Raw genomic sequence first — 122,392 nt, forward strand, 5'->3', positions numbered from 1 at the left:
TCATATGATGGACGTATTGAAATTTAATTTCTTTTCCTTGTCTAAAGGTAAATGGGTAAAAGAATGTACATGTTGACTCATCATTTTAAGATATCCAACTCGACACAAAAACAACGTTTGATTTGTCGTGTGAGCAGACGGAAGGATTACACTGTATATTTACCAATAGTTCGGGGATCACGTTTAACAAAACTAAAAGTTTCAAGGATAATATTGCATATCGAACCAAAATTTGGGGACCATTTATGTTATTTTCCCTTTAATTGGATAGACAAATGAGGAAATTAAAAAGAAATTAAATATAAAATTTCCCTTGAACAAAGCCAAGGAGAATATTTGCAAGCCTCATCAAGGTATCTGTTCTACCCCATTGTTTAATTGCCTAAAAGAAAAATTCGATCTTCCTTTGATAATGTATTGACTCGATGCTAATTGCTAAGCTTAAAAACGCAAGCTTAAGATCAAAGCATATGTGCTTAGTCTTCAAATCACGTCATCGTGATTCCTGGTGTAGTTCATTGTATCTGTTGTTATGGTACATTCTGGGAAGCAACCCTTTTCGCCAATTTTCAATGATTGATTCCCTGCCGCTATCCTTGTCGCATGAAGTGTCAATATCCAGACACTTCTTGAATATAATTGAATAAGTCCATTTTATTTATTTATTTATTTTATGTTGATGTGAAGTGGTATCTGTATTAAGGTGTATTTATCTCTCCGGTATATTAAAAAAAAATGACAATTTGCCTAGAAAAATTTTTAAAAAAAATTGTTCGACCGAAAAAAAAAATAACTAACCTTTTTCTGGAACTTGGAGTTCGCATTCACCTATTTTGATGACATGCCTAAAGTAATTCAAGAACACCTTAATGTTTACTAACTCAGAGGCGGTCAGTCGGTCGAGTCAAATAAGACTCACTCTCGAGTGGTTTGGTGCATCTCTTGACCTTATGAAAATCCGGTTCGGTTTGTGTGTCACGAGCGTAGATAACACGAGCGTTATTCCAACTTGCAGTCGACGTTGATAAGCTCGCTCGACATGGGCAGCGGCTAGCTAAAATCTGATATTCTGACCGCGCATTTGAAACTCCGACGTGGTGATTCAAACGGGGTCACCTCTTCCGATCACCCCCCTGTGTGCACGTTCTTCATCGATGGAAAAAAAAAGATCCCGGACGCTATTGCTTTTGATTTGGGCCTAAAGAAAGGTGTGGAATTGTCGTCCAAGAACAGGTACAGTTCTGCGGTGCCATCTGCATATATACCAAGCAAAAGACGAAGCCAAAGACATTTCACTTGTGCATCATGTGACTGACACAGGAATACCATTAGAATCCAAAGGACAACTGCCGAGAGAACCGCATGATTCTCCAAAGATGAATCCAGCTCCTGAGTTAGGGAGCCTCGCTGAAATTCGCGTTCTCTTTTCCAATGCTTTTCTAACACCTCTTCGGATTCGACCTCTGTCCAGTATCATCTATCGATGTTCGCTCGTTTGATGTTTTATTGCGTTCTACAACTTTTTATGAGGTCACTTGTCACTTATTAGGGTGTCGAAGAAAAAATATATATATTATATTTTCCAGTAAATCCTAAACACGTGTCTGTTTCACAAAAGATGGTGGGTCCGTTTGGAGCCACTTTGAGTTTGAGCTTCTCCAACCCGAAGCCATCGAAAAAATAAATCATTTTGAAAATTCACTTACAATTCCACCATTAGCCATCGATTGATCCATTAATATCGATCGAACCTCAACTACTCCGTGACAGACCATGGTCACGGTTGGCCATACCCCTCGGACTTTGTGGCTAAAGCACGAAACACAAGGTTAAAACATTATTGTTTTGGTCCAAATATGAATTTTTAATACAAATTTTATTTAAGTTATGTTAAAGAAAAAGAAAACTTTAAAAAAACAAACAAAAAGAAAAAAGAAGAAGGAAGGGAAACGCATGCGATCATTGCCTTGTATTTTTTTTTAAAAAAATTTTGCTTATTTTTAATATAATTTAAATTAAATTCATATTAAAAATCAAATTTAAACCAAAATAACGTCATTTTAATTACATCAGCGCCACGTGAAATAGAGAAAATAATGAAAAAAATCACTTCAGGATTTTCCGTCAGCCAAATGGGACATAATTAACAAAAGGATTTGATTGTATCAATTTGATAAACTTTAGAACTTAATTGCTTTTTTTTGAAAGTTTTATGACTCAATTACACTTTCGTAACAAGTTTTAGGACTTATAATGTACCTATAGATCAATTTCTTCATATGTGCACTCATTATTTGTACAACTTCGGGTGCGTTTATTTCACAAAAAACTCAATGATAAGCAATTTTGGAAAGGCCGTCGACCGATGACTGGCGGAGGGAGGAAGAAGGAAAAATAAAAAGAAAGAAAAGAAAAAAGAAAATACTAACAAATTTAAGATAAACAATTCCAAAAAGCATTTTTACTTTTTCAGATTAGAGAATTTGCTTTCCTAATTTTATACATGAGTGGTTTAGCACGTCTCTTGATCTCATGAAAATCTGATTCAGTTTGTGTGTCGAGCGTAGATAACATGAACGTTATTCCAACTTGCAGTCGGCGGTGATAAGCTTGCTCAACATGAGTAGCAGCTAACTAAAATCTAGACCTGTGAAAATGGGTCATAAATCCATTTCTTAATCCATTTATCATTAAATGAGTCATAAATGGATTAGTTATATTAAGTAAATAAGTAAATGGGTCATAAATGGGTTTACACCTTATTTAAACTCAACTCATCTTTCTTGCCCTCACTCGATCTCGCACTCACTCACTTCGCGGCATGAGTTTTCTTAAATTGAGTTAAATATAAAAGTATTTTAGTAATATGGGTCGAGTCGGATGAGTGTCGGGTCATGTATGGGTCATTAGATTTGCATTACATGCAAAATTGATCAAAACGGGTTAAATTGGTATATTTGGGTCAGACCATTTTCGATCCGATCTAAATTCGACCCAACCCATATATTTGATAGGTCTACTAAAATCTGATATTCTGACCGCTCATTTGAAACTTCCGTATGGTAGTACAAACGGGTCACCTCTTCCTATCACCCCCTCTGGTGCACGTTTTCCATCGATGGAAAAAAAGAATCCGGATGCTATTGCTTTTGATTTCGACCTAAAAGAAGGTGCGGAATTGTCGTCCAAGATCGGGTACAGTTCTTCAGTGCTAACCGCATATACTCCAAGCAAAAGACGAAGCCAAATCCATTTCACTTGTGCATCATGTGATTAACACAGGAATTCCATTAGAATCCAAAGGCCAACTGCCAAGAGAACTCCATAATTCTCCAAAGATGAATCCAGCTCCTTAGTTTGGGAGTTTCGCTGAAAATCGCCTTCTCTTATCCGATACATTTCTAGCACTTCTTCGGATTCGAGTCCTGTCTGGTGTCCCTTATCGATATTAGCTTGTTGGGTATTTTATTGTGCGCTACAACTTTTTATGAGGGCCCTTTGTTTTGTATTAGGATGTCTAGGAAAAAAATAATCTATTCTTTTGAAAAGGTCATTAATATCGATTGAACCTCAGCTACTCCGTGAGAGACCATGGTCACAGTTGGCCATTCCCCTTGGACTTCGACAGCCTGGTCCAATCACTGAGCATCGTTGTCGGGTTGACTCGTCTCGTATTAATCACTTGAAAGTACGTTGAGATTCACGGGATATAGCTTTGTAATAGATTTTTTCGTGAAAATTAGTATATGATTTTACGTGTCAATATTTATTGACTTATTGATTTCAAGAGACGTTGGATACTTCATTGTGAAGCTCGAAAAATTTGCAACAAAAAAAAAGTCGTAAACAAGTCGAAAATCTTTTTGGAGAACCTGATAAATCTACACGCTACACGCATAGTACAAAAGTTCTTGTTTATAAATATCTATGTATTTTAGTAACGTGAGTCGGGTCGGTATGAGTTGGGCATTGGTCGGGTCGGATATGAATAACTGAATTTGTATTGCATGTAAATGGGTCAATGGGCCGGATCATTTTTGATCCGACCCACCCATTCGACAACTCTAGAGCCCTGTAACCCAACCTGAGCCTGGCCCAAAAAATAGGTCCGTATCGGACCGGTCGGACCGGACTTTGGCCCAGTCTTTTTTCACCCCGGCAAACTCCAGTGAAGTGAAGCGAGATCGGATAAAGACTGAAATGGAAATAAGGTAATTCCACAACGATGTACGATTTTTGTTGTATCGTAAATGAATAGGCTTCATCATTCACGATTCCAAAATCCTGACATGTTACATTATTTGATAAGTCTCTCGTACGTATGCGTTTCTTTACCCGAAGGACATTATGCTTTCATACTAAGGAAATGAACTGTGACGAAAAGCAAACGAAGCAGGCCTTGCAATGCCCTTCATCAGTACTTGCGCCCAATTTATTGAACTTCGATTTTCGACTTCAACCTTTGTCGTGGAAATAATTTCTTCTAGTATTTTCTTATCCATATTATCCACCTTCTTGATAAATTTTCATTTCCCTTCTCAGTTATAAAGTGAATTCTCATCAACACTTTTTTTTTTCTTGATAACGCGCCCATACAATACTCTTTTCTTTATATTTGATATATGAATTTGCATAATATATCCCAATCTTCATTGTTTGTCTATTTTATTTTATAATAGTGGTTATCGTCTCATTAGTTATAAGTGCCTTTATACTTTGGGTTAATACCACGAAAAACTCTAAACTGGTATATCTGTGACAATTTTACCCCGAACTATTTTTTTGACCACAAAAAACCCTAAACTGGTACACATGTGACAAATTTATCCCGAACTATTTTTTTGACTACTAAAAACCCCAAACTGGTATACTTGTGACAATTTTACCCCGAATTATTTATTTGACCACCAAAAACTCTACACTGGTACACCTGTGACAATTTTACCCCCGAACTAATTTTTTGACCACTAAAAACCCCAAACTGGTACATTTGTGACAAATTTACCCTCTGTTAGTGTCCGTTAAATTATATTAATATCACAAAAAATTACAAATTGGTAAACTTGTGACAAATAGAGGGGTAAAACCCAAAACCGGTACACATGTCAATTACCACGTGTCATTAAACTTCGCAATTTGACAGTAAAATTTAACGGAAACTAACGGAGGGTAAATTTGTCACAGGTGTACCAGTTTGGGGTTTTTAGTGGCCAAAAAATTAGTTCGGGGGTAAAATTGTCACAGGTATACCGGTGTGGGGTTTTTGGTGGTCAAAAAAATAGTTCGGGGTAAAATTGTTACAGGTGTACCAGTTTAGGGTTTTTTGTGGTCAAAAAAATAGTTTGGGGTAAATTTGTCACAAGTGTACTAGTTTGGGGTTTTTCATGGTATTAACCCTTATACTTTTTATTGCTAGGGAAAATTACCAAAAAAAGAAAAGAAAGGAAAAAGGCAAAAAAAAAAAGAAGAAGGTAAAGGATGAAAGTGCCCTCGATCATCCGGAAAGTTAGGCCTTTTAGATTCATTTGTTTGAAATAAAATTTATTTGAAATAAAATTCACTTCTAATATTTATTCAAGAAAATGGAGGTGTTTCAGATTCATATTTGAAATTTTTTCCTTTCGATAATACAAAGGCCTCCGAAGGTCCACACGTGGGAGATCCACAACCCCACGAGGGCGGTAGTGCCCCACGTGGTTTTGCCCGCCACGTCACGCTCCGGTCGCATCGACTTCCCAACAGCGCATTCAAATTTTTTCACCCCCACCCATCCCACAACGGTCACTGTCATCGCCCGATCTCAGCCGTCCATCCACCCATCGTGCCCGACATTTAAGATTCCTGCCCCATTCCACCCCACGCCGGTGAGAAATCATTGGCTTCGCGAAAAAAAAAAAGAAAAGAAAAAAAGAAAAAAAGGAAAAAAAAACTCCGTCGTGTTCAAAAAACGGGAATCCGAAGAGGCGAAGACAGCGAGACCCTGCCACCGCCTGACGTGCTCTTCGGCCGCAGAGGAAGGAGCGGAGCCATCTCGCGCAGATGCGGTTTTGAGTTTTTTTTTGAATGCGATCGTCTCCTCTCATTTCCTTCACGGTTCTTGACTGTTGCCTTGTCGCCGTGTCCTCTTGGCTCGAGAACACATGTGATTTCTTGGGGATTCTCGGCTTCCAGGTGTTCCTCGGATCGTCGCTCTGGAGGAGAAGGACAAGCCCGTCGAAACGACGCGTGGGTTTGATTACTGATTTTGGAAGCCTATGATTTCCGAGAAGTGAGAGAACAGAGAAGCTTTGAAGGTGAAGGGAAGCCGTAAAGTTGCAGCAGGAAGAGTTCTTGGAAGGTAGGTATCTGTTGAAATGAGCTTTGACCTGCTTTTCTGAAACTTACCCAGTTATGATCATGCGATGGTGTAGTGGTTTGCTTCCATTCTAAAAGGTAGCAATTTTCAAGTTGTCAGTGCGGGTCGTATTCACTGACTTTTGAGTCTTAAAGCAATTTCGGGTTTTGTATTCATTTGTTTGGCCTGTATGATGATTTCCGTGAGAGGTTGGTCTTGACTATGGTTGAACTGAATTGGAATACACTACAACTGTTATGATAGAGACTTTTACCTTCTCTTCCACGCAAAGTCTCACCTCAAAGTTCATGTCACAAGGAAAAGCTAGATAATTGTGAGAATTCAGCGAATGCATCCATCTTTTTAATGTTTCTTCAAGTGAAAATGACCTTTGGATTTAGATTGGCATTGATCTTTAGCTTATGTAGATGGGTTAAATCTGCCGCTGATATCCCGTTCTTTTGGGGGTGTGGTTGAAATTGTCAAGCCGCAATTTTGTTCTGCATGTGAATGTCCGAAGAATGAAGTAAAAAGATAATTTCCTGAGAGCTAATCTCTGCTGCTTGATTAGTCAATTCGATGCTTCACGGACGAACATTCGACGAAACTTCTTTCGTGTGCCATATGCATCTCTACAGCATTTAAATTCCTCTGCATTGAATGGTAGAGCTAGACAAAGCATTAAAGCATGGTCAGTGGGACATCTTTAGGTATATGTTTATTTGGGTCCTGTCCCTTTTTTTTATTAAAGACTTTCGAAGCTATTGTAGACCATCCATTTGTTATATTCCCATCGGTATTACATCATATGCCTTTCTCGGTTTAATATGACGCATAACCGTATAATAATTGCAACTACTCTGCTGTCTTCTAGTTTTCTTCCACAAGTTTGTTCTTTCCATTCCTATATTTTCTTGCAAGTTCTGGATTCCCTCAATCTCAGCTCGATTGTCTTGGGGACAGCTTGTCATAGATTTTTTTTCATTGCCAGATCAAAACTATGGTGGAAGAAGGCAAAAATGAGGTTCTGGCGAATCAGCGGTCCATTGAGGATTGGTTGTCACATGCTCGTGAGCTCGTTCCGGTGGCATTGGATAGAGCCAGAGAGGTTAAGGGATTCCCGGCGCGCTGGAGGAAGATAATTTCGAAACTGGAGCAGATTCCCTCATGCTTGTCGGACCTGTCGAGCCATCCTTGCTTCTCAAAGAACGCGCTTTCCAAAGAACAGTTGCAGGCAGTGTCCAGAACTCTTGCAGAAGTAATCGAGTTGGCCGAGTCGTGTTTGGGTGAGAAGTACGAAGGGAAGCTGAGGATGCAGAGCGATCTTGACTCCTTGTCTGGGAAACTAGATTTGAATCTCCGGGATTGCGGTCTCTTGATCAAGACTGGAGTGCTCGGGGAGGTGTCGGAGCCGGTATCTGCAATTCCCAACTCTTTGACCGAAACGGAGGCCGTAACAAGTAGCAATATTAAAGAATTGCTCGCACGGCTTCAGATTGGTCATTTGGAGGCAAAACACAGAGCTCTGGATTGTGTCCTAGAACTTATGAAGGAGGATGAGAAGAGCTTATTCGCCGCACTAGGACGCAGCAACATCGCTGCACTAATCCAAATGCTCACTGCGACATCTCCTTGTATCCGCGAAAAATCCATCACAGTTATATGCTCGATAATTGAGTCGGGGAATTACGAAAATTGGCTTGTGTCGGAAGGTGTTTTACCCCCTCTGATTAGGCTTCTCGAGTCTGGAAGCACGGTAGGTAAAGAGAAGGCTGTGATTTCTGTTCAGAGGTTATCCATGTCGGCTGAGACTGCACGTGCCCTTGTGGGCCATGGAGGGATCCAGCCGCTGATCGAGACATGCCGGACTGGGGATTCTGTTTTGCAGGCGGCGGCGGCGTGTGCTTTGAAGAACATCTCGGCTGTACCCGAGGTCCGACAGAGTTTGTCCGAGCAAGGCATTGTAAAGGTAATGATCGATCTACTTGATTGTGGAATTTTACTTGGAACCAAGGAATACGCGGCGGAATGCTTGCAGAATCTCACTGCAGGCAACGAGAATCTACGAAAGTCCGTAATTTCGGAAGGGGGGTTCCGGAGTTTGTTGGCTTATTTGGACTGCCCGTTGCCCCAAGAGTCTGCGGTTTCGGCATTGAGAAACTTGGTCGGATCGCTGCCCCCAGAAAAACTAGCATCTCTCAATTTCCTCCCTCGGTTGGTCCACGTACTCAAGTACGGATCGTTAGGTGCCCAGCAAGCGGCCGCATCGGCCATTTGTAGGGCGTGCGGATCCGAGGAGATGAAGAAACTGGTCGGTGAAGCCGGGTGTATCCCCCTCCTGATCAAGCTGCTCGAGGCCAAGCCGCACGGCGCCCGCGAGATCGCCGCACGAGCCGTTTCCAGCTTGATAACTGTGCCCCAGAACTGCAAGGAGATAAAGAAGGACGATAAGAGCGTGCACAACTTGGTCCAGCTCCTCGACTCGAGCCCTCAGAACACCGCGAAGAAGTACGCGGTCTCGTGCCTGCTGTGCCTCTCGTCGAGCCAGAAGTGCAAGAGGATGATGATCGCTCACGGGGCGATCGGGTATCTGAAGAAGCTCGCCGAGATGGACATTCCGGGGGCCAAGAGATTGCTGGAGAGGCTGGAAATGGGGAAGCTGAGAAGCCTGTTCAGCAGGGACTAGTGAATTGTGAGCTAAACCTTATTTATTATGGTCCTAAAGTTTCTTTCTTCTTCTTCTTGTTGTTGTTGTATCATGTATGAGCAATATCTCATTGTCCATGTAGGATACTAGTTGATGAGTTCATGCTGGTGCGTTTCGTTCTTCATGAGTAAAACTCAAATGCTATTTATGCTAGCCTAGAATTGCTTTCGTGATCATCTTCTGTTATGAGAATCTAGAGCTTTAGCTCTTAATATTCGAGCATAATTGCAAGTTGTAACCTCCTTATGTAGTCTACGATTTCATTGATATTCTAATGTCCGGCTTACGCATTCTCTCTCAACGACCCCTACGTAGGGTTGGCTATCAGACCAGACCAGATTAGATACGAAGAAATGTAGTGATGGGTTCCGACTTGCCTAACTTATCCAATGACACATGTTCAGACATTAAAAAAATTCATGATTTCTATTAAGTTTTTTACGGACAAGGGAATTTTCATTTTTTTTGATGATTGGCTACACCAATTCGCACAAAATTATTAATAAAGGCATGCGCACAAATTTAAAAGAAATGATAAAAAAAATTGGCGAAGAAATGGAAGCCCGTATATTTTGGTGGTTCAATTGAATGATTATGACGGCCAAGAAAAAATTACGCTACGTGTCCTGATGTTCATACTATAGTGCAGTGCCAAGCGGGCCCTTATCATGATTAAGCAATATGGAAAGTTTTAATGATATAAATAGTCTCTGAACTTTGATCCAACCCATAATGTGATCCATAAACTTTTAATTTATTAAATATTATCCCTGAACTTTAATCTAATGTGCAATTTGAATCCTCAACTTTTAAATATGTTCAATGTGATTCCTGGGCTTTCGAAACTTATTCAATATAGTCTCTGAACTAAATGAAAATGTCTAACGTTGTTGTTTCATTAATTCAAGATCATGAACGATATTGAATATTTTCACATGATTTGCATATTAAATTAAAATTATATTGAATAAATTAAAAATTTAAATACTACGTCCGTCGCACTCTCAACTCGCTCTCTCTCTCACCTTCCATATTTCTAGAGAGAGAGAGAGAGAAAGGCCAAAAAGAAAAGCTCAAAAAATTAGGGACGAAATTCTGAATTTCGAGGACACGTCAGCTGGCACTCGCTTCGGTACACAACCGCCTGCCTCATCCCTTCCTCATAAAAAAAGTAAATATAAATATGAGAAAATCACGCAAAGAGTTCGTAAACTTTAATTTAATATGCAATTTAATCATTAAAATTTTAATTTATTTAATATAATTCATAAACTTTAATCAAATATGTAATATAATTCTTGAACTTTTAATTTATTCAATGTCATCCTTAAATTTTTGGTACATATTTGATTTAGTCCCTGAATTATATGAAAATGTTCAATGTAGTCCTCACTAAATTGAACATGTATCAAAAGTTTATAGACCATATTGAATAAATTAAAAGTTTATGGATCATATTAAATATTAAGTTAAAGTTAAAAGATTTTATTGAACAAATTAAAAACTTAAGAACCAAATTACGTAGCGGTCAAAATTTAAGGAATGAATGTGTCGTTATCCCTCTAGATATCTACAAAAAGAGAGGAAAAAAAAAAGCTGCAAGAAGAACTCCACCGCGAAGAACGTCTTCGATTGGTCGTCTCGTCTCTGATCGAGAGAGGTATGCGCGAGCAAAGCTTCCGTCATTTCGATCCGTTCTGTTGAAATCTGTCGTCATTTCCGTCTTCGTTCCTCGCTCGGATTTCGCGCGAATCGCGGTTTCCGTGATCCTCCGCGACTCTGTTCTTCGAATCGAGCTCGTCTTTCGATAGGCATATAGGATCAATGGTGATTCCGCTATGTTGCTCCCCTTTTTCTCCGGCTCTTCGTTCGGCTCGTTAGGGTTTTCTGAATTCATGTGGTGTGTTTTTGGTGATCTGAATTTGATTCAGCTGGTGTTTGAGGTGGAATTCGTAGGGGGAAGAGTGTGTTGTAGATGGAGCTGGGAATAGGTTGAGCTATGGTGAGTGCGGTGTCTTAGCTTAGGGTGGCGAGGGCTAGGAATTGAACCGAGGTACGTTGCGGTACGCGATTCTAATTCGGCGTGATTGTTCGGTGCTCATGTGAGTAATATCTGGATTTAGTTTTGCAGAAATTGTTACATTCTCTAGTGTTTTAGATAGAGAAAGATCGTCCCTAGCTTGTAAATTTCGAATTTTGAGATGCTGGAGTGTGCACGGGCGCGCGATTGAGGAATTGTCATCTCTTTTGGTTAGACTCTGGGTTTTTGTACAGGCTTTGGAAGTTGAACTTTTGCATTCTGGGTCGAGGTTGAATTCCACGGAGGATTGTTTGGTCTTGCTATCTGTCTCCTAGATTTCTTGCGGTTTCCTGTGCCTTTGCTTCTCTGTCAAATGAGAAACCAAGCTTTTTTTTGTCATTCATGCCGCGTGAATAGGGTTCTGGGCAAATGGATGCATTTTTGTTGGTCCATACTCCATATTAATGTTCAAATCCTTGATTGTTTTCTTGAAGGAGTCATTCACGTGCTGAGCTATGTTGGTGTTGATTTCTGCGGATATTTTTGACTGCAATTATATGCACGGTTGACTACGCACGTATTGTTTAGTCTTTTCTGATTCTCAAATAATAAGTGCCATGTTTAATTTTTGCAGTTTGATTAGGTTAAGGATGAGTTCTTTAGATGTAGCTAGAGCCGACCTTGCCCTCGCAGTTCTGTATCTGAATAAGGCTGAAGCCAGGGACAAGATATGCAGGGCCATTCAATATGGATCGAAATTCTTAAGTAATGGAGAGCCTGGTACAGCCCAGAATGTTGACAAATCGACCAGCTTAGCACGAAAAGTATTTCGCCTTTTCAAGGTTAGGTTACTTTTCCTAATTATACTTTCTGTTACATTTTTTCGACAATGCTCAGATAATTGCAACTCTTTTATCTGATATAGTTGTGGGTTTAACTCTTTTGCTTTCTGTTTCTAAAAGACTAATCGACTGGTTGTTGACTTATATCCCTTTAAGTGTCTGGATGTATCTAACCTTTCAAAACATTGCATTTATTTATAATGTTCTTTCTCAATTTCATGAGCTGGTGATATTGACCCAAAAATGATAGATTTTGGACTTCCTATTCTAACTCAGATTTGTTGCTGATCCATTTCATTTTTATGATGCAGTTTGTCAATGATCTGCACGGTCTTATCGGTCCTGTTCCTGAAGGGACACCTCTTGCTCTTGTTTTGCTTGGGAAGGTACAAATAAATGGCTGCTAGAGTATTCTCTGAGATTCCTCTTCTTTTTCTACAGATAATGGACCGATTCTCTTTTGTTCATATGGTCTTTCATAAATTTTTGTTTGTTTGCAGTCCAAAAATGCATTATTATCAACGTTCTTGTTCCTTGATCAAATCGTCTGGCTTGGTAGAACTGGCATCTACAAGGTATGAAGGTTGCTATTTTCTGTGTCCTGTATATATGTGGTTGCGTTAGATGTTAGAACTGAAGGACCTTGATATTTTGTATGGTGCAGAACAAAGAACGTGCTGAGCTTCTTGGGCGGATATCACTCTTCTGTTGGACGGGTTCCTCAATATGCACTACCTTGGTTGAGGTCTGTGGCATTCCCTCATTATTTTAGCTTGTTTTAAATTTCTGTAATGAAACAATGTAAAATGGTTTTCTTACAATCTTTTGGTGATTTTTGAATCAGCTTGGGGAGATAGGGAGGCTGTCCGCATCAATGAAGAAGTTAGAGAAGAATCTGAAAGATGGTGACAAGTATCAAGTATGGTCACAGTGCTCTTTTCTAATCAATCAAGTGTTTGTCCATCTGGCACCGCACCTATTGTTGCTTCTTGCCTTACACTGTCACTATTCCGTTTCTGTGTTGTGATATGTTCTATCCCTTTTGTACTTCCCTGGCACAGAATGAGCAGTATCGAGCTAAGCTTAAAAAATCCAATGAGAGGACTCTGGCCTTGATTAAGGCGTCGATGGACATCGTTGTTGCGGTAGGCCTGCTTCAATTGGCGCCCAAGAAAGTTACTCCCCGTGTAACAGGAGCCTTTGGATTTGTTAGCTCTCTTATCTCATGTTATCAGGTAGTTGATCTTCCTATCTACTCTCTTCTTGTTCTTCACCTGAACATGGTGTCATTAGTGCAGTAACAAACTAGAACATAAGATCAGCTAAATGCACCATTCTCAGAACATTGATAAAGAATTTCTATAGCAAAGAAATTTGTTGATGTTGTCAGCAAAATAGTAACATATGATGCAGCACTGGTGGTCTTCGTGAACAGTTTTTTCTGATGACTGAACATTCTGAAGATGAAGCATTTTTTTTTATGACCGAATGATGAAGTATTGGGTTAATAGTGATGCCGCTTAGACTTCTTTAGTTGCATGCAGATTTAGTGTTTCACATGCCTCGTATTTGGAAGTGATTCTTAATGCATATTTTGACAACTCTTTATATAGTGATTCTTCGTGCATCTGTTGGTAATTAATTATGGGGACATTCGTGTGAATTCCTCTGTTGCTTTCATGCAGTTACTGCCTTCACCACCCAAGTCGAAGGCATCCTGAGGAGAGAAAGCTTATTCTGATCATACAGCCTCTGTATCCCTCCAATAATTATCAAAGGCCTGTGCTTGAATCTGCAGTAGTGTATTATTTTTGCTTTAGCTTGCTGTCTCTTAGGGTGATGTTGAAACTCACCCCATTATTTGTGCATCTATGCTTTAGAAAGTTATCCGTTGATCTCTATGACAAATAATATGCCTTGCTGTTGTCTTTAGTGTTTGTTCAGTTGTTGCTGGTAGTTTCTGTATGACATCATACAATAGTTGCCTGAACACGTCGTATTCAACCTGTTTTAGGAGGTGCAAGCAGTTAGCTTGACTTGATACGGGTCTGGTTGGTGCTTGAGATTTCTCTTGCTTTTGGTTAGTTTGAAGCACTCGACAGAAGCGATGATCTCTGACTATATTTCTGGCTCGTTTGAGAAAAATAAAATAAAATATTAGATAAGCTCATCGTGCTGATTATATGGTGAACGAACCTTATCACAATGCGACAGATATGTAGGAACATGTGGGTTTTCACGGGGCGATTGTGTTTTGGATATTTGAGTGGTTTGATCCAATGAAGTAAGTCTACGGAATATTATGGCAGTTTTTTCAAACCGTAGGCGTGAATTCTTATTCAAGGGCCCCAACTTCATGCTAGAAGACTCACTTTCCATGCTCCATGACCTGTTGATTGTACGATCCGCTGCTTCTGAACATGGGTGGTTTAGTTCTCATCTGCTACCGCATGATGGGTGACCATGCATGCGATTTCTTCTTGTTCATGTGCTTCCCCTCTTCAAACATGCATGTGATTGGGTCCGTCGAGACGTGCTAGTTTGAAAGTGCATGTTCGTGTAAGTCCAATGTTCGACGATACAAACGTGATCATTACGGAATGCATCCGTATTCTAACACTCCGATCACAGTTACACGTTATTCTGCACCGCACCGCACCTTGTGAAGGAAGAAACCACCCTGAAATTAGGGAAATCTAAGTGAAAAAGAAAAGACAGGGATAATCATTTGTCACGGGCCCCACTCGCTTGTGCATTGGCGGTCATCTTTCTCTGCAGAATCAAGAATCTGCGAGTCTGAACTGAAAGCTTTGGGGTCTTCCAGTGCATTGGGAATTCCCCCACGCTTCATTGGCTATAAACCTCTTACAGTACCAGGTGTCGCTTGGATCTTCCCGCTTTGCATGGCTACTCCCAACAACAAAGGAGTTAAAGAAACATTTTCTTGAAAGTCTTGTAATCATTGGGGGACAAAAAAGATCATTTGGCAGATGATAGGATCACAAATTTATGGGAGGTCACAGCAGTCCTACCATCTATGCCTTGAATCCTTCTTAGCTGTTCTAACCTTCCCTCCTTGCAAAAAGTCGAGAGCCTTTTTAGCTCATTTTAAGCTAAAAATTATGCACCATGTAATAAATTTCGTCCAATAAATTTGCGCCTAAGTCGATTTTGGAAGAAGAAAACAAGTTCCTAATTGACAATACGTCTACGAAGGTCAGCCTTTTTCTGCCAAGCTTCATGTACCCTTATAAACAAATGCTATGTTAAATCCACGAGCCTTGCTGGTTTGGTTTCGTGTGGTGTGGAATCCATACGTACGAAAAACTTGCGAGCATCTTTTGCATGGGACCAAAGCCTACTCAAGATGATTTTTTTGGCAACATAGCATGTAACATGGCTTGCATTATCTCGTTCATTTTGTTGTCTGTAATTAAAAATTAACCCGACTGGCTTTGCTATGATAAACTGCTGTGTTGCCAATTTCGTGTAATTTGTCAAGGCCACTCCTCGATGTCAAATCGTTTATTCGGGCCATGCCACATTTAGATGCATATATGCAATTTGTGCATGTTAATAGCGGCATGATTGGGTCAAGAACTGTCCTAAAGCCCAACGAGATTTCTAGGATTCACGATACATGATGAAAAATAATTTTCTTTAGTGTCGTCATCTTGTATTCCGAAAATTCATATATGATTTCTAATCACACGTGTATTTATCCCCTTTGTTTTGTCCGTAGAATCAATAGAAACTCGGTGCAAGTCACTCCGGCTCGGTCGCTCGGAGGAGGAGATGAAGAAAAGTACGCGCACGGGAGAAGTCGAACCGCTAGCGGGCTAAATGACCACACAACTGTTCTAAGGTGCGAGGCTTTATCGATCATCAGCTTCGTTTCCTCTCATCACCATCGCCATGGTCATCCGAGGAAAGCGATGATGATCAAGAAAAAGGGTAGATTACAGAACCAGAGTCAATTCTCGAGAAAAAGAGTAAGAATCAAGGAAAGAGAGGCACTAAATCCGGACCCCCCCCCCCCCCCTCCCCATTGTACTGTTTCCAAAATAAGTATCGCTCACTGCACCATTGAATTTCACCAAAAAAAAAAGGAATAAAAAAAAGCCATAAAAAGAAAAAGAAAAAAGAAAACGCTGAATATTTCGCAAAATTTTTGACGTCAGAGAGCCTCCTCCTTCTTTCTCCTTCACTGCGCTCACGAGCACGGCTCTCTTTCTCTCTCTAAACCTCCACGTAAATATTCTTGAAACGTTCTCTCTCTAAATACAGAGCGTCGGAAGTCCGCCAAAACCAGGCCCTGCGTACCATCTCTCTCACGCTTCATCTTCTTCTTCTTCTCTCAGTTCTTGCTCTTCTTGTTTGGCAACGATGGCCAAGACCGGCTCCTGCCCAAACCCTCTAACTTATGTCGCCGCCAAGACCAACAAGTCCACCCTCTTCTACCTCACCGCCACCTCCTTCCTCTGCACCCTCTCCTACCTCGCCGCCCTCTGGCGCCGCCCCGCCGACTTGCCCCCCGCCTCCCCCTCCACGATCTTCCCATGCAGCACCCCGATCTCTGCCGCCGCCGCCGCCGACGACGGCGCTCGCCCGCTCGACTTCTCCGCCCACCACCACTCGGGGGACCTCCGCGCGCCGCCCCAAGGGGCGGGGCGCGGGCGCCGCTTCCCGCGGTGCGGCGCCAACTTCAGCGAGTACACCCCCTGCGAGGACGTGGCGCGGTCGCTGAGGTTCGAGCGGGAGATGCTCGTGTACCGGGAGCGGCACTGCCCCGAGGGTGGCGGCGAGCGGCTCCGGTGCCGCGTGCCGGCGCCGTACGGGTACAGGAGGCCGTTCCGGTGGCCGGAGAGCCGCGGGACGGCGTGGTTCGCGAACGTGCCGCACAAGGAGCTGACGGTGGAGAAGAAGAACCAGAATTGGGTCAAGTTCGAGGGCGACAGGTTCGTGTTTCCCGGCGGCGGGACCATGTTTCCGAACGGCGCTGATAAGTACATCGAAGATATCGGGAAGATGATAGATCTCAGAGATGGGTCTATAAGAACTGCTCTCGATACTGGTTGTGGGGTGAGTTTTTTCTTTAAAGTAAAGCTTTCATTTTTCATTGCATTAGTGGAGTGATCACGATCTTTCTGGGGATTGGTTCAAGAACCGTGATGGTGTGACCGACTCTGTCAGTTCAGTTCTTGGTTCATGAATTTGCGGTTTGAGATTATGTCGTTGCATGGTTAGTAGCTGTGCAATGCGGACTCGTTGCTCTGTTTTCTTGGTTTTTTCCTTCGAGTGCGTTGTGCTCGACTTTTCTTCGATGGTTGGGGGGGGGGTGTTGCTGATTCATTTAGTGTTAATGGCGAATATAGGTGGGTTCGATTCGATTTTCCTAAAACACGTTTTGTATCTTTGTGGTAGGACGTAGGAGGACTAGAAATGGTGCAGAATGAATTAACTATGGAGGATGAGAGAGAGAGAGAGAGAGAATTCAAAGGTCATATTTAATCTGGGTTTGTGGGCAAAAATGAAGGAAGAGGTAATTGGGTTTCCTCCTCGTGGGAAGGAGTTTCAAAGAAATTTAATGGGATAATTATCCAGTTTGTGTTTTTGTATTCATCCTTCGTAAATGCAGTGCCGTTTCTGAAACGTATTTATGGCCAGATGATATGGTATCTTCATCCAGGAAACCTAGACCTTGGTAGGAGATAAATATTAACAGGGGAGGATTCTTTCTTCTTCTATTTTTTTATCTTTTGGCCAGATGACAAGGAAGGTCATCATTAGATTTGTCCTTCTATCAAGCGTGTAAATCTATGGAAAATGGAATTTGCAGGAAAAATTAATGACTTTGCAGCATGTGGAAATTTCGAGGTGTAATGCGCGTCATTAATATGAATTAATCTGAGTTTATGTTTCCTTGTTCAAGTGGTGAAAGAAACTTCCGCTCATCTCAGTTATCGAAGCTTTTGTCGTCGAGAAAACCATGCTGCAACTCGTCCAACGCACCTTGAACCGTTTTTGACATTCAAGAATTCATTGAAATTGTAGTTTAAGTGCTTTGATGATGGTGGAGTTGGAAGACCAACGCCATGTGTGGGTCACAAAGTCGACCATTTACCCACCAGCATTTACTCTTGTCCAGTTATTTCCTCCTTTACTTGCTTAGCAAACAAGCTTACATCAGACCCACAGAATTATCCCTTCGTGCTTTGCACACAAACATCATCACATTAGCACATGCTATCTACCTTCTGTAAAAACATTGGCTACTCTATATGGTAAGTATTATAATGACCGCAGATGTTCTTATCAAGGAGTAAATAAATTTTTAAATCGGACCAGGTCATGGTCATGGGACCATAGAAAAAACCCTCAAGGGGAACAAATTCATTGGTTTCACACCCAGCGAAATGAACGGGATAACTATTTTGATATGACATTGAGCTCTCCATTTGACTTGTGACCCGCATATTCAAAAGAGTAAAAAGAAAGGAAGAAAGAGTGCATACGCTTTCATTTTGGTGTTTTATTTTTATGTTTTTTAAAAGTTTTCGAGTTCGTGTGGAATTTTCCTGGAATTCCATATGAAGCTTTAATGGAATTCTGCAGGTAGCGAGCTGGGGCGCTTATTTATTGTCGCGGAATATCCTGGCGATGTCATTTGCGCCGAGGGACACCCATGAAGCTCAGGTCCAATTCGCCCTCGAGCGCGGTGTCCCCGCGTTGATCGGGGTCCTCGCCTCCAACAGACTTCCTTACCCGTCAAGAGCTTTCGATATGGCTCATTGCTCTCGCTGCCTCATACCTTGGAGCCAATACAGTAAGTTTCAGTGGCATGCAAAAGAAAAATGGAAAGCTTTCCAATTCACTAACCCTCTCATTAACCAATTGCTGATGCCGATAATCGTGGGAAAAGATCGTTGATAATCTTGTTCTATGTCGATATCAATTAAATTATGATAGACTCGACCTATCATAATTTAACTACGATAAGTGAAAACACTGGGGCTGCTTGCCCCTTTTTAGGCTCCGTGTAGGCCCAGTGTATTTGTTATGTATTCAACCTGTTTTCGTCTATTTAAAATCGTTGGTATATGATTATCTCTGATAACAAGTTTAGTTATGCATGAGCAGACGGACTGTACTTGATCGAGATTGACCGGGTCCTGCGTCCCGGCGGGTACTGGATCCTGTCTGGCCCGCCGATAAACTGGGAAAGGCATTGGAAGGGATGGGAGCGAACAACCGAAGATCTTAAGGCGGAACAGACTTCGATCGAGACTTTAGCCCGTAGCTTGTGCTGGAAAAAGTTAAAGCAGAAGGAAGACATTGCGATATGGCAAAAACCAACCAACCATGTTCACTGTAAAATCAACCGGAAGGTGTTCAAGTTCCCGCATTTCTGCCGGTCACAAGATCCGGATATAGCCTGGTAATGCAGTTTCCCAAATTGAGAGTTCCATTAATCTTCATTCACGATTTCCAATACTGCACACAATTACTAAATCAATTCCTTCCCAAATTCTGATCCCATCTCAATCCAAAATATCTCCTTTTTCTCAGTACAACAGCTGTTATTTGCTTAAATTTGGTACTTAGCTAGGTTGCTTTTGTTATTTTGAGTCTTCAAAGCGAATTGTCCTTTGCTTTTGCCATTTTCTTCCATAGGATCTCCTGTACAGTGAGCAATAAAAAACCCACTTCCACGATCTAATTCTTGTTGCTCTTGCCATTTTGCTTCTGTTGTGTTATGATCTCAGAATCAGAATATCATTGAATCACCTAACACTTAATATCATGTAATTTTGGTGCATGCTAAAATCAAAGGAACTTTGCTATTAACAGAGGTTTTGTTTATACACCCTCTTCTTTCCTGCCACTTATGTCATAGGTGGCTTGAACTTTATCGCTAGCTTCCACTTCTTTTTTCTACCAGGACTTTCTCGGTGAATTAAGCCTCTGATAATATATAAAAAGACATGAAATTGTGTACTTTTATCTTTGCAGGTATACAAAAATGGAAGCTTGTTTGACCCCATTGCCCGATGTGCCGGACAATCACATTAAGGTAGTGGCAGGAGGTGAGCTAGCGAGATGGCCCAAGAGGCTAATCTCGGTACCCCCTAGGATTGGCAGCGGCAGTTTGGAAGGAATCACAGAGGAGACGTTTATCGAGGACACTGCCGCATGGAAAACAAGGGTTTCGCATTACAAATCTCTAGACAACCAGTTGGCCGAGCCCGGCAGGTACCGCAACTTGCTCGACATGAACTCTTACTTGGGGGGTTTCGCCGCCGCACTGGTCAATGATCCGCTGTGGGTCATGAACGTCGTCCCTGTGGAGGCTCGGGTGAACACTCTCGGAGTCATCTACGAGCGCGGGTTGATTGGGACGTATCAAAGCTGGTACGTCATTTTTTCCTTATCGAAAACTACCTTTAACTGACAATGAAGGGGACATTTTTACTTCCTATGGAGAGAGATCTCGTTTCAGCCTTTCTGGTTGTTGTGAGAATCTCCATTTGTCAAACTGCCCATCAATTTTGAATTCGTGTTGCTTGCGTTACCTAGTTTTCACAAGCAAGAAAAAGAGATTTCTTTGGAGGGCGTTGCTTTTGAGGAGCATCCAAATCACTTCTCTACCCATTTCTTCTTGTCCTCACATCAGACCACGCCCCACTTCCTTACCTCTTTTGGTCCACAATTATTGATCCTCACTGTTGAATAATGATAGGCGTTTCAAGAATGGTTCATTAAATTGATATTCCAAGTGTTATAGCAGCAGCAGCAGACTTTTATTACATGTAGAGACTTGTTTAAAAGACCGTTTGTAGTTTGCCACATTACTTTAGTATACCAATTCAGTAAACCGGTTTTAGCATACTAATATTACTTTATTCTTCGCCATCTTGCTTGAAAGACCCATTAATCTCCAGTATTCCTATGGTAATAGGTGCGAGGCCATGTCTACTTATCCGAGGACTTATGACCTCATTCATGCCGATTCGGTCTTTACCCTCTACAAAGACAGGTACAGTAAGTTGGTAGATAATTTATTTCACGACCATCGATGACAGCACGAGGGCGTTTCGATGTATTTACATGGATTGTGATTTGGTCTACCGTCACAGATGCAAAGTGGAAGACATCTTGTTGGAAATGGATAGGATCTTGCGGCCCGAGGGGAGCATTATTTTCCGCGACGACGTGGACGTCTTGGTGAAGATCAAGAACGCCATCGACGGAATGCAGTATGATAGCAGGATAATGGACCACGAGAATGGTCCCCTTGAAAGAGAGAAAATACTCTTGGCAGTTAAGCAGTATTGGACATCCCCAGCTCCTGACTCAGACCAGTAAAGGAATATACATACAGAGACTCTCTTCGCAGGAGTTCCTCCTCTTGGCCCTGTCCACTCCTAATTCTTTTCACCGATAAATTTCCGGCTTCTTTCGTGTGAATAATCTCGATAGAAATTGGTTTTTGTCGTCTTTGTGTCGCGCCTTCCGGAAATTTCGTGGTGTTCAAGGTGTAAGACGCAAGGGTCCTGAAAAACTGAGCATTGGCAAAGAGATATGACAGCTTTTATCTGTTTGGAGTATACAAATGAAGTGAAATGGCGTTTGGTGAATCAAAACTCGGAGAAGTAACGGTTGATGTAAAGGGACGTGTCAAAAGAATGTGTCAATGACTGCTATTTATGTTCCCAGGCTAAAGATGTGGATTTTTTCCCCCGTATTAATATATTTTAAGAAGGGTTGGGAAGTATAAATAATCGTGGTAAAAAATTAAAAAAAATGATCGGTGGCTTTTTACCAAATAACTTCTTGGTAACTTTTCAACACTTACCAAGAAATTAGAGATTTCTTTTTATAATTTGTAAATTAGCAATTTTGTACTAATTTACTAACTTTTATTTGCATAACTTCCCAAATTTTATCAGATTAAATTGTCACTTGTGCAGGGTTAACAACTCTCTTTGAATTACTTACCGACTTTCAATTAATTTTGTTATAAACGAGAGGTATGGCCATAATTACCCGACTACTTGGACTTGTGCGGCCTCCACTTAAATTTGAGTTTCCCAAAATACGAATTGCACCCACAACCATCAGAATCTGAGCCAAAAAGCATGACGACACTTTTGCCGCTGGGTCAATCCTAGGTTGTGTAACGTTAAACTGTTTTTTAGTTTACCTTGAGTTACCCATTTTTATTAACATTGATTAGTAATCCCTTACATTTATAATTTTGTTATCAATCAAAATTGGCGCGATTCACTAACTTTTCTACAATTAAATTACCACTTAGAGTCTATTTGATACAGTTGTTGTTGGGCTGCTTTGAAGCACGTGCATTTGACGACACATTTTTGATGATGCTTTCTTGTGAATTGTGATTACGAATGCTTAATTTGTTTAGCCAAAGATGCTGCGAGATTGCTGTGTTTATTAGAATCACAAAAAAGAACTATAACATTGTCATAGAGATTACCGATGATTATGTTTGTATTATTGTAACTTTTGTAATATACCATAACAACAACAACAATAGTATTGTTAGTATTTTATATGTTTTTTTTTATTTTTCTTATTGTCACTATTGTAAATTTAACATAGTAATGTTATCAGTTATTATTTTAAATTTCTAGAAAAGTTGCTATAACTTTCATTCTAGGAAAAACCATTAATGAAAATTTGAACTAAATAATAGAATTATGATGATTATTATTAATATCGTTATTATAAAGTTAACATATCAATAAGGGAAATTTTTTGGTCAAAGTGAAGAGAAGTTGATCATTTAGAAAAGAAAAAACAAATAATCAAACTCTGGCAACTAATTCGAATAAAAGTCGATAACACAAGACCATTCGTTTAACTTAATCGGAAGAAAAATTGGTAATCGTTCCGATTAAGGTCGGTAATAATTTAATGAGATGGTAAGCGAGACAAATAAAAGTCGGTAACTCAACAAGAAAAAAAGTGGGTAAATATTTTATAAAAAAATATAAAAAAACTAAAAAGGACAGTGGGTAAGACTAGGGGTGTGCAAAAGAAACAGGAACCGCCCGGACCACTCAGGATCGCTTGGAACTGGACTGGAACCAATCCGGTTCCCGGTTTCAATTTTTGCTAACCGGTGGGTACCGGTCCGGTTTTCAGTTCTAGGTGTGGAACCGCTTGCCACTGGACCGGTAATATAATAATAAATATAATATATTTTATTTATTATTTATTTTTTTAAAAAAAGAAAAATCCTAAATCCCTAAACTAAATCCAACTCGCTCGACGTTCACAGCCTCACATTGAGCCGAGAAATACTTTCTCTCGCTTTTGTCTCACGCTTATTCTCACTCTCACTCTTCTCAATCGATGCTCATTTCACCGTCTCTGACTCTCCATTTCCGTCTCCATCCTTGGCTAGTGGGACCGGTTCCATGCATCCACCCGAAAAACTGGACCGGATAGGTGGTCCGGTTCCCGGGTGGATCTATGGAACCAACAAGCGGTTCCCGATTCCAATTTTTTGGAACCGGTCCTTAGTGGGCGATTCCCAGTTCTAAGGTAGGAATCGCCCACTGGGAACCGCCCACCTGGACCACGCTTACCCCTAGGTAAGGCTGGCATATCAATTTCCTGGTTGGGCCCCGACAGGGCCCAGATCTACCAGGTTGGGCCTTTTTCCGTGCGAGGCCCGTTCAATTTGGGCCGATTGGGCCCGTCGATGGCCCGCTTTACGGAGCTCATCTCTCTCCTCTCTCCATTTCCCGAACGACGTAACCAGAGGAAGAGAGAGAAGAGAGAAAGTCTCTTCACTCTTCTTTCCTCCTCAGCTCAAATCGCACGCAGAACAGAAGCACTGAAAATCCCCCCCAAACCGTAGCCCTACTTCACCCTCCGATTCTCTCTCATCCCCCTTCCTTTCTCTCTCTCTCTCTCTCTCGCATTCGGGTTCCGGCGGCGCCGAGCCTCCGCCGATGGAGCCGGAGGACGAGATCTACGAGAACGGCGGGGAGCAGCCGCCCGCCCCCCGGAGCAAGCCCGTCATCAGCGGCGAGCAGCTCGACGTCGAGGCCTACGCGAGCCTCTACAGGGACCGCACCAAGGTCGCGCGGCTCCTGTTCGTCGCCGACCGCTGCAACAACGAGGCGATGCAGCTGGAGGCGCTGCGGATGGCGTACGACGAGATTAAGAAGGGGGAGAACACGCAGCTGTTCAGGGAGGTGGTGGAGAAGGTCGGCGGGAGGCTCGGGGACAAGTACGGGGCGGACGCCTCCTGGTGCGAGGCCGTCGATCGGAGGGCCGAGCAGAAGAAGGAGAAGTTGGAGAACGAGCTCAATTCGTATCGAGTATGTCGGCTTTGTTCTTTCTTTTCCGCTGTTTCGGTTTGTTGCTTGCGTGTGGTTGGTGGTTGTGCACTCTGTGAGGAGCGTGTTTGTTAGCGTGTGCGATCGTAGATAGGATTGGGAGGAAGGAAGAAAAACAAATGTTCCGCGGGATTTTGCAAATGGATCGATTCTTCTGCCGTGATTGTAGAAAGATGTTTGTGGAACGTTAGTACTATGTCGGCTCGATAAACAAGCTTTAGAACCATTTTGTGTGGAGCGTGTTTGTTCACCTGTGAGATTGTAGATGGGATTGGGAGAAGGAAGAAAGACCAATGTTGCGCAGGATTTTGCCATTGGATGGATTCTTCTGCTGTGATTGTGGAAAGATGTCCGTGGAACGTTCATTCCATGTCAGCTTGATAAACAGACTTTAGAACCATTTTGTGGTACGATATTGTTTTCATGCAGGACTTTGTTCTGGTGAATGGTTTTTGATAGTGGTGGTGTTGTGTAGGCACCAGGATTACAATTTTTTTTTTCCTGTACTTGTTCTTAAAGTGATGCTGGCCGATGTAGTGCATACATGCTTGTGCCATTTTGATTTTGTCGGTCGTTATGTGACTTTGATTGTTCTGTTGTGACCTCATTGGTGATTCACTCTGTAATTGGTTTTGGTAGTCTATTATTGATGATTATGGATTAGCCTTGGTGTTGGGGTTGTGTCACGGTGTAGCAGTTGGTCAGTTCTGGGAGATGGTTTTGTTTACAAGACGAGTGTGAAATCAAAGTCCTCTTCTCAGGGATGATGTTTTATTAAGCTAAATATGCTGGACAGCTGATGATTATGGCTTCAAAGTAGGAACTAGAATTGGATACCACTCCTCTTCATTTATTTGTTTACCATTAGGATCCTAATATGGCATTATGAATGGACTTGTGTTTCTGCGTGTCTAACATCTCATCTTCATCAGGTGCATAAGTTTAATGATTTTAGTATTTCCTCCTATCCGATGATGCATCTAACATGGAGTATCTTGTTTGCAGACAAATCTGATCAAGGAAAGTATAAGGATGGGTTACAATGACTTTGGTGATTTTCACTATGCTCATGGTGCCCTTGGAGATGCTTTTAAAAGTTATGTCCGGACTCGTGATTACTGCACAACATCAAAGCATATCATCAGCATGTGTATGAATGCAATTTTAGTGAGCATTGAAATGGGTCAGTTCACTCACGTTACAAGCTATGTCAGCAAAGCTGAACAAACTCCAGATGCCCTCGACCCGACAACAGTTGCAAAACTACGGTGTGCTGCTGGACTGGCTCATTTGGAGACTAAGAAGTATAAGCTTGCTGCTCGTAAGGTGTGTCAACCTATCATGTGACATCTTCACCGGTGCATGCTCATTACCTAATTATCGCCAATTTAAGTTTTTCTTTTCATCCTATTCATGTCTTCAATGGTAGTTTGTCTATGGAGATTTGAAGTAAGTAAGCATCCAACGTGACAGCTAAATGATCATGGTCGATGAGTTTCTTTTTTTTCTTTTCCTCTTTTTTGGGAGGAGAGGAGGTAGTTCATTTTCTGAAATTTAAAAAATGGCACAATTTTCTATTGATTTCTATTGTATAAGTAAATCGTTGAATCTTGACTTTGAGGGGGTTGCTAAATTACTTGAGACTAAATTTAGCTCGACAGCAAGCAATTTTCTTGGGCACCTAGGGGACTCCTGCCTTGGTTAACTGCTTGCTGCGTGACAGGGATTGTCATGACCCAATGGGATTAGTAATATTAGTTAGATGCCCTGAAAGGTCAGGAGATCGATGGAGTATTTAGAGGGACAGTTTATTGGCAAAAGAAATATTTGGCAGTTTTTATTTGACTGAGCATTTTTCGACATTTATTAGTCATTTGGGTTTGCTCTTTGGGGCTGGAAAGTAATGCCTTCTGAGAAAGAGAGAGAGGGAAAAGTGTATAATGTATTCACCAATAGTGTTCAATACATATACCAAAATAAGTCATAAAGGTCCTAAAGATCACCTTACCCTTTTTCTACTACTAACACTCCCCCTCAAGCTGGAGCATAGATATTAATCATGCCCAGCTTGTTACAAATATATTCTATCCTCCCATTACCCAAAAATTTAGTAAAAATGTCTGCAAGTTGTTCACCGGTTCGAATATGATTGGGAATGATCACTCCACTCTGCAACTTTTCCCGAATAAAATGACAATCAACCTCAATGTGTTTTGTTCTCTCATGAAACACAGGGTTGGAAGCTATCTGCACGCGGCTTTATTGTCATACCATAGAGTCGTAGGTCTGAAGCTTTGAAGCCTATTTCGGTCAATAACTACCGAATCCACACTAATTCACATGTCACTTGTGCCATGGCTCTATATTTTGACTCAGCACTCGAGCGGGCAACAACATTTTGTTTCTTACTCTTCCATGATACTAGATTTCCTCCAACCAAGGTATAATAGCCGTAGTTGATCTCCTATCATCCGGAGACCACGCCCAATCGCATCAGAGAATCCTTCGACTCGGCTTTGACCATGATTTTGGTAAACAATTCCTTTCCTAGAGTCTTTTTCAAGTACCTCAATATCCAGAATAATCGCATCCCAATGAGATGTACGAGGAGAAGACAGTAAATTGGCTTACCACACTAGCTGGAAAGGCAATGTCTGGTCGAGTGACTGTGAAATAATTCAGCTTACCTACTAGTCTCCTATAACTCTCAGGGTTATCAAGAATATCTCCTCCCTGAGCAGCTAGTTTGACCCCTTGTTGAATCAAGAGGCTTTGATCCCAACATACCTGTCTCATTGAGCAAATCCAGCACATATTTTCTCTGTGACAGAACAATACCTTTCTGTGACTAAGAAACTTTAATTCCTAGGAATTACTTCAATTTTCCTATATACTTAGTCGAAGCTGTTCTTTGAAGATAGATCTTTAGTTCAGCTATACCGGTCAAATTATCTCCCGTGATGATAATATCATCAACATACACAATCAAGAACAATTTGCCTCCCCGTGACTGTTTATAAAAGAAAGAATGATCATTTACAGGCCAAAAGAAAGTATAGTCTCAGAAAATCTTCCAAACCATGTCCGTGAGGATTGCTTCAAACCATATAAAGACTTTCTTAATTTGCAAACCATAACCCCAGACTCCCCTTGAGCAACAAACCCCGGAGGTTGCTCCATATAAACTTCCTCATGAAGAGTACCATGAAAGAAGGCATTCTTAACATAAAGTTGAAATAAGGGCCGGTTATATGTGGCAGCAAGGGATATCAAAATATGAACAGAAGTAGTTTGGCAACAAGAGAAAAAGTGTCTAGATAGTCAACCCCATACACCTGAGCATACCCTTTTGCAACAAGTCATGCTTTTAAACGAGCCAGAGAGCCATCGGGATTGACTTTCACAGCAAATACCCAACGACAACCAATGGCAGTGTTGGCTGAAGGAAGAGGTACCGAGTCCCAAGTTTGATTAAACTGGAGAGCCTTTAGTTCTTCTTCAATTGCTATCCTCCAGCCAGAATTTTGTAATGCCTCAGATACAAACTTAGGGATAGGATATTGGTCCACAGTAGATAAAAGGGATCGAAAAGAAGGAAACACAGAAGAATATGAGATGAAGTTTGCAATAGAGTGTTGAGTACAAGTACGTGTACCTTTGCGATGAGCAATAGGGAGATCAAGATCGAGATACATGAGGAGGGTCGGCTAATGGCGGATGCGGAGCGAGAAGATGATGTAGTAGTGTTAGGAGGAAGGGGGAAATACTAGCTACTCGAGGACGTCCAGTATAAACCTGGAGAGGAGGTGGTTCCTGTGTAGAGACTGGTGAAGTGGTTGGAGCAGTTGACCGAAGGGTAGTCACATAGATGTCTTCATCCAACTTAGAAACAGAAATTGGAACATCATGATAAGGAGTGGATTCAAAGAATGAAACATCAGTAGTTATAAAGTATTTTCTCAGTAATAGAGAATAACAACGATATCCCTTTTGAGTATGGGAATAACCCAAAAACATACACTTGATGGCCTTGGGATCAAGTTTTGAAACTCTAGGTTGATGATCACGAATAAAATAGACACAACAAAAAATACAGGGTGGTAAGACAAACAGTGACTCATTTGGAAACAAAGTAGAAAATGGAATACCACCTCGCAAAACAGAAGAGGGCATGCGATTAATGAGATAGCATGCAGTCAGCACAGCATGAGACCAAAAGGTTTTGAGAACCTTCATTTCAAACAACATGGATCTAGTAACATCCATTAAGTGTCTATTCTTTCTTTCAGCAACGCCATTCTGTTGTGGTGTATCAGGACAGGAAGATTCATGGATCATAGCATGTTGAGTCATAAAATCAGAAAAGGGTGTTGAAAAGTGCTCTTTAGCGTTATCAGAACGCAAAACTTTAACCTGCACACCAAACTGAGTATGAATTTCATATACAAATGCACGAAATATAAACAATTCTGTACGATTTTTCATTAGATATTACCAAGTGACCCTGGAATAGTCATCAACAAAAGTTACAAAATATCTGAAAGCCAAATTGGAAGCCACATGACAAGGACCCCAAATATCTGAATGAACTAACAAAAAAGGGGACACTACTCGTTTAATGACTCGTGGCGGGTAACTAATACGATGTAATTTGCCAAGTTGGCACGACTCACACTCTAAACTAGACAGGGATCTAAAACTATAATCTAACTTCTCAAGGCTATGTAGAGAAAGATGACCAAGGCGACAATGGATCTGATGTAAGAATGCAACACTAGGACATGCAATGGAAGGAGCGTCTTCAAGTACATACAACCGCCTTGCCTCACGTCCTCTACCAATCGTCCTCTTCATAGCGGATCTGAAAAATACGAGAGTCGGGGTAGAATGTTCTTGAACATTGAAAGTTTTTGGTTAATTCTTGACGGACATGAGGTTAAACGGAAATTAAGGAAGGTAAAGCACGAGGACAATGGCAAGGAAGGAGTTGGATAAAGCTGTGCCAACCCCTTAACATGTGTAGATGATCCATTGGCTATGGTTACCATGGATGAAGATGAAGTAAGAGGAAAATATACGAAAGACGACATGTGGTCGAAACCCCCGAATCAATGATCCAAGGACGAGAATAGCGAAAGGCATGCGGTAGCATTACATGCTGTACCAAAGTAGCGAGTGGAAGAAGCGTCGTGAAATTTGAGCGGGTGTACCGTGCAAACTCCTCATCGAGACATAACAATTACCTCGCCTTCAAAAGACTACGGAGAAGAATCGCATCAGGAGCGTATGTGCAACGTTGTTCTCGCCCGATCTTCCATGTAACTTGTAACAAAATTTCTGAATATGGCCAGGTTTGCCACAGTAATGACAAGTCCGTGTGGCCCTTGAGTTAGCGGTAGACACGTGCTATTGGCCTTGGCCTCTCCTTGATCCTTCACCTCGGCCTCTCCCTCGGCCACCACATCCACTATATCCTCCATGATTTCCTCTATCACTCCTACTACCACTACCGATCGTGATTGGAACACGAGTGAACTATCTGCCATAGATGTAATATCCCGAGGAGACTCGCAAGATACAGGAAATACCCGATCAAACGTATCGGTGAGTGATACGATAGCCTCTCCTCCAAGAATCGAGACTTAACGGTTTCATATTCAAGACCAATTCTGCTAAAAATGCCATTGACCAATTGTTCTCTTTGAAGTTGCATTTTTGAACATTGGTGAAATGGGAAGAATAGCATTCAACTCCTCATACATTCTCTTAAACTCGCAAAGTATTGTGTAATAGAACATCCCTTCCTTTGGATCGGTAAAACTCTGCGATAACTCATAAACTCGTGCGAGGTTATTTTGGCCGTAAATAATACATTCAAATACTACCACATTTCTTCGACTGTGTCAATATGAGTTACTAGATCAACTATATTATTTTTCATAGCGTTTAATATTTGACCAAGGATGCATGCATCAGCAATATCGCAATTTGCATCATTTTCGGGTTTCGGCTCAGTTATGTGTCTAAGTGATTCCACTTTGTCAAAGTAAGCTTCACAATTTTCTTCCATTGATGGAAGTTAGAACTACCCACAAGCTTCTTATCAGTAATTCGATTAGACGAAGAGGAAAATCCTTAGTCATCACAGGATTATTCTTCTTAGAATTACCCATTTTTCAATAACAATAAGAGAATTCTCGCAATATTTTCCTTTAGGCACCTCAAGCTTAACCACAACAATTCAGCACTCCAACAGACCGTATACTAGCTCCTAGGCCTTGTCAACGTTACCAGCCTTCCCCAACAACTCCACCGTCGATAAACCATAAGCCGATTGATCAAATACCTATAATCTAAGGTCTAACAACCAAGTAATCTAACCTGGCCAGACCTCGGAACTTCAACATATTCAATCACATCAATGGCAAGCCACAAGAGGAGTCACCGAGCCACAATCTACCACATCACTTCACGATCGCAAGAGCCGGAGTCATGAGCCAAGAAGACCTTCAATCACATCAATGGTGAGGAAACCTCCGATCACCGAGCTCGCGTGACTTGCACGACCTGAATCGCGCGAGTGGGAGCCCCGCGAGCTGGAACCCGCGCGAGCTGGAACCTTGCGCGAGCTTGGGTCGCGCGAGTGGAACCTTGCGCGAGCTTGGGTCGCGCGGTTGGAGCCCCGCGCGAGTTGGGTCACGCGAGCTGGGGTCGCGTGGCTGGAGCCTCGCGCAATTGGAGCCTCATGCGAGCGGGGTTGCCGGCGACGGGTTGTTCGGCGCGGCGGGGTTGAGGTTAAGAGGTTTAGGTACCAAGCTCGATACCATGAGAAAGAGAGAGAGAGGAAAAGTGTATAATGTATTCACCAATAGTGTTCAATACATATACCAAAATAAGTCATAAAGGTCCTAAAGACCACTTTACCCTTTTTCTACTACTAACACCTTCAATATATGCTTACAGTTCCTGGAAACTGGTCCTGAGTTGGGGAGTCACTACAATGAAGTCATTGCACCTCAAGATGTTGCCACTTATGGGGGATTCTGTGCTCTTGCGAGTTTTGACAGGACGGAACTGAAGGCACATATCAACTATTCAACTTTGGTGCTCAAGTTTTCCAGCCGGTGACTGGGAATTTGCTTTTTGACTGACGTGTGTTTCTTCCTGTTTTTTTTCTTGGCAGAATAAAGTGATCGACAATCTCAACTTCCGAAATTTTCTGGAGTTGGTCCCTGAAGTGAGGGAGCTTATTAATGATTTCTACTCTAGGTAACTTTTCTGCAGCTTAGCTTTTTTCCCGCTATCCATTGATCGCTGAACTTGTCTTAAGTTTGATATGACATTAATTCCGTGCTTCTTCTTAGAGCTGTGGATGCGGAACTCCTTTAGATTCTAATTTCTCCTGTTACTGATTGTTCTCTTTTTCTCGCTCAGCCACTACGCATCATGCTTGGAGTACCTCGGAAACCTCAAACAGAATCTGTTACTTGACATTCACTTGCACGATCATGTGGAGACACTGTATGACCAGATCCGGCATAAAGCTCTGATCCAGTATACACATCCGTTTGTGTCTGTTGATTTGCGCATGATGGCCAATGCTTTCAAAACCAGTGTTGCTGGGCTAGAAAAAGAGCTCGAGGCTTTAATAACCGACAACCAGATACAGGTTCGAATCTTTGCTCTCCCCTTTTTTTCGCATATTATTCGGTGTGAAAAATCACGCGGAGCTCTAAAGAACTAGTTTGTCCCTGTCGGATGGATTTAGGATTTATTCTTTTGTAAATTTGGTGCTGCCGAAGTGCTTTTTTTTGGGTGGTGTGCTTTTAATCTTCAATGCATGTGTACTGTGCTGCTTCCTCGATCCTTGTGCGCTCCTGGAGCTGGTGCTTAATTCATGTCATGAACTGCAGGCCAGAATCGACTCTCACAACAAAATCTTGTATGCTCGACATGCTGATCAAAGGAATGCAACTTTCCAACGGGTCTTGCAGACTGGTAGCGAATTTGATCGAGATGTTAGATCGATGCTACTAAGAGCGAATCTTATCAAATATGACCACAATCTTAGGGCATCGAGGAAACTTTGAGTTTTACTACTATTCGAGTCATCCGATGTACTTGAGCTTTACTGAGGTTTTTGATGTACATTCATCTGCTAAATTTGTCGGCGATGGCAGAGGAATTGCGATCCTCCAGTGCTTTAACAAGGTTGTCTATCCACAGTCCATAGTCGCTATTCCTTGGTTCGATGAGGATTTGAGGTCTCATTTTTACAAAATAAACAATTGGCATTTGTTTCCTTTACGTGCTCTATTCGTTTCGACGGCATCTTTCCATCCGGTGACCCTTCTGCGGCCTCGCCTCATTGATACTTGTTTCAACGTGTGAAAACTCGAATTTCGGGCACGGACCATGTTAAATCGGATTCGTCCTAGGGAATGCATTTCTCCTGTCTCTTTGGGTTGCTTCCCAATTCCATCGCGTCGGGATAAAGCCAACATGCTCGAATGCACCAGGGAGAATTTGGAGATCGATGGTGACCGACCACACTGCTGTCGAGAATGAGATGCCTTTGTGCTCAGAGGCGGGAAGCTGGAGAATTCGGTGTTACAGCGTTTCGTCGTGCCTACGACGAAGTCTCTCTGGCAACTGTAAGGAGTCTTTCTGATCAAGAACGAAATAAGCAAGCACGACATCCTTAAACTATTTCCACTATCTTGCGTCCTTACAAGAAAAGACGACGAAGTAAAAACATGAATGAAGTCAAGTGGCAATTAATCAACCCAAAAAAAAAAAAAAGAGTAAAGTGGCGATTCGATTACCATCGTTTTCCTTTCGGGTGGGTAGAAAACCAATCATCGTCACTTCCCATTTACGGTTGCTGCATATCTGTTGTCTGATGGTACCAAGTCAACCTAAATCAGGGGTTGGAAACTTTCCACAGGTAATAATTTAGTTCGAGTAAACTCTCACGATCAATTTGAACAATTTCTTCTTGTTTTTCTGGATGCAACTGGCACATTCCTATTGAGGAGGACGGTCCCCCTTAAGAAGCAAACCATCGCTGTCGGTGTAAACAAATTAATCCTCATGTGCTGCGAAATTCACCGGCGATTCACATTTTACTCGAAAAGAAAAATCACCGGGAAGAAAAAAAAAAGTAAAAAATCTCTCGGCTCTACTTCGTGGATCCGTCGAGCCCCATAAAATTACCAACGTGCCCCTCCCTCCCACTACTCTCATCGAAATTCCCCCACCGTCCCTCGTTCTCCCCGAGGATCAACAGCCCGCAACTGTGCAGGTGTTGCAGTTCATAACTGTAGACTTCGCTCGCTCTCCCTCCCTTCCTCCCTTCCTTCCTTCCCTTCCTTCTTCGATCCGATGCTCGCTTGATCAGATCCGACCCAATCGCCGGCAGAAATCCACTCCGACGGCTCGAGCTCGACCCATGGGCGGCGTCTGATCCGGCGAAGAAAGCGAGCGAGGGAGTGCCCGGAATTGGGCGAGAGGCTCCCGGCATGGGGCACCTGAGCCTGCCCGCGTCGAAGCGGAGCCCTCGCCAGTGGAAGCTCCTGGACCTCGCGATCGCCATCCTCCTTGGTCTCGTCTCCCTCTTCTTCCTCCTCGTCTTCACCCGCCTCGGCGACTCCCTCGCCGCCTCCGGCCGCCAGTCCCTCCTCCTCGCCTCCCGCGACCACGCCCGCCTCGTCGCCGCCGTCGAGTCCGGCCGGCTGTACCCCGGCCGCATCGAGCCCTGCCCCGGCGACTACGCCGACCACATGCCCTGCGAGGATCCCAGGCGGAACAGCCAGCTCAGCAGGGAGATGAACTTCTACCGGGAGAGGCATTGCCCGCCGCCGGAGGAGGCGCCGCTCTGCCTGGTCCCTCCCCCGGTGGGGTACAAGATTCCGGTGCAGTGGCCCGCCAGCTTGGATAAGGTGAATTTCGAGATAGTTGGTTAGATTTTAGTTGGATAGTTGTTTAAGGTTGGTCTTTAGCCGTTGAGAGCTCGTCTTCGCGTTGCTTCGAAATCTATAAAGTTGCGAGCATCTACTTCAGCTAGCTAATGGGAGACGAGATCTGTACCCGGTGGCCATTAGGGATGCGTCGCTTACCACACCGTGCAGAGATAATAAGGAGGGCGGAGAATGTCGAATCAATCGACTGCTCATTTCGTTTTAGCTCATTAATTGTCGTCGCGAGTTAGGTCATTGAGCTAGAAACAGGAGCCCTTTTTGGATTGTCATGCTGATTGGAAGTTCATAACTCGCTCAAACTGATGAGCTGAAACCTTTGCCAGATTGCGTGTATTGCAATTGGATCTGACGGACAACTTGGTCACCTCAAGTTAGCTTTTTATGAAAGTCTATAACGGTTTGCTCATTCCAATATTGGCGCCGCAGATCGATGTTGCCCTTATTCTGTAATGTTTTCCCTATTTTTCCATTATAAGAATGTGGGTATCGACTGTTATCGCAAGTTTTGTGGCGCACTATTGGGACTCGTGAATGACCTTCTATGATTGTCACTCCAGATATGGCACAGCAACATGCCGCATAATAAAATAGCGGACAGGAAAGGTCATCAAGGATGGATGAAAGCAGATGGTCCTTACTTCATATTTCCGGGGGGTGGCACAATGTTTCCTGATGGAGCTGGACATTACATCGAAAAATTGAAACAGTACATTCCTATAGCCGGTGGAGCTCTGAGGACTGCTCTTGACATGGGATGTGGGGTAGGGAAAAACTTTGCCATGTCCGATTCCATATCTTCGTGGCGAATGTCTACTTGCAATTAATTGAATGTCTTTATTTAGGTAGCCAGTTTTGGAGGATCGCTGCTCGGTGAAGGAATTCTAACAATGTCGTTTGCTCCGAGAGATTCACACAAAGCGCAAATACAGTTCGCTCTGGAGAGAGGAGTACCAGCATTTGTTGCCATGCTTGGCACTCGGAGGCTCCCTTTTCCCGCCTTTTCTTTTGATTTTGTTCATTGCTCCCGATGTTTGATCCCATTTACGGCATACAGTGAGTTCTCTGCTCATCATATGCATTTACTATTCTTGTCCAAATTTTCTCCTTCTCCCACTGCTTGTTGTTAATACGAGAAGATCTTGCTTTGCAGATGCCACATACTTCATTGAAGTGGATCGGTTACTTCGCCCTGGGGGATACCTGGTCATCTCTGGCCCTCCTGTACAGTGGCCTAAGCAGGACAAGGAGTGGGCAGATCTCCAGGCTGTAGCAAGGGCATTGTGTTATGATCTGATTGCTGTGGATGGGAACACTGTGATCTGGAAAAAGCCTGGTGGAGATTCATGTCTTCCCAATCAAAATGAATTTGGGCTTGAACTATGTGATGAATCCGACGATCCAAGTAGTGCATGGTAATTGTCCTTGCTTGCTTTCTTTTTGAGATCAGGTTTGGCACTTAAAGAGGCGAATCCGAGTAGTGCATGTTAATCGCTGTCGCTTGCTTTATGGGTTGTCTCTAGGAGACATAAGTCCAAAGTATGTTATGCACTTCTCTGGAGATTTGCAAGATGATCGTGGCTTGACTCTGAGTTTGCAACCTCTACTGCGGTCTAATTGCTTTCAGATTTTGTTGGCATTAAAAAATTTGATTTGGCCACTCGTTTTTATATGCCTTATTCAGGTACTTCAAGTTGAAGAAGTGTGTAGCCAGGACAAGTTCAGTGAAGGGGGATTATGCAGTTGGAATGATTCCGAAGTGGCCAGAGAGGCTGACTAAAGTTCCTGCGCGAGCCAAGCTTTTGAAAAATGGAGTTGACCTTTTTGAGGCTGACACTCGACGATGGGAAAGGAGGGTGGCCTACTATAAGAATTCACTGGACTTGAAGCTAGGAAGTCCAGCAATTCGAAATGTAATGGACATGAATGCATTCTTTGGAGGCTTTGCAGCAGCATTGTCATCTGATCCTGTTTGGGTAATGAACGTTGTTCCTGCTCGCAAGCCATCAACTCTGGGTGTAATTTATGACAGAGGACTAACTGGAGTGTACCATGATTGGTGAGATATATTGGCACCTTGTCTTACTGCCCTTCTTAAATATGACCGCGCTTCTCGTGACTTCCTTGGTTCACTGTTTGATTATTCAATTTGGAACTATTGCGATAGAGATGCATATTATATGGGGCGAGTGATGGAAAAGAAGTCCAAAATTTGTCACTTTGCTACTAAATCATGACAATTTTCCACCCCATTGATAGACTGACACTAGAAAGCAAGATGCTTCAGGCATGTAGTTGTAGCTCGTAGTGCATCTCCTTATATGATGATGCTTGTGAGATGGCAATTGTCAATTGAGTCTTTGACATCTGCTGCTAGCTAACTGCAAAAATAGTCCTCTTGTCGACTTGCACAGTCTATATCTCACCTGCCCAAGTTTTAACAACCAAATTCTTATGATGTGGTGATATCATTGTCAACTTTATACTAATTTCTGGCTGATAATTTGATTTGTCATTCATTTTCCTGTTTGCTCTGTAAATTATTGACAGTTCCCTAATAAAGGGGCATTTTTGCTGAGCTTAATTCGAAGATCTTTGGATGTAGGTGTGAACCTTTCTCCACTTATCCTCGTACTTATGATTTTATCCATGTCGCTGGCATAGAATCGCTGACAAAAGATCCAAGTTCAGGCAAGAGCAGGTATCCAAGATCAAATCAGCCATCCCTCCCATCCTGCATACTTAGTCACTTCATTATATGTTCTTAGTATTGCCCGTCTTGAACAATTGTTGCCTTGTGATTTCCATTCAGGTGTCACCTTGTGGATTTGATGGTGGAGATGGACCGGATATTGCGACCGGAAGGAAAAGTTGTAATTCGCGATTCACCTGAAGTAGTCGATAGATTATCTCGTGTAGCCGACGCGGTCAGATGGTCGGCCACCGTACACGAGCAGGAGCCTGGCTCCCACGCGAGGGAGAAGATTCTCGTCGCGACCAAGAGCAACTGGAAGCTTCCCGCATCGTCCCGCTGATGCATCGTTAAATTCTTGTAGCCTTTAGGGGCATGGCTAAAATTTTAAAGTCACTTTGCTGGCCCCATATTAGGTCTGTTGTATGTGCATCAAACAGATGCTGATTTGATCTTCGGTCTCCATTCAAAGTACTTAAGATGGAGGAAATCAAATGGAGAGAATGAGTGAGGAGGAAACAGGGTTTGTATCCTTGTAGGATTTACTAGCTAGATAGTTCTTATGGTTCATCAATTTGATTATAGGTCATGTTGCTGCATGCAATTTCCTCTCATTTGTATCAGATTGATGAAATGTATTGAAATGTTTACTGAAGTTTCGATTGGAGAAGTGAATAAAATAACCACTTGGGCTGCCTCAAATTTTTATTTACTCATTCAACTACCTTCAATTGCGTTCGCCAAGAAAACTTTTAGTGAAATTTTACTATTTCTAGCACAATGAAAGATGGTAGGGGAAATTTGTTTATAAATGCAAAAAAAAAGAAAAAAGGGAAAAGAAGAGCTCAGGGATTGCGAGATGTTTGATCCTTAGATGGATCAGTAGGCGTGACTGAATCAACGGTCACGAATCGCAGGTCGTCACAGCCCTTCAGGAGATTGCACCAGCCGGGAATCGAACCCGGGTCTGTACCGTGGCAGGGTACTATTCTACCACTAGACCACTGGTGCGTTGTTGAGTTGTATCCGAAATAAATATAATTTAAATGTAACAAATCAACCTGCCATCAACCCTATTCCTAGTACGGTGGTACCTATATACCTAAGATACATACGTGTGTATCCAATTTTTTTTAAAATAAATGAAATTACTTTTCATTTTCTTGTGCACTTACAAGATATGAATATATTTTTTTTCAAATGGAAAAATTTATGAGAACCTCATTTTTAAATTTATAAATTCATGTAAAATATCAGTCCAATTCGTCTGCTTCTTCACGCTCTTCCTCAACATGAATCACTCTCTCTTCTTCATCTTGGCCAATGCTTCCTCAGAGGTCGACGGCGATCTGTTGATTAGGATTTTCTCAAAAGAGGGGCTTTAAGCATATATATATATATAAGGGCTTCAAGTGATTACATCATTTTTAAATAAGGGTATAAAGAGACCTATGCGCGAAGAGATTAACATATAAAGAAAAACTAACAAAGAAAAAAAATATATTCAAATTGCAGATGAAAATAGTTGTGCGTGAAGAGATGAGGATTATCAAAATGCAGCGAGCGTCCGTGCAAAAGATGGGATATTGAAAAAAGAAGAAATGAGATTTTTCTCTTGAGTACAACAACATCAATGAACAATGAAGATCAGAAGATATGGAGAACCCATTTCTCAAAACACATTGTCAAGTCTCTTCACCCTATCAATCTCTCCTTTCTTCTTCTTCTTCTTCTTCTTGCGATTACCTTGTTCAATCCGCAGACTCACTCCAACCTCATAGCAGCTCCAATGGCAGTCTTTTTCCATGGCCTTCTTACTCCACCTAGAGCTTTGACGCCATTGGTGGCAGAGCTCAACTCCCAGATCTAAGAATTGATTGGTTTGATTTCTTTTTCTTTTTAATTTTACCCGCATATTGTTTTAGCTACTAGAAAAAAAAATTGTCGGCCGGTGACCTTAGGCCCTTAATTGAGATTGACTTGATCAATCCGAATCCTTATTCGAAACAAGATCCACTTTGAATCCTCTTTTGAGAATGTGATCACACTTCGAATCGTTATTCCAAAATTTTTCCATTAATTATTTTCCCGAATTTGCTGGATCGTCGGCGTCAGTTGTACTTATTGTACGGATTTGTCATTTGTTCGTATCTCTTAAGAGCAACTCATCTAAATAGGTTTGTTATTTAAATCGATTGTAGTTTCGATCGATTTTGTTTAAGTCGATTAGGTATTTTGGATTGCTCCATGCTCAGTAGTAGTCAGTGTCGTCAATGGATTTCCTTTAGAATATTGTTTCGTTGGTTTCTTTACACACAAAGTGCCCATTACTGTTGTCTATTTTACTGAGATCGGGGCTCGCGTGGATCATGCTGGAGTCTCAGCACGAGCTGGAGCACTGGAAGGGTGCGTACTACCTTGCTAGAATGTATTGAAATGTTTACTAATGTTTCAATTGGTAAAATTTTATTATTTCTAGCACTGCTCCTTATAATAAATAAAAGGAATTTTTTTTATCTATAAAAGCAAAAACAAAACCAAAAAGAAATAAAAAGGGCCTTACCAAAAAAAAAAGAAATAAAAAGGGAAAAGAAGAGCTCAGGGATTGCGAGACGTTTGATCCTCAGATGGATCAGTTGGCGTGACTGAATCAACGGTCACGATCGCAGGTCGTCACAGCTCTTCGGGAGATTGCACCAGCCGGGAATCGAACCCGGGTCTGTACCGTGGCAGGGTACTATTCTACCACTAGACCACTGGTGCTTTGTTGAATTAGCATATGCTGATGATTTTACTTAAATCTCAAACCTCAACCAACAATCATTCAAAACAACGCTATTCCTAGTACCTATATACCTAAGAAACATGTTCACAGCTTTCGTGAAGCATTTTCGAATCCGTGAGTGTTAATTACGTCGACACCGAATGATACTCATCAAATACCCAATTTTTAAAAAAATATATATATTTACATCAGTTTTCATATCTTTCGATGCGGTTGCCAGGCATGAAAATATTTTTTTCCCAAATGAACTCGTGTAAGAGCGACGGAATATTCCATTACTTAGCTATTAAACAAGCTTCTCATGCAAAAAGAAAAGAAAGATGATTGGCGAGAGTGACGACAACTCCTCCGAGAAAATATTGGGCAGGGCCGTCCATATCACCATGGGGGCCGGCTTATTCATTGATCGCCACGCGTGTGGTAGATGGATTTCACATTGTCAAATTTTTCGGAACTCCCTCGCTTCTCTTCTCTCCCCTCGCTTCTGTCTCCATTGCTGACACACACTCTCTTCGCCGTCACCTCTCTGATTCGTTATCAGCCCTCTCCTTTACCTGTCTCGGTTCCAACCGGTGGAAGACGAGGCGAAATTGTCGCTTCTTCTTGTCTTCTTCCTTCATCTTCTTCTTCCATCTCCGCTTCTTGTACGCCAATGATTGGGTGCCCCTTCCTTTGGATTAGGGACTTGATGAATCTGAGACTAGCTTTTTGGGACGAAAGGGTTAATACCATGAAAAATCTTAAATTAATATATTTGTGATATATTTACTCTAAATTGATATATCTATGATAAATTTATCTTCATTTAGTTTTCGTTAAATTTTACCGTCAAATTGCTGAGTTGGATGACATGTGACAGTTTACGGGTGTTCCACTATGGGGTTTTACCTCTCTGTTTGTCACAGGTTTATCAATTTATGATTTTTCGTGGTATTAATCCAATTTAACGGAGGGTAAATTCATCACAAGTGTATCAGTCTGGGGTTTTTGGTGGTAAAAAAAAATTAGTTTTGGGTAAATTTGTCACAGGTATACTAATAGTCTCTCCCTCATACATCGGACTTAGGTCGGAGCACCAACAACTCTCTCCGAGTGATTGTTGGGTCCAAATTTGTTAGTAACCCGGACTCTGATATCAGTAATTGGTGGTTTTTGGCTTTTCTTGTCTCAAAAGCTAGCTCTTTATAAACCGAGATCACTACTCCATTCCACAACCGATGTGGAATGAACTCCAACAAATCCAAGTGATGGAAGACGATGGATCCATGTGTTTTGTAGAACATACAAACATGTGTCACGGGTTGATTGATCTAGCGTTCCTTTACCCGTGCGGCCTCAGGAATTTTTTTCCCAATTCAACCTTCCAACACTCACTCACAATGATATTAGAGAGAGAAATTTAGAGGAAACCCATTTATATGCAAGTACAGGCTCGACCGTATCCGTAGATCCTTCCTCGATCTAGCAGTGGAGATCGCATTTCCCCATTTACCATCTACCTCCATTTATTATAAGAGGATACAATTACAATACCATCCGCCCCCAGGAGTATAGAAAACCTTAGGACTTAGAATCCTTCGAGGTCCGCCTGCTCATTAATAAATCAATCACGGTCCATCATTCAGAAAACCTCGAGAACGATCCATTTCTCTGGGCCGTGACACGTGTATATACCCGATTATCTAGTTGGCTCAGACAACGAGGAAAGAAAACAGTCGAGTTATCAGACAACCAAATCCGTTCATATAGTTATGTGCCCGAAATAATGATGCTTAGCTTCTACAGCCTAGCTAGTGATCTTCTGGACCAGCTTGCATTATGAATGCTGTAAATCCATGTGCTTGACTTAATGACGGTGATTTGGGAAGTCGAGAAGGCAATTTCGAGGTTTCTTCTTGGGCATAGAATCTGACATCTGTAGCTTGTCCATGTACGACGATTACAGTTTTTTATTGGCTTGGAATCCGATATCATCTCGGCGAGAAGTTCGACTTGGTCGAAGTGTCTGTCGTGTCGACGCCGGTGTTGGTTTCTTGACGAAGTATACGCGTATTGTGGAAAGGGAGAAAACCGGGCAAACACCATTCAGTTCGACCACGAAATGCATGCACATGCATGAAAACAAAGCTCCTTTGCATGCAGTTGCTATTTTCCTCTCTATTTTTTTTACTTCTCATGACTGGATCTCGATCTCATTACCTTTCTTTCCTTCACGTTCCTATCATGAACTTATCGCCATCGACTTCATATCTTGACGTGGTAATTATTCCAGAATTACATGCATCCTGATTTCATGTGATTTTTTTTTTGCACAGGAAATTTTCTTTTCCTCGAACGACGCCACAACAATTTTTCTTTCGTTCAATACCACGAGTAATCTTGTCGAATGAAGGTCGCTCTTTTCGGGTGCAAAGAGCTGTACTCTGTGCATGTGGATGAAAGACAGAATTTTACGATGTTGGTCTCTCCGAAAGAAGTATCTTTACGATCACCAATATCTTTTCTTAATAAGACGAGAGATTTACTCCCCTGGCGGGTTAATATTTTGTTGAGAGCACTCTAGGAGTAAAATACTTAATGCATTGGGTAGATACGAGGAATTGTGTCCTTAAGATCATTTAGGCAATTGGATCAGTCGAGGTACGCGAAAACTGGACTAGATGCCACTCGACTACTTAAATGAAAAAATCAATGTCTTTTCTTCAACGATATATATTTCATAGAAGAACTCGGAATATATAAATTTTCAATCCAAACACACACAACTGTGAAACAGAGGATTATTGATAATGGTACATGAAATCACAAAAAATTTCGTAAAAAGCGATATGAAATATCAGTAGAATTAGGAATACAGGACATATTTTCGGCCAACGTCGGAAAGTATTGGTAACTTTGGTCTGTTTTTAATATCTACATGGTTGAGCAAACCAAACCGGAACTCCGGTCACTAATGTGCCACCGGCCACCTTTCTTTCACCCATCGGAACTCCCAACTCAGGCTGCAGCTGCGGCTTCGGCATCACGTATGCCGGCGTTGTCGATTTCACCGAAATATTGATAATACCATTACGTATACCATAATTATCTCTCAACCTATAACTTAGAAAATGCACATAATTTTCCGGCGTAAGGCCGCCGAGAATATCCGAAACCGGTATTCTCACTCCACCGACGAGCTTATGATCACGCCACGATGACCGCTTGCAGTGGACTTCCACGGTAATAAACTCCCCATGCATTGACACGTCCAAGCTGAGCTTCTCGTTCCACTTGGGATTCGTACCTTCCTCCGCCGCCGGTTTCGTCATGCAGTGGTCGTCGGAGTCCGCTCGGACCACCATGATGGCATCCTTCAATGGCTTTTTATGGTATCGCAGGTCCTCGCCGGATATGGCTGTGACTTCTAAACTTCGCTTCATTCTCTCTCTACTCGCAACGTTGGGTCAACTCAAGAGTACGTAAAATATCAGAACGTGGGATGTGAAGACGAGACAGACGGGATCGATGTTGGCGCAGGATGGAAAAGATGAGCGAGCGTTTATATAACGAGACGCGCCCCCGTGTTTGGAAGGGAAACAGGCGTGAAATGGCGATGAAGGAGATGAGTTGTTTCTCTTTATCTTAGGGTCCGGTTCGTTCGTGGTTCCGACAGAGTTGACGCGGTCCAACGAGGTGCAAATCGAGTCGATGGTTGACTTTTCTGTGTGCAGGAGTGGGAGGCAGAGAGAGAAAAGACTTTGATTGGTCTTAGTTTACGGATTGTTGTCGATCGGGAAGGATGATGACGCGTGCAAGCATTAGCTGCGCGTTGGCGTGTGTTTTGGAGTTGAAGATTGTTAGAATCAAAGAATCTACCCTAATTAAATAAATCGAAAGAATGGTAATTTGTCACGATGAACCTTCATAAGATGCAACCTTTGTCCTTTTATATACTTTGATTGCTCGGGGAATTTTCCAACTTGCAAAAGGGTGTTTCCTGTGTACGAAACGAAGCGACCGAGGGAAAGAGCTCCGGCTAAACCCCAGCAAAGAAAAAGCCGACAAGAGAGGACAAAAAGTCGGGTCTGATTCCTATATTCCTATGGATTTGAGGAAAACGAATTTAAATTTATTAACATAAATTGTCTTAGAGATATTTAGGAATATTTTCCTTAATATTCCAATTAATTCTCTCGTGATGTTGCATATATCTAAGAAATTTTTTATATCTTCTTAGATGGTTTTCAAATAAAACTTATAAATAGGCTTATATACTCTTCATTATGGCGTATCAAAATACACAAAAATTACATAAATCTTTCATTTTGCTTTGTTCTTATCTACTTGTACCAAATTAGAGTTCGTAACACCAGAAGGTGAGTCATTGATATCTAGATGTTTTGACATTCACGCTCAAGGGGACTTGACCTAACATTGAAGCGTCAAAATGAGAGCCGAAGCAAGTGGAAGGTCTAGAAAGATTCAGATAGTAGGACTTTATATATTTCCCATTCGATGTTAGAAGTTGTGGCATTACTGTCAGGCTTATTTAGAAATTAAACGGTAAAATTGAAACAACGATGTTTTATATCAGTTTAATGGGCTAATTCTTAGTATACCTAGCTTTACTCTTACCGAAAACATGTTTTTTTATACTATATGTTCTAGCATCCTGTCATAAACACAACAAAATTTAGTTAATTAAAATTTTGTATTGCGGCAGAAAGTTTCCAAATTTCCTTCCTAACATAAGAAAATCAATTACATGAGAAAATAGAATCCACAAAAATAGAGTTTTAAGAATTTAAGGAGTCAACTAATCTGTTTGATGACTTGAATTTAAACTCTGCGGGACTTGGTCCGTCTAACATATGGTATCAAAGGCCACGTCGCGAGTTTGTGCTTATCCTTAATCCGTCCATAATACCCTACCCGTTATATCCAAATCTGTATCATGCTCTCGAGGACAAACTCAGGCGCGAGATAAAGTATTAAGAAATACGCTAATTAAACATATAATCGGCTCATTGAAATTTTTTAGAAATGGTTTCTCTTTTTCTGTATACTTGTTTAGAAAAACCCTAAAGAATTCATGGAATGACTCGGTCTCAAGGAACGTGTATTACTCTAGTTATGAACACAGAACCATGTGGGCCAAAGTCGGTCCTTTTTGGTGTAGCTTTCTACCAATTTGACGCCCCGAAGGTCAAGCAGTGATTTCAAAATTGTTGAAATCGTACTAGCGGTATTGGTTGGAACATGAAATTGATGAATTTTCGGGGAAATGTTTTCTTGTGTGTCGGGTAAATTCCGGAACCCATTTGAGACGACAGCGTCGAGCAAATGGATGGAGTCGGTTGACCCGAAGAAAGTTCTGTACATTCTCGGGCATTTAAATAATATTCCCCTTCGATGTTTCCCACGTTTGTCCTAGTGCTTGTTCATGTTATTTACCTGCAAGTTTCCGTGCACGAGAGCGCATACTTTTTGTCATCTTGATGCAGGACTTACCGCTCGTATGAAGTTTAGAATGCCGCTGATTAAGGGTATAACCCACCCATTATGTTACTGTAGATCCGAGTTGGAGTTTTAAATGCTTTCGTATATAATTGACTTGCTTTCTCACGTGCCGCTAGTGCTAACATACGTAATCCATATGACAAACAGACTGTCTTCATGCTTGTGTTAGGTCCTTTTCGGTAAAGGACTCACTCAAATGCAGTTAATCAGGTATACTTGACCAATTATGTTACTGTAAATTAACATTGATGTTATAAAAGTTTCCACGTAAAATTGAGATTTTTTCTTCGTACGTTACTAACACGCGTTCTGCGTTCATTCTCATCTTCTGCCAATGTAGATTTACCTTTTTTTTAATTGCGCCTTGCATTTACCACCTCTTATGCGAAATTACTAGCTTCAACTTAAGTGGTTTTTCAACTTTTTTTCCGGTTAAGTTATCAACTACAGTTTTCGAATACCAGCTCTGATTGGAGTCAGTTACTATTTGGTTTTCCTAATCTACCTACTATTTTATGGGGCTACATAATTGAGAGAAAAAAGTTGCTAAAATACTGCGATAAGCCTCTCTCTCTTTCTCCCTCCCTTCCTCTCTCCTCTCTCTAGTTTTAGCATCTCTTCGTCTCTTCAACTTCCAGAGAGGAGGGATTTGACTTAGATCTCTCCCTCGTCTCCTTAGTTGCTTTTCCTTCTATTTTCGCTTGTTGCTTTCCTTACTCTCCAGATCTAGATTTAGATATGGGAGTTTTGCTCTCCCGATTTTAGGTCTGAAAGCTTTTCTCTTTGATCTAATTTTAGATTTAGGAGTTTTAATGAATAAGTACACTATTTCCAATTTCATTGGTGTTTACAACAGCTTCGGTGTCAAATATGTGCTCATTCAACTTTGTTCAATTTGTTTTTGTTCAAAGTTTTGGCGTCTCGCACTTGCTAAAAGACTCGCTCTCACAGGTGTCAAATATGAACTTGTTCAACATGTTTATGTTGTCTCCATATAGTGATGATATTGGGGACGCCGAACCTAGGCGTACACCGCCGAAAGGTAAAGTCGTAATTTAATTTGAAGATCCCATCATATGCTCATTATTGATGATGATATGTGATTCGGTGATCAGCCGCTGATCCTTTCGATTAGCTGCGGTCACAAATCTATTTTTTGAAGGACGAGCGTATAATTATCTCGATCAACTATGTTCTGATGATATACCTTGATTTCTGATTTTTGGTTTGTTTTAGAGCTCTACGGATTTGCCTTGTTACGGTGACTTTAGAGATTTCTTATAAATCCTTTTTTGTATCATTTTGGTAATGAATGGAAATTTCTTTTGACAAAAAATAAAATGGAGAGAAGTTGATATCTGAAAAAAGAAACCGAATAAATAATCTAGAACTAGTTGATAATCTAATCGGAAAGTTCTTCTATCAAGATATTCAACTAAAAATTAGTAAATTCATGTAAGAGCCGATGAAAACGTGTTTGTAAGAGAGATAAATAGAGCATTTACCCCATGGACCGATAAGAATATAGCACGATATATATATATATATATATATACTGTCTGTCGCTGATTGGTTGTTCCGTAGATTTGACTAATAAAATTAAGAAAGGCGGAGGTCGTCGCTTCACGGGCAGCGATTGATTGTTCCATAGATTGACTAATAAAATTAAAAAAGGCAGAGGTCGTCGCTTCATGGGCAGCGATTGGTTGTTCCGTAGATTGACTAATAAAATTAAGGGATATATTTACTAGAAGTCCTAAAACTTGTCACGAAAGTACAATTGAGTCCTAAAACTTGCAAAAAGTGCAACTAAGTCCTAAAACTTGTAAATCAATTGGTCTAATTGAGTTCTAAAGTTAACATGTCAAATTTACTAATGGAAAACATTGATGTGGCGTTGACGTGGCTTATTTTAATATGTGGCTTATTTTAATTTTCAAATTTTATTTAACTTAAATTTAAAAATAAACTAAATAATAATAAATAATAAATAAAAAGAAAAAGAAGGGGAAGCCGTGGGCATGTGGCATTTGTGACCAAGCTCGACCGCCCGCCGGTGGCCGCCGCCACGCCGCAGGAAGGGACGGCTTGGGAGACCGCCTTTCGATCCGGGGAGGGCACGACCCTCGCCCTCCCCTGTGTTCGGGCTTGTAGACCCCTAATAAATAGTGGCCTTTGCCCGGGCATGGACCGAGTGAGAATATGGGCCGGAAGGCCCGACGACCTCCGCCGGCCCTTTCCGGACGGCGTGGTGGCGGCCACCGGCGACGGCGAGGGCTTGGCCACGGCCACCGGTTGTGCCTCTTCATCTCTTTTTTTTTAATATATATATATTTTAACTTTTTGCTTTTTTATCTAATTTAATTTATAGTTTTTAATTTTTTTTCTCATGTGGCGCTTGTTGGATGCCACATCATTGTCACGTGTCTCGAAAAAATAAAAAAATAAGACACGTAAGTATTTTTCGTTAGCCTAGTTTGACGGTATTAATTTTAGGACTCGATCGAATCAACTGGACAAGTTTTAGGATTTGATTGTACTTTTTACAAGTTTTAGGACTCTAATTGTACTTTCGTGATAAATTTTAGGACTTCTAGAAAATATATCCCTAAAATTAAAAAAGGCGGAGGTCGTCGCTTCATGGGCAAACAGAAACTTTGCTAAGTCGTCCGCGCGGGTGTTGGGATATTACACGGCAATGATGACACATGAATGCATTTGCGACTCTGCTCTTCATATATTATTAGTGACATCTTACGAACGAACCAGTAAGAGCTAGTGTTGTCATATATATTGCTGTCGCAACGAAAAGAAAACTGGACGTATCTAAAGTGAGCTCATAAAGAACGACTGACTTTGAGTCAACCGACAGGTGCGTCACTTTTGATGTGGCCTAAAACAATATGTCAGGATCATCTCACCAACATGGCGCCATCGTTCAATGTACATCTTAAAATTCTAACGCATTGCATGGTGAATTTCGTCGATGCAATCTCCAGCAAATGAATGTGTGGTCGGAGAAGACTAATGAGCAATGTACCTAAGGGGCCACGACCCGTGTTAACATTAACATCTTCTGCTTCTGCAAGTGATCTGCATTCGATTCCTATCCTTACCATGCAACTGGCCCGAAAGGAAAACAGAAAGAAAGGGTAGTGTTTCAATGGAAACAAGAACGATCCTCCATCAACTTAAGCATGAAACACTTGTTAGATGTATGCCCTAAAATTACCATGTAATAGTTACATGTTAGGGGTTTAAGTTGTACTTTCAATTACATTATTTCACATACGAAGTTACACGTGTGCGCAAAATGGAATCTGTCTCCTTGTTATATGCAAGGTACAATAATGATGTCCTATGCAATCTAATCTTGACACTGCATTGAAATCCTCGGCCGTGGTTGTAACCGAGAATGAACCTGTTCATATCTCATATAAAGTGCATGTCAATTAGATTTGTGCATATGATCGAATTGGTGACTTGACAAATATTCCATGGTCTTTGTTCGATCGGGACATAGTAAGGCGGAGGGATTGAATTACTGTAACCAAAGCGACGGGTTCATTATGTTCTTAAAACATTCACACTGTCTGGGTAGCCATGACATATTGCTAGATGTCAATCATGGCTTGTAGGACCTAGAGGTTGATCGGGACAATAAATTCTCTTGGGAGTACTAATGTGTTAGTGCAAGTCTTACTACCAGCTCGGTGATGAACCTAGGGATGTCACACACCATAACTAATTTTGGATGACGTAGTATGGAAGAGACGATATTGCAAATATGTTTGCAATCGAATGAGTCGGACTGAAATTAAATTAAATGGGATTTAATTTAATTCAATTTTTGTCATGGGCGTGTGTGCATATGATGCTCACAAAATACACATATGCTGATCATGCACTTCTATATTTGTATATACATGTTTATATTTATTTATATAAAAAAAAAATTTCGCATGCACGTGGCCAGCAAGCGCTGACCATGTGCATGGCACACTGATCAACAAACGGTTGCTGACCGTGTGCATGACACACACGATCAGCAACCGTTGCTGATCGTGTGCAAAATGCATGGCACACGGTCAGCAAACGGTTGCTGACCGTGTGCATGACACACGATCAGCAACCGTTGCTGATCGCGTGCAACGATGCACACATGCGATCAGCAACTGTTGCTGATCGCACATTATTAATGGCGCGATCAGCAACAGTTGCAAAACGATGAAGAAAAAAAGCGTATGCAATTATTATGTGTTCGTAAGAGTTAAGAAAACACGTTTTCTCTTCTCGACGTCGTGACTGAAATATCGAGAGTGCGAAGAATTGTCGCAACAAGATTGCTAGCAAATTTTAACTATACATGTTCTGTAGAAATCTAAGAACACTCTGGGATCGATCCGGCAGCAGACTAAAGTAAGAATGAGGAAGCCATTTTAGGTTTATGAAACCATGGAAATAAGGATCTCCTCCTTTCTTTTCCCTAAGTTAGGGCTTCCTCTCCTTTCCCTTGAAGCCGCTACCTCCCTGCAATGCCGTCCCCTTCTTCCCTCCCTACCACCTCTTCCTCTCTGTCTCCCTCTTTCCTCTTTTGAAGTACTCTGTCTATCTTTTCTCTAATGATCTGTTCTAAGAGTTTGTGTGTTTGAACAAAGTTCTGCAATTGATCTTGGGTATACATGGAGACTAGTTTGGCCATTCGTCCAATCGACAACCACCAAAGAGGATGTTCGTATTGTGACTCCACAGTCTCTCTGAGATTATGTCGCTCTCCTCTCCCGATTTAGATTTAGGTCAAGTTTTGAGGGTTTTACTCTCTCAAACTAATTCTAAAATATAGATCCAGGAGCTCCTTATAGGTATTTGATCTGTGTTCTTTCAAAATTTTGATGTTGGTGTCTCTGCACGGCAATGGAGATGAGAACATTGAACCTAAACGCGCACCGTAAATCATTGTAAATGGAGTGGGAGATCTTGGCTTGTGCTCATCACTGAATCAGATGATTGGCCACCGATCGCTCATGGTAGTAGAACTGTGTTCTTCAAGGTTGAGGGTGTACTTCTAGCTGCGGACTGTGATTTATTTTGTAGTTATTGTGGATTCGCAAATCTTGAAAGTCCAAATTCTTAAAAAAGTGAACCCCACAACGATTAAGAATAGTCACGTAAGCATTTCTCATTTCAAAATTAGTCCAAAGCTTTTTGCCTCTGTTATACATACGCAAGAAGATGCTCTCTCTATAATAGTTTTGAAGCACGGCTGTGTAACTGAGAGCCAAGAGAAACCAGAAGAGAAAAGAGAAAGAATGTCACGTTTTAGAAACAGTATGGGCGGCCTCAAATTGAGGATGTTAGCCATACCCATATATTATCAATCCATGAAATTTTCAATTGCAAGTACTGTGCTTACAATGTTGTGTGTTAGCAATAGAAAAAACAATCTAAAAGAAAAGGTCAACTTAGTTTGATCAGCTCTCGTTTAACATCTACAAGGCTGAGCGTAACAAACTGGGACTCCGATCACCAATCCACCGGCCGCCATCATCTTCCTCTGATAACCAACGGGCACTCCAATCTGCAGCTGAGGAACCTCGTATGTGGGTGCCGGCGCAGCCATTTTTGCCGAAATGTTAATGATGCCATCCGTCTGCACGCCATTAGAATCCCTCAACCTATAACTGAGAAAATGCATGTAACCCTCCGGCGTGCCAAGATCCCCGGCGAAATCCGAGACCGGTACCATCGCTCCGCCGACGACCTTGTAACTTCCCGACGAGCTCTTGCACTTCACTTCCACGGTAATGAAGCCTGCGTGCAGCGGCAAGTCAACGATGAGATTCTCGTTCCACCGAGGGCTTGTTCCTCTGTCCGGCGCCGGTTTCGTCGAGCATTCGTGTCCGGGCTCCACTCGGACCGCCACGACCGCGTTCTTCACGGGCTTTTTGTTGAGCCGCAGGTTCTCTCCGGATATCAAGGTGATTTCCAAGGCTCGCTTCATCCTCTTTTCTTCCTTTTCTGTGTTGAAGATCACCGCTTGGAAAGATTGAAGCTTGTTATTGGAAAAACGCAGGAGATGAATGTAACGAAGAGTGCTAAGATGAAGAAGACTATGAAGAGCAAAGAGGGTGTGTGGTTTCACGATATACAAGGGAGGGGTTGTGAAGGAAGGAAGGGAGAGAGAAAGAAGGAAGAAGGAGGTGGGTGGTTTCTGATTCCTCTTCTCTCGTATTGACCGTGATTGACGCGGTGATATTGGTTGACGAAAGAGACGGGCGACGGAGATCAAGAGACTTGAGTTAAAGCCCTGTTTTGGATCATTTCGCCGTTGAAAAGTCGTAATCACGAGCACAATCGGAGAGAGGCCTCTATTAAATTTTAGCCAAATGTTTGATATGTTACGATTTCATGAATTTACATCGAAGTTATTTCTTATAACAGGATCATTTATCGAGCAACACGTGTTCATTCGTGAGATTATATCTATAATCTGCAAAGAATCTTTAAAGGGCTGACCACAAAAAAAGAAAAGAATTTTTAAAGGGTTACCATTTATCAAATAATTGCTACGTCTCGCTTGGTTATTGTTAAAGAAAAGTCAATTTTGATTATTTTATGAAAAAAGGCCAGTTTTTCTTTTCTTATATAGGGTGCAAGATCCCCGGTGACGCGCGTTAAGACACGCGATGGAACGTTCAATTTGTGGCGTGTATTCGGTGGTCCCGGAAATTTTTCCAATCTTGGGTACGTAATAATTCCTTTGGACATAAAGTTGCAATTGCACGATTCCAGTTTTGGCCTGGTTGGATGTAACCTGTTCAACAACTAAAGTAATGTTTCTGGCCTTTGGAGCGTGCGAGAGGAAAAATTGCTTCGACGCCAATCCTCAAAGAAGATTAGCTCAAAAATCAAGATTGCACGGAATCACTTTCTTGTTAGAATTTAGAGATTGCGCGTATATTCTGTTATGTTTAAATTTGAATTACGCTTATCATTCCCTCAGCATATAATCACTTCCAAAAATGCCAGAAAATTATTCAAAAAGTCTTAAACATATTGTATTGCAGTTAATTCAATCCTAAAGTTTCAATTAGACTAATTTAGCCTTAAACTTTATGACAAATTTGCAATGTATCCCTTATAGCCAATTTTGGCCGGAAATCGTGACATTGTTGAAGTTGACGTGGACGATTTTTACAATTTTTTAGAAATAATTTAGATTATTTCTTCCTCTTTTCTCTTTTATTGTTTGTCCTAAAAAAATGAGGGAATATACATGGCCGGCGACTAGCTGGTTGCCTGGCATAGGCAAGGGCCGCGACGTCCATGTTAACCACTGGTCAAGGCGAGGCCTTGATGCCTTTGCCTAGTGGCCAATGAGGGCGTGTAGGCTCTTGCTGGCCCTTGTCGAGGCCCCGATGACGGCCCTCCCTGGAAAATGAACAATGGAAAAAAAGAAGAAAAGAAAATAAAAAAAACATAAACAAATTCATAAAATTTAAAAACACAATCATAAAAGGTTGCCATGTCGAACGGCTGGTGCCCACGTTAACAATTTTTGGATAAAATTCGTCAAAAGATTTATGCCTGAATTAATCAAATTGAAAAGTTTACAATTGAATTGGCCGATATATAATAAGTTCAGGACTTTTTGAATAATTATTAAAAAAATTGTATATGTTATTTAGGTGAAATTCACGTGAAAGAAAAGTTTTGTCAGTCTAATTTCACTATATCACGAGCAATATCCAGGAATATATATGTGAGGTGATATGATTCTTCGTGCCAAGACCGTTGCGATTCGGTCAACTAATCATTTAAAAACTAAAATAGAGGAAGTTTCCCCACACCGTGCAACACCTCAATCAGTGCAGTGGAAGTCTATTTTGCACCACCTAAAATTTTCATTTTTGTAAATTACGAGCCATGTGGGTCGGCAGACGTCGCTGTCCTCATGCGGCGCCACCACCACCACATTATATTTTTACATTCCCTACCGTATAAAACGCGCCAACAGAGAACATTTGGGCAGTGATCGGACCTTAAATATGTGACCTTAAATAATCTAGAACTGGTTGATAGTCTAATAGGAAAGTTCTTCTATCAATTCAACTAAAAATTAGTAAATTCACATAAGAGTCGATGAAAACGTGTTTGTAAGAGAGATAAATAGAATATTTACCCCATGGACCGATAAGAATATAGCACGATATATATAAGTCTGTCCATCGCTGATTGGTTGTTCCGTAGATTAATTAATAAAATTAAAAAAGGTGGAGGTCGTCGCTTCATGGGCAAACAGAAACTTTGCTAAGTCGTCCGCGCGGGTGTTGGGATATTACACGGCAATGATGACACATGAATGCATTTGCGACTCTGCTCTTCATATATTATTAGTGACATCTTACGAACGAACCAGTAAGAGCTAGTGTTGTCATATATATTGCTGTCGCACCGAAAAGAAGACTGGACGTATCTAAAGCGAGCCCATAAAGAACGACTGACTTTGAGTCAACCGACAGGTGCTTCTCTTTTGATGTGGCCTAAAACAATATGTCGGGATCATCTCACCAACATGGCGCCATCGTTCAATGGACTTCTTAAAATTCTAACGCATTGCACGGTGAATTTCGTCGATGCAATCTCCAGCAAATGAATGTGTGGTCGGAGAAGACTAATAAGCAATGTACCTAAGGGGCCACGACCCGTGTTAATGTTAACATCTTCTGCTTCTGCATGTGATTTGCATTCGGTTCCTATCCTTGCCATGCAACTGCCCCGAAAGGAAAACAGAAAGAAATGGTAGTGTTTCATTGGAAACAAGACCGATCCTCCTTCAACTTAAGCATGAAAAACTTTGGGATCGATCTGGAAGCAGACTAAAGTAAGAATGAGGAAGCCATTTTAGGTTTATAAAACCGGGGAAATAACGATCTCCTCCTTTCTTTTCCCTAAGTTAGGGTTTCCTCTCCTTTCTCTTGAAGCCGTTGCCTCTCTGCAATGCCGTCCCCTCCCTCCCTCCCTCCCTACCCCCTCTTCCTCTCTGTCTCCTTCTTCCCTCTTTTGAAGTACTCTGTCTATCTTTTCTCTAATGATTTATTCTAAGAGTTTGTGTGTGTGAATAAATTTATACAGCTAATCATAGGTATACATGGAGACTAGTTCGGGCATTCGTCTAGTCGACAGCTACCGAGGAGGATGTTCGTACCGTGACTCCATAGTCTCTCCGAGACTAGGCCGCTTTCCTCTCCCGATTTAGATTTAGGTCAAGTTTTGGGGGTTCTACTCTCTCAAACCAATTCTAAAATATAGATCCAGCAGCTCCTTATAGGTATTTAATTTGTGTTCTTTCAAAATTTTGATGTTGGTATCTCTGCACGGTAATGGAGATGAGGACATTGAACCTAAACGCGCACCGCAAACCATTGTAAATGGAGTAGGAGATCTCGGCGTGTGCTCATCACTGAATCTGGTGATCGACCGCCGATCGTTCACGGTAGTAGATCTGTTCTTTAAGGCTGAGGGTGTGCTTCTAGTTGCGGATTGTGCTTTGTTTTGTAGTTATTGTGGATTTGCTAAGCTTGAAAGTCTTTTATGAACTTGTCGAGTATTATTTTGATATATGAATGGCATATTTCTTTCGCCAAAAAAAAAACCAGGGAAATACTCCATTGATCTTATAGAAAGGGTATGTGCGTAATATGCGGATGAAAATCCGAGTGGATAACTAAATATGAAATTATTTACACTTGATGCAGAATAATGGAATATATGTGATGTGCCTAGTTCACATGTAAAATATTGTTTGGCTCTTTGCAATATTTGTGTTTGAAATCCATGTCTTGTAACTGTAATTGTATTGTGTCGTAACTGTCTCGTGAAGGAGAAACTATTTGAATGAACATGGACCCTCGACTATATATAATTAGAATCATTAATAGTTATGAGATCCATATGGGTTTCCCATGAGACCTATATGATCAACAGCTTTGGTTGGTCCAATCTATGTAGACAACGGTTTAGAGACAAATCTCACCTCCCTTAATGTGCCCTGATGCATATGTTCGACTTCGGCAACGCATATTCTCAACTTCAACACTTCGAAGCTGAGTTAAAAGTAGCTTTCTCTATATTGATTTTAAAAGGTTTTTGTTAGCATAGCAGTTTTTAAACCACTGTGAGAGTAACGACATGTTGCGAGTCACAAATTCTTGAAGGAGTGGACCCCATAACGATTTCTAATTATTTGTTATTTGTTTTTTTGTAGTCCAAAACAGGTTGTTAGCCTCACTGTAGATTAAGAACTAGGGGTGAGCATGATCTGGATGGATGGTTTCTACTCTAGAACCAGGAACCGCCCACTAAGGATCAGTTCCAAAAAATTAAAACCTAAAATTGGTTCTATGGATCCACCCGGGAACCGGACTGCCGGTCTGGTCAGGTTCCTAGGTGGGTCCATGAAACCGGTCCCACTAGCCAAGGATGGAGATGGAAAGACGGAGACGGAGATGGAGATGGAGATGGAGATGGAGATGGAGAGTCGGAGACGGTGAGGTGAGTATCGACCGAGAAGAGTGACAGAATGAGAATGAGTGTGAGGCGAAAGCGAAAGAAGGTGTTTCTCGGCTCAGTGTGAGGCTGTGAGCGTCTTTAGGATTTTTTTATTTTTTTTTTTAAAAATTAAAAATAAATAAATAAATATATCCTTACAAAAAAAAAATTAAATAAATAGATTATATATTTTTTAAAAAAATTAATTTTTTTTAAAAATATTATATTTATTATTATATTACCGGTCCGGTCTGGGTGGGCGGTTCCACATCTGGAACCGGGAACTGGAACCGTACTCACCAGTTCTCAAAAATTGGAACCGAGAACCGAACTGGTTCTCTTAGGAACCATCAGTTCCGGCCAGTCCCGGGCGATTCTCGGTTCTTTTGCATACCCCTGTTAAGAACAGTCATGTAAGTATTTATTGTTTCAAAATTAGTCCAGAGCTTTTTGCCTCTGTGTTATATATACGCAAGTGGATGGTCTCTCTATAATAGTTATGAAGCACGACTGTACAGCTGAGAGCCAAGAGAAACCAGACGAGAAAAGAAAAAGAATGTCGCGTTTTAGAAACAGTATGGCCGGCCTCAAATTGAGGATGTTTGCCATACCCATATATTATCAATCCATGAAATTTTCCATTGCACGTTCTGTGCTTACAATGTTGTGTGTTAGCACTAGAAAAAACAATCTAAAAGAAAAGGTCAACTTAGTTTGATCAGCTCTCGTTTAACATCTACAAGGCTGCGCGTACCAAACTGGGACACCGATCACCAATCCACCGGCCGCCATCATCTTCCTCTGATGACCAACCGGCACTCCGATCTGCGGCCGAGGAACCTCGTATGTGGGTGCCAGCGCCGGCGCCGGTGCAGCCATTTTTGCCGAAATGTTGATGATACCATCCGTCTGCACGCCATTAGAATCCCTCAACCTATAACTGAGAAAATGCACGTAACCCTCCAGCGTGCCAAGATCCCCGGCAAAATCCGAGACCGGTACCGTGGCTCCGCCAACGAGCTTGTAACTCCCCGACGAGCTCTTGCACTTCACTTCCACGGTAATGAAGCCCGCTTGCAGCGGCAAGTCAACGATGAGATTCTCGTTCCACCGAGGGCTTGTTCCTCTGTCCGGTGCCGGTTTCGTCGAGCATTCGTGGCCGGGCTCCACTCGGATCGCCACGACCGCATTCTTCACGGGCTTTTTGTTGAGCCGCAGGTTCTCTCCGGATATCAAGGTGATTTCCAAGGCTCGCTTCATCCTCTTTTCTTCCTTTTCTGTGTTGAAGATCACCGCTTGGAAAGATTGAAGCTTGTTATTGGAAAAACGCAGGAGATGAATGTAACGAAGAGTGCTAAGATGAAGAAGACTGTGAAGAGCAAAGAGGGTGTGTGGTTTCACTGTCTATAAGGGAGGGGTTGTGAAGGAAGGAAGGGAGAGAGAAAGAAGGAAGAAGGAGGTGGGTGGTTTCTGATTCCTCTTCTCCCGTATTGACCGTGATTGACGCGGTGATATTGGTTGACGAAAGAAACGGGGAGACGGAGATCAAGAGACTTGAGTTAAAGCCCTGTTTTGGATCATTTCGACGTTGAAAAGTTGGAATCACGGGCACAATCGGAGACGCCTCTATTAAATTTTATCCAAATGTTTGATATGTTGCGATTTCATGAATTTACATCGAAGTTATTTCTTGCAATAAGATCATTTATCAAGCGACCCATGTTCATTCGTGAGATTATATCTATAATCTCCAAAGAATCTTTAAAGGGCTGACCAAAAAAAAAGAAAGAAAAGAATCTTTAAAGGGCTACCATTTATCAAATAATTTGCTACGTCTCGCTTGTTTATTGTTAAAGAAAAGTCAATTTTGGTTATTTTATGGAAAAAGGGCCAGTTTTTCTTTTCTTATATAGGGTGCAAGATCCCCGGTGACGCGCGTTAAGACACGCGATGGAACGTTCAATCGTGGCGTGTTTTCGGTGGTCCCGGAAATTTTTCCAATCTTGGGTACGTAATAATTCCTTTGGACATAAAGTTGCAATTGCACGATTCCAGTTTTGGCCTAGTTGGATGTAACCTGTTCAACAACTAAAGTAATGTTTCTGGTCTTTGGAGCGCGTGAGAGGAAAAATTGCTTCGACGCCAGTCCTCAAAGAAGATTAGCTCAAAAATCAAGATCGCACGGAGTCACTTTCTTGTTAGAATTTAAAGATCGCGTGGATATTCTGTTTTGTTTAAATTCGAATTACGCTTATCATTCCCTCAGCATATAAGCACTTCTAAAAATGCCAAAAAATTATTCAAAAAGTCTTAAACATATTGTATTGCAGTTAATTCAATCCTAAAGTTTCAATTAGGCAATTTAGTCTTAAATTTTATGACAAATTTTCAATGTGGCCTTTATGGCCGGAAATCTCTAATGTGGCGATCTTGTTAGCGCTGACCATTTATGTGACATGATTGGAGTTGACGTGGACAATTTTTATAATTTTTTAAAAAATAATTTAGATTATTTCTTCCTCTTTTCTCTTTTATTGTTTTTCCTAAAAAAATGAGGGACTATACATGGCCAACGACTAGCTAGTTGCCTGGCATAGGCAAGGGCCGCGACGTCCACGTTATCCACTAGGCAAGGCGAGGCCTTGATGCCTTTGCCTAGTGGCCAATGACGGCGTGTAGGCTCTCGCCGCTTCTTGTCGAGGCCTCGACGATCCTCGTCGGCCCTCCCGGGAAAATGAACAATGGAAAAAAAAGAGGAAAAAAAATTAAAAAAACATAAGCAAATTCATAAAATTTAAAAACACAATCACAAAGATTGTCATGTCGAACGGTTGGTGTCCACGTTACCGAGTTTTGAACAAAATTATCAAAAGATTTATAACTGAATTAATCAAATTGAAAAATTTATAATCGAATTGGCCGATATATAATAAGTTCAGGACATTTTGAACAATTATTAGAAAAAAAATCGTACATGTTATTTAGGTGAAATTCACGTGAAAGAAAAGTTTTGTCAGTCTAATTTCACTATATCCCGAGAAATATCCAGGAATATACGAGTGAGGTGATATGATTCTTCGTGCCAAGACCGTTGCGATTCGGTCAACTCATCTTTTAAAAACTAAAATAAAAGAAGTTTCCCCACACCGTACGACACCTCAATCAGTGCAGTGGAAGTGTTACCGCAATTTTCATTTTTGTAAATTACGAGCCATGTGGGCCGGCAGACGTCGCTGTCCTCATGCGGCGCCGCCGCCACCACCACCACATTATATTTTTACATTCTCTACCGTATAGCACGCGCCAACAGAGAACATTTGGGCAGTGATCCGAATGTTTCAATGGATTTTGTGATGAAGTTTCATTAAGAAGCAAGATAGATAATTCGGGCCGCTGTAGGAGAGCTGAGGATCGCCACGTGTCAATGCGTGGAGCGGGATTTGGCGAACACGTGGGCGACACGCGGGCACGCTTTTGACTCCCTTTTGTTAGGTTAATGTTGGGTCGTCCTCCCATGTTATCCAACATCTTTTCGTCGTTCGACGTCCGGAAACTTTCTTTGACAAAAACAAAAGAAGATAGCGCCAAAACCTTCGTATGTTTTTCACGCCTAATTCCTCGAAAAGATCCAGTTTTAGGTCTAATTTCAATTTTATCCCGAATTTCTTTTTTTGTATAAAAAAAACACCAACTTTCATTATAGCCTCCAAATCTGTCCTAAGTTCAAAAATTGCCACTATCCTCTTCACAATTATTAACATCAGGAGATTGCGGTTATTCCATACGAAAGTTGGGGTATTGGTATTAACATAGGTTATGATAATGAACCTCTAACTAGTCCTAATGTTGATAATTTTGAAGAATCTTTAGCGATTTTTTGGACGAGAAGCGGATTTAGGATTATAGTGAAAGTTTGTGATACTTTTTAAATAAACTAAAGTCCGGGGCACAATTGAGATTGGATCTAGGGAGTTTTTTAGAGAATTAAATCGAGAATATATAGATGCATCGCCCAATAAAATCCTTTTCTCTTGATTTTTTTTAGTCCAAATGAGGGCCGACATAGAACGTGATGGACCACGTATATTGACATTGATTTCATATTAAGACTCGAAAATATTTTGAAATAGAAAAGTAGTACTTCCATTTGTTTCACAGAAATGAATAATTTAGAAATTATTTTCTTAAAAACGATCGCTTGTATCGCTTACAAAAATGAATGAACGAAAAATATTTTCACCGTCCATGAAATGTTTTGACTTAAATTGTTGTTGGTAATTAAAACATATTCCATTTACTAATTATTTCAAATGATATAAGGGATTATTTTTAAAAAAGTAATTTTCAAATCATTTATTTTTTCGCAAAACAAACACGCTTATAGAGTTGCAAAGTCTTATTCTGATTCACGATCGAATGCTTTTCCAAGCATCATCAAGATCTTAGATTCCGACACTTTCTTTATGAGATGGAAGCAATCTTAATCAAGACACTCATATATTTTCCTGGGCTTTGCAAGGAAGGCGGAAGAGAAATTTGTGAATGACCATGAGTTGGATATCTGTTTTATGAAAAGGACTCAGTATATGAGATTATAAACACAAAACTGCTTTAATCATCCGAAATACTAAGGCAAACAATCTCATATTATCTGACCTATTTAATTGAGTTATGACTCATAACTTATCCGATTCATGAAACCAGTAGGATACATTGATGCACACAGTTCTGTTACATTAAGATAAGATTATTAAGGACAAGTCATCTAAGTAGTGTTACAACATAAAGGGCCACTGTGTTTGTGCTCTTTTTCGGAGAAATTCTCTAATAGTACAAGTCTGTGAAAAAGAAAAAGAATACATCACACAATCTGCAATAAAATCATGGAGATCAATCATCATCGATGGTTGTTATGCACCGTTCCACGGCGGAATCATTCTACGGGTCAAAAGCAAATAATCATCACTTTAGATTAGAAAAGTGAATTCAAGACGATCTTTAGAATACAGTTGAGATTACCATGTGGCACCTAACAGCATTTGCCAAACTTTGAGCAAGCCATGGGATGGAGAAGGTTTTTGTTCATAAGATTTCCCGATCTGAAAAAGAGAAGACTTCAAAAGAATCATCCTTTGGAGTTAGTGCACGAAGCTTGCTAGAGGTATCTAGTATCTCCATGACCGGTTCAATGTATACAATTCGCCTCCAATCAAAAGTTATTACGAAATCAATCTTGTTCTTCTCTTTTTGTCTGCGCTGATCAGTGATCACAATTGAAGAATTCCTTTGATGATAAAAACGGATACATACATTGCATTATGAACCAAGTTTGCTTTTTATTGGGCTGAAATAATCGGGTCCAAGTTGTTTAACTCGTTTGACCAGTAGTCTGCTTGTAATTGGCCGAGCCTATGTTAATGTCTATCACGCTTGTTCAAAGAGCAGAGAATACTTCGTGATTTTCTTTCTTTTTTGGCCAAAAGAAGAAGAACAGTTCTACTTCTACTTTAACTCCCGCAAAAGCAAATCTCATATTGGAAATTCGCTTCGCACCACCTACCCAACGAGCCAACTAAAAGAGGGAACTATTCCATCACGCGACGCCATAAAGATGATCGCCATTGATGACCAAAACGTAACCAGCAGACCAAAGAATTCAAAATTCCATCACTCCTTCGCTAATTTTTTCACTGAACTGAATATAAAGTCAAGATACGCGATATGTGCAGAACTTTTTGAAATAAGCTTTTCTTTTTGGGTTTGACAAGTAATTTTGCATACTTCGGTACAGTGTGCAATATGATCTCTGAATTTTTAACAAGCTCAATATAGTCCCTGGACTTTTGGTACGGTTCAATTTAGTCCATGAACTATAGAAAAATGTTCGATGTAGTCCCTGAATTTGAATTAATGGAAGGACTACATTAAATATTTTCATATAGTTCAGGAATTACATTAAATATGTACTAAAAGTTCGGAAACGACATTGAACAAATTAAAAGTTCAGAGACCACATTGTATATTGGGCCAAAGTTCAAGACTGTTTGTGTCATTTGTCCTTTTGCACGATAGGTTGAATGAGAAGTTTGTATTTTTGAGTTCGAACAAATGCCTCGAATTACTAAATTTAATTGACCGAGTCTATATTCTGTGGGTGATCCACTGGTTTATGAGGCGGGAATTCTCCACAAAGTACTTTGTTTTTTTGACTAGATAAAGAAAGCAGAAATATAGGCATGTGACAAAGGAAAGTTTTAAATGTCTAGTAAACATTTGAACTTTTGAATTAATATAGGAGGGACTGAAAGATGCTTGTAGCATGAGCAATATCTAAACTAAAATATTGATGGGTCGACATTTACGGGATTAGTCAACAATTTTTGTTGTTTGAATTACGATTCTGTCTATTTTAATTTTATTGTAAAATCTTACTGTTGTTGTTTATCTTAATAAATAAAATGGACTCTCATGAAATATGTTGACAAGTTTTTGAGATGAAAAGGCACCGTTTAGCGTGCCTTGTAATATAGAGAGGAGAAAGAATTTCATGAATTTCATAACATCAAAGTATAAGAAATCAAATAGGGAACAAAACCATCTAAGTAATAAGTCTAAGAAATCACTATGTGCTCTTACACGCTTGACGCTATACCAAAACGACGATCACTCTCATGTCCGAAACCAAACTCATCAATCTTGATATATTCTTCTCGGTTGAAAATCTAATTAGGAAACACGCGTCTCTCAAGATTTGCATTGATTGGGATACCAAACTGGCACGCCGGTCACCGTCCCGCCGGACTTCTCCTGATCCACCGGAATCCTGAACTCTGGCACCGACGTCGATGAAGATGACGAAGCCCCTTTATACGACGACGTGACGACCCTCACCGAGATATTGATGATCCCATTGCGTAGGCCTTTGGCGTCTTTCAGCCTGTAACTCAAGAAATGCAGATAATTCTCCGGCGTGTAGCCTCCGATGAAGTCCGACACGGGAATCCTCGCCGTCCCAACAAGACTGTCCTCAGCCGAGGAGCTCCTCCGGCGGACCTCGGCGACGACGTAGCGCGATCCTGCGGGCAATTCCACGTGGAGTTTCTCGTTCCAGTAAGGGTAGCTCTCACCCCGCGCGTCCGGTTTAGTCGAGTCGTGTGACGATGGCGAGCAGCAAGAGTCGGCCTTGACGGTGACGAAGGCGTTGTTTTTGATGGGCCTGTTGTTGATGCGGAGGTCTTCGCCGGAGATGACTGTGACTTCCAAGCTGCGATCGTGAGTGTTGGCCATGCCTGACGTCTTTGTGATACTCATGGGTGTGCTTTTACAGGACGGCATAGGAGACGACGATATATATGTATTTATGGAACGATTCTTCTTTGATCGCGACGAGATCATCGGGATCTGAGAAAGATCAGGACTAGAAAATATATACGCTTTTTTGAATGTACACGCACATAAGACGATGCGATCTTGTATAATGGTTATATATATATACACACACATAAGGAAGGTTTTTGTACTTTCCTCGAAACCACCTCTAGAGTCCTTACTTTTCAATTATCATACGTGATTTGAAATACCATAAAATTATACCTAGGTAATTTTCTTGCAATTGCGTCAGAATTCTATTTTTGATAATTACTCGGTTACAACGAGATAATTCTCGCAATTTCTCCAAAACCACCTTAAAGGTTATTACTTTGAGAATTACTTAAATTAGGTGGGACATTAATAAGGAAGCTTTTCCAATTTTAGGCTCGTGATGTTGTCAATCAACTAATCAGAGTAAACTTTTGGCCTAACAATTTTCCGGGTAATGTGTTAATTACATCCTTAATCATGAAAGTGGTTGAGGATTGTGGTGGTTCCACCTCCTGGAACTTTTCGAAATGGGGAAACGAAATAATGCAACGAAGTTTCCGGGAAAGTGATTGGCTTATGGTCGTTAGGCACTTGCTTGTGCCTTGGACTAATAGCATAGAAATTCTCTGTTGTTCAAACGATGAATGAAAATTTGGAAATCTGTAGGATATTCAAATTGTGTGAACCAAGAAAATGTAAAATAATTGGCCAAAGTTATAAGTGGACGCTCTGCAGTATTTGAATAATAATTATGAAAACTGGGTAAAATGTTTAAATAATGTCCCGTTTTCTATCTAAACATGTAGATGCTTATCCTTGGTATTACGTGCACAATTTCTCCATGTGCGAGAGACGCAATAGTTTAGTTATATAGATAGAAGTCCGAATTGAAGATTGCCGATTTGCATTGTCCAGGACGTTTTTCCCTTTGCTCTTCGGAGAAAAAAAAATACATAACTATTTTTACATGAAATCGATCCGTGCCTATTCAAATCTTAATTCGATGGATAAATCTTATGTAAGGGTCCAACGACATGCAGCTCATTTGTGCACTAGATGCATACAACTGACTTAAAAAAAAGAAGAACTAAGTATTATTATTATTATCATGTTTGCAGTAGTTAATTATTATTCATTATTAGTCTCTTCTCAATGGCAGACGATGTGATTATTTGTTGCTTTAACCTTAAGTTGGAATTTGTCGCCTACGCGTGCTGCTTGTCTAGGTTATGTTAGATTGCATCCATGGATGACTATACCGCCATTTGAAAGTTAAGGAAGAAAAAATATAATGGAATTCCAGCATCCGTTAAAGAGTTGCACTATATATATGTCCGTTTAATAACTTAGACTTTTGGAACGGACCTCTCCTTTTAGCATCATCAGAAGCCAAACTCTCTCATTAACGGCTACTGATGCGAACGGGTATTTTAGAATTTATGACATGGACCCATTATTATTTAGGTAAAATTATACAAATGATCCTTGAACTTTGGTCTGGTGTGTAACGCCGTTCCTAAACTTTTAATTTGTTTAATGTGATCTTTGAACTATTTGTGACATTCCGAATTTCGACCCATTTTTGGGATTTATAAAGCGTGTATTTCGTTAGTGTACTTATAGTAAAATCTCGCCCGGAACTGATTATTCTTGGGTTATTTTTTAATTAGAAATTTCGCTAGAATTACACTCGATCGAATTTGGCCGTTGTTTAGAGCACGAACTTTGGTGTTGAATTTCTCAGAGTTTCGTGACAAATTTAATTGGACGGTGTTCGATATTATTGTGGCCAGCGTCGACATTGCCCGAAATAAGTGAAAAGTGAAATTTGGACCGGGTGCGGATTTAAATTAGTAGACCACTCTCGTAGTGTGTTTTATTTAGTGTCTATAGGCCAAATTCTAATTTTTAATTAGGATTTTTCGTGGATCGTTGGATCGTTTTTGAGTTTGAACGAGGATCGTCGGATCGCACTCGATTAGTTGACTCTCTCTCTCTCTCTCCGTCCCTTCTCCTCTGCCGTGCGTCCCATCCGCGCACGTCCCATTCCCCCCTACCATGCAGACCCTTCCACTCTCTCTCTCTCTCTCCTTCTTTTCTTCTTTTCTTTCTTTTCTTCTTTCTTCTTTCTTCTTCTTCCTTTTGCTTCCTCTTGGCCGCGACTTCCTCTGCTTCTGCTTCTTCTTCTTCTACCCGCCTGACCGTCGCCGGCCGTCCGCCTCGCGCCGCCGCCAAGGCCAGCCGCCAAGGCCGCCGTTCGTCCCGCCGTCCGCCCCAGGGCCGATCGCCCCTCTCCCTCTTTCCCATCCCTGTCGGGCGCGGGCAGCAAGCTTGCCCGTCGCGTCGCTGTGCCAGCTCGCCGGGACCAGCCCAGCCACCGCGACCCTCCACCTCAGCCGCCCCGACCGTCGCCGTCACTGTCGCCGTCGCCCCTACTGCTCCGACGACAACGCAGCTGCCCCTTGTTCTGGCCGAGCTCATCGCTGCCCAGCAGCTGCACGACATCGCCTCACGACCGCCCCTCGTCGGGACCAGCTCGCCACCGCCCGCCGTCCGCCTGTCGCTGCCATAGTAGCCGTTGCCATCGCTCGTCGCCACCGCGGGTCTCGCCCAGCTAGCAGGCCAGCTAGCTCGCCTGGCCGTCGCCGACCACCTGCCGAGCCAGGTGCCTAGCCGTGGCCAAGCATCCCGGGCCGTGCCCGTCGTGGCCCAGCCGCTCGCCGAGTAGCCAGGCCGCCCGCCCAGGCCACGGCCAAGCAACCCAGCCGCTGCCCAGGCCATGGTCGAGCAGCCCGGCCACCTGCCCAACCGTGGCTGAGCATCCCGAGCCGTGGCCGAGCACGAGGCCGCTGCCCTTGCCCGTAGCCGAGTCGCCCGGTCGTTGCCCGGCCGTTGCCTAGCTATCGCCCGTCTGCCTAGGCCACTCACCCGGCCGTGGCCGAGAGTCCCGGGCGTGGCCGAGGGCCGTGCCGAGCCGTGGCCGGCCACCGTGCCCGTCGCGCCCTCGCCCGCGCCGAGCCGCTACTGTTCACTCGGGCCATTTAGGCCCTTTGCAGATTTTTCCTGGGCCAAATTTAGGTAAGTGACTCCCTAAACCCTACCTAGTACTTTGGGTATTATTTAGACTTGTTTAGGGTGTGATTAATATCGATTTAGGGGCTAAGTTTGGAATAGGACTGTTATGTGAATGTGATTAATTGTTGGATTAAATTGTGGTGATTGTGTGGCTTAATTAGTGGCTGATTTATGTTGGTTCAATGACCGGAATGTCGTGGCGTTTGTGGGTGAAATTGATGTTTGGATGTGGTCGGCTTGAATGTCGGATTGGTGGGCTAATGTGGTGAGTTCGTGAATTGAATTTGAATAGTACGACGTGTTAGAATGGCGAATTGTGTTGTTATCGTTTGGAATTGGTAGTGAGATATTTGATTATGTGAAAGACGTGGAATTGATTGAATTATGTGGCGTGTGTGTTTGCTTGAATAAGCCCGGATCGATCGGAGGGCTGCCAACCTGTAGGGTGTTGACCCGGGTTATGAGAAAGGACTTGTGGGGTGTTAACCCGGGTAGTGAGAAAGGTCCTAAGGCGTGTTGACGCGGGAGAAAGCCCGGATTGATCGGAGAGCTAACCTGTGGGGCGTTGACCCGGGTCGTGAAAAGTGGCTGGACACGCATGCGAAATGTGCTCGATTGAATTGGGTGAATGTACTTGTGTATGGCGCTCGAATGACAGTAATATGTACATTGGGTGTTATTGCATTAATGTGAATTGACTAATATGCAGAGTTGGCGCATGATTTGAGGAGAGGTAAGTACGTTCATGTGGATTTTATTTGTCGGTTGTTATATTGCATGTGGAGACTCGTCTGGGTATGCATTGGCCTATGTGGGGTTTAGGTTGTCTACTTATTGGGATTTATCTCATCCCCCGTTGTTAAACATTTTCAGGTTTGGAGTGACCTTGGGCATTTGATGTTTCGTTTCATTTTTGAATGCCCCTCTTTTGTATAGTGAAGTAGGCTACCCAACCACTGTTCCCTTTTGATGTTGTGTATTTGTGAATGCTATAGTGCTACCCCTTGTCATTAACTATCGTCAGGGTTGCTTAAATTTCGCTTCCGCTTGCGTACGTCTTTGCGTGTTTCGTATGGATCGGAGACGCGTCCTGGGACGTCGCGTTCAATACGACCATCGAAGAGGTGTCACGAACCTGTTAGGGTTCGGGGCGTGACATCCCAGTTGATTTGGTATCAGAGCAAGGTCAGCTCGATCCAAGTTGGTCGAAACCTGGAGTGATAAGGAGCGATGACTTTGGGGTAGTTAGTTAGGGAGACTCGTGTGCCATGCGTACCCCAGACTATGTGATTGTGGTTGCTGAGTGATCTTATGCATTACTGTGTGAGGTGCAGGTGCGTTAGGACTTGAGGTAAGTGCACGAACTATGTTGATCGTGATTGGGTATTGTTTGTGATTGGTTGCCTGCTTAGTGAATTATTGTTGTGATTCACTGCCTAGGGCTTTAGACTGGTATAGTTGGCCTAGGTCTCTAATTCCTAAGTTGAATTATAGCAGGTAGGCGAGTGTGAGATCCGGTGAGAATGAGCGGTCGAGGTAGAGGTCGAGGTCGAGGTTGTGTGGCCCCGCAAGCTAGAGTTGCAGAGGATCTCCGGGTTGATGGAATTCTGAGAGTACTACAAGAAGTCGGGATTTTAATGGGTAGGCAGACTGAAGAGCAGAATGCTACTGCCGCCTCTGCTGCTGAGGCCGCTATTGCCGCCGCCAACGGAGCCAATGGGAATAATGGGAATCTTGGGAACAATGTGAATGATGGGAACCCTGGTCAATGACAGGTAAATGCAAACAGACCGATGTCCAAGCTGGTCGAGCAATTTTTGAAGTTAAAGCCTCCGAAGTTCGATGGGAGAGGTGATACTGAGGCTGCACCTCGGTGGGTGAAAGAACTAGAGAAAGTCTTCGAAGTGCTGGGATGCACGGAAGAAGAAAAAGTAACCCTAGCAGTCTATCAGCTTCAGGAAAATGCAAGCGATTGGTGGAGAGCCACCAGAGGTCAAGTGTTCCCCGCTGGTATTGCCCTGAATTGGACTGTTTTTACCGAGACCTTCAATGGCAAGTATTTCTCGGAAAGTGTCTGAGAGCAGAAGTTGGCTGAGTTCATGAGACTCCGCCAAGGTCAGATGTCGGTGGATCAGTACGAAGCCGAGTTTGCTAGGCCGTCCAAATTTGCCCCAAGAATGGTAGAGGACCCAGTGGACAAAGCCAGGAGGTTCCGAGATGGATTAAAGCCGGACCTCCGCAATCAGATGATCTCACTGAACTTGAGAGGATATCATGAGATATATGATCGGGCTTGGGCAATTGAGCAAGATTTGATGGAGCGGGCTGCCGCCTCTGGATCGCGACAGGCCTTGGCTTGGGACAACCGTCGTTTTGGGAAGAGACCTATGACGGGAAATAATCGTTTTGTCCCTCCAGCTCAGAGAAATATCGGGAAGCCAAACCATTATCAGAACGCCCCGTGTCGGTTATGTGGAGGGAGACACGGGAATGGACCTTGCCCAAAAAGGGGCGGAGCGTGTTTTATATGTGACGGAATGGGCCATCGGTTCGGGAGGTGCCCTAATAACGAGATAGTTGGGTCGCTGCGCTCGCCACCGCCGCCCCGGAATGGAAATCAGTTCGGAGCTATCCAACCGACTAATCGAAACCTATCTGGCCCAAGGACGGAGTATATGCAATGGCAAGGAGGGAAGCTGAGGACACGCCTGGCGTGGTCATAGATACGGTCTCTCTCTGTGATCATGCTGCATATGCTTTATTTGATCTGGGGGCGTCGCATTCGTTTATATCTGAGCAGTTTGTTAAATTGTCTGGGATTGAACCGAAACCGCTTGAAGTTATGCTGTATGTGACTACTCCGTTGAATGATAAAGTGTTGATTGCATTTGGATGCCCTGATTATAAGATAATGATTGGTGATAGGGAAGAAAGGGTAGATTTGACGGTTTTAGCCATGTATGACTTTGATGTGATTGTTGGTATGGACTGATTAGTTAAACAAAAAGCTGTAATGGACTGTAGTACGAGGGTGATCCAATTTAATCCGGTTGGACACCCTAGATTCGAGTTTGTGGGAAACCGAGGAGGAACCTCGATCCCTTGGATCTCGTCACTTGAGGTGACTAAGTTGTTAGACGAAGGGTGCCAAGGATTTCTGGCAACTGTAGTTGATTCGACGGCTGGAGAGCCGAGGCTAGAAGATATAATCGTAGTGCGCAATTTCTCTGATGTCTTTCCTTAGGAATTGCTGGGATTGCCACCTGATAGAGAAGTGGAGTTCGTGGTTAAGTTGGCCCCAGGAACAGAACCGATCTCGAAAGCGCCCTATAGGATGTCGTTGTCAGAATTAAAAGAATTAAAGGTCCAAATGCAAGAGTTGCTGGATAAAGGCTTTATCCGCCCGAGTGCGTCTCCATGGGAAGCGCCAGTGTTATTCGTAAGAAAAAAAGATGGGTCTTTGAGGTTGTGCATAGACTACAGACAGTTAAATCAGGTGACCATTAAGAATAAGTACCCACTGCTAAGGATAGACGACCTGTTTGATCAGTTGCAAGGAGCATTGATATTTTCTAAGATCGACTTGAGAATGGGTTACCACCAACTGAGGATTAAGAAGGAGGATATACCGAAAACGGCATTCATGACAAGATATGGGCATTATGAGTTTACGGTAATGCTGTTCGGATTGACTAATGCCCTTGCTGCCTTTATGGATTTAATGAATATGGTATTCAAAGAATTTCTGGATCAGTTTGTAATCGTATTCATAGAAGATATCCTGGTATATTCGAAGAGTTCCGCCGAGCACGAGTTACATTTGGAAAAAGGTTCTAAGGGAGCATGCACTCTACGCTAAGTTCAGTAAGTGCGAATTCTGGCTTCACCGAGTTGCGTTCTTAGGACATGTAGTATCCGGGGAAGGGATTGCAGTGGATCTGACAAAGATCGAAGCCGTCACGAATTGGCCGAGGCCGACAATAGTAACCGAGGTTCAGAGCTTCTTGGGTCTAGCAGGTTATTACAGACGCTTCGTGGAGAGGTTTTTGGCATTAGCGACGCTGTTGACGCGGTTACTAAAGAAAGAGACGAAGTTTGAATGGATGGATAAGTGCGAAAGGAGATTTCAGGAGTTGAAGCAGAGATTGACGACCGCCCCAGTATTGACAATCCCGTCAGGTCCGGGAGGATATGAGATTTACAGTGACGCGTCGCTAAAAGGATTGGGATGCGTACTAATGCAACACGGAAGAGTAGTGGCATACGCATCACGGCAATTGAGACCGCATGAGCTGAATTATCCGACCTTCGACTTGGAATTGGCCGCGATTATTTTCGCTCTTAAGATTTGGAGACACTACCTGTGTAGGGAGAAATTTCAGATTTATACGGACCATCAAAGTTTAAGGTACTTGTTTTCTCAAAAGGAATTGAACATGAGACAGCGTCGTTGGATGGAACTCCTTAAGGACTATGACTGCGATATTCTGTATCACCCTAGGAAAGCTAATAAAGTAGCGGATGCACTGAGCCGAAAATCGAGCATCACGCATATGATGGTCAAAGAATGGACTCTGTTGGAGGGGGTTCGGGATTCGGAGTTTAAGTTGGAAGTGAGTCATGTCTCGAGCCTGCTTGCAGCATTAAGGATTGAACTGGAAATCCAGACTAAGATTAAGGCTTTACAATCAACGGATCCGGAGATTCAGAAGATTCTGGGTATGGATGTCACAAAAAGGAAATTGGACTTTCAGGTATCCGAGGATGGGATTCTGAAGTTCCGTGGACGGTTATGTGTACCCGGTGATGCAGAACTGAAGGAGGAGATTTTGTCAGAAGCTCACCGTAGCAATTACAGTATTCACCCGGGTAGTACGAAGATGTATCAGAACTTGCGACAGCATTATTGGTGGAACGGCATGAAAGTGGATGTAGCCAAGCACGTGGCTAAGTGTTTAACATGCCAACAAGTGAAGGCGCAACATTGCAAGCGGGGTGGAATGTTGCAGCCATTGGAAATCCCTGAGTGGAAGTGGGAACACATCACTATGGACTTTGTAATGGGATTACCGAGGAGTCAGAGGGGCCATGATTCGATTTGGGTGGTAGTCGACCGATTGACAAAGTTAGCACATTTTCTGCCAGTGCCAAAGAACTTCGCCTTGGAAAGGTATGCCGAGATATACGTGCGACAAATAGTCCTTCTTCACGGAGTGCCAGTGACGATTACCTCAGACCATAATCCTAAATTCACTGTCGCTTTTTGGAAAAGTCTTCATACGGCATTAGGAACGAAATTACAACTTAGCACGACCTATCACCCCCAAACGAACGGCCAGTTTGAAAGGACAATTTAGACTTTGGAAGATATGCTGCTGGCATGTGTATTGGATTTTAAAGGTAGTTGGGAGGAATAGTTGCATTTGGTTGAATTTGCCTACAACAATAGCTACCAGCAGAGTATCAGAATAGCACCGTTTGAGGCGCTGTATGGCAGGGCTTGCAGAGCACCGGTTTGTTGGGATGAAGTTGGGGAGAGGAGCATCACGGGTCCCGAGTTGGTTCAGCAGTCAGTCGAAATAGTCAAGGCGATTCGGGACAGGCTTAAGACCGCTCAGAGCCGCCAAAAGAATTATGCGGATCGGAGACGTAGGCCTTTGGAATTTCAAGTGGGGGACCACGTTTTCCTCAAAGTATCGCCGATGAGAGGATTGTCACGGTTTGGCAAGAAAGGAAAGTTAAGCCCGAGGTATGTGGGTCCATTTGAGGTCTTAGAGAGGATTGGCACCTTGGCCTATTGTCTCGCACTACCGCCGAAATTGTCCCAAGTTCACAATGTGTTCCACGTGTCTATGTTAAGGAAATACGAACCGGATTCGACCAACGTGCTGAATTATGAAGAAATAGACGTGGACGACAGAGTGTCGTACGTGGAAAGGCTAGTAAGGATCGAGGACAGAATGGAACGAGTGTTGCGGAACAAGACAATTCCGATGGTCAAAGTAATTTGAGAGCATCATGGAACCGAAGGTGCGACATGGGAAAGCGAAGAGCTGATGAGACACCAATACCCCCATTTGTTCGAATAATTTGGTTGGGATGTAAATTTCGAGGACGAAATTTTTGTAAGGGGGAAGAGTTGTGACATTCCGAATTTCGACCCATTTTTGGGATTTATAAAGCGTGTATTTCGTCAGTGTGCTTATAGTAAAATCTCGCCCGAAACTGATCACTCTTGGGTTATTTTTAAATTAGAGATTTCGCTAGAATCACACTCGATCGAATTTGGCTGTTATTTAGAGTTCGAACTTTGGTGTCGAATTTCTCGGAGTTTCGTGATAAATTTAATTGGACGGTGTCGATATTATTGTGACCAGCGTCGACATTACCCGGGATAAATGAAAAGTGAAATTTGGACCGGGTGCGGATTTGGACTAGTAGACATCCCTCGTAGTATTTTTAGTGGGCCGTTGGATCGTTTTCGAGTTTAAACGAGGACCATCGGATTGCACTCGATTAGTTGACTTTCTCTCTCTCTCTCTCCTCTGCCGCGCGTCCCCTCCACGCACGTCCCATTCCCCTTGCCATGCAGACCCGTCCACTCTCTCTCTCTCTCCTTTTTTTCTTTTCTTTCTTTTCTTCTTTCTTCTTCTTCCTTCTGCTTCCTCTTGGCCGTGACTTCCTTTGCTTCTGCTTCTTCTTCTTCTGCCCGCCCGACTGTCGTCGGCCATCCGCCTCGCGCCACCGCACGCCCAACCGCCAAGGCCGCCGTTCGTCCCACCGTCCGCCCCAGGGCCGATCGCCCCTCTCCCTCTTTCCTCTCCCTGTCGCGCGCGGGCAGCAAGCTCGCCCATCGCGTCGCCGTGCCAGCTTGCCAGGACCAGCCCAGCCACCGCGACCCTCCACCTCAGCCGCCCCGACCGTCGCCGTCACCGTCGCCGTCACCGTCGCCGTCGCCCCTACTGCTCCGACGACAACGCAGCTGCCTCCTGTTCCGGCCGAGCTTGTCACCGCCCAGCAGCCGCGCGCATTCGCCTCGCGACCGCCGCTCGCCGGGACCAGATCGCCACCACCCGCCGTCCGCCCGTCGCCGCCATAGTCGTCGTCGCCGTCGCTCGTCGCCGCCGCGGGTCTCGCCCAGCTAGCTCGCCTAGCCGTCGCCGGCTACTTGCCCAGCCGTGGTCGAGCATCCCGGGCCGTGCCCGTCGTGGACCAGCCGCTCGCCGAGTAGCCAGGCTGCCCGCCCAGGCCGTGGCCGAGCAGCCCAGCCGTTGCCCAAGCCGTAGTCGAGCAGCTCGGCCACTTGCCCAGCCGTGGCCGAGCGTCTCGGGCCGTGGCTTAGCACCAGGCCACTGCCCTTGCTCCTGGTCGAGTCGCCCAGCCGTTGCCCAGCCGTTGCCCGTCCGCCTAGGCCACTCTCCCGGCCGTGGCCGAGAGTCCCGGGCGTGGCCGAGGGCCGTGGCCGGCCACCGTACCCGTTGCGCCTTCGTCCGCGCCGAGCCCGTTACTGTTTACCCGGGCCATTTTGGCCCATTGCCGGTTTTTCCTGAGCCAAATTTAGGTAAGTGACTCCCTAAACCGTACCTAGTACTTTGGGTGTGATTAGTATCGGTTTAGGGGCTAAGCTTAGAATAGGACTATTATGTGAATGTGATTAATTGTTGGATTAAATTGTGGTGATTGTGTGGCTTAATTAATGGCTCATTTATGTGGGTTCAATGACCGGAATGTCGTGGCGTTTGTTGGTGAAATTGATGTTTGGATGTGGCCGGCTTGAATGTCGGATTGGTGGGCTAATGTGGTGAGTTCGTGAATTGAATTTGAATAGTACGACGTGTTAGAATGGCGAATTGTATTGTGGTCGTTTGGAATTGGTTGTGTGATATTTGATTATGTGAAAGACGTGGAATTGATTGAATTATGTGGCGTATGTGTTTGCTTGAACAAGCCCGGATCGATCGGAGGGCTGCCAACCTGTAGGGTGTTGACCCGGGTTGTGAGAGAGGACCTGTGGGGTGTTGACCCGGGTAGTGAGAAAGGTCCTGAGGCGTGTTGACGCGAGACAAAGCCCGGATTGATCGGAAAGCTGACCTGTGGGGTGTTGACTCGGGTCGTGGAAAGTGGCTGGACACGCATGCGAAATGTGCTTAATTGAATTGGGTGAATGTACTTGTGTATGGCGCTCGAATGAAAGTGATATGTACATTGGGTGTTATTGCATTAATGTGAATTGACTAATATGCAGAGTTGGCGCATGATTTGAGGAGAGGTAAGTACGTTCATGTGGATTTTATTTGTCGGTTGTTATATTGCATGTGGAGACTCGTCTGGGTACGCATTGGCCTATGTGGGGTTTAGGTTGTCTACTTATTGAGATTTATCTCATCCTCCGTTGTTAAACATTTTCAGGTTTGGAGTGACGGATAGTCGTCACGTGCGGTTCAGAGACCGGGAGTGACCTTGGGTATTTGATGCTTCGTTTCATCTTTGGATGCTCCTTTTTTGTATAGTGAAGTAGGCTACCCAACCACTGTTCCCTTTTGATGTTGTGTATTTGTGAATGCTGTAGTGCTACCCCTTGTCATTAACTATCGTCAGGGTTGCTTAAATTTCGCTTCCGCTTGCGTACGTCTTTGCGTGTTTCGTATATGTCGGCGACGCGTCCTGGGACGTCGCGTTCAATATGGCCATAGAAAGGGTGTTGCGAGCCCGTTGGGGTTCGGGGCGTGACACTATTGGTAAATGTTCAATTTAGTCTCTAAATTATATGAAAATGTTCAATGTCATCTTTTTATTAAGTCTAATTAATGGAATATACTGATGTGGCTTCCGATATGTTAAGTTTGAATATGGACAAGCAAAAAATGTTATACATATAATATCCAAGTAAGATATTCATATTAAATTATGATATAATAATCAACGTCATCAAATAACGATAGACATGTTAATGCCCTAATTTTTGTTTTCCTTTTTTAAAGTAGATGCGTAGAAAGATGGACTTATTGACTTATCATTTTTAAAAATCCAACTAAGCATATAACAATCGACAACATCAAATAACATATGATATGTCGTTTGAGCAAACAGAAGGACTATATTGAACATTTACCAATAGTTAAAGTCCAAAAATGATATCGCACGTTGGGCTAAAGTTCAAAAACTATTTGTATTGTTTTCCCTATTATTTACCAAAGAATCATTTCATCTTTTCAGATATTGCTAATGTGTAATGCCCCAGAAATTGAATTGGTACAAAATGAGTCTATGGAACGAAATTTATGGTGCGTTTGTTTCACGAAAAACGTAATGTTTTTGGAAAATATTTTCCAGGAAATCATTTTCTAAGAAAACGGTTAGTTTTCCTTTGTCTGGTAATATATGATCGAAAACGTTTTCTGGGGTTTGGATATTATTTGAAAAATGATTTTAATTTCATGACTTTATTTCGAACAAAAAAATCGATTTTTTTTATTTTTTATTTTAAAAAAATCGAATTTTATATTATTTTTTTATTTTTCTTTTATTTTTTAAAAGATCGATTTTTTAATTATTTTTCTCTTTTCTTTTTATTTTTTCTTTTTGTTGACACCTATTTTTAATTTGCCCAAAATTAATTGCACAAAATTTAGGAGTTAATTTTATTTAATTCCTAAAACAAAAATATTTCTATTTAAATGCATTGCATATAGAAATTAGGTACATTTGCACTAATAGAGTCTATTATAGAGTTTAATTTAAAAAAAAAAAAATCGAGTCGGGCCGGGTCGGAGCTGGGCCGACCCGGCCCATTTCTTTTTTTTCCTTTTTTCCCCCCGGGCCCGGCCCCTTTTCCTTTTCTTTTTTTACTTTCGCACGGGCCCGGCCCGCTCCCTTTTCTTTTTCTTTTCTTCCTCCCCGCGCGGCCCAGCCCATTTTCTTCTTCTTCTTCTTCTTCTTCTTCTTCCGCGCCGGCTGGGCCTGGCCTGGCCCGGCCCTCCTCCTTCCTTCTTCCCCCGTCGCTCTCGCCGCCCCTGTTCTCGCCTCTCGTGCTCGACGGCGGCGTGACGCACGGCGGCGTCGGAGCTCCTCGGGCGTCGCTATCCGGCCGAGAGCGAGGCCGGATGAGCTTACGCCGACGGGACTGGCATTAATTGCCAGTCCCGTCCTCCCCGTCTTCCCGGCTCGCCCTTATCCCCTCCTCTCTCCCGGTTCTCTGTTCTCTCCTCTGCATCCCGGAACTGACACCCCCTCTGCACCGGCCTATGGCCGCGGAATTCGCGGAGCCTAGGCCGGTGCAGGCCATCGTCACGCAGACGCCACGGAGAGGGAAGCCATCGTCCGTCGTCCGGCTATAAATAGCCAGAGAGAGAGAGAGAGAGCCCCGGTCGGCCAATTTTGAGAGAGAAAACGGAGAGTCCGAGAGAGACCCAGAGAGAATTAGAGTGAAACAGAGAAGAGAGAGGAGCCTGGGAGCGTCTCACAGGTCCCAGCCGGTCTCGCCGTCTCCAGCAAGCCGACCGGCAACCCCCGGAAACACCCCCGGTCGGCGATTTTAAAAAAAAAAACAGAGAAAAACAGAACCGAGAGAGGAGAGAGAGAATAGAGAGGGAGAGAGAGTAAACCGAGGCCACGCTGGAGCAAGAAAGACAATCAGCAGCGTCGCCGTCGCCCACGGAGTAGCCGGAAAGCCGCCCTGACGCACCGTCGACCGGTGAGCTCCCCCTGGCCGAGAAGCCCCTCTGTTTTGCCCTGTTTTTTGTGCTCGGTTTGGCCGGGACCTGCGCCGGCCGTTTCGCGCGAGTCCCGGTCCATACCGTCGTCCCCCACCGTGCATACGTCGTCACCAAAGGTAAGCTAGGCCGCCGGAGCCGACCAGGTCGCCGGAACAGGTCGAAATCTTCCATTTTGGTCTCTGCACGCCAGGTGTTCGACAAAATACCTCAAAGAGGCCGGGTTTGATTCGATCGCCGGCCGGCGAGCAGGCGGTCGGACGGTGACCGAGGCGGGCGGCGAAGCTTGGTGGCAGCTCCCAGGGGCCGGATTCAGGTCGGCGCCGGTCTGGGTCAGCCGGCGGACGGCCAATTTTGGCCTCTCCGGCGCCCCCTCCCCGCGGAATCAGTATATTCGGGTCTGATTCGACCCGAATCAGATCCGACCGGTCAACTCCCGGGTCGGATCCGTTGACTGGTCGGTTCCGACCGACCCGGATTCAGATCCGACCGGGTCAACGCCCGGTCGGATCTCGTTGACCTCGGGTCGGTTCCGACCCGATCCGGATTGACCGATCCGAGCCCGGGTCAACGCCCGGGTCGGATCCGTTGACCCGGGTCGGTTCCGACCCGATCCGGATTGACCGATCCGACCCGGGTCAACGCCCGGGTCGGATCCGTTGACCCGGGTCGGTTCCGACCCGATCCGGATTGACCGATCCGACCCGGGTCAACGCCCGGGTCGGATCCGTTGACCCGGGTCGGTTCCGACCCGGCCCGGATCCGCGACCCGACCCGGTTTAATATTATATTATTTTTTTTTATTTTTTTTTAAAAAAAAATTTTAAAAAAAAATTTTAAAATTTTTTTTCTTTTTTTTTTCTTTCTGTACTATATATATTTCGAAAAAAAAAAATTCAAATTTTTTTTTAAAAAAAATAAAAATTTATTATTATGTGATATATTGTTGTTGTTTTAATTTATTGTATTATTATGCATGTTATTGTCTTGTTTAAATTAGACAATTCTGAGGTTGTGCGGTAGTATTTTGCATGTTAATTTTATTACTGTTATGCATGTTTTTAATACAATTCCATGAGCTGTTGTGTTTTTGAATGTCATCTGACTTAGTTAAGATTAGAACCTTAGGCTGCATACATTGTTGTGTTCCTGATTGCTAATCGTTTCTGATTATGCACTCGCTTGATCACCTCACATGTTAGGAGAAAGGTCCTAAAATCAATCCAAATTGCCTGACAAATGTTTTCAAAAATGAACAGGGTAAAATGGTACCGAAAGGGCATTAGTTATCCAACTAGTGTAACAAAGTCCCCGAACTCATTTAATCTCTGGTTCGTAGGAATAGGGTGATTCTCCCATCACCCTATTTGGGTTTCTAATCGACCCACCCCAAATCGATTAGTGGCGACCCCTTGATATAAACCACTTGCATGTTAAAAACTTAAACCCTAAGTCGCGATATGGTATGGGCTTGGGAGAGCCCGAGTTAAGTCCCGAACCTAGACTTAGCACGTACCAAGGCGAGCCCCCCTTTTTTTGGCATGTTCGATAAAAAAAGGGCTCGGGAGTTCGGTCGCGACACTTTTCTTTCCTTTTTTTTTCCTCTTCCTCCGCCCCGACCAGCCGGCGACGGCCATAGGCGAGCTTGAGCTCGCCGGTCTCCGTCAAGCTCGAGCTCAACTCGCCTGGATTTGGCGAGCCGCGAGCTCGCTGGCCTCAACGGACCTTGGGCTAACAAGCTCGCATCTCGCTGACCTCGGCTGAGCTCGAGTTCGCCTAGATCGGCCGAGCCTACGAGGCTGGCCCGCGCCTGTGACCGGTCGCCGACCGTCGTCGAGGCCGGCAACCGGCGGAGGGAGGAAGAAGGAAAAAGAAAAAAGAAAAGAAAAAAAGAAAAAAAGAAAAAGAAAAGAAAAGAAAGAAAACAAAAAAAAGAAAAGAAAATTAAAATATTAACAAATTTAAGATAATCAATTCCGGAAAGTGTTTTCACCTTTTTAAATTAGAGAATTCACTTTCCTAAATTTATATATGAATATTTTCCTTGATCGGAAAGTGTTTTCGATTGACCAAATCATTTTCGAGAATAATCAAATAGATGAAAGTCTAGAAAATACTTTCCCGAAAAATACTTTCACCAAAATAAACGCACCCCTTAAAGGTAATAATCTTCACGAAACAAGATAACCAAAAAAGTGGATCTAGCAAAGCATTGGTGTTATCTAATTGGATAATAAAGAGAATTACTATGAGGATGGAACGCTTGACTTGACCTCAATACACGCGCCAAGTCGTTTTAACTCAAAACGATGAAGTTTTTGGTGCGATTGGCTGCGCGAAGGAGTACGTGCCAAAAGAAAGGATTGATCTCGATGTGATCACTCTCCCACCTGCTTTCTCTTTCTTACACAAAAGAAAGTGTGGATAATTTGTAATTGTGTGGCAGTTGAGCAAATTTGTATGGTATCTAGAAGGCACATCGATGATTGCACCTTTCTCGGGTACAGTGTCACAATCCTAAAGTTCTCGTTCAAAACTCATTAAATTCACGAAAAAAAAATATTCAAGCACGATAATAATTCGATTACCAAGTTACTAATATTAGGGGTGCGCGATTTCAGAATCAGTCCAAGTTTCACCTAAAACTTGAAATTTGCCCTATCAAAACTGATTTCCTAGTGTTCCAATACCCTGAAACTCGAAACCCACTCTGTTGATTGGTTCTTGTATGCTATTAGGGATGTTAGAATAGTAAGATAGTACCTTATTCTGATAATGAGGCCATAAAGCGTTATGTTCAGAGTAAGAATTAAGCTAGATGTTAAAAGTTAGTCCCAACGGGTAAGAATTTAGCTAGATGCTAAAAATCGGTCCCGATAGATAAGAATTTAGTTGGACGTTAAAAATTGTTCTCGACAGGGTAAGACCTATGAGGGCACTATAGGGGACTAAATACTTGCATTCGCTAAGTTCTGAGAGTCTTGCAAGAGGCACCAAAGGGACTGAATACCTACATTTGTTGAGATCTAAGAGTTCCGTATGGGGCACCAAGAGGACTGAATACCTGCATTAGCCAAGTTTTGTTATGAGCATAGACCACTCTATACAAGGGAATCGACCTATATTTTTCTTTCTTTGTTTCATTTTTTCCTTCCTTTTTTTCTTTCACTTTTAGTTAAGCAAAATGAAAGTGAACACAATAATAAAAATCATCATTTATCAATAGCAACAATTTATAAAAGATGTACACATAAAATAAAAATAAATAATTCAAAACTCAAAACGTGTAACTGCGATTCATCGGTTCCTGGTTTGATTATTCGATTAAGTTCTTACCTAGGAATCGGGAACCGAATCACATAGTAACGGTTTCACTTTTTTTGGAACCGGGAATCAGACCAGTTCCTATGGCCCGTTTGGTGTGGTTTTTGATTCTACCCTGTACCTACGCTTACCCTGAACCAATACGGATCTGCATAGAACTTAAACGATGAAGCATGAATTTACTGTTAAATAAGAAAGGCATGTTTGGTTGCAAAAATGTGCCTTATCCATGCCAATGATCCTCGTTCATGTGTACAATGTAATGATCTATACAAATGCATTAATAGTTACGGTTCCCATTTGTTAGGTTTTCACTTTCTAGATTACTAGTGTGTGCACGATTATCTTCTTAAGAGAACATAATCTGGTTAAATGAGAATATTTACATAGATTCAATGAAAAATTAAATAAATTATAAAGGTAACATGTAGTTTTAAAGAAGATGATTACATATATGTTGGTTACATAATGCAATTCGGGGCAATTTTTTTTTTTTGGTAACAAGGAGAGCAAACCCCTTAATGGCTTGATTAGAATATAATTCACTAGTAAGTAAATTGTGTACTGTTTAGTAAATTTGTTATTCATTTACATTTTAATCGAAAGGGTCTACTTAATCTTTTCAACATCCCCCATCCCACCCATCCTGTACAAGGCATTAATCGTCGTTTGCATAGAGACAAATCTTCACTCAGTCGACCACTATCGCATAGGTAGCTAAGTAGACTTCAACTGGGGCCACCATTGACAAGCTCTTTTGTCATCAGCATAGCTTCCCACTGGTCAAAGAGAGACGAAAAGTGAAAAGAAATATCCATTAATTTTTGCCTTGGCAATTAAAATAAATTGGTTATAAAAGTGAAAATCATATATAATCTCATTTTATACATAGTATGATGGGATTGTGGTAGAAGGACGCGTTGTTTATCTAAAATTGTTTACGAATCTCCATATGTTCTTGAGCTATGACTAGAATCTAATTTTCCTAGAATCAATCTCAGCGGTTGGATTCGAAGAGAGCAAGAAAGAGATGGTCGAAGAAAAGGAGATATCAAAAGGGAAATAGAACATCGTCCATCTTAGTTTGCCTAAACGACAGCGGATCACCTGCTCGGTTTATCCACACTTTGTGCGTTGCACATATCATCGTCTTCGAACGTGGAGCTTCGAGAGTGAGAAGAACTGAGACTGAGAAGAGAACCATCCATGGCTTCACCTTCTCCTTCGAGTCATCTCTCACCGCTGCCACCACATCCGCTTCGCTTCCTCTTCCACTTCCCTCCCAACCGGTCCACTGCATCCTCGCTCTCTTGACCAGCCGATTCCAGGTTCCGGTGCGCAGCGAGCCGGACAGGCTTCTTGACTCCGCTTGGCCGGTTGATAAAGGAGAAGGGGAAGAGCGACGCCGAGAAGATATTTTGGGGAATCTCGAAGACCAGAGACAATCTCGCGGTCATTGATGAGCTCCTTCTTTACTGGAACCTCGCCGACACCGATTGCATCCTCGAACGAACTCGAAGAGGTCCTTCATGTTAGTTTTATGTAGAGTTCGAAGTCTGTTGCGGAAGGATTGATTCCTTAAAGCTTGGTTATGAACTTCGTTGAAGGTTTTAGTGCGTTGAAGTAGCGCGATTCCTTTTTCGTGCGTAAAAAAAATAACGTGTCAGACAAAAAGTTCATAAGTGAACAAATTTAAGGAGTTTAGTCGAAAGATAAATAAAAAAAAATGATAATCGAGAACAAAAGTTGATATATTAAAGTAAATGTAACTTCAAAAGAGAATTGTTTGGTAATCCACGATTAATTGATAAATTAATCAAAAAAAATTCAATTGAGAACTTTCGAATAAGGGTTAATATAACGAAAAACCCCAAACTGGTACACTTGTAATAAATTTACCCCAAACTAATTTTTTGATCATCGAAAAACTCAAATCGGTATACTTGTGACAAATTTACTCTACGTTAAATTTTACTGTCAAATTACTGAGTTAATGACACGTGACAGTTGACAGATGTATTAGTTTGTGGTTTTACTCTCCGTTTGTCACAGGTATACGAGTTTGTGATTTTTTTTTGTATTAATTTAATTTAACGAAAGGTAAATTTGTCATAAGTGTAGAAGTTTGAGATTTTTATGGGTCAAAAAATTAGTTTTTGGTAAATTTGTCACAAGTATACCAGTTTGGGGTTTTTCATGGTATTAACCATTCAAATAAAGATTAATAAACTCAAATAAGAGTTGGTAAATTGAGATATCGGTAAGAATGACATGAATTTTTCATCTCATAGAATGATAAGAGAGCATAATATGCAGCACATGTAACAAACACATACATACACACAAATATATATATTTATTTAGAGTGGATCTTTCTTTTATTGTCCCAAATATTAAAAAATATAAAGGGTCTGTCTATCGCCGATGAGGTGATATTTACATTAACTGACGAAAGGCAAAGGTCGTCGCTTTTTACGTCGTCCGCGCGGGTGTTGTGATATTTACACGAGAATGATGACACACGAAAAGACTGGGCATATCTAAAAGAATGACTTACTTTAAAGTCAATCCGCCTGTGCGACTATTAAGGAGCCTGCACGATAAATCTCGTGGATACCATCTCCAACAATCAATGCCCCACGACTATAGAGAGGGTATGTGCCTAATATGCAGATGAGAATACGAGTGGATGGCGGAAGATGCAATTATTTAAGCTTGACTTGCAAACATAGAATCCGTGTCATGTTCTAATTCACGTATGCAATAATGTTTATGATACGTTTGATTCAGTTTTTCCAGGGGACTTTGAGCTTTTAAAGTTTTCGGAAAAAAGTTAGGGCGTTTGGTAAATTTTTTTTTTTTGTAGCCAATTTGGAGAGATGCCGGCATTGGCAAAGCTGAAAGCAGCTCAAGGCAGGCAGGGACTTATCTTGAGCTTTTAGCATTTTCGGAAGACAGCTTCTAAGGTTAATGAACTTTTTTTTCTTTAAGCTTGTGCCTACTAATATTTTCATATTCCACTCTTGCCCTCGCGACTATTCATCATCTCCCTGCAAATCTAGACCTCACGGAGGTGGCTCGGAGGAGCTGGACGGATGCCAACGTGGGTTCGCCTGGGTCACGTGCCATCAATGTCTCGTCACTTGGGGTTGCGTGGCCTCGGCGACCTGTTGTAAGGCTCGCGCGGCGCCGAAGTCTATATTTGCCTTGCTCGAGTTTGCACGACCTCGACGACCCGTTGCAAGGCTCACGCGACCTATGTCGTTGCCTCGTCTGGGTTCGCACAACCTCAGCGGACCTTGCCTAGGGTCATGCCGACCGTCGAAGGGCCATGTCCAGGAAGCCCAACTGTTGAAAGGCTAGATATGGAAATATCGAGATTGTGCGACCTTGGTGTCGCCTCACCTAAGGTCACACAACTCCAACAGTTCGTTACGCTGGGTCACTTGACTTTGATGGCCTTAGCCTGGGGTCTCGACCTCGGCAACGGGCCTCGCCTGAGCTAGATTCATCGCCTAGTGCTTTCAATAAGCTTAGATGAGGGTTGCAACGAGATCTGCTTCGATGAGCGTCGCTGATTAATGCTCGCTTGGCCAACGGTCACCTCTGATTGCCATTGATGCTCGCCTGTGGTTGCCACCAAAGCTTATCCATTATCCCTGCCCTATCTGCCTCTGGTTGCCCATTTGTCTGCCCTTTTTTTTTTTTTTTTTTTTTTTTTTTCACTTTGAAGTTGCTTTACAAAATATACACCAAAATCAAATGTCCAAACGCTATTTGCTTTCAACAAATACACCTTCATCCAAAGATTTTTGGGAAAATGGCTTTACATCTCCCCGAAGCTAAACCAAACGCAATTTAGCACTTTCATCATGTATGCTTGAAATTTATTCATTTCAGCTGTAACTAAAACGTGTTATGATTATCTCCTAAAGGAAAAGCACTTGAATGAATATGGATCCATAGATCATATATTTTATGAATCATTAATACTTGTAAAATCCATCTGGGTCACAAGTGAGACTCATGTGATCTGTGGCTTTGATTGGATAAACCCACATTAGTAACGGTTCAGAGACAAATCTCACCTCCGTGACGTGACCAAATGCATATGGACGACTTTGATAGCGCATATTCTCTACTTCAACACTTTGAAGCTAAGTTAAAAGTAGCTTCCTAACCGTTGTTGTTATGAATATATATATCGGTTCAAATATAATATAGAGTTTTTTTGCCTCAATTATATACAGGTAGATGCTCTCTCTATGATGGTTAGGAAGCAAGGTTGTACATCTGAGAGCCAAGAGAAACTACACAAGAAAAGACAAACAAATGTCGCGTTTTAGAAACAGCATGGTCGGCCTCAAATTGAGGATGTTATTTTCTCATACTGAAACAGCTGCCAGGTTGGAAAAAGCAGCAAGCTACCCTTCAATATCTCGGAATCCCTAACTAGTAAACGGCTTGAAAAAATCTATTGTGATGTGTGGGGGCCTGCCCCGGTAGAATCTTTTCAACGGTTTAAATTCTATGTAGTCTTCATAGACAGTTTTTCACGGTTCTCATGGGTGTATCCAATGAAGAGAAAGTCTGAGTTCTTCTCGATCTTTGTCATGTTCCAAAATCTTGTTGAGAACCAATTTGAAAGTCAAATTAAATCTTTCCAATGCGACGGTGGAGGGGAATTCAATAGCAGCCGGTTTTTTAATCATTTGAATGAGAAATGAATTAAAATGTTTGTCTCCTGCCCATATACGCCAGAACAGAATGGAAATGCCGAAAGGAAACATCAGCACATCGTTGATTTGGGTCTTTCTATGCTCTACCATGCACGGGTACCGTTGATTTATTGGGTCGATGCGTTTCTGACTACCACATTTCTCATCAATCTGCTGCCATCACCGGTGTTGGGAAAGAGTAGTCCGTTTGGTAAGCTCTTTGGTAAAGCGCTTGATTATGGGTTTCTTCGAGTCTTTGAGTGTGAGTGCTATCCACACTAGGGATGAGCAGTTCCAGGTTCCACATGGAACCTAGAACATACCCTGAGGTACAGGTTCCTCAATTTTGGGAATGTGGAACCTACCCGTTAGAAGCTGGACCCTGGAACTTATCCTGTCACAGGTTCCAAGGTAAGTTCCAGGATCTAACATGTTTTTTTTTTTTAATTTCATCAAATCGAAAATGAACGCAATAATACTGAACAAAATTGTCATTCATCAAAGAGAATACAAAAGACTAGTTTTCCTGACATTACTGTTCAAATAAATATAACTAAAATGAGAAGTCATTGCGTGAATCAATACTAGGGCTGAGTAGTTCCATGTTCCGTATAGGTTCTACCCATGATAATAGGTTCATCATTTTTTGGAACTTGAAACCTATCCTATCAAGGTTCGAGGGTTGGTTCCAGAGTCTACTCAGGTTTCACCTATATTATTAATTGAACAATTGTAATGAATCATCACCTTTAATGACCACCACTTACTGTTATGATCAATTAACCACAACTTATATTTAGACACACGAAAAATATAAAACATTAACAAGTCATAAAATGAAAGCTCAGACTAGTGTTTCCAGATTATACGCTCATTATCTAACGCCATGAAACACGGCAGGATCATGCAAAGATATAGACCAAGAAAAAACACAAAAAACTTGTTTAGGTTTCAGGTTTCAGGTTCCACCTACCTAGAACCTGGAACCTATCCATCGAAACAGGTTCCCCAATTTTTGGAACTTGAAAACTACCATGTATACTTTGGAACCTGGAACCTACATGTTTCCACTAGTCAGGTTCTCAGGTTCCAGGGTAGAACCTGGAACCATGCTCACCCCTAATCCACACCTTAGACCGTATGGTGCAACAAAGTTCGATCCACGCTCATTACCCTGTGTTTTTCTTGGGTACAGTCAGAGACATAAATGTTATCGATGTCTTTATCCGCCTACAAGAAGGGTGTATGTAAGTCATCACGTGATATTTAATGAGACGAGATTCCCATTTTCTGATAAATTGGGAACTGTTTTTCCTGGGTATTCGGAGTTGTATCATACTTGGTTACAAGGGGTGGAATTCTTTACTAGACAATCTGAAACAACAGTGAGTGAAGGGAAAACATTACAACACACGAGCATGGGATTTCTATTTGATGATAACAGCTCTGGACAACAAAATTATGAACCGCCAAATGAGACAAATGTGCAACAATCATAGTTGGGTTCACAAGAACCATGCACAGACTATGAAACACATGAAGAAGCAACAGTCTTTGCCTCAAGTGATTTACCAGTTCCATCCACTCAACAACAATATACTCACCCAGTGCAAACAAGGTTGAAATCGGGAATAAGGAAGCCCAATCCGAAGTATGTTCTCTCTATAGCACGTGAGATCCCAAAAGAGCCGAAAGCAGTTAAAGGAGCACTAAGTCACCCGAGTTGGAGGAAAGCTATGATAGAAGAATTGGAGGCTCTCGAATTAAATCAAATATGGGAGCTAGTACCAAGATCTTCAGAAATGAATATCGTCAAATGTAAGTGGGTGTTCAAAGCCAAGTTGGATGCGGAAGGAAACCTTGATAAACTGAAAGCATGATTAATGGGAAAAGGGTACCATCAAGAGGAAGGCATTGATTTCGCCGAAACTTTCAGTCCTGTGGTTAAACAGGCAACCGTGAGAATTATCCTCTCCGTGGCAATTGTTAAAGGATGGTTTATCCATCAACTGGATGTGTAGAACGCGTTTCTTCACGGGTCATTGAATGAGATGGTGTTTATGGAACAACAGCCGGGTTTTGTGAGTTCTACGATGCCTAACTCGGTTTGTTTACTCAAGAAGGTGTTATATGGTTTAAAACAAGCTCCGCGAGCTTGGTTTGAAAAATTCAGCAACTTTTTGCTGGAACGGGGATTTCATTGCAGCTCTACCGATTAGTCATTGTTTGTTCTTCACACGGGTCAGCACACCTTGGTATTATTATTATACGTTGATGACATTATTTTGACGGGCAGCTCATCATCTCTACTTCAGGAATTAATAGAAGCTTTAAGCATAAATTTTTCTATGAAAGATCTTGGACGACTTCACTATTTTCTCGGTATTGTAGCCAAGTTTACGGGTCCGGACCTATTTCTAACACAATTTAAATATGCTGGTGATTTGTTTCAGAAAGCATAAATGCAAGACAGTAAGCCGATTGAGACCCCATTGCCTATCAAAACTCATCCAACGGTACAAAACATGGAACCTTTTCATGATCCTCACTCCTTTCGAAGTCTTGCGGGTGGATTACAATATCTAATGATCACAAGACCGAACATCTCTTCTTCAGTAAATCAAATCTATCAGAAAATGCATTCTCCTACGAATGGTGATTTCAAATTGTTAAAACGGGTGTTGAGTATGTGAAGGGAACTTAGCAACTGGGGCTTTATCTTCACTCTAATAGCACACTGAATTGATACGGGTATGCGGACTCTGATTGGGCTGGTTATTCTGAGACTCAGAGGTCAACCACCAGGTTTTGCACTTTCTTGGGATTGAATATCATTTCATGGTCCACAAAACGGCAAGTGACAGTGTCAAGGTCATCGATGGAGGCTGAATATAGGGCCTTATCTTTTGCCACGGCCGATCTTACATGGGTTTCTTTGTATTGAGAGATTTGGGTATTCCGCTCACGGGTCCGACTGTGCTTTACAGTGATAATCGGTCGGCTATTTCATTGATAGCGAATTCAGTCCTTCATGCAAGGACAAAGCACGTGGAGATCAATTTTCATTTCATTCGAGAGAAAGTCGCTCTCAAGTCACTTGAAGTTCGCTATATTCCTACTACTCATCAAATTGCTGACATATTTACAAAAGCTTTACCGCGCTTTGATCATTGCAGGTTACGATAAAAACTGGGACTAGGTTTTCCACCTAATCCTAGTTTGAGGGTGGCCGATAAGGTTAATAATATTGGTGAACCATCGGATGGTGTAGAAGAAGAGAAATGTCCAGATTTAAAGAAGTTATCAACAATTCAAGAAGAGATTTTGGTTTCTCACAAGGTGAAGAGCAACATGTGCAACTCATCTCATTGCCACAGCAAAACCAATTCCGTTTCTATAGAGCAAGGTGGAGAAAAAAGAGCAGAAGGAATTATTTTCTTCAGAGACAAGTGTCACGAGCCAAATGGAGGAATGCACAACCGTTTCGCTGCCTTAACCCTAGTCCCAGCTGAGTAAATCTAACTACAGAGTGGTAATGGGTTAAGGAATAATTGAGTGACATGTGGCATGGCTAATATTTTTCACACGAGTTTTTCATCTGGTTGTCTTCTTAATATAAATAGCAGTATGTACTGTAAAAGAAAAAGACCGTGTATTATGGCTTTCAGTGTAGAACATTCTTCTCTTGGGAAATTTACTTTTAAATCGTTATCTTTTTAATTCTTCTGATTTTCTTCAGTAAATTGAGATATTGGTTAGAATGACATAAATATTTCATCTCATAGAATGATAAGAGTATTGCATAATATGTAGCACATATAACAAACACATACGTGCACACAAATATATATATTTATTTAGGCTCCGTTCGTTTGGCGGAAAATATTCTTCTTTTGGAAAATATTTTCCCGGAAGTCATTTTCCTGGAAAATGTTTTCCCGGAACATAATTTTCCGGTGTTCGGCGATCAATATGAAAAAGTTTTTGAAAATATTTTTCGCCGGCGTCCGGCGGCGGTGGCAACGGCGGCTGGTGACGGCGGCGGTGGCGGCAACAAGGCCGGGCGACCGATGGCTAACGTCCGCGCCCGGCGGCGGCAAGGCGGGCGGGCGGCCGGGCGACCGATGGCTAACGCCCGTGTCCGCGGCGGCGGGCGGCACTGGGCGGCCGGGCGGCGGGCGGCGGCGGCGGCCCGGCGATCAAGGCCAACGTCCGCGTCCGGCGACGGCGACCGACGGCCAACGTCCGGCGGCGTGCTGGGCGGCGGCGCGATGCGGGCGGCGATGTGGCGGCGGCCGGCGACCTTAGTGAAGAAGAAGAAGAAGAAGCTCCGGAAAATGATTTCCGCTTTTGAAGAAGCGGAAGTCATTTTCCGTAGACTTAGGCTATTTTGTGAGGGGGGGAAGGAAAATATTTTCCCACGGAAAACATTTTCCGCCCCCCGAACACCGAAAAACCCGAAAAATATTTTCCGGGAGAATATTTTCTCCCAAACGATCGGAGCCTTAGATTGGATCTTTCTTTATTGTCCCCACATATTAAAAATATATTAAATTGACTGACGAAAGGCAAAGGTCGTCGCTTTTAAAGTCGTCCGCGCGCGCGGGTGTTGGGATATTTCATGAGAATGATGGCACACGAAAAGACTGGACATATCTAAAAGAACGACTTACTTTAAAGTCAACCCGCCAGTGCGACTACTAACGAGTTTGCACGATAAATCTCGTGAATACAAATCTCCAACAATCAATGCCCCACGACTATAGAGAGGGTATGTTCCCAATATGCAGATGAGATTACGAGTGGATGGCGAAGTATGCAATTATTTACACTTGACTTGGAAACATAGAATCCATGTCATGTTCTAATTCACATACACAATAATATTTATGATGCATTTCATTCAGTTTTTCCTAGAGATTTGAGCTTTTAAAGTTCCCGAGAAAAAGTTATGGCATTTTGTAAATCTTTTTTTTGGATCAATTTGGAGAGATTCTAGTGTTGACAAAACTGAAAGCCCAAGGCAAACGGGGAGTTACCATGGGCTTTTAGCATTTTCGGAAGACAGCTTCCAATGTTAATGAACCTTTTTTTTTCTAAAATTGCGCCTACTAATTCATATTCCACTCTTGCCCTCACGACTATTCATCATCTCCTTGCAAATCTAGACCTCGTGGAGGTGGCTCGGAGGAGCTAGACGGATGCCAGCGTGGGTTCGCTTGGGGTAGCACGCCATTGATGTCTCGTCACTTGGGGTCGCGTGGCCTCAGTGACCTGTTGTAAGGCTCGCGCGGTGCCGAAGTCTAGATTTGGCTTGCCGGTGGTTGTGCGACCTCGACGACTCATTGCAAGGCTGACGCGACCTTGCCGTTGCCTCGCCTAGGGTTGCACAACCTCAGCGGCCCTTGCCTAGGGTCATGCCGACTGTTGAAGGGCCATATCTAGGAAGCCCAACTGTCGAAAGGCTAGATATGGAAATCTCGAGGTTGTGCGACCTTGGTGTTGCCTCACCTAAGGTCACACAACTCCAGCTGCTCGTTGCATTGGGTCACTTGACCTCGACGATGAGCCTTGCCGGAGCTAGATTCCTCACCTAGTGCTTTCGCTGAGCTTCGATGAGGGTCGCAACGAGATCTGCTGCAACGAGGGTCGCCCATTAATGGTTGCTTGGCCAACGGTTGCCTTTGATTGCTATCGATGCTCGCCAGTGGTCGCCGCCGAAGCTCGCCCAATATCTCTACCCTCTCTGCCTCTGGTCACTTTGTTGTCTGCCCTCTTTTTTTTTTATTTCAAAGTTTGCTTTACAAAATATACACCAAAATCAAATATCCAAATGCTGTTTCCTTAAGTAAATACACCTTCATCTAAAGATCCTCAGGAAACTGGCTTTACATCACCTCGAAGCTAAACCAAATGCAATTTTAGCCCTTTTTTTTTTATCATGTATGCTTGAAATCTATTCACTTTAGCTAAAACTATGTCATGTTGTAGTTGTATCCTAAAGGAAAAGTACTTGAATGAACCTGGATTCACAGACCATATTTAATATGAATCATTAATACTTGTAAAATCCATCCGGGTCACAAGTAAGACTCATGTGATCTGTGGCTTTGATTGGTTAATCCCACGTAGGCAACGGTTCAAAGACAAATCTCACCTCTGTGACGTGACCAGATGCACATGGACGACTTCGATAGCGGATATTCTCAACTTCAACACTTTGAAGCTAAGTTAAAAGTAGCTTCCTAACCGTTGTTGTTATGAATATATATCGGTTCATATATAATCCAGAGTTTTTTGCTTCTATTATGTACGGGTAGATGCGCTCTCTATGATGGTTAGGAAGCAAGATTGTATAGCTGAGAGCCAAGGGAAACCACAAAAGATAAGACAAAAAAAATGTCGCGTTTTAGAAACAGCATGGCCGGCCTCAAATTGACGGTGTTTATTTTCTCATACCGATATGTTATCGGTCCATGGAGATTTTCAAATGCACTTATTGTGTTTACATTGTTATGTTAGCTCAAGAGAAAACAGTCTAGACACAAAAGGTCAACTTAGTTAGATCAGCTCTGGCTTCAATATCTACAAGGCTGGGCGTACCAAACTGGGACTCCAGTCACCAATCCGCCGGCCGCCATCATCTTCCTCTGATCACCGACAGGCACTCCGATCTCCGGCTGCAGAACCTCATACATGTGTGTCGGCGCCGGCTTTGCCATTTTCGCTGAAATGTTAATGATGCCATCCGTCCGCACGCCATTAGAGTCCCTCAACCTATAACTCAGAAAGTGCACGTAGCCTTCCGGTCTGCCAAAATCCCCGGCGAAGTCCGAAATCGGTACTGTCACTCCGCCGACGATCTTGTAACTACCCGACGAGCTCTTGCACTTCACTTCCACGGTAATGAAGCCTGCATGCAGCGGCAAGTCAACGACGAGATTCTCGTTCCACTGAGGGTTTGTTCCTTGGTCCGGCGCCGGTTTGGTCGAGCATTCATGGCCTGGCTCCACTCGGACCGCCACGACCGCGTTCTTCACGGGCTTTTTGTTGAGCCGTATGTTCTCTGCGGATATTATGGTGATTTCCAAGGCTCGCTTCATCCTCTTTTCCTTCTTTTCTGGGTCGAAGATCACCTCTCGGAAAGCTTGAAGCTTGTTGTTGGAAAAACGTAGGAGATGAATGTAATGAAGAGTGTTGAGATGAAGAAGACTATGAAGAGGAAAGAGGGTGTGCGGTTTGACTATATATATGAGGGCCAAGGGATAGGGAAGGAAGGGAGATAGAAAGAAGGGAGAAGGATGTGGGTGGTTTCTGGTACGTCTTCTCAGTATGGACCGAGTTTGACGCGGTTGTATTGGTTGACGTGGACGACGGAGAAATCACAAGTACAAGCGGAGAAATCTATGATATGGACAGGAAATAAAGCTCAACTGATTAGCGAGGGGAAGGATCGGACCCTCTTCCTATATTCAGATTTTTAATTCATAGATTATACATATGCACACATTACCCAAATATATATTTAGTTAAATTTACGCATGGATGATATTCATAGTTATTACCCACCATGCCGAGGTCCGCCGACCGGCTAAAGGAAGAAGGGAAGAAAAAAAAAGAAAAGAAAAGAAGAAAAAATTTACAAAATATAAAAATATTATTAAAAATATCAACGTCAGTGCCGGTTGCGTTAGGTAGGACAGCCGGCGTCCATATCAGCGATTTCCGAATGGATAGACTGAATTGACACAAACGCAAAAGATTTAGGACTCGACTAGCAAAAAAAAGATTCATGATCGAATTGTCTCTCCCCGACTGAAGAACCAAGAAGGAAGAAAACATAACAAAAAATAAGGTAAAATCATTTGAAGGAATGATGCGGTGACAAAATCGGTTGGAGAAAATTATGGATTTTGTATTTTATTTATGTGACCCGAATTAATAATAAGTGGCTCCACTTCTTGATATGTAATTAATATTCATTTAGAGGTTATTTCTTTAGAATATGATGTTGGTCTATCAAATTTGAGCATATATATATGTGTCTTGGTCTCATGTATTTGGATCGAAGTTATTCAGAAGGGCTCACTTGATTAACAAATTGTGGAACGTAATTGAAGGAAAAATGAGTCGACCCCAAAGCCTCAAATTTCTCGCGAAGATTAGCTTAGGATCAAGTTTGCATGTAATTAGTTTCTTGTCAATTGATGAACACCTAAAAAAAGGAGATGAATACCATCTCACCGGCTAGAACATTCGCATTTTTCTTATATGTTTAAAATCAAATTACTCTTATAATTCCCTATATATAATCACTTCCAAGTGCACATCATATTTAGGTGAAATTGGAAATCAAAATCCCACCCAGTGGGAATTGATTCCCATAAATAACAAAATTTTGCTAATAGTAAGTTTAAAGGGAAAAAAATCTAAAATTATTAATGACCAAAATTCATATAATCACAAATATGAAATAATGTTTATTTGATTGAATTCTTCCATTACATTTTAAGGTGAAATTTCTTTTATTTAGTTTACATCAATCTTCAATCATATTTTAAGGAATTATACTTTCATTACTATTTTTCCTCTCATACGAGTTTAGAAATCTAATGTCAAATATAGCTTGTTGTTATAAATATTATAAAACGTATGAACTTATAAGAGTTAAACTCTATACTCTTTTAAGATAACATAGATTCCTGCTGGCACCATTACTTTTTGTTTGTAGTGGTGCCGTAATGCTAACCAATCTCTATTTGGAGTAGGCTGCAATTAGGTCAACTGTAATACATATCTCATGCCCCGGACCCTAACGGGCTCACGACACCCCTCGAGGGTCGTATCGAACGCGACGTCCCAGGACGCGTCACCGACCCAAACGAAATACCCACATGAATACGCAAGCGGAAGCGAAATATAACAACCCAGACAATAGACAATAACAGAGGGATAATAACAGCATAAAACAATAATTTCATAACAATGGAAAACAGTCACTTACAACATTTGGCCAGACAATCAGATATTAGGCTCCTAGGGTTAACATCTACCATTATTATCAAAAAGGGACAGGTGGTAGGGTAGGCTGACTAGCTGCACAAAAAGGGTTCTACCAAAAAGCTTCTAAACCCAGCACCCAAACACTCCTACGGTGCCCAATCTGAATCAGACCCTGAAGACTCCGACTCCGTGTCAGAGTTGATCTCGATCGGCTCTTCCTCATTACTCGACTCCTCTTCGAGCTCGGACTCCATGGGCTCTGGCACAGGCTCGGGCTCTTCTTCAGGTTCGGACTCCTCAAATTCCTCTTTGAGCTCAAGATCCGCAGGCGCTACAGGTTCTGGTACGGGCTCGGGTTTGGGACCAGGGTTCTCCGGGGGATCTTCGGGGTCCAGAATCTCACTATCAGGAGCATACACGTCCCCGGGCTCCCAATCCACGGCATCCTCTTTGCCATGCTACTGTCCCTCAAAAACCCGGATTAGGCCAACTAACTCCAACCCGTCACGATAAAACCAGGTCAAGTAAGTGTGACGCTGCAAGTTGTCTAGGCCTACGTCTACCCAAACCGTAGTGAGGTGTCTAATATAAGTCTGATGTGGACCTACTGGATACTCGGTCTCCTCATGCACTGTATGCATAGGGATCCCAAAACGCCGAGGTGGCAGCATGATCAAGGTCGGGGTCGAGGATTTGAAATGGTTTGCATTCCAGCAATAAGAATAAATCTCAATAAGCAGACAACCTAAACCCCACCTAGGCCAATGCGTACCCAGATGAGTCCCAACATGCAATCTAGCAATCGACATAATAGAATTCTCATGCACACATACCTCGCCTCAAATCACACACCAACTCCGCGCATTAGTCAAAATCACAATAATGCATTAATAGCCCAAGAACATAACATAAACACTTAAGCGCCATAACCACGTACATTCACCCAATTCAACCAAACACATTTCGCATGCGTGTCCAACCAACTAACCACGACCCGAGTCAACACGCCTGAGGTCCAGCCTTCCGATCAATTCGGGCTAAGTCCCGCGTAACCACGCCTCAGGACATTTCTCTTAACCCGCGTAATCACGCCTCAGGTCATTTCTTGCCTTTCTAGCCACACCCACATAACCACGTCTCAGGTTGGTAGCCCTCCGATCAATCCGGGATTAGTCCCGCGTAACCACGCCTTAGGACATTTCTCTCAACTCGCGTAACCACGCCTCAGGTTATTTCTTGCCTTTCTAGTCACACCCACGTAACCACGCCTCAGGTTGGAAGCCCTCCGATCAATCCGAGCTTAGTCCCGCGTAACCACGCTTTAGGACATTTCTCTCGACCCGCGTAACCACGCCTTAGGTCATTTCTTGCCTTTCTAGCCACACCCGCGTAACCACGCCTCAGGTTGGTAGCCCTCCGATCAATCCGGGCTTAGTCCTGCGTAATCACGCCTCAGGACATTCCTCATGCACATACGCCATACACAATTTGACAATACCAATCCAACACGTCATACTATTCAAATCAAGTTATGCTCACCACATTAGCCCACCAACCCGACCTTCAAGTCGGCCACATTCAAGCATCGATTTCCCCCACAAACGCCACGACAACCCGGCCATTGAACCCATCTCAATCAATCACTAATTTAGCCACAAAATCACCACCACATAATTCATAAACCAATCACATTCAATTAACTAATCCATACCTAACTTAATCATTAAACCAACCCTCGTCAACCCCTAAACAAGTCTAATAATACCCAAAATACTAAGTAGGGAATAAGAGGTCACTTACCTAGGTTTTGGCCCAAGGAAAACCAACAAGGGGGCCAAATGGCCGGTCGGGGCAACGGCGGGCTCGACGCGGGCGAGGGCACAGCGGCCGGCCAACGGGCAAGGCCTCGGCATGGCCCTAGGCCACGGGCGAGGCACTCGGCACGGCAAGGGCACCGGCTGGGACGGCTCGGCCACGGCCCGGGGCAACGGCCAGGCGGACGGGCGACGGCCTGGGCGAGCTGGGCGACACGGCCGGCGAGTTGGGCGAGCGGTCGATGGCAACGGCGAGCTGGTCAAGCGTGCGGCCGGCGAGCTGGGGCGGCGGAGGACTCGGCCAGAATAGGGGCCGACAAGGAGGCAGATGCGTCGTCGCCGGAGCAGCAGTGGCAACGGCGGCCTGGGGGGGAAGCTGGGGTGGTGGCGGCGAGCAGGTGGGGGCAACGGCGGCCGGAACGGCGACGTGCAGCGGTCGTGGGTGAGGCGAACAGAGGAGTCGGGCGAACAGGGGAAAGGGAGGAGAGGGGGTGTCGCGGTGGAGATGGAGCAGCCGGGGGTGGCGTGGCGGGACTGCAGGCGCCTGGGCGAAGCTGAGCTGGCCGGCGGACGGCGGTCCTGGCGGCGACAAACGACCGGACGGCGATGCACGGCGGTTAGGCGAATGGTCGGCGAGCTGCGGCTGGGTGAGCGGCGGTCGGGCAGAAGGGGATCAGGAGCAGCGGGCGAAAGGGAAAGGAGGAAGAAGAAGAAGGAAGGAAGAAGAAAAGAAAGAAAGAGAAGAGAGAGAAGGAGAGTGGGTGGGTAGGTCTCCATGGGCAGAGGGGGAGGGGCGCGCACAGAGAGAGAGAGAGAGAGAGAGAGAGAGAGAGAGAGTCAACTCAATGAGTGCGATCCAACGGCCCACGTTCAAACTAGAAGTCGATCCGACGGTCCACGAAAAATCCTAATTTATAAATTAGGAAAATGCCAAAAACACTAACTAAAATACACTAAGAGGGAGGTCTACTAGTCAAAAATCTGCACTCGGTCCAAATTTCACTTTTCACCAATTTCGAGCAATATCGACGCTGGCCACAATAATATCGACACCGTTCAATTAAATTCGTCACGAAATCCGAGAAATTCGACACCAAAGTTCGGGCTCTAAATAACGGCCAAATTCGATCGAGTGCGATTCTAGCGAAATTTCTAATTTAAAAAAAAAAAACCCAAGAGTGATCAGTTCCGGGCGAGATTTTACCATAAGCATACTGACGAAATACACGTTTTATAAATCTCAAAAATGAATCGAAATTCGGAATATCACAGCATAAATCAGTTAATGTCCATTGCCCCACCTAAATTTCATATATATAAATTATGAACCATATGGGCCGGCAAATTTCATTGTCCTTGTGCGGTGCCACCGCGTGATATTTTTATATTCTCTACCTTATCTTATACGCCAACAGAGAACATTTTTCAATGGTTCCCCCTAAAATCATACTGTGTAACTGCCCAAAGATTTTGAACAAGTAGATAAGGATCGCCACGGGTAAGTCCACGGTGGAGCGGATTCGGTGAACTCGTGGGCGACACGCGGTCATGCTTTGACTTTGTTAATTAATGTCCAAGTCCATCTCAATATTATCCACATCTCTTCGAAAGGTAGACATTTGTGGGATTAGTCAAGATAGACATTTCTGTCTATTTTGATTTTACTGTAGAATACTAATGTTGTTGTTTAGGAAAAATTATCCAATCAATCCTGAACCTATTATACGAGTTCCAGTTCAATTCTAAACTTCGGTCAATTTTCTCCAGAAAGTGCTAACGTGGCGATCCAGTCACCACCGGCCGTCCTAGTTGGGACACCGTTACGTCAATAATTTCCCGCGAAAATTGACCGAAACGACTACATTGAAATTTCGCGTAAAGATTCATGACTCGATTGACAAAATTAGAAAGTTTAGGATTGAGTTGGCATCCGTATAATATGATTATAATTAATTGGGTAAATTTCCATTTATCTTAATAAATAAAATGGTCTAGTGACATATTTTGACAAGATTTCGAGATGAAAAGGAGGCACCAATTTAGTGTGCCTTGTGATATAGAGACGGAGAGACGTTTAAAGGCAGAAAATAAGTCATGATTTTCTTTATGGCCACTATAAGAAGGACATTTTCTCATATCGGATATTTATTATTCACCCTCTAAACCCTCTAACGGAGATCGAACCAATCAAATAGCGGACCCCCAAAACATTAAAGTAATAAAGTTTACAAAATCAATATGTGCACTTACACCGTTATACGCTTGACGCTCCACCAACAAGACCATCACTTTGTTGACCTAAAACCAGGCCGTAACCAGAGACTCCCAAACTCATCAACCTTTGATACCTTCTTTTCCAACTGCAAGTTTAGAATCGAAACAGAGTGTTTTTCAAGATTTCCATCGATTGGGATACCAAACCGGCACGCCAGTCACTGTCCCGCCGGTCTTCTCCCGATCCACCGGAATCCTGAACTCTGGCATCGACGTCGATGAAGATGATGAAGCCCCTTTATACGGCGACGTGACGACCCTCACCGAGATATTGATGATCCCGTTGCGTAGGCCTTTGGCGTCTTTCAGCCTGTAACTCAAGAAATGCAGATAATTCTCCGGCGTGTAGCCTCTGACGAAGTCCGACACGGGAATCCTCGCCATCCCGACAAGACTGTCCTCAGCCGAGGAGCTCCTCTGGCGGACCTCGGCAATGACGTAGCACGATCCTGCGGGCAAGTCCACCTGGAGCTTCTCGTTCCAGTAAGGGTAGCTCTCACCCTGGGCGTCGGGTTTAGTCGAGTCATGCGACGATGGCGAGCAGCAAGAGTCGGCCTTGACGGTGACGAAGGCGTTGTTTTTGATGGGCCTGTCGTTGATGCGGAGGTCTTCGCCGGAGATGACTGTGACTTCCAAGCTGCGATCGTGAGTGATGACCATGCCTGACGTCTTTGTGATACTCATGGGTGAGCTTTTACAGGATTAGGAGACGACGATATATATGTATTTATGGAACGATTCTTCTTTGATCGCGACGAGGAGATCATCGGGATCCGAGAAAGACCAGGACTAGAAAATATATACGCTTTTTTGAGTGCACACTCACATAAGACGATGCGGTCTTGAATAATGGTCATATATATACATATAAGGAAGGTTTTTGTACTTTCTTCGAAACCACCTCTAGAGCCTTTACTTTCCAATTACGACACGTGATTTGAAATACCATAAAATTGTACCTAGGTAATTTCCTTGCAATTGCCTCAGAATTCTAGTTTTGATAATTACTCGGTTACAACGAGATAATTCTCGTAATTTCCCCGAAACCACCTCAAAGGTTATTACTTCGAGAATTACTTAAATTAGGTGAGACATTAATAAGGAAGCTTTTCCAATTTTAGGCTCGCGATGTTGTAATCAACTAATCAGAGTAAACTTTTGCCCCAACAATTTTCCTAGTAATGTGGTAAAACATCCTTAATCATGAAAGTGGTTGAGGATTTTGGTGGTTCCACCTCCTGGAATTTTTCAAAATGGAGAAACGAAATAATGGCAATGAAGTTTCCGGGAAAGTGATTGGCTTGATAGTCGTTAGGCACTTGCATTTGCCTTGGACTACTAGCATAGAAAAACTCTATTCTTTAAACAATCAATGAAAATTTCGAAATTTGTTGAATATTCAAATTGTGTGAACCAAGAAAATATAAAATAATGGGCTAAAGTTATAAGTGGATGCTCTGCATTATTTGAATAATAATTATGAAAACTAGGTAAAATGTTTAAATAACGTCCCGTTTTCTATCTAAACATGTAAATGCTTCCCCACGCGCGAGTATAGCTAGGAGTCTGGATTGACGAGGCATTTATGAACAATTAAGCTACGTAACCTAGCTATACCCTAACTATTTGAAGATCACCGATTTGCCTTGTCCAGGAGTTATTTCCTTTGATCTTCGGAAATAAAAGCAAAAATACGTGACAATTTTTTTACATGAAATCAAATACGTGCATTTTCAAGTCTTAATTCGATGGATAAATCTGATTTAGGGGCCCAAGGACATGCAGCTAATTTGTGCACTAGATGCGTACAGCTGACTTTTTAAAAAAAAAAAGAGAACTAAGTATTATTATTATCTTGTTTGCGGTTGTTAATTATTGTTCATTATTAGTCTCTTCTCAATGGCAGATGATGTAATTATTTGTTGCTTTAACCTTAAGTTGGAATTTGTCGCCTACGCGTGCTGCTTGTCTAGGTTATGTTAGATCCCATCCATGGATAACTATACCGCCATTTGAAAGTTGAGGAAGAAAACATATAATGGAATTCCAGTATCCGTTGAAGAGTTGCACTGTATATATGTCTGTTTCTTCATTTAATAACTTAAACTCTTGAAGCGGACCTCCTTTTAGCATCATCAGAAGCCAAACTATCTCATTAATGTCTACTGATGCGAACGGGTATTTTAGAATTTATGACATAGACCTCTTATTATTTAGGTAAAATGATACGAATGATCCTTGAACTTTGGTCTGATGTGTAACGTTGTCCCTAAACTTTTAATTTGTTCAATGTAATCTTTAAACTATTGGTAAATGTTTAATTTAGTCCCTAAACTATATGAAAATGTTTAATGTCATCCTTCTATTAAGTCTAATTGATGAAATGTACTGATGTGGCTTCTAATCTGTTAAGTTTGAATATGGACAAGCAAAAAATGTTATACATATATTATCCAAGTAAGATATTCATATTAAATCATGATATAATAATTCACGTCATCAAAATAACGATAAACATGTTAATGCCCTAATTTTTGTTTTCCCTTTTTAAAGTAGATGCATAAAAAGATAGACCATTGACTCATCATATTCAAAAATTCAACTAAACATATAACAATCCACGACATTAAATAACATATGGTATGTCGTTTGAGCAAACAGAAGGACTACATTGAACATTTACTAATAGTTAAAGTCCAAGAATGATATCGCACGTTGGGCCAAAGTTTAAAAATTATTTATATTATTTTCCCTATTATTTATGAAAGAATCATTTCATCTTTTCAGATATTGCTAATGTGTAGTGATCCAGAAATTGCATTAGTACAAAGTGAGTCCACGTATCGAAATTTAAAGGTAATAATCTTCACCAAACAAGATAACCAAAAAAGTGGATCTAGCAAGGCATTGGTGTTATCTATTTGGATAATAATGAGAATTACTATGAGGATGGAACGCTTGACTTGACCTCAATACACACGCGAAGTCGTTTTAACTCGAAACAATGAAGTTTTTGGTGCGTTTGGCTGCGCGAAGGAGTACGTGCCAAAAGAAAGGATTGATCTCGATGTGATCACTCTCCCACCTGCTTTCTCTTTCTTACGCAAAAGAAAGTTGTGCAATTGTTTTTGCTTTGGGTTAATACCGCGAAAAACTCCAAACTGGTACGCTTATGATAATTTTACCCCAAACTAATTTTTTGAACACAAAAAACTCCAAACTGGTACACCTGTGATAAATTTACCCTCAGTTTATTTTCGTTAAATTTTATTGTCAAATTGCTTTGTTAAATGACATGCGGCAATTAACGGATGTATCAATTTTATATTTTACCCTCCGTTTGTCACAGGCATACTAATTTATGATTTTTTGTGGTATTAATTCAATTTAATGGAAATAAATAGAGGTAAATTTATCATAAATGTATCAGTTCGGGATTTTGGATGGTCAAAAAATTAGTTTGGGGTAAATTTGTCACAGATGTATCAGTTTAAGATTTTTCATGATCAAAAAATTAATTTTGAATAAAATTAAAATAAATATATTAATTAAAATTTTTTTGTGATATGAACCCTTTTGCTTTTAGCAAATGGGTTCTTTTTGTCGACCTAGAGAGAGAATTCGAGATCTCAACCTAATCATTGTTCTAGTTCAACATCGCACGCGACGTGGTCGATGGCATGTCGTGCGTAGTGTCAGCAACGCCATCTGCTGCATGAGCTGATGCCCACGTAAAAAAAAAGAAAGACTTCCGTCAAGATAAGTCAACGAAGATGATGACCATATGTCAACGCAAGAGTCATAAATTTACAATATCTTTAGCCTTTGAAAACATGGTGGTGACTAGATCATGACGCAGCATATGTATTCGACATCTTCACCCTCCTTTGGAGTTATTGTCTCTTTCTTCCGTCCGCCAGACAAAAAGAGAGCAGGATTTGCGAATTGTTTTGGGAAAATTATCCAAAAAGTCCTAAACCTATTGCACTTTTACCAATTCAATCATAAATCTTTTAAGTTTATCAATTCAGTTCTAAACCTTTTCATTTCTTGCTAATTGAGTTCATCCGGGCAATATTTAAAAATTTTGGCAATTTTTAAATATTTTTTTCGAATTTTTTAATATTTTTTTCCAAAATTTTTAAATTTTTTTAATATATATATATTTGCCTTTTTCCCTCTGACCAGTCCGATGAGCGGCAACCGGCCAGAGGCGCTGGCTAGCGAGGTCGACCTTGCCGGCCTTTAGCGAAGCTCGCCCCCGCCGGTCACTAACGAGGGCAAGCCTCGCCCGCCGTTGCCAGGCTGACCTCACCCAGCCAAGGCAAAGCCGACCTACAACGGCGCTGGCCGGCCTCGCCCAACCACTGTGAGGCCAACCTCGCCATCGCTAGGTTTCACCTCGTTGTGGCCGGGCGAGGCTCGCCCTTGCCAGTGGCCGACGGGGGTGAGCTTCACTAGAGGCCAGCAAGGTCAACCTCACCGGCCCGCGCCTCTGGCCGGTTGCCGGACCGGCCAGAGGGAAGAATGCAGAAAAAAAAAATTAAAAAAATTAAAAAATTCGAAAAAAGTATTTAAAAATTGTCACGTCAGCGTCAGCCGGCCAAAATTGGCTGAATGAACTTAATTGGTAAGAAGTGAAAATGTTTATAACTGAATTGACAAACTTAAAAAGTTTAGGACTGAATTAGCAAAAGTATAATAAATTTAAGATTTTTGAGACAATTTTTGCGAATTGTTTTGGGGCGACTAACAAGTCAAGCTGCGGTTCCTGTGCGTCGTTGCATCCGTGTCAGACAAATTTAATACAGCTCTCGAGGTCGCTCTGCAAGTCGTCTTTGCCTGCGATCGAAGATGATATGTTCACGAGTTGACGTATGTTGAATTAATTAATGTCACTCGCATCACGTTGGATATGATCTGGATATGCCCTCTCGCGCTTTGATTATCAAGTCGTGATCCGAGTCTTTAAGTCAATACATATTATATGTAAAGTCAATATACATATCATATTAGATGTGGAAAATAGTTTCGGACCGAAAGTGTGAATAATTTGTTTGTGTGACAGTTGAGCAAATTTGTATGGTATCTAGAAGGCACATCAATGATTGCACCTTCTCGGGTGTAGTGTCACAATCCTAAAGTTCTCATTCAAAACTCATTAAATTCACAAAAAAAAAAAATACGAGCACGATAATAATACGATTACCAAGTTACTAATATTAGAGGTGAGCGGTTTCAGAATCAGTTAAGGTTCCACCTAAAACTTAGAACCTGTCCTGTCAGAACCGATTCCCCAGTGTTCCAATACCTTGAAACTTGAAACCCACTCTGTCGATTGGTTCCTGTATGGTATTAGGGATGTTAGAATAGTAAGATAGTACCTTATTCTGATAATGAGGCCAGAAAGCGTTATGTTCAGAGTAAGAATTAAGCTAGATGCTAAAAGTTAGTCCCAACATGTAAGAATTTAGCTATATGCTAAAAATCGATCTCGATAGATAAGAATTTAGTTAGATATTAAAAGTTGTTCTCGACAGGGTATGACCTATGAGGGCACTACAGGGGACTAAATACTTGCATTCGCTAAGTTATGAGAGTCCTGCAAGGGGCACCAAGGGGACTGAATGCCTGCATTTGTTGAGATCTAAGAGTCTCATATGGAACACCAAGGGGACTGAATACCTGCATTAGCCAAGTTTTGTTCTGAGCATAGACCACTTTATACAAGGGAATCGACCTATTTTTTTCTTTGTTTGTTTCATTTTTTCCTTCCTTTTTTCTTTCATTTTTAGTTAAGCAAGATGAAAGTGAACACAATAATAAAAATCATCATTTATCAATAACAACAATTTATAAAAGATGAACACATAAAATAAAAATAAATAATTCAAAACTCAAAATGTGTAACTGCGATTCATCGGTTCCTGGTCCAATTCTTCGGTTCAGTTCTTACTCAGGAACTGGGAACCGAATTGCACCGTAACGATTTCACTTTTTTTGGAACCGGGAATCGGATCAGTTTTTATGGCCCGTTTGGTGTGGTTTTTTATTCTACCCTGTACCCATGCTCACCCAGAATCAATACGGATCTGTATAGAACTTAAAGGATGATGCATGAATTTACTGTTAAGTAAGAAAGGCATGTTTGGTTGCAAAAATGTGCCTTATCCATGCCAATGATCCTCGTTCATGTGTACAATGTAATGATCTAAACAAATGCATTAACAGCTGGGGTTCCCATTTGTTAGGTTTTCACTTTCTAGATTACTAGTGTGTGCACGATTTTCTTAAGAGAACATAATTTGGTTAAATGAGAATAGTTACATAGATCCAACGAATAATTAAATAAATTATAAAGGTAACATGTAGTTTTAAAGAAGATGATTACATATATGTTGGTTACATAATGCAATTCGGGGCAAATTTTTTTTTTGTTAACAAGGAGAGCAAACCTCTTAATGGCTTGATTAGAATATAATTCACTAGTAGGGAAATTATTTACTGTTTAGTAAATTTGTTATTTATTTACATTTTAATTGAAAGGGTCTACTTAATCTTTTCAACATCCCCCATCCAATCCGTTATAAGGCATTAATCGTCGTTTGCATAGAGACAAATCTTCACTCAGTCGACCACTATCGCCTAGGTAGCTTAGGGCCTATTTGGCGACTTGCCAAATAGTAAAAATTTATGTTCTTTTGTTCCCAGAATCAGTTTGGGAACAGAAATCTGTTTGTTAAATTTTTTGTGCCTGGGCATAATTTTGCAAAAAATTGTTCCCAGTTTTGGAAGAGAATCAAGAAACAAAAAAAAGTAGCTTCTTGATTCTGGAACAAATTTTCAATTTTTGATTCTCCTTGATTATCCTTTTTTTTTTTGGTTTGTTGTTGTTCTTTGGCCTGCCGCCCGCCGCCCGCCGGCGACCGGCCAAAGGCCAAGGTTGGCGAGGGAGTCGCGGCCCTTGCCGCCTGGGCGAGGGCAGCTCGCAGTCGCGACGGCGAGGCCTCGCCCAGCCAAGGCGAGGTCGGCGGTGAGGGCCGCGACGCCCTCGCCGGCCCTGGCCTGTGGTCGGTCGCCAGCGCCGGCGACCGGCCATGGCCAAGGAAGGGAAGGGAAAGAAAGGAAAAAAAAAAGAAAAAAAGGAAAAAAAGAAAGAAATATTAAAAAATTCAAAATATTATTAATAAAATGAAATTTTGTGTAGTTACCAAACGCATTTCCGTTCTTTTTCTATTCTAAGAATAGAAATTTTGGACAGTTACCAAACGCCTTCAAATGCTTAGAAATTCTTTCCGGGCACAGAATTAAAAAGAATCATTTCTTAGCAGAATCTATTCCCGGACACAGAATGGTTGCCATGCGCAGTCTTAGTAGACGTCAACTGGCCCAATATTGACTAGCTCTTTTGTCATCAGCAGCGCTTCCCATTGGGCAGAGAAAGACGAAAAATGAAAAGAAATATCCATTAACTTTTGCCTTGGCAATTAAAATAAATTGATTATAAAAATGAAAATCATATATAATCTCGTTTTATATATAGTATGATGGGATTGTGGTAGAAGGTTGCGTTGTTTATCTAAGATAGCATATGGATCTCCATATGTTCTTGAGCGATGATTAGAATCTAATTTTTATAGAACATAATCTGGTTAAATGAGAATATTTACATAGGTCCAATGAAAAATTAAATAAATTATAAAGGTAACATGTAGTTTTAAAGAAGATGATTACATATATGTTGGTTACATAATGCAATTCGGGGCAATTTTTTTTTTTTGGTAACAAGGAGAGCAAACCCCTTAATGGCTTGATTAGAATATAATTCACTAGTAAGTAAATTATGTACTGTTTAGTAAATTTGTTATTTATTTACATTTTAATCGAAAGGGTCTACTTAATCTTTTCAACATCCCCCATCCCACCCATCCTGTACAAGGCATTAATCGTCGTTTGCATAGAGACAAATCTTCACTCAGTCGACCACTATCGCATAGGTAGCTAAGTAGACTTCAACTGGGGCCACCATTGACAAGCTCTTTTGTCATCAGCATAGCTTCCCACTGGTCAAAGAGAGACGAAAAGTGAAAAGAAATATCCATTAATTTTTGCCTTGGCAATTAAAATAAATTGGTTATAAAAGTGAAAATCATATATAATCTCATTTTATACATAGTATGATGGGATTGTGGTAGAAGGACGCGTTGTTTATCTAAAATTGTTTACGAATCTCCATATGTTCTTGAGCTATGACTAGAATCTAATTTTCCTAGAATCAATCTCAGCGGTTGGATTCGAAGAGAGCAAGAAAGAGATGGTCGAAGAAAGGGAGATATCAAAAGGGAAATAGAACATCGTCCATCTTAGTTTGCCTAAACGACAGCGGATCACCTGCTCGGTTTATCCACACTTTGTGCGTTGCACATATCATCGTCTTCGAACGTGGAGCTTCGAGAGTGAGAAGAACTGAGACTGAGAAGAGAACCATCCATGGCTTCACCTTCTCCTTCGAGTCATCTCTCACCGCTGCCACCACATCCGCTTCGCTTCCTCTTCCACTTCCCTCCCAACCGGTCCACTGCACCCTCGCTCTCTTGACCAGCCGATTCCAGGTTCCGGTGCGCAGCGAGCCGGACAGGCTTCTTGACTCCGCTTGGCCGGTTGATAAAGGAGAAGGGGAAGAGCGACGCCGAGAAGATATTTTGGGGAATCTCGAAGACCAGAGACAATCTCGCGGTCATTGATGAGCTCCTTCTTTACTGAAACCTCGCCGACACCGATTGCATCCTCGAATGAACTCGAAGAGGTCCTTCATGTTAGTTTTATGTAGAGTTCGAAGTCTGTTGCGGAAGGATTGATTCCTTAAAGCTTGGTTATGAACTTCGTTGAAGGTTTTAGTGCGTTGAAGTAGCGCGATTCCTTTTTCGTGCGTAAAAAAAATAACGTGTCAGACAAAAAGTTCATAAGTGAATGAACAAATTTAAGGAGTTTAGTCGAAAGATAAATAAAAAAAAATGATAATCGAGAACAAAAGTTGATAAATTAAAGTAAATGTAACTTCAAAAGAGAATTGTTTGGTAATCCACGATTAATTGATAAATTAATCAAAAAAAATTCAATTGAGAACTTTCGAATAAGGGTTAATATCACGAAAAACCCCAAACTGGTACACTTGTAATAAATTTACCTCAAACTAATTTTTTGATCACCAAAAAACTCAAATCGGTACACTTGTGATAAATTTACTCTACGTTAAATTTTACTGTCAAATTACTGAGTTAATGACACGTGACAGTTGATAGATGTATTAGTTTGTGATTTTATTCTCCGTTTGTCACAAGTATACGAGTTTGTGATTTTTTTTTTGTATTAATTCAATTTAACGAAAGGTAAATTTGTCATAAGTGTAGAAGTTTGGGGTTTTTATGCGTCAAAAAATTAGTTTTTGGTAAATTTATCACAAATATACCAGTTTGGGGTTTTTCATGGTATTAACCATTCAAATAAAGATTAATAAACTCAAATAAGAGTTGGTAAATTGAGATATCGGTAAGAATGACATGAATTTTTCATCTCATAGAATGATAAGAGAGCATAATATGCAGCACATGTAACAAACACATACATACACACAAATATATATATTTATTTAGAGTGGATCTTTCTTTTATTGTCCCAAATATTAAAAAATATAAAGGGTCTGTCTATCGCCGATGAGGTGATATTTACATTAACTGACGAAAGGCAAAGGTCGTCGCTTTTTAAGTCGTCCGCGCGGGTGTTGTGATATTTACATGAGAATGATGACACACGAAAAGACTGGGCATATCTAAAAGACCGACTTACTTTAAAGTCAATCCGCCTGTGCGACTATTAAGGAGCCTGCACGTTAAATCTCGTGGATACCATCTTCAACAATCAATGCCCCACGACTATAGAGAGGGTATGTGCCTAATATGCAGATGAGAATACGAGTGGATGGCGGAAGATGCAATTATTTAAGCTTGACTTGGAAACATAGAATCCGTGTCATGTTCTAATTCACGTATGCAATAATGTTTATGATACGTTTGATTCAGTTTTTCTAGGGAACTTTGAGCTTTTAAAGTTCTCGGAAAAAAGTTAGGGCGTTTGGTAAATTTTTTTTTTTGTGGCCAATTTGGAGAGATGCCGGCATTGGCAAAGCTGAAAGCCCAAGGCAGGCAGGGACTTATCTTGAGCTTTTAGCATTTTCGGAAGACAACTTCTAAGGTTAATGAACTTTTTTTTCTTTAAACTTGCGCCTACTAATATTTTCATATTCCACTCTTGCCCTCGCGACTATTCATCATCTCCCTGTAAATCTAGACCTTGCGGAGGTGGCTCGGAGGAGCTGGATGGATGCCAACGTGGGTTCGCCTGGGTCACGTGCCATCGATGTCTTGTCACATGGGGTTGCGTGGCCTCGGCGACCTGTTGTAAAGCTCGCGCGGCGCCGAAGTCTATATTTGCCTTGCCTGAGGTTGCACGACCTCGACGACCCGTTGCAAGGCTCACGCGACCTTTGTCGTTGCCTCACCTGGGTTCGCACAACCTCAGCGGACCTTGCCTAGGGTTAGAGGTGTCAAAATGGGTCTCAAACCCATATATGACCCATTTAAAAATAAATGGGTCATTTTAATTTTAAAGAGTCAACCTTAAATGGGTTTTAAATTTTAAAGCTTAAAGATAAATGGGTCTAAATGGGTTGAGTTTGGAACCCATGTCCAATCCACCCACTAGACCCATCCACACACTCTCTCCCTCTTTATAAAGATGTTTAAAAAAAATCGAAATTTAATTATTTTTTCTCTTTTTCTTTTATTTTTTATTTTTTCTTTTCTCTTCTTTCTTTTTCTTTTTTTTTTATTTCGGCCGGTGGTCGACCACTGCGACCGGCCACCGGGTCGGGATGACCTCGCCGAAGGTCAGCGAAGCTCGAGCTTGCCGGCCTCGGGCGAGGCTCGAGCCTCGCCGATCTGGCGAGCCTCGAGCTCGCCCGATTCCGGCGACCTCGAGGCTCGCCCGATCCCGGCGAGGCCTCGGGCGAGCTCGACCTCGCCGGCCTTGGGCGAGCTCAACCTCGCTGGATCTGGCGAGGTAGAGCCTCGCCCGAGGCTGGCGAGACTCAAGCTCGCCCGAGGCCTCTCCGGATCTGGCGAGGTGGAGCCTCGCTCGAGGCTGGCAAGACTCGGCTCGCCGGAATCAGGCGAGCTGGAGCCTCGCCTGTGGTCGGTCGCCGGCCACGGCGGTCGGCGATCGGCCAAAAATAAAGGAAAAAGAAAAAAATACAAAGAAAAAATAATTCAAAATTCGATTTAAAAAAAATATTAATATTATTAAAATGAATGCACAAAGTAAAATCAAATCAGATTTTATATACCAAATATCGAAAAATATTTTCTAGTTTATTTTTATGTTTCAGTCAAACGTCAGAAATTTTTTTATTTTCTTGGATAATGATTTTATGGAAAATATTTTCTAGAAATGTCGCATTTTTCGCAAAACAAACAGAACATCAATTTTAAAAAAAATTATAAAATTTTTTCACTAGCTTTGTATTGCATAAAATGTTTTAGCAGTATAATTTTTAAAAAAATCATAAGAAAAAGTATTCCTAGATTATGTTAAATATAAAAGTGTTTTAGCAATATGGGTAGGGTCGGGCATGGGTTGGGTCGGGTATGGATCGGGATATTTACACTATGAATAAATGGGTCATAAACGGGTTAATGGGTCAATTTAGGTCGGACCATTTATGACCCGACCCGACCCACCCGTTTAACAGGTCTACCTAGGGTCATGCCGACCGTCGAAGGGCCATGTCTAGGAAGCCCAACTGTCGAAAGGCTAGATATGAAAATATCGAGATTGTGCGACCTTGGTGTCGCCTCACCTAAGGTCACACAACTCCGCCAGTTTGTTACGCTGGGTCACTTGACTTTGATGGCCTTAGCCTGGGGTCTCGACCTCGGCAACGGGCCTCGCCTGAGCTAGATTCATCGCCTAGTGCTTTCACTAAGCTTAGATGAGGGTTGCAACGAGATCTGCTTCGATGAGGGTCGCTGATTAATGCTCGCTTGGTCAACGGTCACCTCTGATTGCCATCGATGCTCGCCTGTGGTTGCCACCAAAGCTTATCCATTATCCCTACCCTCTCTGCCTCTGGTTGCCCATTTGTCTGCCCTCTTTTTTTTTTTTTTTTTTCACTTTGAAGTTGCTTTACAAAATATACACCAAAATCAAATGTCCAAACGCTATTTACTATCATCAAATACACCTTCATCCAAAGATTTTTGGGAAAATGGTTTTACATCTCCCCAAAGCTAAACCAAACGCAATTTAGCACTTTTATCATGTATGCTTGAAATTTATTCAATTTAGCTGTAACTATATCGTGTTATGCAATTTAGCACTTTTATCATGTATGGTTGAAATTTATTCATTTTAGCTGTAACTATATCGTGTTATGATTATCTCCTAAAGGAAAAGCACTTGAATGAATATGGATCCATAGACCATATATATTTTATGAATCATTAATACTTGTAAAATCCATCTGGGTCACAAATGAGACTCATGTGATCTGTGGCTTTGATTGGATAAACCCACATTAGTAACGGTTCAGAGACAAATCTCACCTCCGTGACGTGACCAAATGCATATGGACGACTTTGATAGCGCATATTTTCTACTTCAACACTTTGAAGCTAAGTTAAAATTAGCTTCCTAACCGTTATTGTTATGAATATATATATCGGTTCAAATATAATATAGAGTTTTTTTGCCTCAATTATATACAGGTAGATGCTCTCTCTATGATGGTTAGGAAGCAAGGTTGTATAGCTGAGAGCCAAGAGAAACTATACAAGAAAAGACAAACAAATGTCGCGTTTTAGAAACAGCATGGCCGGCCTCAAATTGAGGATGTTATTTTCTCATACTGAAACAGCTGCCAGGTTGGAAAAAGCAGCAAGCTACCCTTCAATATCTCGGAATCCCTAGCTAGTAAACCGCTTGAAAAAATCTATTGTGATGTGTGGGGGCCTGCCCCGGTAGAATCTTTTCAACGGTTTAAATTCTATGTAGTCTTCATAGACAGTTTTTCATGGTTCTCATGGGTGTATCCAATGAAGAGAAAGTCTGAGTTCTTCTCGATCTTTGTCATGTTCCAAAATCTTGTTGAGAACCAATTTGAAAGTCGAATTAAATCTTTCCAATGCGACGGTGGAGGGGAATTCAATAGCAGCCGGTTTTTTAATCATTTGAATGAGAAATGAATTAAAATGTTTGTCTCCTGCCCATATACGCCAGAACAGAATGGAAATGCCGAAAGGAAACATCAGCACATCGTTGATTTGGGTCTTTCTATGCTCTACCATGCACGGGTACCGTTGATTTATTGGGTCGATGCGTTTCTGACTGCCACATTTCTCATCAATCTGCTGCCATCACCGGTGTTGGGAAAGAGTAGTCCGTTTGGTAAGCTCTTTGGTAAAGCGCTTGATTATGGGTTTCTTCGAGTCTTCGAGTGTGAGTGCTATCCACACTAGGGATGAGCAGTTCCAGGTTTCACATGGAACCTAGAACCTACTCTCAGGTACAGGTTCCTCAATTTTTGGAACCTGGAACTTACTCGTTAGAAACTGGACCCTGGAACCTATCCTGTCACAGGTTCCAAGGTAAGTTTCAGAGTCTAACAGGTTTTTTTTTTTTAATTTCATCAAATCGAAAATGGACGCAACAATACTGAACAAAATTGTCATTCATCAAAGAGAATACAAAAGACTAGTTTTCCTTACATTACTGTTCGAATAAATTTAACTAAAACGAGAAGTCATTACGTGAATCAATACTAGGGCTGAGCAGTTCCATGTTCCATATAGGTTCTACCCATGATAATAGGTTCATAATTTTTTGGAACTTGAAACCTACCCTATCAAGGTTCGAGGGTTGGTTCCAGAGTCTACTTAGGTTCCATCTATATTATTAATTGAACAATTGTAATGAATCTTCACCTTTAATGACCACCACTTACTGCTATGATCAATTAACCACAACTTATATTTAGACACACGAAAAATATGAAACATTAACAAATCATAAAATGAAAGCTCAGATTAGTGTTTCCAAATTATATGCTCATTATCTAACGCCATGAAACACAATATGATCATGCAAAGATATAGACCAAGAAAAAACACAAAAAACTTGTTTAGGTTTCAGGTTCCAGGTTCCACTTACCTAGAACCTGGAACCTACCCATCGAAACAGGTTCCCCAATTTTTGGAACTTGAAAACTACCATGTATACTTTGGAACCTGGAACCTACATATTCCCACTAGTAAGGTTCTTAGGTTCCAGGGTAGAACCTGGAACCATGCTCACCCCTAATCCACACCTTAGACCGTACGGTGCAACAAAGTTCGATCCACGCTCATTACCCTGTGTTTTTCTTGGGTACAGTCAGAGACATAAAGGTTATCGATGTCTTTATCCGCCTACAGGAAGGGTGTATGTAAGTCCTCACGTGATATTTGATGAGACGAGATTCCCATTTTCTGACAAATTGGGAACTGTTTTTCCTGGGTATTCGGAGTTGTATCAGACTTGGTTACAAGGGGTGGAATTCTTTACTAGACAATCTAAAACAACAGTGAGTGAAGGGCAAACATTACAACACACGAGCATGGGATTTCTATTTGATGATAACAGCTCTGGACAACAAAATTATGAGCTGCCAAATGAGACAAATGTGCAGCAACCATAGTTGGGTTCACAAGAACCATGCACAGACTATGAAACACATGAAGAAGCAACAGTCTCTGCCTCAAGTGATTTACCAGTTCCATCCACTCAACAACAGTATACTCACCCAATGCAAACAAGGTTGAAATTGGGAATAAGGAAGCCCAATCCGAAGTATGTTCTCTCTACAGCACGTGAGATCCCAAAAGAGGCGAAAGCAGTTAAAGGAGCACTAAGTCACCCGAGTTGGAGGAAAGCCATGATAGAAGAATTGGAGGCTCTCGAATTAAATCAAACATTGGAGCTAGTACCAAGATCTTCATAAATGAATATCGTCAGATGTAAGTGGGCGTTCAAAGCCAAGTTGGATGCGGAAGGAAACCTTGATAAACTAAAAGCACGATTAGTGGCGAAAGGGTACCATCAAGAGGAAGGTGTTGATTTCACCGAAACTTTCAGTCCTGTGGTTAAACAGGCAACAGTGAGAATTATCCTCTCCGTGGCAATTGTTAAAGGATGGTTTATCCATCAACTGGCTGTGTAGAACGCGTTTCTTCACGGGTCATTGAATGAGACGGTGTTTTTGGAACAACAGCCGGGTTTTGTGAGTTCTACGATGCCTAACTCGGTTTGTTTACTCAAGAAGGTGTTATATGGTTTAAAACAAGCTCCACAAGCTTGGTTTGAAAAATTCAGCAACTTTTTGTTGGAACGAGAATTTCATTGCAGCTCTACCGATTAGTCATTGTTTGCTCTTCACACGGGTCAGCACACCTTGGTATTATTATTATACGTTGATGACATTATTTTGACGGGTAGCTCATCATCTCTACTTCGGGAATTAATAGAAGCTTTAAGCATAAATTTTTCTATGAAAGATCTTGGACGACTTCACTATTTTCTCGGTATTGTAGCCAAGTTTACGGGTCCGGACCTATTTCTAACACAATCTAAATATGCTGGTGATTTGTTTCAGAAAGCATAAATGCAAGACAATAAGCCGATTGAGACCCCATTGCCTATCAAAACTCATCCAACGGTACAAAACATGGAACCTTTTCATGATCCTCACTCCTTTAGAAGTCTTGCGGGTGGATTACAATATCTAATGATCACAAGACCGAACATCTCTTCTTCAGTAAATCAAATCTATCAGAAAATATATTCTCCTACGAATGGTGATTTCAAACTGTTAAAACGGATGTTGAGCATGTGAAAGGAACTCAGCGACTGGGGCTTTATCTTCACTCTAATAGCACACTGAATTTATACGGGTATGCGGCCTCTGATTGGGCTGGTTATTCTGAGACTCAGAGGTCAACGACCGGGTTTTGCACTTTCTTGGGATTGAATATCATTTCATGGTTTGGCTATCCTTTGCTCGCGGAAGACACTCCCCGCAACCGGAGAATCCAAAGCAACTGGGGCATCCCAGCAACAATCTTTGAGTGATCTTCCTTTTTAGATTGTCTGTTGCTCTTGTTTTCCCTTAGCCATTGTTTTGGCTATCCTTTGCTCCACTTCGATCGCGTTTAGCTTTGAATAGTCGCACACCTTTTACCCGTTGGAACACCATTGGTGTCCCATTAGGTACGAGGTTTTTGTGTACGACTAACCCCTCTTTGTAAGTGGTGCGTTAAAAAGTTAATATACATCTTACCTTACCAAAAAAAAAATATCATTTCATGGTCCGCAAAACGGCAAGTGACAGCGTCAAGGTCATCGATGGAGGTTGAATATAGGGCCTTAGCTTTTGCCACGGCCGATCTTACATGGGTTTCTTTTGTATTGAGAGATTTGGGTATTCCGCTCAGGGGTCCGACTGTGCTTTACAGTGATAACCGGTCGGCTATTTCATTGATAGCGAATCTAGTCCTTCATGCAAGGACAAAGCACGTGGAGATCGATTTTCATTTCATTCGAGAGAAAGTCGCTCTCAAGTCACTTGAAGTTCGCTATATTCCTACTACTCATCAAATTGCTGACATATTTACAAAAGCTTTACCGTGCTTTGATCATTGCAGGTTACGATACAAACTGGGACTAGGTTTTCCACCTAATCCTAGTTTGAGGGTGGCCGATAAGGTTAATAATATTGGTGAACCATCGGATGGTGTAGAAGAAGAGAAATGTCCAGATTTAAAGAAGTTTTCAACAATTCAAGAAGAGGTTTTGGTTTCTCACAAGGTGAAGAGCAACATGTGCAACTCATCTCATTGCCACAGCAAAACCAATTCCGTTTCTATAGAGCAAGGTGGAGAAAAAAGAGCAGAAGGAATTATTTTCTTCAGAGACAAGTGTCACAAGCCAAATGAAGGAATGCACAACCGTTTTGCTGCCTTAACCCTAGTCCCAGCTAAGTAAATCTAACTATAGAGTGGTAATGGGTTAAGGAATAATTGAGTGACATGTGTCATGGCTAATATTTTTCACATGAGTTTTTCATCTGTTTGTCTTCTTAATATAAATAGCAGTATATACTGCAGAAGAAAAAGACTGTGTATTATGGCTTTCAGTGTAGAATATTCTTCTCTTGGGAAATTTACTTTTGAATCGTTATCTTTTTAATTCTTCTGATTTTCTTCAGTAAATTGAGATATTGGTTAGAATGACATAAATTTTTCATCTCATAGAATGATAAGAGTATTGCATAATATGTAGCACATATAACAAACACATACGTGCACACAAATATATATATTTATTTAGAGTGGATCTTTCTTTATTGTCCCCATATATTAAAAATATATTAAATTGACTGACGAAAGGCAAAGGTCGTCGCTTTTAAAGTCGTCCGCGAGGGTGTTGGGATATTACGTGAGAATGATGGCACACAGAAAAGACTGGACATATCTAAAAGAACGACTTACTTTAAAGTCAACCCGCCAGTGCGACTACTAACGAGGTTGCACGATAAATCTCGTGAATACAAATCTCCAACAATCAATGCCCCACGACTATAGAGAGGGTATGTTCCCAATATGCAGATGAGATTACGAGTGGATGGCGAAGTATGCAATTAATTACACTTGACTTGGAAATATAGAATCCGTGTCATGTTCTAATTCACATACACAATAATATTTATGATGCGTTTGATTCAGTTTCTCCTAGATATTTGAGCTTTTAAAGTTTTCGAGAAAAAGTTATAACATTTAGTAAATCTTTTTTTTGGATCAATTTGGAGAGATGCTAGTATTGACAAAACTGAAAGCCCAAGGCAAACAGGGAGTTACCATGGGCTTTTAGCATTTTCAGAAGACAGCTTCCAAGGTTAATCAACCTTTTTTTTTCTAAAATTGCGCCTACTAATATTTTCATATTCCACTCTTGCCCTCACGACTATTCATCATCTCCCTGCAAATCTAGACATCGTGGAGGTGGCTCAGAGGAGCTAGATGGACGCCAACGTGGGTTTGCCTGGGGTCGCACGCCATTGATGTCTCGTCACCTGGGGTCGCGTGGCCTCAGCGACCTGTTGTAAGGCTCGCGCGGTGCTGAAGTCTAGATTTGGCTTGCCGGTGGTTGTGCGACCTCGACGACTCATTGCAAGGCTGACGCGACCTTGCCGTTGCCTCGCCTAGGGTTGCACAACCTCAGCGGCCCTTGCCTAGGGTCATGCCGACCGTTGAAGGGCCATAACTAGGAAGCCCAACTGTCAAAAGGCTAGATATGGAAATCTTGAGGTTGTGCGACCTTGGTGTTGCCTCACCTAAGGTCACACAACTCCAGCTGCTCGTTGCATTGGGTCACTTGACCTCGACGATGAGCCTTGCCGAAGCTAGATTCCTCACCTAGTGCTTTCACTGAGCTTCGATGAGGGTCGCAACGAGATCTGCTGCAACGAGGGTCGCCCATTAATGCTCGCTTGGCCAACGGTTGCCTTTGATTGCTATCGATGCTCGCCAGTGGTCGCCGCCGAAGCTCGCCCAATATCTCTACCCTCTCTGCCTCTGGTCACTCAGTTGTCTGCCTCTTTTTTTTATTTATTTCAAAGTTTGCTTTACAAAATATACACCAAAATCAAATATCCAAATGCTGTTTCCTTAAGTAAATACACCTTCATCTAAAGATCCTCAGGAAACTGGCTTTACATCACCTCGAAGCTAAACCAAATGCAATTTTAGCCCTTTTTTTTAACATGTATGCTTGAAATCTATTCATTTTAGCTAAAACTATGTCACGTTGTAGTTGTATCCTAAAGGAAAAGTACTTGAATGAACCTGGAATCACAGACCATATATAATATGAATCATTAATACTTGTAAAATCCATCCGGGTCACAAGTAAGACTCATGTGATCTGTGGCTTTGATTGGTTAATCCCACGTAGGCAACGGTTCAAAGACAAATCTCACCTCTGTGACGTGACCAGATGCACATGGACGACTTTGATAGCGCATATTCTCAACTTCAACACTTTGAAGCTAAGTTAAAAGTAGCTTCCTAACCGTTGTTGTTATGAATATATATATCGGTTCATATATAATCCAGAGTTTTTTGCTTCTATTATGTACGGGTAGATGCGCTCTCTATGATGGTTAGGAAGCAAGATTGTATAGCTGAGAGCCAAGGGAAACCACAAAAGATAAGACAAAAAAAATGTCGCGTTTTAGAAACAGCATGGCCGGCCTCAAATTGACGGTGTTTATTTTCTCATACCGATATGTTATCGGTCCATGGAGATTTTCAAATGCACTTATTGTGTTTACATTGTTATGTTAGCTCAAGAGAAAACAGTCTAGACACAAAAGGTCAACTTAGTTAGATCAGCTCTGGCTTCAATATCTACAAGGCTGGGCGTACCAAACTGGGACTCCAGTCACCAATCCGCCGGCCGCCATCATCTTCCTCTGATCACCGACAGGCACTCCGATCTCCGGCTGCAGAACCTCATACATGTGTGTCGGCGCCGGCTTTGCCATTTTCGCTGAAATGTTAATGATGCCATCCGTCCGCACGCCATTAGAGTCCCTCAACCTATAACTCAGAAAGTGCACGTAGCCTTCCGGTCTGCCAAAATCCCCGGCGAAGTCCGAAATCGGTACTGTCACTCCGCCGACGATCTTGTAACTACCCGACGAGCTCTTGCACTTCACTTCCACGGTAATGAAGCCTGCATGCAGCGGCAAGTCAACGACGAGATTCTCGTTCCACTGAGGGTTTGTTCCTTGGTCCGGCGCCGGTTTGGTCGAGCATTCATGGCCTGGCTCCACTCGGACCGCCACGACCGCGTTCTTCACGGGCTTTTTGTTGAGCCGTATGTTCTCTGCGGATATTATGGTGATTTCCAAGGCTCGCTTCATCCTCTTTTCCTCCTTTTCTGGGGTCGAAGATCACCGCTTGGAAAGCTTGAAGCTTGTTGTTGGAAAAACGGAGGAGATGAATGTAATGAAGAGTGTCGAGATGAAGAAGACTATGAAGAGGAAAGAGGGTGTGTGGTTTGACTATATATATAAGGGCCAAGGGGTAGGGAAGGAAGGGAGATAGAAAGAAGGGAGAAGGATGTGGGTGGTTTCTGGTACGTCTTCTCAGTATGGACCGAGTTTGACGCGGTTGTATTGGTTGACGTGGACGACGGAGAAATCACAAGTACAAGCGGAGAAATCTATGATATGGACAGGAAATAAAGCTCAACTGATTAGCGAGGGGAAGGATCGGACCCTCTTCCTATATTCAGATTTTTAATTCATAGATTATACATATGCACACATTACCCAAATCTATATTTAGTTAAATTTACACATGGATGATATTCATAGTTATTACCCACCATGCCGAGGTCCGCCGACCGGCTAAAGGAAGAAGGGAAGAAAAAAAAAGAAAGAGAAAAAAAGAAAAAATTTACAAAATATAAAAATATTATTAAAAATATCAACGTCAGTGACGGCTGCGTTAGGTAGGATAGCCGGCGTCCATATCAGTGATTTCCGAATGGATAGACTGAATTGGCACAAACGCAAAAGATTTAGGACTCGACTAGCAAAAAAAAGGTTCATGATCGAATTGTCTCTCCCCGATTGAAGAACCAAGAAGGAAGAAAACATAACAAAAAATAAGGTAAAATCATTTGAAGGAATGATGCGGTGACAAAATCGGTTGGAGAAAATTATGGATTTTGTATTTTATTTATGTGACCCGAATTAATAATAAGTGGCTCCACTTCTTGATATGTAATTAATATTCATTTAGAGGTTATTTCTTTAGAATATGATGTTGGTCTATCAAATTTGAGCATATATATATATATATATATATATATATATATGTGTGTGTGTGTGTCTTGGTCTCATGTATTTGGATCGAAGTTATTCAGAAGGGCTCACTTGATTAACAAATTGTGGAACGTAATTGAAGGAAAAATGAGTCGACCCCAAAGCCTCAAATTTCTCGCGAAGATTAGCTTAGGATCAAGTTTGCATGTAATTAGTTTCTTGTCAATTGATGAACACCTAAAAAAAGGAGATGAATACCATCTCACTGGCTAGAACATTCGCATTTTTCTTATATGTTTAAAATCAAATTACTCTTATAATTCCCTATATATAATCACTTTCAAGTAGACATGGCCACAGTTCGGAACCGGTTCCGGTTCGTGGCCATGTGTGAACTGGAACCGGAACCGCCCCTAGCCGTTCCGATTCGTAATTTAAAAATTTTAAAAATAAATTATGAAATAAAAAAATAATGAATTATAAAATTATGAAATAATGAATTATTCAATATAAATTGTAATCAAAATGTAAATTGTAGGAGTAATCGGTTCCCGGTTCGGTCCGATTCCGCTCGGAACCGGGAACCAAACCGGTAAGACCGGTCCCTTAATTTTAGAACTAGGAATCGGACCGGCAAATCATAGATTCGGGAACCGGACCATTGGTCCGGTCCGGTTCTAGGTGGTTCAATGGAACCCTTTGCTCTTAACTAGCAAATGATCATAGCCACAAAAGGCATACAACTTCACATGCTCATGGCTTGGCTTGGGTTTTATACACAACTCCTTTGATAGTCTCTTCATTCCCATTCGATGTGGGACTCTTGGCATTTGCTCTTAACTAGCAAACGATTGTAGCCACAAAAGGCATACAACTTCACATGCTCATGGCTTGGCTTGGGTTTTATACACAACCCCTTTGATGGTCTCTTCATTCCCATTCGATGTGGGACTCTTGGCATTTGCATGAAGACAAGCCAAGAGTCTCACATTGTTCAAGGCAAGCCGAGAGTCTCACATCGAATGGGAACGAAGAAGCATTAGAATCATTGTGTATAAAACCCAAGCCGAGCCTTGTAATTAGAGTTCACCCAAGTCAAGTATTGTAATTAGAGATCAATGCACTTACAATACATGGCAAATGGAGTTCAAATTGTTTTATAAAAAAAAAATAATGAATTTTTTTTAAATCATTATTTTTTTTTTTTAAAAAAAAATTTGGAACCGGAACCGGGCCCGTAGGCCACCGGCCGGTTCCGGTTCTAAACCGCGGGCCCGGTCAACAGGCCAGGCCCGGGTTTGACTAGGCCGAAACCGGCCCGTGGCCATGTCTACTTGCAAGTGCACATCATATTTAGGTGAAATTGGAAATCAAAATCCCACCGAGTGGGAATCGATTCCCATAATAACAGAATTTTGCTAAAAGTATGTTTAAAGGGAGAAAAAAATCTAAAATTATTAATGACCAAAGTTCAGATAACCACAAACATGAAATAATGTCTACTTGATTTAATTCTTCTATTACATTTTAAGGTGGTTTTTCTTTTCTTTAGTTTACATCAATCTTCAATCATGTTTTAAGGAATTATACTTTCATTACTATTTTTCCTTTCATACGAGTTTAAAAATCTAATGTCAAATATAGCTTGTTGTTATAAATATTATAAAAAGCATGAACTTATAAGAGTAAAACTCTATACTCATTTAAGATAACATAGATTCCTGCTGGCACCGTTACTTTTTGTTTGTAGCGGTGCCGTAATGCTAACCAATCTCTATTCGGAGTAGGCTGCAATTAGGTCTACTGTAATACATAAATCATTTAATGTCCATTGCCCCACCTAAATTTCATGTATATAAATTATGAACCATATGGGCCGGCAAATTTCATTGTCCTTATTCTCTACCTTATCTTATACGCCAATAGAGAACATTTTTCAATGGTTCCCCCTAAAATCATACTGTGTAACTGCCCAAAGATTTTGAACAAGTAGATAAGGATCGCCACGGGTAAGTCCACGGTGGAGCGGATTCTGTGAACCCGTGGGCGACACGCGGTCATGCTTTGACTTTGTTAATTAATGTCTAAGTCCATCTCAATATTATCCACATCTCTTTTCGTTGCTGGAAATCGGGAAACTTTCATATGTTTTCCATGAGAATGTACAGATGCACCGGTCCAATAAAACCTAGGCTCTTGATTTTCTTTAGTTGGATATATGGATGGACATTATCCAAATGAGGGCCGACACAGATTGGATTAGACTTTATTTTTATATATTAAATAAGACGTAATGAGTGACATATGGAGACACGAAAAGATTTTTGGAAAAGAAAAGAAGTAATATCGTGTTGCAAAGTTTATTCTGAATAGTGCATTTACAAGCCTTATCGAGATCTTGGATTCACACCACTATTTTCATGAGATGGAAGCAATCTTAATCAAGACACTCATCTAATTTTCCTGGGTTTTGCGAGGTTAAGGCGCAGGAGAAATTTTAGAATGACCGGTAGTTGGCCAACTCTTTTGAGAAAAAAGGGCTCATACATAGGATTATAAACATAAAACCGCTTTCAACTATCTGAATTGCTAAGGCGAACAAGCGCATATTATCCGTGCTATTTAATTGAGTTTTGACTAGCAATTAATATGGTTTATGGAACTAGTAGGATATATTGTTGCGCATTGTTCCATCGCATTGGAAAAAGAACATTAGGGATAAGTTATATAACAAGCGTTATCACATAAAAGAAAGCTACGCTGGCGGCGCTCTTTTATGGAGATATTTTTAAACGAGATACGGATCTGTCAAAAAATAAAATACGTCCCACAATTTACAATAAGATCATGGAGATTAATCATCATAAATGGTTGTGATGCACCGTCCCATGGCAGACTCATTGTATGGGCAAAAAGCAAAATAATCATTGAGAGCATGTACAACAATCCAAATTTAGATTAGACAAGTGATTCCAAATGATCTTTAGAGTTTACAGCTCAGATTACCATGTGTTACCCAATATCTGTTCAAGATATACAATTCGCCTCCAATAAAAACGAATTGCGAAATCGATTTTTTTTTTGGCGCTGATCATAATTGAAGACTTTCTTTGGTCACAGAAAGGAAGGAATGCTTCATATTATGACCCGAGTTTGCTTTTATTGGGCTCAAATTATCGGGTCCAAGTTAAAACCGTACTGAGTCCATATTGATCTAATTAAATAATCTACATTCAAACATTGCGCTGTAAAAATTTGGAAAGTTAGGTATGAGAATGCACCCTCCTTCATTCGTTTCATAGTTTCATTAATCTTATTTAGAAAACGTATTTGAAAAGAACCG

At 42.0% G+C, this 122,392-nt stretch overlaps 11 protein-coding genes and 2 non-coding genes across 19 annotated transcripts; 5 read left to right on the forward strand and 8 right to left on the reverse strand.

Moving 5' to 3' along the window:
• The first annotated feature begins 6,094 nt into the window (after positions 1 to 6,094).
• On the forward strand, positions 6,095 to 9,281 carry LOC115685425 (protein CELLULOSE SYNTHASE INTERACTIVE 1-like). Of its 3 annotated transcripts, none has more exons than XM_056304674.1 (2): positions 6,095 to 6,337; positions 7,326 to 9,281. In XM_056304674.1, exon 2 carries the CDS (start codon positions 7,335 to 7,337, stop codon positions 9,018 to 9,020), a length of 1,686 nt encoding a protein of 561 aa, XP_056160649.1. In that variant the 5' UTR covers positions 6,095 to 6,337; positions 7,326 to 7,334; the 3' UTR covers positions 9,021 to 9,281. The 3 variants fall into 3 exon arrangements, with proteins under 3 accessions (XP_056160649.1, XP_056160650.1, XP_056160648.1); XM_056304675.1 differs by lacking the exon at positions 6,095 to 6,337 and adding an exon at positions 6,413 to 7,044; XM_056304673.1 differs by lacking the exon at positions 6,095 to 6,337 and adding an exon at positions 7,097 to 7,221.
• Positions 9,282 to 10,595: 1,314 nt separating this feature from the next.
• LOC115685448 (peroxisomal membrane protein 11D) lies at positions 10,596 to 13,831 on the forward strand. Of its 3 annotated transcripts, none has more exons than XM_030610528.2 (8): positions 10,596 to 10,701; positions 11,696 to 11,903; positions 12,215 to 12,289; positions 12,404 to 12,478; positions 12,568 to 12,648; positions 12,748 to 12,822; positions 12,965 to 13,138; positions 13,589 to 13,831. In XM_030610528.2, the coding sequence occupies exons 2-8, from the start codon at positions 11,712 to 11,714 to the stop codon at positions 13,622 to 13,624; spliced, it is 708 nt and encodes a 235-aa protein (XP_030466388.1). In that variant the 5' UTR covers positions 10,596 to 10,701; positions 11,696 to 11,711; the 3' UTR covers positions 13,625 to 13,831. The 3 variants fall into 3 exon arrangements, with proteins under 3 accessions (XP_030466388.1, XP_030466390.1, XP_030466389.1); XM_030610530.2 differs by having other exon boundaries at positions 10,620 to 10,701; positions 11,705 to 11,903; XM_030610529.2 differs by lacking the exon at positions 10,596 to 10,701 and adding an exon at positions 10,715 to 10,868.
• Positions 13,832 to 16,103: 2,272 nt separating this feature from the next.
• LOC115685447 (probable methyltransferase PMT15) lies at positions 16,104 to 21,626 on the forward strand. Its single transcript, XM_056304672.1, has 6 exons — positions 16,104 to 16,985; positions 18,519 to 18,729; positions 19,044 to 19,341; positions 19,917 to 20,315; positions 20,863 to 20,940; positions 21,041 to 21,626. The coding sequence occupies exons 1-6, from the start codon at positions 16,290 to 16,292 to the stop codon at positions 21,267 to 21,269; spliced, it is 1,911 nt and encodes a 636-aa protein (XP_056160647.1). The 5' UTR covers positions 16,104 to 16,289; the 3' UTR covers positions 21,270 to 21,626.
• A 2,063-nt stretch (positions 21,627 to 23,689) lies between these two features.
• LOC115685446 (COP9 signalosome complex subunit 1) lies at positions 23,690 to 32,587 on the forward strand. 2 transcript variants are annotated; one of them, XM_056304614.1, is made up of 6 exons: positions 23,690 to 24,262; positions 25,286 to 25,606; positions 31,244 to 31,384; positions 31,464 to 31,549; positions 31,715 to 31,949; positions 32,194 to 32,587. In XM_056304614.1, the coding sequence occupies exons 1-6, from the start codon at positions 23,891 to 23,893 to the stop codon at positions 32,368 to 32,370; spliced, it is 1,332 nt and encodes a 443-aa protein (XP_056160589.1). In that variant the 5' UTR covers positions 23,690 to 23,890; the 3' UTR covers positions 32,371 to 32,587. The 2 variants fall into 2 exon arrangements, with proteins under 2 accessions (XP_056160589.1, XP_030466385.1); XM_030610525.2 differs by having other exon boundaries at positions 31,244 to 31,360.
• Positions 32,588 to 33,522: 935 nt separating this feature from the next.
• On the forward strand, positions 33,523 to 37,651 carry LOC115685445 (probable pectin methyltransferase QUA3). The gene is made up of 7 exons (XM_030610524.2): positions 33,523 to 34,221; positions 34,818 to 35,021; positions 35,103 to 35,313; positions 35,411 to 35,672; positions 35,942 to 36,316; positions 36,863 to 36,958; positions 37,070 to 37,651. The coding sequence occupies exons 1-7, from the start codon at positions 33,802 to 33,804 to the stop codon at positions 37,290 to 37,292; spliced, it is 1,791 nt and encodes a 596-aa protein (XP_030466384.2). The 5' UTR covers positions 33,523 to 33,801; the 3' UTR covers positions 37,293 to 37,651.
• A 238-nt stretch (positions 37,652 to 37,889) lies between these two features.
• On the reverse strand, positions 37,890 to 37,960 carry TRNAG-GCC (transfer RNA glycine (anticodon GCC)). The gene has a single exon. It is a non-coding gene; the product is annotated as a tRNA-Gly (tRNA).
• A 1,681-nt stretch (positions 37,961 to 39,641) lies between these two features.
• Positions 39,642 to 39,712, reverse strand: TRNAG-GCC (transfer RNA glycine (anticodon GCC)). Its single transcript has one exon. It is a non-coding gene; the product is annotated as a tRNA-Gly (tRNA).
• Positions 39,713 to 42,527: 2,815 nt separating this feature from the next.
• Positions 42,528 to 43,302, reverse strand: LOC130135419 (BON1-associated protein 2-like). The gene has a single exon (XM_056304625.1). It carries the CDS (start codon positions 43,154 to 43,156, stop codon positions 42,641 to 42,643), a length of 516 nt encoding a protein of 171 aa, XP_056160600.1. The 5' UTR covers positions 43,157 to 43,302; the 3' UTR covers positions 42,528 to 42,640.
• A 7,251-nt stretch (positions 43,303 to 50,553) lies between these two features.
• LOC115685443 (BON1-associated protein 1-like) lies at positions 50,554 to 51,438 on the reverse strand. The gene has a single exon (XM_030610520.2). The coding sequence runs from the start codon at positions 51,235 to 51,237 to the stop codon at positions 50,719 to 50,721; it is 519 nt and encodes a 172-aa protein (XP_030466380.2). The 5' UTR covers positions 51,238 to 51,438; the 3' UTR covers positions 50,554 to 50,718.
• A 4,913-nt stretch (positions 51,439 to 56,351) lies between these two features.
• On the reverse strand, positions 56,352 to 57,180 carry LOC115685453 (BON1-associated protein 2-like). Its single transcript, XM_056304580.1, has one exon. The coding sequence runs from the start codon at positions 57,045 to 57,047 to the stop codon at positions 56,517 to 56,519; it is 531 nt and encodes a 176-aa protein (XP_056160555.1). The 5' UTR covers positions 57,048 to 57,180; the 3' UTR covers positions 56,352 to 56,516.
• Positions 57,181 to 62,531: 5,351 nt separating this feature from the next.
• Positions 62,532 to 63,074, reverse strand: LOC115685451 (BON1-associated protein 1-like). The gene has a single exon (XM_030610533.2). The coding sequence runs from the start codon at positions 63,072 to 63,074 to the stop codon at positions 62,532 to 62,534; it is 543 nt and encodes a 180-aa protein (XP_030466393.2).
• Positions 63,075 to 80,492: 17,418 nt separating this feature from the next.
• On the reverse strand, positions 80,493 to 92,201 carry LOC130135410 (BON1-associated protein 1-like). Its single transcript, XM_056304575.1, has 2 exons — positions 91,475 to 92,201; positions 80,493 to 80,574 (listed from the first exon to the last, which is right to left on the reverse strand). Exon 1 carries the CDS (start codon positions 92,079 to 92,081, stop codon positions 91,557 to 91,559), a length of 525 nt encoding a protein of 174 aa, XP_056160550.1. The 5' UTR covers positions 92,082 to 92,201; the 3' UTR covers positions 80,493 to 80,574; positions 91,475 to 91,556.
• Positions 92,202 to 104,229: 12,028 nt separating this feature from the next.
• LOC115691766 (BON1-associated protein 1-like) lies at positions 104,230 to 118,266 on the reverse strand. 2 transcript variants are annotated; one of them, XR_008814809.1, is made up of 2 exons: positions 117,540 to 118,266; positions 104,230 to 104,333 (listed from the first exon to the last, which is right to left on the reverse strand). XR_008814809.1 is itself a non-coding variant. In XM_030618494.2 (1 exon), the coding sequence occupies exon 1, from the start codon at positions 118,138 to 118,140 to the stop codon at positions 117,616 to 117,618; it is 525 nt and encodes a 174-aa protein (XP_030474354.1). In that variant the 5' UTR covers positions 118,141 to 118,266; the 3' UTR covers positions 117,445 to 117,615. The 2 variants fall into 2 exon arrangements, 1 of the variants encoding a protein (XP_030474354.1); XM_030618494.2 differs by lacking the exon at positions 104,230 to 104,333 and having other exon boundaries at positions 117,445 to 118,266.
• Positions 118,267 to 122,392: the final 4,126 nt, after the last annotated feature.

Source organism: Syzygium oleosum, unplaced genomic scaffold (assembly GCF_021117445.2).
Source record: "Syzygium oleosum isolate NSW1041296 unplaced genomic scaffold, Sole_v2.1 Sole_v2.32, whole genome shotgun sequence".
Classification (NCBI taxonomy): domain Eukaryota; kingdom Viridiplantae; phylum Streptophyta; class Magnoliopsida; order Myrtales; family Myrtaceae; genus Syzygium; species Syzygium oleosum.

Coding starts and splice junctions, on each gene's coding strand:
- LOC115685443 (XM_030610520.2), bottom strand. CDS start 51,237: ATGAAGCGAGCCTTGGAAATCACCTTGATATCCGGAGAGAACCTGCGG.
- LOC115685448 (XM_030610528.2), top strand. CDS start 11,712: ATGAGTTCTTTAGATGTAGCTAGAGCCGACCTTGCCCTCGCAGTTCTG. Junction 12,479..12,567: donor GTAGAACTGGCATCTACAAG/GTATGAAGGTTG, acceptor TGTATGGTGCAG/AACAAAGAACGTGCTGAGCT. Junction 12,823..12,964: donor AAGATGGTGACAAGTATCAA/GTATGGTCACAG, acceptor TCCCTGGCACAG/AATGAGCAGTATCGAGCTAA.
- LOC115685447 (XM_056304672.1), top strand. CDS start 16,290: ATGGCCAAGACCGGCTCCTGCCCAAACCCTCTAACTTATGTCGCCGCC. Junction 16,986..18,518: donor CTCTCGATACTGGTTGTGGG/GTGAGTTTTTTC, acceptor GGAATTCTGCAG/GTAGCGAGCTGGGGCGCTTA. Junction 19,342..19,916: donor CAAGATCCGGATATAGCCTG/GTAATGCAGTTT, acceptor TTATCTTTGCAG/GTATACAAAAATGGAAGCTT.
- LOC130135410 (XM_056304575.1), bottom strand. CDS start 92,081: ATGAAGCGAGCCTTGGAAATCACCATAATATCCGCAGAGAACATACGG.
- LOC115685451 (XM_030610533.2), bottom strand. CDS start 63,074: ATGGCCAACACTCACGATCGCAGCTTGGAAGTCACAGTCATCTCCGGC.
- LOC115685453 (XM_056304580.1), bottom strand. CDS start 57,047: ATGAAGCGAGCCTTGGAAATCACCTTGATATCCGGAGAGAACCTGCGG.
- LOC115685445 (XM_030610524.2), top strand. CDS start 33,802: ATGGGGCACCTGAGCCTGCCCGCGTCGAAGCGGAGCCCTCGCCAGTGG. Junction 34,222..34,817: donor GGCCCGCCAGCTTGGATAAG/GTGAATTTCGAG, acceptor TTGTCACTCCAG/ATATGGCACAGCAACATGCC. Junction 35,673..35,941: donor GACGATCCAAGTAGTGCATG/GTAATTGTCCTT, acceptor TGCCTTATTCAG/GTACTTCAAGTTGAAGAAGT.
- LOC115685425 (XM_056304673.1), top strand. CDS start 7,162: ATGACGCATAACCGTATAATAATTGCAACTACTCTGCTGTCTTCTAGT. Junction 7,222..7,325: donor CTTCTAGTTTTCTTCCACAA/GTTTGTTCTTTC, acceptor TTTCATTGCCAG/ATCAAAACTATGGTGGAAGA.
- LOC130135419 (XM_056304625.1), bottom strand. CDS start 43,156: ATGAAGCGAAGTTTAGAAGTCACAGCCATATCCGGCGAGGACCTGCGA.
- LOC115685446 (XM_056304614.1), top strand. CDS start 23,891: ATGGAGCCGGAGGACGAGATCTACGAGAACGGCGGGGAGCAGCCGCCC. Junction 31,550..31,714: donor ATTAATGATTTCTACTCTAG/GTAACTTTTCTG, acceptor TTTCTCGCTCAG/CCACTACGCATCATGCTTGG. Junction 31,950..32,193: donor TAACCGACAACCAGATACAG/GTTCGAATCTTT, acceptor CATGAACTGCAG/GCCAGAATCGACTCTCACAA.
- LOC115691766 (XM_030618494.2), bottom strand. CDS start 118,140: ATGAAGCGAGCCTTGGAAATCACCATAATATCCGCAGAGAACATACGG.